Consider the following 139,464-nt stretch of genomic DNA (forward strand, 5'->3'; position numbering starts at 1 on the left):
CATTCTACCTAATATTTAGGAAACATTCTAGGCGTAGTTTGCAAAATCCATACTTCCATGAATGAGCATTTTATGTCAGCCCTTTGAAATGTGAATTTAGACTTCAGGGTGGTGTCCTGCGTTTTACAGCCCCCAAACCAGACAAAAGTAAGTGTCAGCTTTTCCTTGCCCGTGGGCGCGGTGGTGGAGTGGGCCGGTGCGGAGCGGAGCGGAGCGATGCACAGGCCACGGGGCCGCAGGCGACACGCCACGGGGTCCCCAGCCCGGCGGGGAGCGGAAGGTCCACGCTGCCCTCGTAGGCACGGAGGGTGTCCTCTGAGTGCAACCGCGGAGCGCGGCCCAGCAGGCGCCCCGCCAGCGGCAGCTGGCACCGCACCGCCCCTCCCGGCCGGCCCGGGGCCACGCGGCCCTGTCGCCGTTCCGCAGCCCCCGCTTCCCCCACCGTGCCTGACTCCTCAGCAGGCGGCGGCCTGGCCGCCGGTCCCGGCGGGGCGGAGGCGGAGCGGAAGCCTGCGGCCGCTTTTATTGCTGTCGTTTGGCGCCCTCGTCTGTTTTCTTACATGCTGTAACGCGGCGAGCATCTTTCCCTCTGCTCTTTCGGAAACCGCAGCCGAGATACCACATCTCGGAGGCAAATCGTGTGTGCACACCACCAGAGCCGGCACAGCTTTAGACTCAAAAAATGTTACTGCACCACTAAAAAGGAGCGAACGATTTTTATGTTATTTGGAACGGATGGAAAAGACTATGTGAAAAGCCCCAGTGTGAGTAAAACAAGTTGGACTCAAGTGCAGCTATGAATGATCTTTGCTAGGGTTATATTTTGCACCTTTTAAATAATACTGATACCCTAGGTTATGTACAGAGTATCTTAAAATACAGATAAATTCATATGCAAGGGATATAAAATGTTGTACAAGACGTTTATAGTCTTCCACTAGGTATAGGTGAGGTGAGGTTACAAAACAGTTCCCTGCAATCAGTTCACCCCAAACCGTCAACTCTCTAATAAACTAATTGCCTGTTGTTTATACTGCCAGCAAACCGGAGGCATTTTCTACACTGATATTTATCTGTTGAGTTGTTATTCCTGTATGTGTTGTTGGGGGGGGGTATGTTTTAGGTGTTTTTTGTTGTTTTGTTGTTGTTGTTTGGTTTGGTTTGGTTTTTATATTGCTGCTTTTGTTTAGCGGGTGGGGTTTTTGTTCTTGTTCTTGGTTTTGTGTTGTTGTTCCTGGTTTTGTGGGGTTCCCACCCACCCTCCCCCCCGCCAAAAAAAAAAAAAAAGAATATCACAGTCTAAAAAGATCTTTTGAAATGTATTTATAGCTGTCAAAAATCAACTGAGCCTGAAGAAACTCTGACATTAAAGTGACATTAGTGGTCAAAGGGGGAGGAAGTTGCAGAGACTGCCGAGAAACTGCAGAAGTATGCGAGCTTTTGTTAGACTCTGTTTACTCAGTTGTTCTTGTAAGTTTAAATAGCTGCTTAAGCCTTTGGCCAGATTTTTACCTTGAGAGTTATTGCTGGAAGCATCAAGGAATATTTCCGTACTCGTGTATTAAATCTTACCCAGGGAAAAGGGGTCACGTAGCTTAATTGAAATGAAGTTCGTATTAAATGAGACAAAGATCTCGGGCAGCTTTTCACCAAGAGTGTGCTTGGGAAGACGGTCGGGAATATCTGCTTCCTACCCGGCGATGGGGCAGTCTGCCAGCACGGCCCCAGGGCGGCGTGCAGCGCCAAGATAGCCGCGGCAGCGCAAGGTCTCCAGGACGTGTCCCGGAGGGTGGGAGCAGGCGGTGGTGCCCTGGCCGGGGGGCCGTGCGGGTCCCGGCGGGGGTCGGGGGAGCAGGGGCCGGACTGCAGCACCCGCGGGGCAGGGGTGCACCGTCCGTGGCACCGCCAGCGGCAGGCACGGCCGCGCCACCTGGCGGCGCCTCGGCGGCACTGCCCCTCCTGCCCGTCCAGTCCTGCCCTCAAGCCCTGCCCGCAGGCTCTACCTTCCCCGCCTGACTTGCCCGTCCTGCCTGCCAGCCTTGCCCCTTCTTTCCTGCCCGTTCTGCCCTGCCCGTTCTGTGTTGTCCGCTAGTCCTATCCTCAGGCTCTACCTGACCTTCCTGACAGGCCCACCGGTCCTGTCCACAGGTGCTGCCGCCCTGCAGTCCAGCCCTGCCCATTTGCTCTGCCCGCCCCACCTCTGCCAACCGGAGGCCCCCTGGCAGGGCGGCTGTCCCGCATGCCTCAGCACGCAGCGCGCTCCGGCTCAGGCCCGGCTCTCCCCTTCTCCTCAGACCGCCATATAAGCATAGGGCCAGTATTGGGGCGTGTTCAGTCCAGATTATCTGTGAGATGTCACCCACGAGTGAAGGACACGAGCAGAGAGTACCCCCGAGTCACGCGGGCCCTGCACACCGTCCCTTCGCGCTACTCAGGCGGAGGTGTCACGGGTGCTACGCGAGGTTCGTGGGTGCGTGATGACTTCTGGGACTGGTTTTGCACACAGACGGGTTTTAATTCAAGCGATAAAGCCCAAGTCGGTCGCAAAGGGACTTGGCCGATGGTCCAGCTTAGTTCGCACCTGCGGCAGTCTGCCGAGCTGATCCAAGGTCAGGGTCTCGATTTCCCGGCGCTGCTTCAGGGGGGAAGTGGGAATCAGGGAGCGGCCAGCACTAGCCCGAGACGCGAGAGCTCAAGTTCAACACCCACAGCGCTCAGCCGCCCGTGGGCGCTGCACCGAAGCCACGAGGGGAGCCTCGATACCACTTTCTCCAACTCGAAACGGGTTTTTAAGGCTGAAGACATGAAAAGCTGTGGCATTGATCTGGAGGGAAAACAATTTTAACAATTCTGCCCGCATTGCTGTTAAATCTTTTCATTACCGTAACTGGCTATTTTTCAAAGAGGTAGGGAAAAATGAAAGTTCGTCTGTTCTGTTTAGCTATCAAAATATCCAAGCAAGTTAAAAGGTAACAACGGAACACAGTGGACATGAGGTAAGGTTTGAGAGAAGTACAAACTGAGCAGTTTTGTTTCATTTTCCATTTGTTCTGGAAGAGATTATTTTTCCCACAACAAAAACTAACATGAAAAACAAATTCCCACAGACAATTTCCATCGGCAGATTTCTGATGAGAAATCAGATTGTTTTTCCTGTGAGAGGGGAATACTAGGTGGATACTAACAATCTGTGCTAAAAGTTTGAATGTATTAAATCATGGTAAATGCACTTGAGGAAATGAGATCATTTCGAATTTAAAAAAAAAAAAAAAAAAAAAACAAATAAACAAAAAAACCCCAAGCACAACCTTTTCTTCCGGGGAGACCACAAACATTGCCTGCTGCGATGCTATCTAATTCGTGTATTCTGGAGATTGCCGTGCAATGTGCCAGTGGAACATGCGGCGGGACTCCGCGGAGCGCTGGGCACTGGCGGAAGCGCTGCCGAGGGAAAACAAAGATTGCACTGCAAGCAGAGGCCCAGCCAGTGCGGCAGGTCCCCCTGCCCGACGTGGAGCGAAGTCTCGATGGGGACTGCCTTCCCCGAACAAAGGAAGGGCTTGGCTGCTCCGGGCCAGTGTCGCGGCCTCCGCACGTCTCCTCGCACAGGCCTGGGGCAGGGAATCTGGGACTGCTGTCATTTGTAACCTAGGCGGATGCCCTCAGAGAATCGACTTTTGCTGATGAGATCATTGTTTTTATTCGTGTGCATAGTATCATGCCATACAAGACATTGCTATTTTTTACACCCTGCACAAAACGGCTCATTATAGAATTGAACTTGGTCAAACTCGCTCAAGGAGTTTTCTGGTACACCGAGGGGCTCTCACTGAAGCAGATGTCTCGGCAGGACTGAAGACCTCTACGGGTGTAGCTGCGGCTGCACCGTAATTTGTTTTGATGTAACTGACCTCAAAAAGCTCAGAAACCCTGCTCTTTAGGTGCTCCTTTCTTTCGGCAGCCTTATTTGAAATGTCCTGGTGTGTGAGAAAATTTCACCGCATTTACTGCAAGAGGAAATACAAAGGGAAAGATGTCCAGACAAATAAAGTTTCATTTCTCGGGACTTCTTAGCAACGTTTTCACTGAAAGTTGCATGCAGGGGTATAAAAGGGTGAGAAACTTGTGCCTCGACAAAACGTTCTCCTAATTACGGAAGGTTTCATGTCCTGATTCCGCTTATAATCGAGATAAACATATAATCACGCCTGGTTAACTTCTTGCCTGATTATGAAGGATTAATAGCAATTAAGTGGTCAGAGTTAATGAACATGAACTCGCCTATGCCATCCGGTTGGTGCTGTAACTACTGGCACTCGTTTGTCATTTCAAACCTCGCTTCTAGATACTGCCGATGATTATTAGGCAGGCTATAAAGTAGATCTGCCGGATAGCGGCTGCTGCGGGACCTGAGCGATCCCGCGGTAGCTCAGCGGTCCGAGAGGCCCTGCCACCAGCTGACCGGGCTGCTCAGTAAGGACATCCCCAGAGTCCCAAAATCGTGTTGGCACAGAGTTTCACCTCCATGAGGTCTGCGTCTCTCCTCTCATGTGGCTGAGCCTCCGTAGGGACAGCACACACGGCCTCGGCTATATGGTTTTCAGCGGCGCGAAGTTTCCCTGCCCTTCCTCGAGAGGCTATCGCCTTTCCCATCAACTTCTTGCCCTACGCGCCCTAGAAAGGGCTAAGTGTGCAATACACTACCGTGGAGAGACAAGAGTCGGTCCAGAGGGGCAGGGGCTGGGGTTGTGATTGGGGTCGTGGTTAGAGCTGGGGCAAGAATTAAGAGTCATCTTCGGAGCTTTCTCCATTTTCAGCACTTCGCGGTCCTGCAATTTCCATCCCGACACAGTGAGAGAGTCCAGAAAGACGACAGAACGATTTGCCACAGTCTTTGGAAGTCACCCCGAGAACAGCCGTCAGCACAAGCAAGCGCTGCCTTTTACTGCCTTACCACGACATGAACTGACACGGCAAGGGAAAAAAAGCCACATCTAATGAGTGCCAGGTTTACCATCTTGTGCTGCGCACAGACCTGGTGCCTTTTTCTGGTCGGTAACAATATCGAGGGGGCAAAGCAGAGGGTTCTTCCATGGACTGAGACCTCAGTAAAGCCGGGGGACCCCTTCCCTTTATAACAAAATCTTTCTACTCCACACATCGCAGGGAAGGAAGGAGGTGAGGAGGATGGAATACAAAGGCCATGTTGGACTTTTATCCCTGTCTCAGACGCAACAATTAGTTGGGAAAAGTCTCACTGTGAATCTAGTCAGAGCCCTGTCCACGGCTCTAAAAAGAGCCCCTGCCCTACTCTTCAAAAGGTCCAGTGATACTCATCTGGCCCTTTTGAAGCCTTGGGCAGGAGGGGGAGGGAGATGAAAGCATCTGGGGCTGAGGTTGCTCCAGAGGGGCATCACCACGGCCCGCCCAACCCCCGCCTCTAGCGCCGGGACCGTGACGGGGCGGGAGCTCGGCGGCAGGGCGGGAGTGGGAATAGAGATGGGGGGGAGGGCGGGGGGGGGGGACCGTCGGTGCGGACCGGGGGGCTGCTAGGCGAAAGGGGAGTGTGGGCAGCGGGACGGTCACATGTTCCGACGGCAGCCTATGAGCAGCCCCCCGGCCTGAGGCAAACTAATCTGGGGCTGACCGCCCCCATCCCCGTCCCCCCTCCCAACCTGGACTTCGTTTTTATAAACGTACCGCCAGGATCCAACCTGTTGGAGGCAAATAACCATACGCATCATGCCCGGCCGGGGACCGAGCCGCCACAGCCGCCGCCTGCGATGTGCAAGGCCATGAGCAAAGCAGCAAGCTGGGAGATGGACGGACTGCGCGGCGACAGCAGCGGCGGCGGCGGCGGCGGCGGCGGCGGCGGAGCCCCCGGGCAGTGCCGTAATTTTCTCTCCTCGCCCGTTTTCGGGGCAGCGCACACGGGCCGAGCTGCCGCCGCCGCCGCTGCCGCCGCCGCCGCCTCGGGGTTTGCTTACGCCGGCGGAGGGGAGCGCTCAGGGGCGGCGGCAAGGCCCGACCCCCCGACCAAGGACTGCCCGAGCTCCGCCACGCCGGCCGCCGCCCCCGCGCTGGGCTATGGGTATCACTTTGGCAATGGATACTATAGCTGCAGAATGTCCCACGGGGTTGGGATCCAGCAAAACGCCCTGAAGTCTCCCCCCCATGCCTCCATTGGCGGCTTTCCCGTGGAAAAGTATATGGACGTCTCCAGCTTGACCAGCACGAGTGTCCCCGCCAATGAAGTCTCCTCCAGGGCGAAGGAAGTGTCCTTCTACCAGGGCTATACAACCCCCTATCAGCACGTTCCTGGGTACATAGACATGGTCTCAACGTTTGGCTCTGGGGAACCGAGACATGAAACATACATATCAATGGAGGGCTATCAGTCTTGGACTCTGGCTAATGGCTGGAATAGTCAGGTTTACTGTGCCAAAGATCAGACACAGAGCTCACACTTCTGGAAATCGTCCTTTCCAGGTACGAGAGGGGGAGAAATGGTCTGAGCAGAACTCCCCCGCGCCTCCTCTGCCTGCTCGTCCCTTCCCCCGCCCCCCGGGCTGCAGGGGCGGCCTGCGGAGCTGGACATTCTGAACAGACACGCATAAAATAGGGTGGGGGCGGCGGATTTTCTCTTTTTCTCCCCCCCCCTCCCCACCCCTTACCCCCAAGAAAATCTCACCCTCTGCTTTCCATATCCCCTGGTCTGATCCCAGAAACTCCCCTCCACCAACGCCAGGGCTCTGCACCCGCAACCCACGGGCGCCGGGGCAGCCTCGGGTTCCTTGTGCTGATTCCCTTGGTGGCCGTGTTTGTATTCGCGTTTGCAGTTTGCAAAACGATGGCTCAAAGGCTTGCGTTTCTATGCCTTTCTGGCTGGTGACTGATCCGACCCCCAGACCTCTTAAGAGACTCCCAGTAGTGAGGGCACAGAGGCACAAACCACATGCAAACAAACCCGGGAAAATCTCACCAAAGCAATTTCTGTGTGTGCGCTGGCGGCACCGACCTGCTCGCGGCTCTCCAGCCAATGCCCCCGCCGCCCTTCATGCTCGGTTAGCGGTGCATGCCTGAAAAGTGATGACAGTCCATCAAGGTTTTGGTGGTGCCTTTCTAACGTGCAAATAATGTGGCAGTGTAAATAATAATAAACTGTAAACAACCCGGCATTATTTATTTGCCCATGAAAACCAGCGTCCAACAAGTATCGGCTAAGCTTTAAACGCCTGTAATAAAATTTTAATTTTTCACTTTTTTTTTTTTTTTTACAATAGGAGACGTGTCACTAAACCAGCCCGATATGTGTGTCTACCGGCGTGGGAGAAAGAAGCGTGTGCCGTATACAAAACTGCAACTCAAGGAACTCGAGAATGAATATGCCATTAACAAGTTCATTAACAAGGACAAGAGGCGAAGGATATCCGCAGCCACAAATCTATCTGAGAGACAAGTTACTATTTGGTTTCAGAACAGGAGGGTGAAGGATAAGAAAATAGTCTCCAAACTGAAAGACAATGTATCTTGATACATTAGTTGCAGACAGTGATGGATATATACACTCAATTTACGACCAGCTAAAGACTTTTGGAAAGACTTGAAAATATATTTAATTTTTTTTGTCCTTCCAGCGGTGGCTAAATTTCGGAAATAATCTTCCGTGAAAGTCATCGTTTTTCTCTCAGAGCAAGGGAGTGTTGACAAGTCTGGAATTGAATGATAGTTCTGTTTCTTCTTTTTCAAAATAATATTAATATTAATTATAATATCTGGTTTTCCCTCTAGGCCAGTATAAATGAACTGCAATATGTTGAACGGCTACAGTTATAACTTTCTTTAATGCTTAACTCTTTGGGGGGTTTTCTGTTTTGGTTTGTTGTTTTTTTTTTCTCTGAGCATCAGCTAGTGCCAAAAAGTGTCAGTTTTGATTTGGTATCGTAAACTTCAAAACACGCCTAGTGAAAATAAAAATCAATCGGAAAACGCAAGAAAGCCGGAATATGGACCCGTGGCAGCACCCAGCTTCTGCCAAAACCCGCCTCGTCTCTGGGACCCTGAGAGAAGAGTTTGGAGGGTCACCGGCTGCAGCAGAATTTTTAATTGCTTTCTCGAGGGAGGGAGAATCTCTCCGACCTGTTGCAGGGGCATAGAGTCCCAAGCATGTCCCACCGCGCTTCCCGCTTTCGCAAGTTTGGGGTTGCGGTTGGGCTTGTTGGGGTTTTTTTCTGCCGCAGTTTCGTTTTTAGTGAAAGGATTCCATACTGGCCCGTTCAAAATGTTGCCGCCTGTTCCCGGGAAGAGGCATATTGGTCCCTGGCGGCCGCTGCCGGCCGGGGGGCTGCGCGGCTTGGCGTTCGGCGGAGACGCGGGTCGGGGCGCCTTGGGGCAGCGCGTTCGGCGTGATGGATTGGCTGGCTCGCCCTGCAGCCAGTGGAGAGTCTGCCCCTACAGAGGTGTGTATGGACCTGCGCAGGCCTGGGGTAAAATGTCCTCTCTACCCCGTTTGTCTGGACCAGTGCAAGACTCTTTCTCCTTCCTCCCGCCAAAAAAAAGAATCCTGGTTGGAGAAGTGAAGTTCACTGCTCATTTTTAATTTACAAATAAAACCCCATGAGAGTTAATGACAGAAGCAATAAATAAGGAAATTCAAAAGATGCCATAATTTATACTTGCCGAAAGGCTAGGATTTTGTCTATTTTTTAATACTTTTAAACCTAGTGTGCATGCTATGATATACACAGGGTGATCAGACACGCTAGTCAACTTTTAGGAGAGAGAAGCGCTACCCTCTCTGTTAATGTGCCTCGTCTAATTATTAAAACGTGTGTTCAAAACTAGCATTATTTATTATAATATACTATTGCTCTAAATACTTTTATTATCATTATATTATGTAAGACAGGCGATAAGTCTATTTTTCCACAAACCATAATTTTTTGTTGTTTGTTTTTTTTTTTTATTTTGTCTTAAAATCTACTTTTACTTTGTGTTGGAAATACAGTCTGAATTTCCAAACTGTTACCGATGTTGCAAACCTTTTCCTGAACCACCTTTAATAAACCGATTTCTTTTCGATATATATATAGAGAGAAATAAAATCGTCTTCTTTTGCAGACAGGGGTTTCGCGGGCTCCAGACTTGCCTGGGATCTTCTCAGGGGCATTTATGAGACGCAGTTCTTGGGAAATGAGAGGTAGACACGATGAGAGGCGCATTAAAGGATAGAAAGAAGTATCCTAGAATGCCTTGTTGATGGGAAGGGGTTTTAGGGAGAAAGAAATGTTGCCGGCGAGAAATACAGGCCGTGTCTATCCCCTATTCCTCCGAGCCCTACTCCGCCTGCTCGGCTCCAGGCGACCGAGAGCGGCCCGCAGCCCCTTTTTTCTGCTGTTCCAAAGAGTCCCGGCACTTGCTGGTCCCCGGGTCGTGGGGCGGCCGGCCCGGGGCGGCGCCCCTCCGTTCGCTCCTCAACCGGCTAGCTCCATCGGGGTCTATCTTCCGCCTTCTCCGCCTTCCTCCTTACCCTTTCTATTCCGCTTGCACGTTCACGGTGATTGAGGCGTTTGTTTTGCCCGGACGAAAAAAGCCCTTCAGATTTTATCACAAAGTGCATTTTTCTTTGATTCTGGGATAAAAGGACGCTTGGTGGTGCACATCATTTACGTACCTGGAACAGCCCTCTCTGCCGATGCAGCCTTGTTTTCTCCGAATGTTTTAAATTCTTGTCTTCTACCCCTCGGCACCCCCACTCACCCACACATAATCCTATTAATTCTACAGAGGTTTTTCCTCCCACCGAGTCCCCCTGCAAACGGAAGGCCGGGCACTGCCAGAGCTGTTTTGTTTCCCGGCCGCGGAGCCATCGCGGGCTGTTCTCTTCCTCCTTCAAGGCTTAACCTTTGGCTTTACTGGTCTCCACGCTCTCAGAAGGCGCAGCTTTGCCACGGCCAAAGCTGCCCTCCCAGGGCAGGAGGAAACCCGAACTGTCTCACAAATCGGTACCAGATGGAGAGGAGTAGCCTTTTAATTTCATAAGAACATGCAGAATCATTAAGAAGGCAGCAGCTACAGGCAGAAGGACGATGAGGCCGGGACACCACCAGCCCCTCTACCTACCAGTGCAGATTAAAAGGCTTTTCTAAGCCTGGAGTTGGAACATTGGTGAGCTTTATTCAAAACTTCCGTGGCCACAATTTGGACTCTTCCAGGACGCCAGTTGCACGCGGGCCCGGAGCTGGGCTGCCCTCGCGCAACCCCAGCTGTAGCCGGTCACAGATGATTCGCCTGAAATGTAGCGCATGTTATTACAGATAATTAATATGTACCTCGACAAACTGAATTACAAATGCACAGTGGCACAGTGATGGATGCGTTTCTTAGTTTCTGTAAGGCAGCCCGATTTTCCAGCCATGTCTGAGGCAATCCTGCCATCTCCTGGACAGCCTCCGGAATAGGCAGGAGAAACATTTCCCTCACTTCGGGAGCCGTGTTTCCGAGTGATAAACGAGAGAGGAGGGCTGTTCGGACACACGCAGAGTAACCTTCGTCTGTAAACTGGAAGGATATGGCAGTGAAATTATAGCGTGTGGTCGGCTCTGATGTTTAGGCCGATCCGGATGCCTAGTTAAAAATCAGGAAAAAAGGAGGAGGGGAGAAAAAAAAAGCGGAAAGGAGCGTGTGAAAGCAGCCCTCCGGGTCACTCTTTTCCTCAGTGGTGATATTTCCTGTACAGACACAAGCGGGGGACACCCGCGGCAGTAACACGCCGCCTCCCAAAACAGCAGCAGGCTGTGGCTGGAAAAAGCAGCACAGGTCCGTCAGAGGCTCTCCCTCCGCATTGTGGCCAGCCACCTCTGAAACCAGACGTTTCTGTAGTATATGCTTTTTCCTACAGATTTAAACATAAATACAACTTTCTGCAGCTGTCAGTATCTCTAGCTACTCTAGATTTTGATTTTTCAAACTTAATTAAGAATTACAGCTGAGTTAAATATTAATTGAAAGCTCTGTTTTCTCTAACCCCATAGAAGTTAGTTTGAAGTGTCACCTTTCTTTCCGGTAACTGGAACTCATATCTATTTCTTGTGTCTATTGCGGACAAAAATATAGTCTTTGAACTGAAAATGTTTTTTCTCTCTTCCAAGAACCAATTTCAGAGTTAGCTTTTTCGTAAAAGGAGATTATGAAAAAAACTCTATTGCCCGTTCTCTTAGGGAACAAAAAGACAGAATACAAACAAGCTAGTAAGTGGGAAATTCAATTGGTAGACATAACTCAAACAATAAAAATTAAAGGCAGTGGTCAACAATATCCTTCAGCGGTGCTTGTGTGGTCCTGTGTGGTCTAGGAGAGAGCAATTATTTAAAGATTTCTTCCAGGGCAATGAAATTACTGCAGAATTTACCGCAATTTCCCATTAAACAGAAAGATGAATTTAATTAGGAGAATGTCAAGAGGGGCTGCGTCTCTGATCTCGGCTTAGAAATAAAACCAAGATTAAAACTATGATTAGCAGGAGTATAACACGGAAAATTAACCCTACATGTTTTTAACCTAGCTAATGAAAGTGGCGAAGTCCGGGTAATAAGACTTCACTTGACGCCGGACTCGCTTAGACCAGGCGAAATCCTCTTGGAAAAGAGACTGAGGACAGAAACGCCCGGTCCGGGTGACGAGTGGGCCTCGGAAGTGTCCCGCGGGTCCGTGGGGCGATGGTGCCGGGAGTGTCAGGGAGCACGGACCCCCAGGGTACTCCTCCCTGAGCCCACCAGTCCCTCGCGAGTGACTTCACGTGCAGCATAGGGGGCTTTGCCTTTCCTTCGTGGAAAGTACACTGTCTTGTGAATCTCTTGGTTTGGGAAAGGACACAAGCAATCTCCAGTGAGAATGCTCTCAGATATTTTGCTTACTCAAGTGCTACGGGGTAAATGTGACAGATAAGGGAATATCCGAGCTCTTGTTTGATCTATCAAAAATGTAAAAATACATATAACTTCCCAAAATAACATGGTGATAATACTGTAAGGGACAATTTTCTCCTCAGGGGACAAAAATTACTCACATGCAACCTGGGAGATGGCAGCAGGGTACCCAGCTGAAGCTGACTTTGGCCACTGCTGCACTCACATCCCCTCTTGCTGCAGAGCACACCCTAGTATTTTCTTTCTTGAAGTCTTTCGATTTTATGTATTTGTTTGTTTGTTTGTTTGTTTAATCTCAGTGTGTTGCTCAAGTAATCCCGTGTTGTTGCTGTTGTTATTATCCGTTTGTTGATGTTTGTTTTATTGTATTTTAAAGACAAAACAGACTCCGAGTTTTAGATTGTTCTCCTAGAAGCGTTTCGGAGTGTAGATGAAAGGTAAAAGGTGTAAAAAGGGCAGACGGGCGGACCTAAGAGAATACTAGTCATTAGTGTGCTAGAATGACAATGCTTTTAATAGCCAATCGATTACAGTTGCAATTGTCACCATATGCAGATGCATTTCATGTAATTAAGGGCATAAATACATACGTGTGCTCTAAACATTCACATCTCATAGCCACCACAGGTTATTCCCAGTCCTCGGTGCACACTCTTAACGTGGGTATCCTTCTGACCCAGAGGATGCTGCCAGCCCGCGGGCATTGGCAGCCGGAGGCACCGCCGGCACGGGGGCTGCACCTGGGACTGCCCTGTCTTCTGGGCAAATGTTTGTTTTCCTCTCATCTCTTCGCTGGCGCCGCAATTCAGCCAGCCCGCCCCGGCCACTTTTATAGACGCGGAGACCATGTTTCCCCTCCCCCTTGTGTGCTCGATATTTTCATATTTCAAGTGTTATCATAAGACTTTAAAAAGGGGGGGGTGGGGAAGAGGGGGGAGGGAGGTGAAGAGAGGGGGAAAAAAGGTGGGGAAGGAAACTCTGTGGCTCGGTCGCTGGAGGCGGTGCTGAAATTACCGGCTTTGAAGAACCTGTCTGCAAAGTTTCGTCCAATCGTTTCAGGCTTTCTGCTTATTCCCTGTTGTAACTAAATACCGCTGTAAGAACAGCTGAAGTCCTTTGTTGGAAATGTGTGATCGCAGTCTCTACAGATCTGGCTACGTTGGTTCTCTCTTGAATTTGCAATCTCCAGATTCCTTTTATTTTCCTAATTTGCGGGCTAATGGCAGTCAATTGGCGGCTCTGCCTACCATTTCCTACCCCCGGAGCTCGATCCCCTGGACTTGCTCAAGTTCGTGCGCAGCCCAGCCGCAGAGCCACGCGTTCGGCGGCGCGGGGCAGCCTTACCTTCCCGGCTCCGTTCCAATCAACATCAGCTCCAACGGCAACAAGGAGTGCCTGGAAGACAACAATAAATATTACTCCCACGATGCGAGCTCCAAACAAGAGGAGAGATGCAGGCAGAGACAATCTTTTGCAAATGACCCAACTGTTACTCACACAGCCAACTTAAAGCCAGTAAAGTATGACCACTCGAGTCTGCAAAGAAGTTTACATGGCTCGGCTGCTCTTTTTGAAGTGAATTCCTGCAATTCAAGCTTAAAGGAGGACATCAAGAATACGGTCAACTTGAACCTGACAGTTCAGCCCGCAGCAGTCCAGTCATGCCTCAGACCTTCAGTGCAGGATGGTATGCCTTAAAAATCTCACTTTAGTTAGAAGCGACCTAGCTATACTTGCTTTCTAAAATTTTCTATAATTATTTTGTAACCCCCCTTGTAACCTTTCCGGAGAGATAATCGCTTATTCAGACTCGGAGGTTAGATAGAAATTGTGCTGTCAGATGTACTGTGCCCAATATTCCGTCCTAGTTTAGCCCTGTTATTGAGGGATTTTGTGCATATTCATATATTTGCATACCCAGACGTGATCCACTAAATTATTGACATGTTTGTTGTAGGTTTGCCTTGGTGCCCCACCCAGGGGAGATCAAGAAAGAAACGGAAACCTTACACTAAACAACAAATTGCTGAATTGGAAAACGAGTTTCTTCACAATGAGTTTATTAACCGACAGAAGAGGAAAGAACTCTCAAACAGACTGAATTTAAGCGATCAGCAAGTTAAAATTTGGTTTCAGAACAGGAGGATGAAAAAGAAAAGAGTAGTAATGCGAGAGCAGGCTCTTTCTATGTACTAGAGCTGAGTCCTCCCGTTCGTGCATGAACTTGTGCCCAGAGTGTTCACCCCTAGATTAGAGCGTACGCGCGAGTGAAACGCGGGGAGTGTGTTTAAACCAAGTTCTCGAAGCGCGTAGGATCCCTGCGAAAATTGGCAAACGCTGAGTTCTTAGTCAAGATGAAGACGAGCCGGACCAGCACGGAAACATATATTATCAGCTTTTTACCTTTCTTTCTCCACTTATGTAGATTTTCTCCTGCATCTTAGCCTTTCTTTCCCCGGAGAACAAGCGGTGCTAAACTAAGATCGATTTCTTTTATCTGTATGTAAATACAATTTTGCAGCAAAATAAAGGAATAACGCCTAGTAAAGATGTCAGCTCTGTGAGTCCCTGCTGCTCCCTTCATCTGCTGCGCTGCATGCCAGGGCGAGCCTGCGGCGCCGGCTTATTTTGTGGTTTGGAGCAACCTTCTCGAGCAGCGTTGGGGAAAGTGTTTAACAAATAAACATTTTTCTATAGCCTTTTCTTTTTTTCCTTTTCCCACTTCCCTCCCCCCAGCCCCTGCACTCCCGTAGCCGCAGATCCGGTCGCAGCCCGGCGGAGAGAGCACGTGACACCCGCGCAAGACCCGCGCGTAACCTGAGCGCCGGCTCCGCGCCCGCCGCTCCCGCGGCTCCGCTCCGCTGCCCGCGGCCCGCCCCGACGGCAGAGCAAGGGTGGGGGCCGTGTGCTCCGCCAGTGGGGCCACCGTCCCCAAGCTGCGGGCAGAGCTGCTCCGCGAGCACGGCGGAGAAGTTCCTCACCCGGGAAAAAGCTCCCCTCTGCCTCTTGCCGTGCGCCAGCCGTGCTCGGGGCAGCGCAGGCTTCCGCGGCCGGAGACGGGCTGAGGGGTCGGGCGTCGGTGTCTCCCCAGGTGGTCGGGTTGGGCCCTCCCCTTCCCTTCCAGCGCTCCTGACTTTGGCCTTGTCTAAGCACTGTCCGTAACGGGCGAAAGGCAGCGGACAGTGCCGGGGGAGGGCCTCAGGCCGTATCACGGCTGGAGGGAAGCGGGCGCCACGGTCTCACCCCGAGGTGCTGCAGACGCAGAAGACTGGAGAACATGGAGGTTTTGGTGGGACTGATTATTTTGCGGTTCCGTCTCCACGGCCGTTTTCGTATAGGTTTTTATGAGGGAAAAGGTTGAACGGTTTCCGATTTTTGCCCAGATATTAACTTCAGAGGATAACCCAACCAGGGGTGCTGGGAGCGGTGTCCAAGCAGTTTGATTACTGTTTTGGGTCGAGAATGAGATCGATTTTTCCCACATCTTGATGACAGTCTTCCTCTGCCGAGGGCCGCCCGCCTTTGCAGCACCAGAGCAAACTAGCCGGAGCTGTAGGGCCAGAGAAAATTAGACATTGGCTTGGTCTGATACCTCAGAATATAAATTCTGAAAAAAAAAAACAACAAACAAACCACCCCTTACGGAATTTTGATTCTTATTAAAAAGCTGCAATTTCCATCTTAGTCTGTTTCTCAACAAAGAGGCAGGGGATGTCTTGTTTTCCGGTATATAAAGTAGGCTCAGGTATGCTTGTTCGTGGCATATTCAACAAGGCTAGACAACTACAAGGAATGGCACAAAGCTGCTACCTACTTACACGGGACCATAGCCTTCCTGAAGGCAATAAACTCATTATTTCAGAAAGAGTCATATTTAAACTTCGTTCCTACTCGCTCCTGGGCTTGCAAGTACTGCTCTCAAGGGCGCGGCAGTCAGATGATTTTGTAGGTAAATCCCGGATTTCTAGCCGAGCATAGATGCAGCCATTTTCCCGAAAGCTTTCCAGAGAGCCCCAAAGAAAACGTTCGGGCAAGTGTTTCGCGGGCAGAGGATAAAAACCAGCCCAACGCATGTCTCGCCGCTCTTGCCGCATTGCCCAATGCAGACAAAACCCTACCTCACTCATGGCGAGGTGGCCGCCAGTGGGAAAGCGGGGACGAAGCCTCGCTGGGTGAGAGCTCCCCGGGGGCAAGGGATGCGCAGCAAGCCATCTACTGCCATAGGCACCATTCTTGGGTTCCTCCAAATCTTGGAGGCATTCAGTCTCTGTGCTGGGAGCTGTCGCATTGCGGACAATAAGAGTCTCTTCATCCAGTGTCATTCCCTAATTAAAAAAACTAGGAGCAACCCAATGATGCAAGCCAGAAGAAAAGCAAAAAGCAGATAAAGCCCCTTTTATTATTCTTTCCTGGAATACTACTCAGACGGCTACAGTCCAGTAGAAGTGGACCCCTTACGCCATTCTTTCTTGTTCTAGTTCTCCCCAGTAAAACCCGTCCCTTTATTAAATGGGTGATGTGAAATACGAAGAGGAACCTCGGGTGAAGACATGAGAAAGGCAATATATTATTTATTAAAGGCATCTGATCTACGATGATGGCTTATTGTGAAGCTCCTAGTCTAAATCGCCTACGGAAAGAGAAAAAACAGAGGAGGTAGGATCTAAATTGCGATTTGGTGCGAAAGTATGTGTATAATGTATCTCTCTATGTGTCTGTGTATATATAAATGCACTTATTTCAGCAGCACCCGTTGTGTGTAACCGTGTGTGCACACACAGACGTGCTTAGTTGCAGGCTCACACTGTGCATAGGCACATCGGCGGTATAAAGTGGCGCATGATTTCATGTGTGGCCATACTCCAGGTTTCATCCCTTCCTCTGAAGCAGCGGGCGAGGATGGTTGGTTGGGCGTGGGGAAGTATACACACGCGTGGCAAGGCTGCAGATGCGGGGCGCGCCCTGCCTGTGCGGCTCTGCTTGCACACATCCACACGAGTTGCCCTCTGGGCACATATGTGCACACGAGTGTGCGACACGCCGGATGGTCGTGCAGGAGATGCACCCAAATGAGATTGATCTACTCCACGCCCTTCGATTGGATTATTCTGGATGTCCTGTCAGGTGTATTTCGCCTCTTGCTCTAGCTTTGTGGGTGTCTGCGGGGCGGGATGGAGCAGTGAGCACCCGCTTGCTGCTCCCACGCCCGCGTTGCCCCGCAGCATGCAGGCGACCGTCCAATCCCTTTTTTTACTCAAACATAAACATCATTGCATTCCCACTGCAGCATAGACGTGATAAAACCCTTCCAAGGAGACTTCATTCCCTCTTGTTTGATAAGGCTGCAAACGCAACTCGGCTTGTTGGGAATGGCTCTGGATGCCTTTGTGCTTCCTAAAAGAGCATAAATAATTAAAGTTTGGCAGGGAGGAAAAGCTTTCTTGCAGAACTGTAGTGGCAATAAATGAAATGACTCAGAATCTCTTCTCCAGTCGGTTTTTACGAGTGCTGCCAGACAGTGTCTGTTCACGTTCTCCAGATACTAGGGGCGCCATAACAAAGTTAAGGTCAAGTTAGTGTCTTATCTTGGGTGGCACAAAAATACCGCATCTTCTCCAGACGGACTGGGTATATTTTTAAACCCAATCGTTACACAAGTCGTCTTACTTTTCACGGAGAGCTTTTGGAAATGTCACTTGGACTTGAATACTTGGTGGTTCCAGGCAACGGTTGCAGATGTTTCAAGACGCCTAACGGTAAAGTATTCGCCTGACTGTGTATATGATGTGCATTTATGGTTCGATGCTATTTAATCTGTGTAAGGGAGGGGGGGGGGAGAAAAAGAAGAAAAGGGGAGGTGGGGGTGAGGGGCTACTGTAATGTTCGGAGCTGGGCTAGGGTGAAAATGCTCTGGCAGCCGAGGACCCCCAGCTCTGCCATATTCTACCGGGGTCTCTGCTGTGCTATTGGTCTCACATTTCCCAAGTTAGATCGCTTTTTAAAGGACTGTTTCCTAGAAGTGCTGTTTTCGTACTAACAAATCATCACCATGTCTTTGAACTTGAATTAGTTGAAACCAGTTGGCTCCTGCGCCAAAATTTAATTGATGCTAGGTTTGTTGCATGAAAGAAAGGTGAAGGTTTCTTGCAAAAGCGGAATTAGTTGTGTGAACGGTAAAGAAAATGAAGCCACATAGGTTCACAGAGCCATCTCTCCTGATGAGATAGGCTATCAGAAACCTGCGGGGGCATAATCTAAACGGAGCCCTGCCCTGCTTTGCTGTAAGGTCCAGGGTGGTAAGTGACAGAGGAGCCATTTTAACTGCGCAGACATTATTTTTAGGAGGTTTGTCTGTTGCAGCAGAATCGAGCGGGCTCGAAAGCCGATTAAGGGAAGGAGTGGTGGTTCTGTGCTTTGGTTCCTAGTGATAACTTACGAGAGTCTCTCTGGTGGGAACAATGTGTGGCGTTTGAGGTGTTTTGCGAGTGAGGCACCAAGACAAAAATAATAGCTTACTGTACGAAGAAAAAGAAAAGAAATGGAGGAGGAAATGAATGGGTTTCATAATATCTGCCTGGCTTTGGTCTTTTTATTTTTAGAAAGGGCAAGCTGGGCTGCGGCATGGAAGCCCCGTGGGCAGTCCTCCACTGCTCTGGAGAGCCAGGGTATGCGGGAGGGGCCGTGTCGGTGGCGGCGGCAGGGCGGGGAGCAGGGTGCGGAGCAGCCCGGACTGCGGGGCTCCCGCCCCTGGAGACTCGCCGCTTGTCGCAGCAGGAAGTCGGGTCCTCAGGGGGCACCGCCACCTCGAGGAGTCGAGGAACTCAGGGGCCTCCTCTCTGCTTGCCCGCAGCGCTGTGGAGCCGATTCCTCACCTGCCGGGCTCTCTGAGGGACTTGGACCCTGCCTTTGTGAAGGTGATGTTGGGCCTGTTGCCTCGCCGGAGCCTCCGTCCAAGCATTGCTGGGGTGGCCGGGGGCAGCCCTGCTCGGCTTGTGGGGCTTGCCCAGATTTCGGTTTATTTGGAGAGTGGCATGTGGTGGGGCTACCCTGGCTGTGCTGTACAGTAGCGGAAAAAAAGCATTCCCATAGAGAGCTGGCAAACCTTTACGGAATGAGGAATCGCTCGAGCATAGGGTTATTGATGGAGTGTATTATTTATTCTCTTCTCTTTACAGTCTTTGCGATCCTGTTTGTTCTTGTCTATACAAAATCACATTCCAAGGAGAAAATCCAAATTGGCAAAAATGAGCCCTCGAAGGCAGGGAGGGAGCAGGGCTGGTGGCTGCTGTGTGTGTCGTCTGCTGCAAGTCCTGCTTTTCCCTTCCAATGAAAATGAACATTTTGGTAGCAGTTGGAAGGAGGGGAACAGAGGTCACTTTGTGCGCTGCTCTGCTTCCCAAGGAAACCATGCTTTGTGGACTTGTGTTCCTGCCCCAGCCCTTTGCCTTCCAGAAGAGCCTGAAAGTGTCTCCCTTTCATAAACTCGGCTAACTGAGAGATGTTCTGTTTGCGTATTTCTCTTTTCAGTTTGGCGCCCAGATACAAGCGCACAGTGTTTGGGCTTATGAGCGAGGGAAAAGGAGGTGATCGAAACTCAGGCTTTGAATTTCGTGACCGGTTTGATGCCAGCTCTGGATTGCAGGAGCCAGGCGGGCAGATCCTGTTGTACACTCGATCGTGTGAATGGGACTTGGTTTTCCTGAGTGAACCATCACCCACCCGCTTATCATCTCCGTGAGCGGCGGCGGGAGAGTATCGCTCCCGCTAAGTAGGAGTGATCACGCCTCCGAGCTGGGGGTGCCCGTCCGTGAGCCCGCACCCCTCTCCCCGAGGGCCACCTTCCCCAACGGTGGCAGTGCCTCCCCCTCGCTGCCCGCGGAGGCCGAGCGGCGATGCGGGCGGGGGACTGCACGCCGTGGCTCCGGGCCGGGCTCCGGCGGTGGGCAGGCGCCTGCCCGGGCGGCGCGGCCCCAGGTGATCCGCCGCACCACCTACGTGTATCTCACATCGCCTGGTGAGAGGATGAGAGTTAAAAACGGCTATATTTGTACAAACGGCGCACTCGCCTCCCCGTGCTGGGAGGGCTCTTTGGAGAGATCTTAGGAGCCTTTCCGAGAGGCTGATATAGATATAAGGACATTTCTACATCGCGTCACGTGACATAATTACCACTAGAATCAATCAAGATGAATTGCACGTCAGCACACGGTGGGGATTTTTTCTTAGTTGATCCTGTCCAAACCCTCTTGTGCAATAGATGGATCTTGTTCAATGCATTGAAGCCTCCTGGTTCCTTGCAATCGCAAAAAGGAAGACATGACTGAGTTTGACGATTGCAGTCACGGCACATCCAATATGTATCTGCCAGGGTGCGCTTATTACGTCTCACCTTCAGATTTCTCGACGAAACCTTCTTTTTTGTCTCAATCGTCGTCCTGTCAAATGACTTTTCCTTATTCTTCTAATTTACCTCATGTTCAACCTGTGCGCGAAGTAGCATTCAGGGAATACGGATTAGAGCGCAGTAAATGGCAGTACAGGAGCAGTTATGCTCCTTATTACTCAGCTGAAGAAGTGATGCACAGAGACTTTCTGCAGCCTTCGAACAGGAGGACGGAAATGTTATTCAAAACCGACCCTGTCTGCGGCCACCACGGACCGTCTCCTGCCGCTTCCAACTTCTACAGCTCGGTGGGGAGAAACGGCATCCTGCCGCAAGGCTTTGACCAGTTTTACGAGACAGCTCCCGGACCCCCGTACCAGCAGCACTCCGAGGGCGAGGGGGATGCAGAGAAGGGCGACTTGAAAGCCCAAAACAACACTTGTAGTAAAACACCTTCCAGCCAGGAGAAGAAAATGACACCAGCAAACAGCACCGATTCCCCTTCTGGTGAGGCTGTTGCGGAGAAGAGCAACAGTTCAGGTAGGTATCAGTAGTAAATTGGGGGCAAGAGTACAAGGCCAACACTTTGTCAAGCCGCATTTTATGTGCAATTTTATAAGCATCCAAAGGATTTTATACATCCTATAAGATTTCCTTTACCGTTGTAAAGCGTGTTTACGATAGGAAACCAATTTAGGTGGGCTTAAGGTATTCTTGGAAGAGGATATTAATTGTTACTAAATTGTTGATTTGTCAGGGGGAGATGGGGAGATTTCACAGGTAGTGCTCAGAGCTGCCTTCGGTTTTGAGCTTAAGGTCTTCGTTTGTTTGGGGCGGGAGGTGTGTGTGAGAGGAGTTTGAGAAACTTGGAATTTTTCCAGCCCATTTAAATATCTCTCTGTATTGCTCGAAGAGCTCTCTTTTAAGAAGAAGTTGAGAAATATTAGCTTTTTTTGCTAAGTCACCCGGAGATTATGAGCTTCAGGAATATTTTTTGAACTGCTAGAGTGCTGCTTTGGGATATCATCAAAGTCTCTGATCAATTCCTAGCTGAGCATGTTATCAGCAACAGCGTAAATTAGTTTCTTCTTTCTTGAATTTCAGCAATTCCCCAGCGATCAAGGAAAAAGAGATGTCCCTATACCAAATATCAGATAAGAGAACTGGAACGGGAATTTTTCTTCAACGTGTACATAAACAAAGAGAAAAGACTGCAGTTGTCCAGAATGCTCAACCTCACTGACCGGCAAGTTAAAATCTGGTTCCAGAATCGAAGGATGAAAGAAAAGAAACTGAACAGAGATCGGCTCCAATACTTCACTGGCAATCCCTTGTTTTGAAAAAAAAAAAAAAAAAAAAAAAAAAGAAGTAAAAAAGAAAAGAAAGAAAAAAAGAAAGGAAAATATATTAAAAAAAAAAGAAAAAGAGAAAGTAAAAGAAAAGGAAGAAAGAAGAAACACAAAGAACAGTTCGGTCTGTCTGACCTGCCATCTGAATGCAAAAGTTAATTGGTTTACATGACACATCCACCCTGCGGAACTCAAAGTTTCATTTCACTCCACACACTGAATGGCCATTGGAGATTTCGGGGCTTGGCGGAGCAGATTCCTGATAAGGGGAAACTAGAGTAAATCCAACTGTCCACTCACGAGTGTTTTTCGCCAAAGGTGCTTTTTTTTCCTCTCCCACAGTACCAGCAAAGGACCTGCAGTGTGTCTGGTAGTTTTTGCTTACAATTCATTGAGTTCGGGGGGCCTCTGTTGTTGCTTTTGAGCTAGGATAACAATTTCCTCTCTTTAAGTGAATGCGGTTTATTTAAGAGATGGTAAATGTACGCTCACTAAATATATAAAATATATATATATATATGTTTCTATTGTCATCCAAAAGCATGGGCCACTGTCTTTTTCATGTGAATAAATGGTTTCTAGTAAAGTTAAGGTCATAGCTTCCGTGCACTATATGGATTTCCATCTCCAAAAGATCCTAAGCGATTCCCGGGCTAGAGCTAAGTTCAGTTAAATAATAACGGGAGGAAGCCTAGTCGGGTTATTTTAAATGCGTTTTAATTAAGTAATGGTTTAGATGCGTAACTCTCTGTGTTTGTAGGTATGCGTACCTTCCGCTGGCTGTGAGACAGAACCAATATGGCTGTCTACAGACCATCACTTCTGATGGTGCTGTAATCACTATAAACAGCGAAAAAAGCTTTTTGTTTAACTGATCAGGCTCCAAATAAGCCCAGAATCCGCAACGTCAATGACTGTTTACTTGTTAGTGAAGCGTAAGGCAGAAAGACCGAGAGCTCCGAGTGAGTCAGACAAGAGGGAGCTATAAACAATTGGCACTGGTGGAGGGAAAAAAAAATAAAAGGAAAAAAAATGGGGGAAAAAACCCGATCCAACCTCCCCTCCCCAACCCCCCCTCCCTCCCAACACTCTGGAGGCAGAGGGGTGGATCTCCTAAATAAGATTGCCGGTGAGGGCGAGCGGAGCGCAGCGCTGGCGGGAGCTCAGCTCAGCCGGCTGCCCAGCCGCGCCGGGCCCCGCCGGGGGCCAGCACCCGGTGGAGATCCCGCTCAGCTCCTTGCCGCTTTATCTTGGGTGACCTGGCTGGGCTGTTTACAAAACCTTGAACTGTCTAGACAACACCATAAAACTCGAGGTTCTAAACAGCTTAATTGGGTTATATTATACACCTTCTGGTGGGTGAAAAAGAGATTTCCGCAATGTGCAATAAAGGCGACGAGTGAGAAAAGAATTTGCCTTTCTTGAATAGGACGGAGGGGCTCTCGCTATGCTCGCAGGCAGGGAAGGCAAAAGTGCTAAGCAAGTCAGGAAAAGCCCGAGAATTCAAAAAATTGAGAAAGGCAAGAGGAGGGAGGCTTGCCTAAAAAAATTTTTTTAAACACTTTAGTAAGAAAAACATAAGTGTATGCCTTTGAACTTCCAAAATGTCAAGGTCATCACCTTTAACCTTTCTGAATAATTAGGCGCCTTAAGGTTCCTCTGTTATTTTCAACCACCACCCACTCTCTCTCTGTCTGTCTTCCTCTCTCCCTCCCTCCCTCTCTCACACATACACGCACAGCCACACACACACTTTTTACCGCATAGCTGGCCATATTAGCAAATTCATCATAACGCAAAGAAAATCCCGGCTGGGTCGAGGTGAGCTCTCGGCGGCGTGCAGTGAGCGTGCCCCACTCCGGTCCCCGCCAGCTGGAGCACAGGGGGCTCCTCACTTCCCCCTCTTTCTCTTCTGCACCCTGGGAATTCGACCCAATCATCTTTTTTCTATATTTCCTTCTTTCTTTCTTTTTTTTTCCTTCTTTTTTTTTTGTTTTATTTTTTAAAAAAATATTTTAACTCTTAAGAAAAAGAAGATTTTTCTTTAGAAGAAAAAAAAGCTTGGGTTGTAGGAAATGCCTCTTATTTTAGGGAGAAAGACGATATTCCTATGCAGGTTTTCTGTGGATGTGCATTCCCCACAAAGCCCACTCATTAGAAATGCACGAAGTCGTGGGGAAATCCTTACAGGATTTTGCCTGACCATATAGAAAAATTCTCGCATGCCCCCCGATCCTTAATCCACAGGGCAAGAAAGAGTCGTTTGATTTTGTGCTCCCTGCACTGCTTTAAAAATTCTATCTAAGCATATTAATATACCTTCAAAATGCTAAGATATCCTAAAAGCGAGCCGCGGAAACTGAAGCACCCCAGTATTCATCTTGAAAAAATGCTCAACGATAGCAGTGTTAAGTTTCTATTTTAAAAGAAGAGAAGAAAACCAAGACTGAGAGGCAAATTTAGCTGAAGAGAAAGACCTGGGAGAGGAGAAAATTCCCTGTGCCTGGCGGGCAGCGGCCACAGGAGGGCGCGCCCAGGCGCTGCAATGCCGCAGCCTCTGGTGCTTCAGTCTCTTTTCCCCCTAATAATAATTCCACTGCTAATAAAATATCTAATATATAAGTAACGATAAGATTTCAGGGCCTTCCAAATGAGAAAATAAAGCATCAAAAAGATTTATTAAACAAATAACCCATAACCGTGACGTGCTGGAGAAATATGCCACTTTAAAAGATTTTTTTTTGTTGGTCATAATATTTTATAATGCATCTGAGCTTTTAAAAATATCCCATAATTTTAAGAAAGAAAAAAACCCCCAAACCCTAAGATATTTAGAATTCGTTATCTAGAATGAAAATCTATCTACTTCTTTAGGGACAGCCTTAATGAGGGTGGAACAAACATAATGTAAAAACCATACGTTTCCACAATTTATCTTCGATTCTTACTTGAGACCTTTCTTAAACAAACCTCTAGATACAGAAAACATGATGTTAAAACATATTTTATTTAAAGGTGAGGTTAATGTTAACTCCTGAGAATGATTATTTTTTTAAAGAAAGACAGAGAGACTAAACAGAAAATAAGATATTTTTAATATCCTAACATCACCTTGCCAAGAGGTGAATAAAATCTCTCTCTTTGAAAGTACTATGGAGATCTATTAAAAAGAAAGTAGAGATTAGAAAATTAAAGTGAAGTTTATGAATTTCCTGGACATTCTCCAGCGACAGAACATGTCCTGTCTTTCTGATTTTTGTTTTATTTTTTTTTCTTCCACCGTGCCGTTCTGGTCAGAATCTGAGGAAAGAAAGGGTTTCGCTGCTTTCTGTTTATTTTCAGAATTCATCGAAATATGTTTCACGTTGGCTCAGCCATATTCGGCATTTTTTAAAGCCCCGTCGCTCATGAAAGCATTTGTTGGCACTTTGTCTGATGGGTTGTTGGTGTGGGTTTTTTAGATTTGGGTTTTGTTTTTGGTTTGGTTTTTTTTTAGAAGTTCATTGTTAACACTTTTCTAGAAATAGCCTTTCCGTCGGTAATAAAACGGCATTGTACAATCTGAAATCCTTGGGATCTCTGTCGCCAGAGGTAGCCCTTGCAGGCACAGCCGTATACCGGAGGAAAATCCACTGGTCTCTCGGCGGAGACACCCATTTCGAGGGGGGAAATGTTTAGCGAAGTTTTTGTTTGTTTTGCTTTCCATAAGAATGCTCATTGCGTGAGACCACACCAACCTCAAGCCCATTAGGTTTCATACGAGGTGTTTTAATCTCTCACAATTACAGTGAGGCCGATCTCAGCGAATGTGAACAAGTGATGGGAGCTAGGTTGTGCTGATAGTTTAAAAAAATTATATATATACACCAGAATATGAAAATATCGCTTCTTTTTTGACCCATCGTGTAAATGTGATGATTCTGTGCGAGTCTATAACCTCTTCTATTTTACCCTTTTATCCCTTTCTCTGTTGAATTCCTTTAGATAGAGAAGGTTGTGAGCTATTTCCAAATGTCTTTGGGCTTGTCCTTTATGGAGAACGAAAAGGACACTTGCTTATTTTCCGATTAAACTATAAATGGGACAGGAATCTGCCGAAAGATAAATCTGCAGCCCAAATATGAAGTCTGAAGGCTGCATCGGCGACCAATGTACACTCTGAAATCTCATCATTCCAAATATGCATTTTCGTGTTCACAGAAATACAATAGAGGAAGGGCTGGGGCTTCGGGTGAAACTGGGAGTACAGTCAGTGCTACTGTGCGATCCTTACACTCAGAAATAATGCCTTGGAAGAAAAGGCCAGCTTGCTATTTTGTTTATTTTACAAGCTTTCATATTTAGGAAAATGCGTAATGTCAGCAGTATGTCGTGTCTGTCCCCCTCCCTCGGTCAAAAAAAAAAAATTCCAGGGAATCTGAGCCCTCAGCCCAGACGCCGACTCTTTCTATGAAAATATGGCACATAGAAATCTGGGCAACGTGACAACTGCATTATTAAAGGAAGAAAGGACACAATATCTAGCCAAATTTTTTTTCCTGAAATACAACTGTTCTTCAATCTCGCTGCAATTTAGCAGCGTGGCATAAAATATACAGTCTGTGCATTTAAAGACACCCGAAATAAAATGCTGAAATCGAGTAAATCAAAGGAAATTTACTAAAAGCTTCCTGGGTTCCAGCCTGATTTTAAAATAAGACATTTTTCACAATACTTTTGTTACTGAAGGCATCTGCAAAATATCTAGCTTCTTTCGTACCTCGCTCCCATCCCCCTCACATAATGAGACACAAACACAGCAAATTGCAACTATGAGAATGCTCGGCACAGCCGAGACAAAACATAATCATAACACCAGTAATAAGGTTTAGGAAGATAAGGCAGTGAAAATTAAGCCCTGCTGCCACGTCTGGTAACCTCCAGTTTTTAGCCCTGACATTTGCTGGAGGAGAAAACTGTAATGTCCACCTATGCTTTATTACAAACAGTAATTTACATCTGCATGGACCCATTGGTTGGAGCATTTTTCCACCCTCGTTTGGAAAAATATGGGGCTCTGAGAGCAAAACCTTTACATTAATGTAGATTGTATATCTCATTTATTGCACAATATTGATTTATTTATTAATGTTAATTACTTTATTCCATTTTAATATGATTTAAAACAATAGTGACATTAAATGCTCAGAGCCTAAGTCCTCAGTTCCCCAGTGGCTCTGGCATGTTTATTCAACTTCTATTTACATCAAACTTATACTTTCTACTGTTCATTTTCAGTAAAAAATTGCTGCCCCTTTTAAAAACCCTCATGATTTACCGTGAGCAAAGGGTCTTATGGAGCCGTTTGCCATACCTGAACACAATATTTAAATTATTATAATCACAGCCATCTGAGTTTCCGTCTAGTGACATACATGAAATTAATATTTTCAATTACAAAAAATCAAAGAGCCCTCAAATCTAATCAGGAGTACAGAATTCAGCTCCTCCAGCGGCAGCAGCAACGAGGCCGGCGTGGAAAGCAGCTCAGCATTTGCTTATTGTTTTAACTTTACTGTTGGGCGAAACCCACCACAAACCTCTGGGCTGATACTTCAGCTGGGATTTTTCTGGGACCCCTTTTTCTTACAATGTAAATAAAGATTATGAAAGAGCCATTTGATGGGCATAAAATTCCTGATTAGATGTAACAGTCAAGTCTTAAACTGCGTCAAGGAAAATAGTATTTTGTTTCTTTAAACTCTGTGGGTTGTCCAGGCTGTTGTTGAGGAGGAAATTGCTAGAAGGCGAGGGGGGGACGCGGCGCTCGGAGGGAGCGTCGTGGGCTCCACCACGGCTTCTTCCCCGACGCAGGCGAGTCTTAGCCATGGCTCTGATCATGATCTTACACGGCCATCGTGCCGCAGCGCCCGTCGCTCGGCTCAGCCCGCGGTGGCGGCGAACCGTGCCCGGGTAGGGCAGGGGCTGCGCCAGGCGCAGGGGATGCTGCGGAAAGAGCTTGCAAGCAGCGAGTATTACGAAGGTAATATTTAAACTCTCCAGCAACCCAGAAGCTGGAAACTGCAGCTATAAAAGACACTGGCTCTTAACCTGACAATGATGTTGTATTTGAACAGCTGCGATAAGGTTTTAAAAGGTCTGTCTCATTGCCACCGCTAAATTTTAAACAGGGTTATTGTTATCAGAAGAGTAAAGTGTACGGTAAAGTGCAAAACATCCAGGAAACAGAGGAAAATTCAAATCCACTCTGGTGAAAAACGTATGTTTGTAACTGTGCAAAAGACGCATTTAAATTGTTTTTAATCCGTTCACGTGCTGCCTACTCTCGGGGATCTGAAACGGTGTTTTGATGGTAGAAAGGCCCAAAACAAGCAGGCGAATGAATCCGAAACAAAAATTATCAACAAGTACACTTTGTGTAGCTGAGAGTCTTTGACTGTATTAGTCCCAGATAAGAAATACTCCAATCTGAGTAAACTTGAAAAAAAAAGAAAAGAAAATAAAAAAGAGAAAAGTAAAAGAAACAGAAAGAAGTACAAAGATAAAGAGTAATAAAACCAGTTTCTGCAGCCACTATTTAAAATGTATTAAGTGCGGGTGTAAATGCGAGTAAGAAGTGGGAGGAAAAACAGTAAAACACACTAAAAACGTTGGGACAGAAGACTCTGGTCTGCCATGTAGATAGTTGCTGTTGTCTTCAGTTGATTATTTTCTTTTTGTTTGTTTGTTTGTTTTATAATACACTTTGCATTTATCATTCTTCTTTCAAAAAAGAGAAAAAAGTTGCTTGAACGAATTGCAGTAAGAATATCAGTTTCTCTATGTCTTTTAATGAGCAGTACTACAGAAGGAGAAATTATCTTTTTGATGCTTTCTTTTTCCTGGGCAAGTGAAAAACCCACTTTTTTCCTTTTTTCTTCAGGCGGTCAAGAGAGAGAGCATTGTAAAATAATTTTAGGAATGTAGCTTCCCTATAAAATTCGAGTTATGACAAAAATCCACCTTTTAATATTTGACGATTTGTGTTAAAACAAAAATTGACCTTCTCGGTTAGCAGCGAGGGAAAAAATCAATAGTATAATTTTCAATAATTCATAACGCGAACGCCATTATGTTAAATCTTAACTATTAATCTTATCCTTTACAAAGTCTCGATTGATTTGTTAATAAAATATCTTCCCGTCCGCGGCAACAGAGGGTATAACTCCTGAAAAAGCTTCAGAAGCAAGAAAATTACCGAGTAGCCCGAGAATGTAGATGAGGGTTTTATTGATCGCCCCTGATTCTCCTTAATACGCATTAATAAATCCCGCAACCTTTTGTCCCCGCACTTGTCAGCGGCAGGGGCTCTTACAGGAGCCATGGCGGGGCAGGCGCGGTTTTCCGCCGCGGGGGCCGCTCGGGCACGGGTGCTGCGCGGCCGCGTTGGCTGCGCGGCGCGGCGCGGGGGGGCGGGCGCGTTGCGGGCGCGGCAGCGGCGGCGGCGGTGGCGCGGTGCGGTGCCGGCGCGGCGGCGCAGGGGGCGCTGTTGACCGCGGAGGGGCGCGGCGGGGCGGCGCGGCGGGGGCGCGTCAGCGGCGGGGCGGCGGCGCACGGGGCGGCGGGCGCTGCCATTGGCCCGCCTGTCATGTGGTCGCGCGGAGGCATCCGCAATTACACGGGAATGTTTTCCTAGAGATGTCAGCCTACAAAGGACACAATCTCTCTTCCTCAAATTCCGCCCCAAAATGTCCTTTCCAAACAGCTCTCCTGCCGCTAATACTTTTTTAGTAGATTCTCTCATCAGTGCGTGCAGGAGTGACAGTTTCTACTCCAACAGCGCCAGCATGTATATGCCACCTAGCACAGACATTGGGACGTATGGGATGCAAACCTGTGGACTCCTTCCGTCTCTGGCTAAGAGAGAAGTTAATCACCAAAATATGGGTATGAATGTACATCCTTATATACCTCAAGTAGACACTTGGACAGACCCGAACAGATCTTGTCGAATAGAGCAACCTGTTACACAGCAGGTCCCCACTTGTTCCTTCACTACAAATATTAAAGAAGAAAGCAATTGCTGCATGTATTCCGATAAGAGATCCAAACTCATTTCTGCAGACGTCCCTTCCTACCAGAGGCTGGTGTCTGAATCATGCCCCATTGAGAACCCCGAGGTTCCCGTCCCAGGATATTTTAGACTGAGCCAGACCTACGCCACTGGGAAAACCCAAGAGTACAATAATAGCCCTGAAACGAGTTCAACTGTAATGTTACAGTTAAACCCTCGCGGCAGCTCCAAACCGCAGATATCTACTCAACTTCAGCTGGAAAAGAAAATGAATGAAAACCCGAACAACCAAGACAACACCGCTAAAGTCTCTCAAGTGGAAAGTCCCGAGCCCAAGTCCACGTTGCAAGAGGAACGGAGCTGTCTGCCTGAAGGCTCCGTGTCCAGCCCAGAAGTCCAGGAGAAGGAGACTAAAGGTCTGTATTACCGAGTTTAAGCCGTGCCGTGGTGTAACTCCAACACGCCAGCACCATAAAGCACGCTCGAATATACTAACGAGCATCACAGCCATCACATTTAATGCTAAGGAGTATCGGGCTGCAGGTGCTGTCTGAAGATTTTGGCAGGCAAAAATGCTACACAAAATGGTCCAAAGATTTTCCGTAGAGGTCTGCTTCTCCCGTGCACGCAGACCGCCTCTGTGATGCAGGGAATACAGCCGTGTGCTCCCTAATGCGCTGCAACAGCCAAAAGCAGCCCCATACCTCTAAAAAAGCAGGTCTGGAGGTTGTAAAATACGACCAGCTCAACTTTTCTCTCGTAGTATTTCGCCTTTTTTTCTTCCCACTGAGCCTTACTGCAGTTTGATTGCATTTAAAGTTAATTACGATCCTCTTAAAATAGGTGCGGAATAGGTGCTACAAGGCTGGGTAAAGTTCGAAACAAATGCACAATGAAAGCAGCAGCCAGCTATCTGCCTGGTCCAAAGGCTGAATATTTCAATGTGATGCTTTAAATAACATTGGATTGGTCTCCAAAAGTGGACCAGTATTTCGAAATCCTTTGCAAGCTAAAGGCGGTGGTAATCTGATTTTATTTTCCCTCTAAAAGTGATCTAAAGCCTCTCCTTTGAATGGCGTGTATCGAAGAACCCCAAACCGGGAAATTTTCTCTTATCAAAATGTACTTTGCAACCTCTAGGTCGTTTTTTACCCTATGTGTGCATTGTGAATTGCTTTATTTGAATTATATTTAGTAGCCCAGGTATAGGTTGATGTGGGGCACATTTATTTCTGATGGGAAAAAAAAACTAAAAGGAAAATGAAAAAAAAAATCCGAGACAGAGGGTGGAAATTTCTTGTATATCATTTTGGCTGGGAAAATGTCTATATCTGTTCATAGGTGTGCTTGTGTGATTCAGTTGATATGCTTGGGGATGCTGCTTCAACAAAGAGTGCAAAACTATTTTGTAAATGGAATATTTTGGTGGCAAGTGTTGTGGGAGTCTGAGGCGGCCATGGCGAGGCTAGACCCTTTAAGATGTGTTCATGGGGTGTGTGGCAGGTTAAACATTGTTGAAATGTTAAACGCCGGCCGAAAACTTGAGAGACCCTTACTGGCAGGGACAGGAGAGCGGGGCGGCCACAGAGCAGGGTGCCGTGCGTGGGGACGGGTAGCACAGCCTGGCAGCAGGTCCCCTCCTTGTGCATACACCTCACCCGAATGATGTTTAATGCCCACATCCACCATATCTGCCAGACACTACAGAGGAGGGGTCATGGCCAAGGGTACACTCTAACAGCCTGAGGTATTTTTGATTTTTTTTCTTCTTCTTTGATTTTGATAGAGGAAATCAAGTCTGATACTCCAACAAGCAATTGGCTAACTGCAAAGAGTGGCAGAAAGAAGAGGTGTCCTTATACTAAACACCAAACACTGGAATTAGAGAAAGAGTTCTTATTCAATATGTATCTCACTCGAGAGCGCCGTCTAGAGATCAGTAAGAGCGTAAACCTCACTGACAGGCAGGTCAAGATTTGGTTTCAAAACCGCAGAATGAAGCTCAAGAAGATGAGCAGGGAGAACCGAATCCGGGAACTGACCGCTAATCTGACCTTCTCTTAAACCCTAACCCCGGGGGGGGCACCAGAGAGGAGTGGGCACAGCACCACCACTTGCTAAAAGCAGGAGAGACTCTGGCAAAACCCGGCATTTTCCAGTTTTATTTTGTTTTGTTTTGTTTTCTGATAGAATGTGACTCTTTGTCCTTCTTTTAGCGCTGCAAGTGAATATGTATTACTATGATGAGTATATATAAAACCTAGCACGTGTAATTTATTTTTGTTCTCATCGTAATGCAGGGTAACTATTATTGAATATTATCATTTGGTCTTAACTTATTGGAAGTGTCGAACATCCAAGCAATGTGACTTTTTCATGTTTTTACTAACAAAATGATATTTATGTGGGGCTGTTACACGGGCCATAACATTTTGAGTACATTCAATACTTTCAGAAAAAGAGTGAGGGGAAACTGTGGGGGCGGGGGGAAAGAGAAGCACATTATAATGTAATATTCTCACAAATGAACTTAGAGATTGTCCTTCGTAAAATGGAATATTTCCTTCTTCTCCATTGTAGACATTTCCTTGTGGTGCATATGTGGAATAGTAGTCGTTCAGCAGCAAATTGTCCTTGTGCATGTTCTGTTTGCATGTATAATGCAATAAACTCTGTAAACTACTGCAGCTCCTTTGGTTTTCTACAAATGTTTAAAGTACAGATGCAGATTGGTGTCCTGATCCTTCTCTATCAGAATCTTTTTGGACTGGTGTACCTTCTTTACCATATTCTGGCCTTCGTGTGTGTCTGCCTGGTTTTTGTTCTTTCTTTTCCTCCATGTGTTTATCCTTCCTTCTTCTGTTTTTTTTTTTTTTTAGGGGTGGGGTGGAGACTGGGCCGGGAAATGATGTAAACCTAATTAATTTATAAATTCCTGTAAACAATTGATTAATTGATAAAATGTTGTGTGATGTTCGCAGTCTGACAAATGAATGAAAAAAAAGAGAGAGAAAGGAAAAAATGTTGTAAAATATTATGAACTAAACTGGACATCCTCATCCAATCCACTTGTAAACGGTAAGTGATAAAAATGTCTTTCTACTACATGCTGTCAGGAATATGTATGTAATTTTATTTGACGTTCATATTTGATTTAAAAAATATCCGTCACTGTGTGCTTATAATGTGGAGACTATGATTTCATGTCTTTGCTCTCTAAGAAACAAACCAAAAAAAACCCAAAACCAAGACAAAACAAAAAACCTCCAAGAAACATAACAAATGCATAGCTGGGTATAAGTAAATGTTAAGGAGCTCAGGTTTTGGTCGACTCAAAAGCTTTCAGAAGATGGTGGATTGAAAAATACTCCCTCAAAATATTCCCAGCATCTGGGGAGGCTGGCTTTTTGGGGGCAGAAACGCTCCCAAGCCTGCTTAACAAAAGTACACCAGCCTCTTCAGACCTACTTTTGTCACCCTGCACCTTTTCTTTTTGCTCAGAACTCGTTTTATTTCTCCCAATTCCATTTTAGTAGCACACATCCAGCTAATGACGTTCACAACTCTTAACCCTTTCTGTACATAGCCGAAAAAATGTTATTAGCAGGGCTCTGTGCTGGAAGCTGAGGAAGGGCGTGTGTGTGTGAGAGCGGGTGAATGCCCGTGTGAGCAGATAAACTAAGCAGAACTGCAAATGGCTTGCAAATGAACATGACTCCAAATTGAAGTGCAAATACTTGGACATACTTTCACCTTCAGACTGTAGTGGAAAAACAGTGTGGCTACTGTTTGCACTGAGAAAGCAGCTCGCTCACAATCAACGCCCATTCCTCCCCTAAGATGGTTCTAAATCTAGAAATTAAACGCAAAGTAGTGCCAATGTCGTCCGACTTGATGACAGATACTGCTAATAATGCTGTTGGTGGCTTTCTGTTTGCTCTTTTGTCACTGATATTTAATTTAGGCCAGTACTTACTCATGCTTACATTTACTCATAGGGCAGAGGAATATATTCCTCAAACCAAGGCATAATCATTTTGAAGCTGCGAAAGCCACAAGCACCTAGATATTTTGTGCTTTTCCTCGTTTCGAAAAAAAGCAAAACGATGCTCAAACCCCCCTTTAAATATTGCATACATGTGAACGGCCTTTTCTTTTCCCTTAAAGATACTCGCTACAGCACCAAAGAAGTTTCGGCGGTGGGAAGTAAATAGCTGACTCCATATCAAGTGTTTAATGTATATTAAAAAGTGGCTCACTCTAATCTACCTGCTTTACCAACTTATATGTCTGAAGCGAGGGGCAATTCTTCGCCATACCACAAGCCCTGCTTCTAGAGAACAATGTCAGAGAAGTTATAAAATCGCAGAAGAAAATCCTAAATCAGATGGGGGGGAAAAAAAAGGAAAGGAAAGGAAATGGAAAAGAAAAAGAAAAAAATAAAAGAAGATAAAAAGGAAGAAAACAACCAAAGACAGTAATAAATCATTAAATAAACAGGAATTTCAGCCCCTTCCTCATAACGGCCCGCGAGTAGGAAGTGTTTTCCCAGCGCTGCTGTCCGTGCCCTCGGCGGGCTGTGCTGCGGGCTCTCCACTAACTCTGTGCGTTTCCTCCAGATCCCGACATAGCCATCGTCCCTCGCCCAGGAGAACAAGCGTGGGCAGAAGACAATGGGTAATCCAGTTTTCAATATTAACCGGGCAGGGTTTTGCTCGGGAAAGAAATATTGCGCCGGGAGGAGTGGGGAGGGAAGGGATGGAAAAGAAAGCAAAGCGGGCAAAAAAATCTCACGTAGGCATTGAACGTGGCTTCCTCTGAACTAGGGACGGAGGAGACAGCTCTGCCGGCGAGCGGGGATCAGCGATAGCCCTGCTCTCCTCCGCGGGCCGGAGCCTGCCCGCCTGAGCGGCTCCTGCCCGCGGCCGCCGTGCTGCCAGTGCGGGGCCAGGTGGCCTCCTCGGGGCTGCCTTTACCCGCATTCCCCCAGGACCGCACTGGGCACCATAAGGGGGACTATGTTGGAGCTGTGTAGCCCCAAAATTCCGCAGATACAGGAGCTTGTGTTCAACCACACGTCAGTTGTGCTGGGAGACACAGGCTTTGCTGTTTCCATCCGTCCATTTTATTAGGGACACATTAATCTATAATCAAATACACCTCATAAAATTTTTATTGAAAGGCATAAAATCATTACAGAGGTCTTCCACCTGTTTTAAAACAACACAATGGGCATCTCTTTTTAAAAGTGTATCCTTTCTATGGAAACTTTCTGTCCTGGAGTGGGGGGAGCGGATAATAATACCCGCACATGCTCTGAAATATGGAAGTACCGCAATGTGCTTTTACTGTAACATTTTCCTGTTTTATGAGAAGTCGTTATAGTCCCAGCTTGCGATGGTTTGTTTTTACAGGCAAGAATCCCCCTTTCCCAGCGGGTTCCCTCAGCAGCTTGGAGTGTGATTAGCAAGCCAAGGCTGTTGGATTTATTTAAACACCCTGCCTCTCATTGATTAAGAAATGAATGGCAGAAATCACTCAAAGGAGGTGAAGAAATAGTCCGCACTCCCAAGGCCGTGGGCTGCCAGCACGGCCACGCCCGACGCGACAGAAGCAGGCAGGGCAGACAGGCGGGCAGCGAAGGCGGGCAGGGCGGGAGGGCAACTAGGGCAAGCGGGCAAGGCAAGCGGGCAGTGGAGGGCAGGGCGGGCAGGGCTGGGGCGCAAGCGGGCAGGGCAGGCGGGCGGGCGGCCCTGGCGCGGTGTGGGCGCGCAGGCGGTACGGCGCGCTGTGCGGGGCCGTTGTTGATGATGATTTTTTTTTTTAATCACAGCAGCCCCAGTTTAGCGGATTGATTTACTCGCAGTATTGGTAAATATGATCACGTGGGCTCCGCAACCAATGGTTGAGGGTTGCAGTCTGCAAAATACTACGATTGTTCTCCGGGAGGGTATCATATACAGTTAACAGTGTAACCTTTTATATGACTAAGAGGGGAGCCTAAAATGTCGTCTAGTGGCACCATAAGTAACTATTACGTTGATTCTCTCATAGGCCATGAAAGCGAAGAAGTTTACGGGAGTAGATTCGTCCAGGGAGGTCACAGTGCGACCTCCAGGCCATCAGGTGTTGCAGAGAGTTCAGATTTTTCCTCTTGTAGCTTTGCACCAAAATCCACGGTGTTCTCCACCTCCTGGTCCGCGGTTCATCCTCAGCCGTCTGCGGCAATGACCGGGATCTACCACCCCTACATGCATCAGCCCCATTTAGGGGCAGCCGACGCCGGCCGCTACGTGCGCTCCTGGATTGAGCCCTTCCCGGGCTTCCCGGGCGGCGGCGGCGGTGGCGGAGGCGGAGGCAGCAGCAGCGGCGGCTCCACATCCAGCTCCGGCTCCTCCAACGGGCGCCACTACGGGATAAAGCCGGAGACGGGAGCAGCCGCCTCCTCATCTTCCTCCTCCTCTTCCTCCTCCTCCAAAAGGACTGAGTGCTCCTCGTCTCGGGAATCCCAGGGGATCGGTGTGCCCGAGTACACGTGCAGCAACTTCCTCCAGGAGCCCCGGGAGAAAGCGGCTGCCGGCAGCTCCAAGGACCCGGCCGCTTGCAGCCACAACCCCAGCCCGAGCAGCGATCTGAAGGAGGAGAAACAGCAACAACTTGACCCAAGTAAGTAAAAAAAAAAAAAAGACAGAAAAAGAAAACAAAACGGGGGGACAGAGAGGAATAGAGGCAGAGACAGACGGAGAAAAAGAAGGAAAGAGAGAAGGAAAGAAAGAAAGAAATTGCCCCTTTGATTTATTACCGAAACCTGTAAGGCTCGAATGTGCAAAACTGATAGTTTTACTAACCTATAAAAACGTCTAGACGCCTACCCCAGCGCAAGCAGCAACAAGCACCCATAAAAGACTCCACATAACCACCTACCATCAAGACATCATTTGTACAGTAAACAGACTGGGGCATTAAGGCTTTTATGATAATTCCTCCAAAGTTGTGAAAACAGTCCATCCTTCGTTAAATTAATTTAACGACCTTTCTCTTCCCCCGCCCCCATCCCATTCTCTGTATACTTCCCTTCTTCCAGATAACCCTGCAGCAAACTGGATCCACGCTCGTTCAACGAGGAAAAAGCGTTGTCCGTACACAAAGTATCAAACTCTGGAACTGGAAAAGGAGTTTCTCTTTAACATGTACCTCACCCGAGACCGTCGTTATGAAGTAGCTAGGATTTTAAACCTCACAGAGAGACAGGTCAAAATCTGGTTTCAGAACAGAAGAATGAAAATGAAAAAGATGAACAAGGAGAAAGGCAATAAAGGAGACTAATGCTGGGGTAGAAATGCAGTCGGGAATTACTGATTTAGTTTTGAGTTTGGGGCTTTTTGGGGGGAGGGTGGGTTTTTGGTTGTTGGAGGCTCTTTTGGGTTTAGATTTTTTTCTGTTGTTGTTTGGATTTATTCTTTCCCTCACCCTCAGTCCCTATATGGTTCTCCTCCTGTGCCACTCCACCCCAGGGAGTTAAAATCAATCAGCTTTTTTTTTTTTTTTTATATAGAAGTGCAACGTGGTCTGTGTCAGGTATTTTGGGAAATTTTGTCTTGCTCGCCAACGTGTTTTGCAGAGTTGCTTAATCCGCCCCCTTTTCTTTCCCAGACCATTTAGATGATAATATTGTGAGTGCACGTTAGCTTTGGGAACTCTATCTGATGTTAAATGTTTGACATGTTTCTTAAAAGTGATGTAGACTAGATAGTTATTTTGACAAAATAAAGGTAAGAAAATTAATTATAATTACGATAATAAAACATATATTAAATTGCTGTCGCTTAAGTCAATGGGGGTTGCTGTGCTGTCCACGATTTACTAAGAGGAAATCTTTTCCCAAACCTCTGCTTTCTAGGTTTGGATCCTTTGCAAGAGACGCCATAGCGAGGACACAGGCTATTCCCCCCCACCCCTTTAGTGCACTGTTAGGAGTCTCAGTCTTGGAGCCGCTTTCCACAGGCCCAACGTCTCCCGGTCCCCCGAGTAGCTGTCGCCCCTGCCACCGGTGACTGTTGTATTAATTAACTACTCCGTGTCTCGATCTACGGACCTGTTGTAATTGTTGTCAGTTATTACACAATAAAGTCTGCCGTGACCGAACGACAACGCCGCGGTGAGAGGAGAAATCTGTGCGCCCTTCGCGAAGCCCTCTGTGCCGCCGAGCACGCCACGCAGCCCCCGCGCAGCCCCCGCGCAACCCTCGGGGGCCGAGCGCGTCCGGCCCAGGGCCGCGGGAAAGCCTCTGGCAGCAGCACCTCTGGCAGCTACTTAGGCCGGAGGAAAGTCACTTTTCCCCCGCTTCGCCTAATAGACATTTGCTATTAGAGGTCAGTGCGGAGAGGCCGGGTAGGTGCGTCTGCCGCCGTACCTTTCCCGGACCTCAGGTACCAGCGGTCTTTCAAACATAAATAAGCGATTCCTCTGGGATAATATAAAAGATATTTCCACATCCGTCCTCAGGAGTCAAGGAGGCAAAATGATGCCTATTCGCGTAAACATTTTTTCTTTTTTTTTTTTTTTTATCACCTCCTGGTGGGTCGCTTCTGTCCTCAGCGTTCTTTAAAGGGGAGGTTGGGAAGCTCTGGGGGGGCACGGCTGCTGCCAAACATTCGGCTTTGTTGGCGAGAGCTCATTTAGCACCGCGCCTCATGCCTTCTGCATTTATGAACACACATGACTTTATCAAGATAATTGAGATGAAGTTCATTGTAAAAAATGCTTTTTTTAAAGAGCAACCATTAAAATGAAGGACCCGTAAATATTTACGAGCAGTTCGGTTAATTCAAGATTAAGGGGAGAGCTGAGAGACTTGATGTTTAATATTTTTTACCTCTGTAAAAAAAAAAAAAAAACAAACAAACAAAAAAAACCCAAAAAACCCCAACACAAAACTGGGAAAAAAAAGGCAAAAGCAAGCACTGCCAGGAAAAGGTGTTGCATTGCTTCCCATCCATTGTCGAGAAGACACCTATAATTCTTTTAAAACAGGAAGAACTGTGGTATAATAAAACCATTGAGATGGCTAGACGTCTGGACCTAATGAGTTTACGATACGCTGTGGCACTTTTCTTTGAAACCACCTTATTTTGATGTTTGTGTTTGTTAGGGGGGGGAAAGGCAAAAAATGCAGACAAACTAGGTCTTAAAACCTTGGACTGTAAATTTCAATATGTCAGCGTTGGGTCAAGGCATCAGACTCAAAAAAGACCCGAAGGTCATGGAACTGAGAGATTTTACAAAGTCCACTTATTTGTTGAAATGTATTTTATTGGATATTCTACTGCAATGAATCCTACGATGCCAGCCTCTATATTTTCGAAAATACCCATAGAGAAAAGTGATCTATAACAACACGTAAACCATATTCTTGTACACGACACTCCATTATGTTGATTCCAGCAGAGACTCTGTTAAGAAATTGTTACCAAAGTCACACCATCTTTTTAATATTTTACATCAGTGAGATTAATAGGTTTTACCTTGTATATTTCCCCCTTATGTTTACCTGTTTTAAATATGGCGAGCGTTTATTTCAAAATAGCAGAAAGAAAACCAAACCTCTCGAACAACGGGATGTAGTTTTTCTATGGAATTTACCTTTACTGTCAAACTGAATAATTTAATTCCTACACATTGGCTGTGTTAATATATGTTTGCATATATGCACAGTCTCGTGCACACGCATTATACAGAATAATTCACAGACATCTGTGGTGAAGGAGACGGTGAACAAAGATTCATTTTTACTTTCGTTTACATAAATCAATCCATAAATACATAAAAGCACGGGAAAACAAAATAACATCTTCAAGACAAAAACGGGTAACTGAAACTACCACACATGGAGAAATCGTGGTGTAATATGTGGGGAAACATGATCGAAAACGCGATAGCAGGCATCTTCAAAGCTCAGGCGTCTTTCCTGGCTGCCATGTGTAAACGAGGCGCGTTCTTCGTATGCAGTTAATTATAGCTCTGGCAAAAAAATAAAAGCGTCACCGAAATGCACAAAGAAAATAGCACTATAAACTCGTAACGAAAAAAAAATAGAGAAAATAAAAGGAAGAAACCCAAAACCAGAAAGGAGAGGAAGAGTCACGGGCCCCGCCGGTGTTCCGCAGTGGCCATTCGAGTTTGCAGCCGAGGGGCCGCGGGCAGCTCGGGGCGGGGGCGCTGCTGCCGCTACCGCCGCGCGCCGCCAGAGGGCGCCCGCGCTCCACTCGAGCGCCGCTGTCCCGCCGCGCGCTGCGCTCCGCTCCCCCGGCCCGGCAGCCGCGGTGTCGCCTCGGGGAATGAACACCCTGGCGGGGTGCGCATGGCGAGGGGCGGGGGTCTCTGGCGCGGTTGTGGGACGCAGCGATTACGCCTTTGTGCCCCTCCGCAGGGTGAGACCGTGTTGCTCTGCTGTCGCTCCCCGCCTACCCAGCCCGGCCTCCTGCCTTCCCGTTGGTGTCTGGCCAAAGGCTTTTGCTGCTGTCTGCCCGTGTAGCACCAGAATTCCGTACGTGTGTGTTCCCCCCGTCCGCTCCCGCCTCCCCCGCCTTACTCCAGGCTGCACTGGGGTCCTTAAACCTTCCCAAGTTCCCAAAGGCGTGCGCTCCAGGCCACGGGGCCCCTGTCCGAGCGAGGGTGTCTCTGCGGGCACAGGCCCATCCGGGTGCTCATATGCGGGGCAGCCGAGCTGGTCACTTAAACGAAGCGAGCGGGGAGGCGGGGGTGGTGGTGGGAGAGAGGGGTGTGAGAGGGGTGTGAGAGGGGTGTGATGGGAAAGACGCCTACGATGCCTTTTATATAACCACAACTATATTCTCGTCACTTCAAATCAGACGGTCACACGTGGTTCTGGCTGTGCCTGTATTGTATTTCACCTCCATTTTTCGTCTCTCTCCAAAATAGGGAGGACTCGAGCTCATGGGGATGTCTGTCCGAAAAGCTGGTTCCCACTGCAGGACGAAGCGGCCAAGAGACGACTGGAGACGACACCTCTTGGGGCACGGGGGCCAGCAGTGGTGGTCTGCTCGAGAAGCGGGGTCAGCACCGAGCCTGCTGGGCAGCGCTTTCCTTCCTTCCGTCCTCCCGGAGAACAGGGCTCGCTTGGGATTAATTCCCCGAGCGGTACTAACCGCTCACCCACACGTTTGGGTTTTTTTCTCCCTCTCTTTCCCTTGGTAATGACGTCTACCAAAGGTGAAATGATGGAAAGTATATTCATAGGCATGATTTCCATTAAGTATCAATTAACCTGAAGCCTCAGTCATGCGTGCACAGCGTCAAGGGTAAATGTGCATCTCATTGCCCAGCGATTCCTTCGCCTGTAAGGAAATGACCCGGAGGGCCTTCTGGCAATGGGTCTAGGCCGCTGCACGCTGCTGGCCTTCGGGCCTCCCAGCCGACACTCCCGAGACCCTTCGCCAGGCATCGGCTCCCTCGGAGGGGCTCTGTCCTTGCCGACCGGCGGTACAGGCTGCACTCCGGGCAGTACAGCCTGGGCGAGCCGGGCGGCATCGCCCTGGGCAGCGCGCCCGCGGTTATCGCGCGGGATTTGCGCGGCTGCTTCGCCCCTGCGCGGCGAGGGTTTCAGCAGCTCCTGGTGAGCGCGCACCGGCGGGGGGAGCGGGGTGCCGCGGCTGGTGTGGATCAGGGCAGGGCTGGGCTGGGTTTTTTTCTTGCCCGAGAAGCGGCACATGTAAACTGAAGCCAAAAGTCCCCCCTGAGCTCATGAGCTTGTGTGTGTGTGTGTGTGTGTGTGTGTGTGTGTGCGCGCGCGGGCTGCTGTGTGCCTAATAGGAAATAGTAAAAGCAGTGAGGCAGGTCATTTGGGGAGCGATTATAATCCAGTCCTGGTCACCACATACACGGAGAGCAGGAGCGGGGAGCGCACGGGCCAGCGACGGCGGCGGCATGAGCGCAGCGTAGAGGCACCGGCGGCGGCGACGGCGGCGTGAGCAGCGCCCCGTGCCTGGGCCCCCGCCTCCGCTGCCCCCTCCCCGATGAGCTCCTATTTTGTCAACCCGCTCTACTCCAAGTACAAGGTGGCGGCGGCGGCGGGGGAGCCCATCAATTCCCCGTACTACGACTGTCACTTCGCACCAGAGGTGAGCGGCCGACACGCCGCTGCTGCTGCCGCCGCCGCTGCCGCCGCTCTGCTCTACGGGAACGGCGCGGCCGCAGCGGGATTCCCGCACCCCTCGCCCGGCGGGGCGGGGGGCGGCGGTGGCGGAGCTGCGGACTTTTACCACCCGGCCGGGGGGAGCCCCACGGCCGCCTACCAGACGCCTCCTCCTCCCCCCGCCGCGCCTCCGCCTCCTGCCCCCTGCAGTGGGGTTACCTGTCACGGGGAGCCCGCTAAATTTTACGGATACGATAACTTACAGAGACAGCAGATTTTTACGACACAGCAAGAGGCCGAGCTGGTACAATATCCTGACTGTAAATCGTCCAGTGCTAATATTGGCGAGGAACCAGACCACTTAAATCAGAGCTCGTCTCCTGCTCAAATGTTTCCCTGGATGAGACCACAAGGTTGGACATAGTCAAAAATTTGCTTCCATCTCACGTCTGAATTTGAAACTTTCTTTTCCTCCTCCCGCTCCTTTCTCGCTGACTCTTGCTCTCTGCCTCTGTGTCCCTCACTCCCTACTTCTCTCCCCGCGATTTCTATCACCGCGGTGGCTTGCGACAATGAAGCGATACAGTAAGCAAACAGAAACCTCTGCATCAGGCAGCTACCAACTCAAGAGTAGCCTTTAAGAAGCCTTTCGGACCCTGAGGCATAGATGACATGCTCACTTGTCTCCCGTCGCTGCTGCCTGAACGGGAAAAGTGCAGGGTCGGGAAGCGGGGCGGGGTGGGGGGAACAATACAATATGTTTAAGTGAACCCGCAACCCCCTGTGCAGAGGGACAGCTGGGACGATTCGTGCATTTGCTATTGCTGTTGTTCTCTCACTCATGTAAAGCTCTAGACTCCTCCGTGCCTTCTGCTTTCTCTTGCTTCGGTTCTGTGGGGCTTCTCTCGAGGGATTCCAGAGGGACCGGAGCCCTCACTCCCTGCCTACGCCTTTTTTTGAACGGCCACACCAACCTCCAAACCTTTATGTTTTTGTTTTAAACAGCAGCGCCGGGTAGGAGGAGAGGAAGACAAACGTACAGCCGATTCCAGACTCTAGAGCTGGAAAAAGAGTTTCTATTTAACCCCTATCTGACCAGGAAGAGGAGGATCGAGGTGTCCCATGCATTAGGACTCACCGAGAGGCAGGTAAAGATCTGGTTTCAGAACAGGAGGATGAAATGGAAAAAAGAGAACAACAAGGACAAATTCCCCGCTTCCAGACAGGAGGGAAAGGAAGGGGAAGCCAAAAAGGAAGCACATGATCTGGAAGAAGACAGACCTGAAGGCCACACAAATTAATTTTTGCCCTAAAAGTCTTTGAGAAAGGCAATCAAAATAACCAGGACCGTAGCCTGACATCTCGGCTAATCTACCCCAGTACGTGATCTTGCCGTAGGACGAGTGACCTCGTGTCCCTCCACTTGACACTTGTCTTCTTCGGGTGCTTCACTTGTTTGTTGGTTTGTTTTGTTTATAAGCGTATCCGTAAGAATCTCTAGATTTAACATTTCATCTACTTATTTTTGCAAATTTGATACAGAGTTTGTAGCAATAAATTTCTAATGATATATAAATATATATATATATATTTGCAAACTTAAAAGATGATAATTGAGGGAAATGAGATAAACTTCCTAATAAATACCAATAACCAAGACATTTAAGAATGCTTTATTAATCAAGATAAGTGCACTTGTGTTATTTTAATTCTTGTTCTTATCTTATGTTGAATAAATTATATAAATTTAATAAAATTGAAGAAAGTATCCTAGAAATATATTTAATCTTCTGTTGTGATATTTGATTAAAATAAATAAAATTTTTTCAATTATAAAATGTATCAGCATCTCGATATCCTTTTTGTAATTCACTCCTCCAATAACCTTCAGAGTCTCCACGGGTCTGGACTAACTGTCCCCTGGGCCTTTTCCTCGTCCACCCTCGGACGCTGGGTGTTTCTGTGGGGTCTGGAATGGCATATTGCATACAAAACCTGCTTTTCGCTCTCTGCCGGGGCACTGGGGGGCCCTTGTGGAAGTAGCGGCCAGTGAGGACTGTGGACCCACCTGCGAGCTAAGTCCACGCTGCGGGCCGGCGCAGGGAGTCTCGGGATGTGTGCGCCTGGGCCCCGCTTTCGCCCTTTCCTGATCCTCAGCCCGGGTCGCGGGACGGCGGTGCAGGGGACGGCTGCCGGCAAACACGGCCCTCTACCCCGCGAAGGCTTTTTTTGCCAGCCCGGCTGGAGGGGGACAGGCCGGCGAGCGCGCTGGTCGCACACTGACCCCGAGGGCTGCTCCCGACCGGTGCGGGACTTCCAGTTCCGCCACGCAAACCACCGACAAACCGGGCCTAGCCTTCCCTGTGTATGGTGGACGAGCAGAGAAATGCGAAGATTTGCGGCCTTTCATGGGGGTTTCTAGGGGGCTGTAACAGCAAGACGTCCCAAACCACGTGTAGACTGAGAGAAGGACGTTTGCCCCCCCTAAATCATATGGCTCGGGCGCGTTTCCTAGCGGAGGAAGCCGCCGGCGAGAACAGAGCCGGCCGAAAAATTCCCGCAGCCATGGAGGAAGAGGTCCGCTCCCATTAGTAAAACGGATTAATTTCTATCCCCTCTCTCCTCCCTCCCCTTGTTCCCACTTCGCGGCGCGGTCCTGCAGAGCGCGGTATCAAACAGGACGGCCGAGAGCAGTCGTTTTCAGGAGCAGCAGGCAGACGGTCGAGGGATGAGGCATAAATCCCCACCAAGATTTCTGCGCAATTTTTCCCACCTCCCGACACCCCCTGATGGCTCCGTGAAAGAAACTCAATTGACGCGCCAGAGATTGCGACAAACACGATATATTTCTATTATCTGCCTAGAAACAAGCATGGTCCCGACAAGGCCGGGGCCGAGCCGAGGCCTCGCTAGGAAGATCACAGCCAGGATTCCGAGGAAGTGCCCGCCGCTGCCGTGTCCACCCGGCGCTGGGCCCTTCTCCCACACGCACCGCTTCGCTCCCGGGAGTGCACCCGGCGCAGTAGGAAACGCCGTCCACGGGGACGGGATTTTGTAGGGTGGGTTTGGTTCATTTCGTTTCCCTTCCTCTAGCCCCCTCCCAGCCACCGAGGCAGGCACGTTTCCACTCCTGTAAAACGACTGCTCTAGAGGGAGGCACAAGCAAGCAGAGCTATTGTTCTCGGGTTTATGTTAATCGCCTAGTTGGCTAAAGGTTATAAAGGAAGGGAAGCTGCAACAAAGCAGTGAAGTAAACATTTTGCTGCATGGATTTGCATAAATATACCGTTATGCCTAGTGTTCAGGGAGGATGAAGGGCTAGTGACTGCGCATTTAAAGAACCCCAGTCGACCTATGAGCAAAAAAACCCCCCATTTCTTTACAAAATGATACTCATGCCAGTGGCACCGGCGTATTTGGTCTCCGAGCAGGGCAAAGCCTCTTCCCTCTGCTGCATTTGCGGCAGAGGCTGGGAGCAGCATGGTACAGGCGGGCCCTGCCTTGGGGAAAGACGTGATGGTGCCGCCCGTTGCAAACTCTGGCAGTCTGCAGGGGAAAAGCAAGTAGGAGACCTTCACATCCGAGCGGAGCACTTCTTAGGGTAATATGCGTCCATGATAGAGCTGCTGCGGTAGTTGGTTTTTAATTACCAGACAACAAGAATAAAATTAAAATATTCCTTAAGAAATTTCCGTTAGCGTTGCTCTCCCAGGGCCGACTGGGAACGCAGCCACGCAGTCGAAAACTGACTTACTTCCCTGTGAGCACACTATTGGCCAAGGCCTACTGGTAACTGCAATCGTCCCTGTCTTACTCATTAGGAGAAACAAAATATCTTTTCAATTGTTAAGGTATTTCCTCCCGTAGCCTGATATATGAATCTCTCCCTTGGTCTTACTGGGAAACTTGCTACGAAAAAAGAAAACCGAATCAGAAATCGATCGAAGAGATCAGTGAGTACCCCTTAAAACTGGAGCCATCGAGCTCCGGAGCAGACATCGGGATTTCCGCAAAAAAAAAGGTAGCTGTGCAGGTCGCGGCGGGAGCGGCGGCGAGAAGTCGCCTGAGAAGGCCACTGCGCGGACATATCGCGGCTTTGGTTTCTGCGGAATTTCTCCATTCCCTTGTGGAGCAGCTCAGCGCAGCCGTAAGTGCTGCAGAGACATCACGAAAGCTACCAGCGCCTCTGCGGAGGGACACATAGCACGGATGTGATATTCACAGGTGTGCAACTGCCTGAAGCAGCGTGTTAAAAAGATCCAACATTATCCTACATCTTTAGGGGTGTTTACTTTTGTTAGCAGTTACAATCAACACGGCGGTCACGGATGGAGGACTCTGGCTATTGAAACAAATCTTGAGCAAGAAACATCCACACTATTCCATTTTCAAGCCCAGCATTCCCTGTGGACAGAGGCCCAGTTTTAGGTTTTTGGAATGCTTTCTAGGAATCGAATTTTCCCAGTTGGTGCCCTGGAAAGGTTTTATCCTTTTATCACCCGGGCGCGGTGACGGTGTGCGGCGCAATCTGCGGGAAAACCGCACACTGCAGGGCGGGGCGGAGGCTCGGACTATTTTTATGTCGGCGACTGCTTCCGCTTCAGTAGTGGGCGCTAAAACAGATGTAGTTGTTTTTTAATGCCCGGCGGAGTGGTGGCGGGGTGGGCGGGGGGTGAGGGGGGGTGAGGATACGGGTTAAGTCCCCTTTCGTTTGGGCAAGAAACTGATCCTTTGGCACAGCGCTGCCCCTCCTTATGTGGCTCCGCGACAGCTTGTCCCTCTCTCCACGTCCCGCGCGGATCTCCCGCGTCCCGGCCGTGGTTGCGGGGCTCCGTTACCGCTCTCGAAGTGCGCAGACCTAGGGCAGGCGGGACCGAAAACTCAGTAAAAGCGCAGCGCGAAAAAAACATGGCGCTGGGAAGCAGTATGTGCAAAATCCGCAAGGAATTGCAGTAAATTCCTTTTTGTTTGAAGAAAATTTACAACTTGGTAATAGACCTTTTTATGACCTATTTGGGCTCGTCATTGGCTGCGGCTGGTCATGTGCAGGCAGCGAGCGCTTTCATGGCCTTTTCCTGATTTCCCTGGCGAATTTCCCCCTGCATTCTGCTTTCAGAGAGCCTCAGCCCCTCTTTTTCTAACCTTTGTCTAGGCTGAGGTGTATGGCAGTCGCCCTTACGTTTGTGTCCCGCGCCCTCAAACCCACAGCCGTTTCCACTGCCTCCGCACTGACACTTCCCCGGTCCGCCTCCTCTCCCGCGTCCACGGAGGGATGCGCGGAGACCCTCGCCCGCCGCCGGGTCGCATCCAGCGCCTTGCTTCTCTTCCACCGCTTGATGCCCCACTGCCGCTACTTCCTCCGGCACAAGGATTGCTACGCGGGTGCAAAATGGATTACAGCGACCCTCCTGGGCTCCTCCGCAGGCAGGCAATGCCGCGAACTAACTGGTAAGCACTCAGCTCCTCTCGGGCTGATCGCCGATACTCAGCGCCCGCGCATCGCCCTGTTACGCGGCACGGCACCGACTTCACTGTCCTCCTGTTACCCTTGGTCAGTAGTCCCTCCGCAGTCCCTTGTTCTTTCTATTAGTATTGCTATGGCTATTACTGCTTTTCCTGCTAATACTGTTGTTGCTATTGCTATTGTAATTATCAGTGGTGTTAATTATTGTTAATCATAGTGGGCATGTCGCAGAGTGCGAGCGGCCGTTGTGCGTGGTCTGGCACGGAAAAGGCTCCGCGGGCCGCGCTGGCGCTGCGCTCCTCGGCATTCCCCGGCTAGAGGCAGAAGGCTGGGGCGCAGTGCGCACAGGCAATGCCTAGCCTGCCGGTGGGGATTCTTCCAATAAAAGGCATTCTTTTTTTTTTTGTATACTTTCCCACCTGCCGGCCTGAAGCGCGCTGTGATGATGCTCTGGTTTGTTTTCCCCATGGTGTAAGGGCGGTCGCTTAACTTTAAAGCTTAACAGGTGTTTTCGCAGAAGAATCGGGGTCAGTGCTCCCGCAGGAGTGGAGGGCGCGGGACGACCCTGCCAAGCCCGTCGAGCCAGGGGCTGTGCCAGGGGTCAGCCCCGGGAGCCCCTCCTGCCCCTCAGGGACGCTTTCTTACGTCCTTCTGCCGCTGTACCACGGAGTCAGGGCTGAGGCTCCGACCTGCTCCGTGGGCGGCGTACAGGCCGGGCTCGGCAGCCGGAAGCGCACGCCAGCACTACAGTTACTGACCCTCGTGGAAACATCGAGGGCTAAATGGGGAATGAGTTCTCGGGAAAAAAACCCAACAACAAAAACACAGGGTTATTTTGTAATATGCCGAAAGGATAGAATAGTCACATAAACTCTACCTTCGTTACCTAGATATGTGTATATATCCAATTCACATTATCTATATATATGTATATATGCGGGTACACCTCTACTTCTCTCTGTAGAACACGTATTCTTTGAAAGTGCATTTTTATATATATTATTTATCTCATCTTTTTTAAAATGTTAATGCACTGTAGAAAACACGCTGCCTGATATTTACCGAGGTGGCAATGCACCGTGCCATTGCGATGCAGGAATTCACCGAATCGCGATTTATCTCCAAATCAGCCAGTTAATTAACGGTAAAACAAAACGCTTGATTAAACAATACACAGTGAGGGTGCAAAGGTGAGAGAGTCGTGCCCCGGGTACGCATTTTGGAGACTTAAAAGAAATTCTGCTTTAATCCGTCCCCGAGCACCTCCTCAGCCTACTAAGCCCGACTCCCACTACAGTAAACGATAAGATCTCTGTACCCCATGCTTTAGCTGTTTGCACCAGCCGACCGCCCTGCTCTGCTGCAGGACCCGGGGGTTATTTAGGACGAATCATTTTCAACATAGCAACAGTCTTCAACAGTAACTTGGAAAGTATGCACTGCATTAGGTTTCACTCTCAGTATCCTTTCTAGGTGACATAGTAATTATATCTGTTTGGCTATAAATCTCTACAAAAACTTTGGAAAATCTCGCTCCTTGAGCTGTTTTGAAATTATTCGTAGCCTGGGGAAAAAGAAGAAAACAAAAGCAGGATGTTCTAAGGAATTCTAATGTGCATGTGTGTGTCTCCGGATTCATCTGCTGACACATACGGATACACATATGCATTTATTATTTCATTGGTTTATATGGGAGTTCGGCTTCTCCCCTTTCTAAACGGCTTCCTTCCTTGTTTCCTTTTGCTCTTATTATTTTTCTTACCGGGTGTATTTATTTATTTGTTTTTATTAACATTGAAGTACACATAGGTCTGTTTATGTTCTTAAACATACCTATGTAATTGTAAGTGTTCATAGCAAACTCTGTATATACGTATATATATATAAGGCACATATGAGGACTGTAATTTTATATCTACACCTAGATAAGTATAGATGTGTTGGTGTGCTGAAATCTTTGACATATAGAATTCACAGTCCCGTTTCTCACACTTGCTTCGTTTCCCGTCGTATTCGACAGAATTTATGACTCATCTAATTTTTTGTTGAAAGGAAACAGCCGATCCCTAGCCTACCCTTTACTGACGCACGGGCAGTATAAAAACACCATACAAAACAGCCGGCAGGAAGGGGCAGCCTGTGCTCCCTGGCAGTGCCCGGGTACCGTTGGCACAGGCTACCATTTGGGAAGTCAGGCTGGGCTCCCGCTTAGATGCTGCAGGTTGCCTGGAGGAGAAGTGTAGCCTCTGTTCCCCGAGTCTGGCAGGGCTTTTGTGCGAGGAGGGGAGGCGGTGTCCACTGCGGACCCGAGAAATCGGATGACCGGGCGAAGAAATACACGTTGGTTTGGCTCTCTTAAGAACAGAAAATGCCGCCTATTCGTTTTCTCGTTCCCCAAACAAACATAATTCTCACGGGGTGTTTTATGAGAGCTTGGGACAGGAAAAAAATTCCGAACAAAGACGGTATTTCACCCCTCGGTTGGCAGGCAGCTGTTAAAGGTATTTACTGCTCTACTGCAGTGCGGCAGTCAATGCTGCTGGAGCAGGAGAGAAGAGAACAGGAAGCGAAAGGAAAGGATGAGGCACAATAAACATTGCAGCAGGTCGCGGAGGCCGGGCGGGGTGCGGAGGAAGGGTCTCTGCCAGAGACAAGAGGCAATAAAATTCCATGCAGTGTCAGCAGGCTCTGCCCAAACCCACCACTCACATCCCATCACCAGTGGGGGAGGGGGCGGCGAGAGGGGGAGGCAGTCCGCACTGCCTACCCAGTGCCCCACACCGGGAGCCACCCGAGCTGGAGCCTGGGAGAGCGGGGGGGTCACCGCAGCCTCCCGCCCGGCGCTGCCGTCGATGCCCCGCTCCGCCGCCTCTGCCCGCGTGTAGGCACACGGCCCGACGGCCCGTGACGGTGTCACCTGCGCGCGTCTTCACCGCTCGGGGCTGCCGAGCCGGGCCGCGGAGCGGCCGCCGGGGGCGCGACAGGCCCCAGCCGCCGCCACCAACCATTATGTCTCCACGGACTCTTCCAGGAGAAGGCGCTGTAGGACAAGGCTGGCCGCTCTCCCCTCGGGGCGAGGGGCCCTCCGCCCGGCCACCAGCTTCGGGCCCTCTCGCCTGCCCATAGAAGAGGCCCACCGGCAGGCGGGAGGAACGGGTGGGGCTCCATCGTCCTTCTCGGGCGTCTCCAGCTGCGTCCCGGTTGTCCCACTCCTTCCAGTGCCACGACCTTCTGTCTGACGTGGCTCCACAGCCCCTTGGCGAGTCCCGATGCACGCCCTTCCGCACTCTCTGCCTAAACCGCAGCGCCACAGAGCTCCCCTCGTGTGCCCCGCCGCCCTCCCGGTCACCACCCCGCCCTTTGATGTCGGGCACCCACCTCTTCCCATCCTGTCCCTTTGATGTGCGTGCCAGAGCTCTGTGGTGACCCGCACCCTCCTTCCCGCCGGCTCCCTTCCCGCGGGCAGAGCCCCCGGCCCCCGCATATCCTCCCTGCCTCCTGCAAGCCGGGGCCCGGCAGAGTTCCCTGCCTCGGCCTCACCTGTTGCCTCCAGGCTTCACGATCCCGAGCCGTGCCCGGACATGACCCTGGCGGCACCCATCTCCCCGGGCTTTGCCTGCCCCGGCGAGACGCTCCCACGGCCCCCGGCCTCCCCTCCCTGCCCCGCACTCCTCTCCCTCTTCCCCCGCGGACCCGAGGTGTCGCCGCCGCTGCCCCCGTTTGATGTTGAGGCGCGGCTCGACACCGCCCTGCCCGCTCCGGGCCTATGCTGCCACCGAATCTGCCTGCGGACAGGAGAGGCTGCGGGCAGGGGCCTTTGCATGCCTACATCCTGCTTGGTGAGGGCATGGGCGACGAGGTGACTGTGGAAAGGTCAGAGTTACAATAAAAGCAGAGGGGCATAATGCACTGGATGTTATCGAGGCACTTGGTCTTCAAAGTCAGAGATGGAGCCTGTAATTTTCTAGCAGTGTGGTCCTCAGGATAGGATGCAGGTCGTCGTGTCTGTCAAATAACATCAAGAGCAATAGTGGCTTACACATGTGATTCAATTTCCCCAACCTTTTTATCACAACGATTACCAGAGGGAAGCCAATTGTTACTGTGTTACTTCATTACACATCCTATCTGTCTCTGGATTGTCAGCTACAAATATGAAAACTTGCATAAAAGCCTAGAGAATGAACTGGCCAGAGCTTCAAAGCCAACTTTCATATCTGCATTTTAGAATAGGAAATGTGACAATCGTTCTAATTCCCTCTTCAAAAATGTCATGGCTAGAATTACTGAAGCATTCACCTTCTCCCTAGATGACAGGGAGGTGTATCTCGATCATCAATTCCTCACTATCCCACAGCCTCACCTTTCCCAGTCCCAGTCTCCTGGACATGTGTGACTGAAGCACATGCCTGGCCTGTTTTGCCAGGGGCTGATGCTTTGACTGGCTACTGTGCTACCATGTGTCCTGCCTTGGCATGGCACCTCTCCTCCTGCACACACAGGACTGTGTCTTATTTCCAGATTGTCGGCTTCTCCTGCCCACAAGATGGGCCAAGAGAGCCAAAGCAATCACAGGCATGTAGGGAGGGATGTGGCAGTCCCTATGCCAGCACAGGGGCTGTAGATCACTCATGGTCTCCAACGGCCTGGGACAGGACCTTCACCATACCAGGTATCTAGTACCAGGCCCAGGGCAAACACACTTAACTCTGCATCATGGTTCTTGTCATCTCAGACTAGTTTTCCCACATTTTGTTGCACTTCCTTTTTGCCCCCTACCCTCACATCCCACTTTGTAGGCTTTCCTCACCTCCTCCCAAGGGACAGACACTTTAGCTCCCTGTAGCTGCCTGCTGCTGAAGCCCTTCTTCCAGAGGCCAGTGATGATGAAGTGTTTGGGGAGGGTAGCTAGGGTCTGCCAGAAGCCTAATTCAGGGCCAACTGTGCCCAGGCCTGGATGCCTGAGCAAGGCTTGAGGTGCCCCAGGGAGTTTTGTCCTTGCCTGTCCAGGCCTGGGAGCACAGACTGTGCTCCACCTGAAAGCAACCCTAAAGTCAGATCCATGCCAGGCCATCTGCTACCACTCCTAGGGACATCTGGTCGAATCCCCTGGGCCTGATAAAGTTTCTTGGACTGTGCACTGCAGCCAGAATATCATCTTATGCACTGCCTCTGCTAGCTGCCCTGGGCAGGGGAGGGGGAAGGAGCTGTTTCCCACATCAAGCCATTAAAAAAGTGTGAAGGTGATGCCATATGATTAAGGCTTTGACAAGAGCAAGAAAAATAGTGGAATGCAAAGTCACTCTGGGTCATAAAGGAGGAACAGCGAAGGACCTCTGTATGGAAGGACCTCTGGTTGGTCTCTTCTCCCAGGCAGTTAGCAATAGGACAAGGAGGCATGGGCTTAATCTCTGCCAGGAGAAATTTAAGTTGGATATCAGAAAAAAATTCTTTCCAGAGAGAGTAATTGGAATGGCCTGCCCAGAGAGGTGATGGATTCACCATCCCTGGAGGTTTTAAACTGAGATTGGATGTGGCACTGAGTGCCATGATCTAGTAAACAGACTGGAGTTGGACCAAGGATTGGACTTGATGATCTCAGACGTCTTTTTCAACCCAGTCAATTCTCTGATTCTATGCCTCTTGTTCTCTGGAGGAAAACAAATTGATTAGCTGTGATTTTGGCCATCTCATGAGTACGGCAAGAGCCGAGTTGCCCTTTCTGGGCTACTTCAGACTTGTGTAGTCAGAAATGGCCAAATCAGAGCAGACAGTGGTGTTAAACAGGAACCACCCAGCTGGTGCTAACACCCAGCAAGGAGTTGAAGTTGACTCGTTCTTCAGAGCTGAGCCCCCGAGCGGAGGCGCACTCGCACCCACGGGCCGGGGCAGTGGCCGATCCTCTCTGCCGGCGGCCGGACCCCGAAGGGGCTGATGCAGCTATCCGCTCTCTGGCAAAGGCACAAACCCTTACTTGGACGCACCAGTAGCTGCTGCCCGCTTCAACACCCTCATCTTAGCCATGACAGATTGAGATCTGATGCCTAAGTTTCCTCATGCTGTGAAACTGCCAGCGACATTTGACTTCCTGTGCTCGGGCTCCTTGAAATTCTCACTTGCTAACTCACACCCTGTTCCCTTCACACCAGGGCTGTTTTATTGTTTTATAACCGTCCTTAAACTTCCAGTCCTCAAAGATCTTATTGTGGCAGGCTTCACACTTTCTCCCTTTCCGAAGCCCTGTGCCCTCACAGTTTAGAGCAGTTTGGTCCCTTACAAAGATCCGTCGGGTGGCAGGGGAACCCGCAGTCTCCGGCACAGCTCTCCCGAGCCACAGCTCATGAGACGAACAACTCAAAACCATTTTTCGGGGAGCCTGACAAAAATACCATAAACATCCAGGAAAGAGAGAGGGGGTTCTATCTTTCGGCTACTTGCTGTTTTTTGTTTTGTTTTCTCCTGACGTTGGGATTCCCTGTCCCCTGAGAAGTATAAAGAAATGTTTGAATGGGTATCCAGAGTGAAACAACCTCGGCTCCTTTCTCAAGAGCACTTTGAGAGCCCTAACTCCCCTTTGCAGCTTTCCCTACAACTCGCTCCTCAAAAAGACCGGCATAACGCCATGCAGCTGAGCTTCCACCCTCCGCCACTACTCCGACCCAGTCCCATTTTATAGGACAGTTTCAGCGAACCTTTATTTAGCGAATAAAAGTTTAAAGCTGAAGGTTATTTATGGTTCCACAGAGATAGGTCCTGAGTGGCTATTTAGAAGCACGTGATTCCAATAAACTTTGTTTTATGGCTTGAGAGTTGACAAGCCAAAATATAATTCCCACCATAAATTAGTTTAAGAGCATACAAGTGCAGATGCATTCGTTCCTGGAAGCAGTAATCGGGAAAGTGTTAGCAGGGAACCGTCGGCAGGAATGCGACCATGCAGGACTCTCTGCTACCGAGTCCCCCAGGCCGCGGGGGGAGTGCACAGTAAGTCTGCTCTCAGCCTCCCCGTCGCCGCGCTCGGGCACTGTGTGCTCCGAGGAACTTCGTGGGAATGGGTTACCAGCCCGGCAACTCGGAACAGCTCTGCTGGGGAAATGGGCAGGTAGAGCTCAGGCGGCAAGGGGTGCGATAGGATGTCCCTATCTGACATTTTTTAATTTAGTCGGATTTCTTATTTGCAGCTAACCTTGTTTGTTTGTTTGTTTGTTTTTAATTAAAAAAATGCTTAGTGCCAAAATGCTGTTAGTCCACTCTCCTCCTAGGCTCTGAATGTTATCCAGAGTGGGTAGAACTAAAGAAAACAAACAAACAAACAAACCCCAACCCAACCAAAAACCGTCTTGGGAACCTCTGTTTAATGAGCTATTGATACCTAGGAAATTGCCCTGTGTTTTAAACAATAGCTCTAAAAGATATCGTAGGAGGGCAATAGATGAGCTGAAAAATCGCTTACAGAAGAGAGCCCCCCCCAAGTACTATTTACTTTTAAATATATGACGCTTTTCAGGAGCATTAAATTAAATGCTTTTTTTTGTTTCCCTTATTGGGATCTTTGAATATATTTATTAAATATTTGAAGGAAAGATCAAGTTAAATCTTTCCCTCTAAACTGCAAACAAAGACTCATGTCTCGTGGTTACTGATAGGTTATTAGGTGATCTTAAAAAGGATCTATCTTAATCGGATGTTTATTCTAATAAAATTGTAGTTCTTTCTGTGCTATGTATGGATATGATTTTGCAGGGTGTATTGTGACATTTTGTGGGTAATTGTTTAACCAAGGTCATCAGAATATTTAATTTCTAAGTGACTGGATTGCCACAGAAAAAAAAGGAAAAAAAAGAAAAAAGAAAAAAGGCAAAAAGCGCGACTTTATTATTCTTCTTTTCTATCAGGGAAAGAGGGAGGTCTGATTTTCATGTATTTAGACATTATCCAACATAAAATTTAGATTATGAATATTAAAACTGAAAGATCACACCCCAGGCACAGGGAAAGTGTGTGTTCATAAAAAAACTGCCTGAATGCAACGTTGTCCTGATTTGGAAGGGGCTTCCATCCCACCTCTCTGCTGCTCACAGGATTTACCGCCAGCTTCTCTCTGCCTTCATCTATCAGACGTGGTTTGTAACTGTTCGCCAGAAATATCACCCGTATGTGGAATACAATAGTAACAAACGTTTTTATTGCAACAGGTTCGGCAGCATGGAAGGACATCCACGGTAAGTAAGATCTTATTTCTTGTAGAGTTTGCGTTGTTTGAAAATCGTATTTCTTTCCTTCAGACTGGAAAAACTAAAAATTATGATCCCTGTTGAATATGCTATCCTAAATAAATAAATTTAAAAAAAGAAAGAAAGAAAGAAAAAGACCATGTCAGCATGTGAAGTGTCTTGTGGAGTTGGTTTGTGGTACCACGTCATAATCTTGGCTAGCATTAAAAGCAGAGGAGTAGTCTCCTGGGGGTTAATTACAGAGCTGTACAGGTGTCCTCCTGCTCTTAAGCACTCCAAAACAATTAGCGTTTCCATTTTAACTCGGTACAGCGCCTCCCTGTGCAGAACCCGGACGGATCACGTTGTGTCCCAGCGCTTCATAAGCTTGGCTACTCCCACTCTTTTCTCCAGATTGGTGTCCCAAGCGTTTGGCACAGACTGGTGACTGGGTGAAAGAGGTGGCGGTAGCGGCGGGCAGTCAGCGCTGGCCAGCCGGGGCAGCCCAGCTGTAGCCGAGTCCTGCGGTCGGTAGAGCTCATTTGCTGCTGCTAGGTCTCTCCGGGCAAGGGAGACTCTTACATGGATTTAAATGCCGTGAAGGCACAGAAGGGAATGGGTATCAGGGCTTAGGAGGCCAATCCTTTAAGGTAGAGGTTTTTGGAACCCAGATGGTCCCGCATGAGCTGCGTTGGGGGGACTAAGGGGAGAACAGCAGACAAATGTTCATCAGGAAATGCTATTGAACCTTTCTGGCTCTGATGAGGAGCTAGGTGCATCAGACTTGATGCCCCGGGTTGAGATCGGCTTGACTCTCAAAGAAGGAAAGAAAACTTGTGATATTTGGAGATTGATTCGGATTTACACTGCCCTTTCCGCTTCTGCCAGTTCCGCTCTGATCGGGAGCATGTAGAGGAGAGGAGCTGCGTTTGTTTGCATTTCCCCATTTCCTCTCCCTGCTTCCTAACCAATAATCTATTTCACTGCCTGTGCCAAGCTTCTCCTTGTCTTTTTGCCTTACTTTGCTGTATTGGTTTTCGAGCCCTATGAATACGAACTAAAGGATCATCTCCAGCGTTGCAGTTTTGTGTTCAATAGGTAACTTTTCTCGTCTCGTAGCTCAGCCCAGCACTACGTAGATGTCCTTGGCATTTTATTTCAGGGCCGGCCCTAAACGTATGGATTACTTGTTTTCTGCTAACGTACATTTAGCATACTGATTATGAACAAGAATACAAAAAGGCTGATAGATCAAAAGTACTTTGTATGGACAGAAGGTGAATATATAACGCTTTTGTTCATCAATAACTCTTTGGCTTTGACCTGTCTGAGCAAGTGGTGCAATAAGGTGAAACGCAGGTCACAGCGTCTAACAAATATGAAAATGTGTAGTATTAAGCAGAGCGGGGACCTGCTGCTTCCCTAGACCCGTTGCTTCTCTCTGAGCAGCCCTCGTCGAGTTTGTCCGTTCCTGGGGGCTGCCCCAAAGGCGAGCTCGCTTTGGGGGGCGGGGGGTGTTACCCTCCCTGTTCAGTCGGGTAGTTAATAACCCCTGGGGGCGTGGGGTATCCCTCCTCCCCTCAGGGAAAGGAGGCGAAAGCTGTGCGAGATGCTTAAAATAGTTGTGTGGAGATTTAAATCATCCAAGGAGGGGATTAAGGACACAAAGTCGTTTCGAGGTGCACTTGCTGTGAAGAAGGCACCACCGCAGTGGTAAGAAAGCAGATGTTTAAAAATAGCATCTCACTGATCAGGCAGCTGGGAGTTAGAGCCAGGCAAACAAACCAGTACACACTGCTCGGATAAGTGCAACACCCCCAAATCTGCCCTCCGCAGTGGTTGGATGTATCACACCCGCACCATTATTTGTCCTTATGGTGCCTGTTTTAAATAGTGGAAGAAGTTGACGGCAGGACAGCAGTGAGGAGCTGGGTCAGACACAATTCATGAACTTTTGTACTCTTGTGTGCCGCTGTCGACAAAGTAAAAATAATGAAACTTTGTGATATGTTTGTAAATGATTTCGGCTGACCTCTCGCCCTGCCCTTCACCATAAACGCTACGGCGGGGAAAACCTGGGAGGGTATGAGGCTGTGGCTCGCGGGCAGTTCGCGGGAATAATAGCTAGACCAGCATAATGGGATGAAGGTAAATTGGGAAACTCTCTTCTTCCCGAGAGCAACTAACTCCAGCCTTTAATCTCATCTTTTTCATCCACCGTTGTTTCTGTTGTCGGCTGTTCTACTTCTGGTTCGATTTTTTACAAATTCTTTTTTATTTGGGGGAGGGATTTCTGATTATAGAGAATCTCTACGGATTCGTGTTAGTCTAAATAGCCAAAGACTTCTTCTTACATTACTCTAACCATTATTATTCTGAATAGCACAATTTGACCGATAACGTCCATTTTTCCGTAGCGAGGATGTAAATGGCAGGGAATTTAAAGAGAGCGGCAGGTCTTTCTGACAATTTGGTAGGGGAAATTCGTGGCTATGAATTGGTGGAGAGTCGTATAGCTCTATTGCAGCAGTAATAACAAGCTTAAATCTTTGCCGAAATCCCACCTTCTTGAAAATCCGTATTTCAAAACTGAGTCCCAGCAGAATAGTTTGCATTCCTCAGAAGACAGTAAGAGACTAAGAGAATTGCAAAGACCTGCTATATTGTAGATGAAAACAGAATGTTATTACGTTGTCTATATATACCCTGTAGAACCGAATTTGTGTGGTATTCATATAGTCACAGATTCGATTCTAGGGGAATATATGGTCGATGCAAAAACTTCACCTTTCTGCAAATAGTTAGAAGTTTAAACACTGGCGGAATCAAGAGGCATGTGCGTGCTGAACAGTTAGAAATTATGAAAGTTTTGCTGCCTCACTCCTCTTTGCTATGTTTTAGTACTTTTAAAAAACTTCCGTTGTCGTTTAGTCCTAACTTTCACTGAAAATCTGTGAATTTAAACAGTTAATTTCACCAGAAGTTACAAATTTTCGGGGGGGAGGGGGGGGAGGGGAAAGAAAGAAAGACATTATCTACCAACCAGTGAGTGACTCTTAAAAGATACTCATAAATTAGCTAGATATGCCAGACGTTAGCAAAATTTCCCTGTCAAGGGTCCAGATCGCATCAAAATATTTACGACCGCGACAAAAGCAGCCTTCTCCTCAGTGGAATGTTTTTACTTGTGTTTCAGGAATGATATTGATGAATGAAGACCGAATTTATCTCATTAGACCCGTGATACCTTTAACCTAATTAAATGGCGTCTCCAGTTCAATTGATTGAACTTTAGTAGTTAAAAGTGAACTGGTTTTTGCCATCTTTATGATTATACAAACATGCATGTACAGATTTACACCTCTACGTTGGCATTTGTGTCTGTGTGCACATACGTATGTACATGTGTATATTGGGGTTTGAAAGTGAATGAGAAGTTACTGATTGCCTAATTTTATTCAGCAGAACTAAATTCTGGTAACTTTTGGATGACCTCTGCGAGACAAAGGCAGGACAGATCTATTGTACGTCATATTACCCTCTTCTTCGATGGGTTTTCTTTTCCTCTCCTGCTTACTAGTTTCCTCCCTTTTAACTCCGCTTTGCTCATCGCTCTGTATATTCCTTTCGATTTTTGTTTAAATTTTATTTAAAACGAGGTACCAAGTCCCCGTGCTGATCCTGGCTGGTAAATCAGGCAGCGGGACTGCATCCCTTGAGGCTGGGGGAAGCCGGCTCAGACAAAAGGCTGTGGGCAGGGCAGCGGCCGCCGCCCTAGGGTACCCCTACACCTCCGGTACCTGGTTTGGGGGTGCGGCCCGCCGAAGAGGGGGGTCACTCAGTGAGAGGGATGTTATTGAGTGGAATCGGGGGAAATGCGGGGAAATGCGGCGGTGGGCGCTCGGCTCCCCATTGGCCGGGCCGGTCACATGCCCGCCTAACTTTATTCAGTTGACAGCAAGTAGGAGGGCTCTATGGCAGGGGAAAAAAGACAACACGAGAAAAATTAGTATTTTCTACCTTCAGAAATTAATGGCCATGAGTTCGTATATGGTGAACTCTAAGTATGTGGATCCCAAATTTCCTCCTTGTGAGGAATATTTGCAGAATAGCTACCTAGGCGAGCAGGGTGCCGAGTACTACAGTGCCTCTCAGGGCTCTGATTTCCAGCACCAGGGACTTTACCCACGGTCAAACTACAGCGAGCAGCCCTTTAGCTGTAGCAATGCCCAGGGCTCTGCCGGGCAGCCGCGGGGTCACGGACAGGAGCAATCCGGCCCGGCGAGCCACTTCCCCGGCCCAGGAGAGCATTGTCCACCGCCTCCAATGTCCAACTCGCGAGCCTGCAGCCAGCAGCCGGCCCTCAAACCCCCAAACGGCTCCGCAGTTAAGCAGCCAGCAGTAGTTTATCCCTGGATGAAGAAAGTCCATGTTAACTCGGGTAAGGATCCTCTTCTTACTTTGCCCTTCTACCCTGCTTCCGATCTTTCTCAGCGGCGCTTGCCCGAGTTCCTGCCAGGCTCGTGGACGAGCTTCTCAAGCCGAGGCGGCCAATTACACTCGCCATAAATTTTTATTGCTGAGGAAATAGGCCGTTGGCCATGCGGGGCTTTGCCGTGCAGGATAAAACTCCATTTTAGGAGCCTGCTAGAGGCTCCCAGCCTACCTAGCTGCGTGTGCCCGTAGTGCCTGCCTCAAACGAGAGGGAGAGCAGCCTGTCCATTGTAAGCAGATGGGACGAATCCCCCTCGGCCACATGCTCGCAGCTCGTAAGGTTTTCTTTTGTAAAGTCGAACCGGCAAGTTAAGATTAGCTTTGTAAAGTTCTCCGTATTTTTTTCCCAGTGAATCCCAATTACAACGGAGGGGAACCCAAACGCTCCCGCACAGCTTACACCAGACAGCAAGTCCTAGAACTGGAAAAAGAATTTCATTTTAACAGGTACCTGACCAGGCGCCGCCGTATCGAGATAGCTCACACTTTGTGTCTCTCTGAGCGCCAGATCAAGATCTGGTTTCAGAACAGAAGAATGAAGTGGAAAAAAGATCACAAACTGCCCAACACGAAGGGCAGGTCTTCTTCCTCTGGTTCAAACCCCCATTTACAAACTGGTTCCAAGGACCATCAGACTGACTTGACAACTTTGTAGAAGAGGTGAAATTTTCCATTTCATCCTTCGCTTCTGACCAGTACTGTACATAACTGACACTGCCCAAGCAGAACCTGCATGTAGCAGCTAAGGACACGAGAAACTGTCATCTTTCTTTAAGGTACTGTTGTACAAAGGAGACAAAATGACGCTACTTTGGACTTTATTTTATTTGCCTCTTCTAGCACAACCTAGAAGAGGAAAACAAAAAAAGAGGAAGGAAAGAGAAAGGGAAAAAAACCCCAAACCATCACGCAGGCAGTGGGAATTTGGAAAATATTAAATGAGACCTTCTGTCCTTAAAAAGTAATAAATCATTGAAAATGAAACTGTCCTGTGTTTCAGTTTTGAATTCGAAAGTGAAGATTGGAGGCTTTACTCTGGGATTTATAATTTGATTGCCTTTTTATTCTATATAATTTCGGGAGGATGCATTTTGAGAAAGTTTAGAACAGGAAATTCATAGTATAGTCTTTTATTTGAACATAAAAACTGGTAATTGTGAACTTTTTTTTGTGCTGCTTTACCTTTCTTGGTGTAATGAAAATACTTGCTCATTTTCATAACGTCTCAGAAGGTGTGCATAGGAGTTAAGGGAAAACGGGTTATTTTATGTTCTGATAGTGTTGGTATATTTATTTATTTGTTACATAGAAGAGAGAAGACAAAAAGAAAAAAATAGTCAAACCAAAAACGGGGAAGAGGAGCTGAAATACAATGTTTCTCCTTCCCAGTCTCATAAACACATATGTAATGTTTATTTGTCTTGACCGTACAAAACTTTCTTGTCCCCCCCGTTTATTTTTTAAAAAATTTTCCTTCTTTGTGAATAGGAAAAATGTCCCTGCTCCTTGCTGTGTGTCATCCAGGGCTTACAGGCTTGAAATATGTTTTCAAAGACTGCTCTACTCAGCGTTGTGCTTTAAACCATCGATACCTCATTTAAAAATGGAAAAGGGGGGGTGGGGAGGGGGAAATAAGAAAAGGACAGAGGAGACCATAAAAAACAATACCTCCCCCCCTCAAAAAAAACCCCAAACACGAAACAAACAAAAACCCAAAGCAAAACAAAAAAAGAACACAAAGCAAAAAGTTAATGCGATTTCTGATATAACCTGAGCCATTCAAAGCTGAAAGCTGATTGAATTATTTCAATCAGATTCCAAATTTCTTTTCTTCTGGAGAGAGATAGGCTACGTGGGCTGCTGCTTTGGTTTGGTTTGGGTTTATTTTGGTCTGTTGAGTTTTTGTGGCTTGGGTTTGTTTAGGTTTTTGGTGTTTTGGTTTCTCTTTTCCTTTTCTTCTTTCTTTCTTTTTTACTGCGACGGTTGGAAATCTCAGCAAGTTGTTTCCAGGGTAAGAGGAAAGGCGTGGATGGGAGTAGAGCTGGTCTAATACTCGCTGATTTGTCCCTGACTACTGGTTGCCAAAGTTTTAGTAGGCTGTATCTACTAAAGCCAACAAAACCAGCTCCCTCAGCCACTTCCACCTCTGCTCAGGCGATTTTAAAGCTCAGTCCTTATCTCCTGTACCCTCAGGGCACCCTGGGAGAGGAACCGTATCGTCGAAATTGTGAGGAGAGGATCCCTTTATTAAAGAGAAAAGGGGCAAAGAAGGAAACTCATAGCAAATACGGAAGGGCGGTGGAAAGAGCAAGGGCTGAGTTAACGTGCCCTTCTTGGGGCTGAATGCTTCTCACCAAGGATTCAAGGCTTTTTGGTCTCGCTCAGGAAAACAGTGGCCAAAATGGGCTTTAATGAATTCGAAAATAAAAGGCGAGCTTTTCAACAAGAGTGTATTCGGCAGCGTTAACTGTGGCCAGCAGTTCATTTCTGCCTTTTTCTCATCCCTAGAAGTCCGCAAAGTGTCTTTAAGACTTGATCTTTTGTTTTAGAGCCTGGAGAAAACTCTTTGTTCTTCCTTAGGGTTAGCCCAGTTCTCAGACTTGCACATGGCAATACTTGAATATCTCCACGTCGTGATATTAAAGATGGATATTCCCGCATTATTCGCATCATTGTTTCTATGACAAAAAGCACCGAGTTCATACATAGTAAAGACGTCCTTTTTTCTGACGCCTTCACGTTGAGAAGCTGAAAAGGTATTTTACTGAAGTTCGGCTAAATTGCAGGAACAGGTTCACCCAGAGGACAAATTTTCTATTCGATTAGTTGTATTTCAGCCGGGAGGAGTGACCTCTAAACCCTTAACCTTTTGGACCCAAACTACCCTTCCCTTTCTCTAGTATGGAGAGCAGTTTGCAGCAGCGCTTGAGGAGGGAATTCCTGAGACTAGTTTTCAAGTTTTGTTACACCATGTTCCTGCGGTAGTGGCCTTTTCTATCCAGAACTGATCAAAGCCATCCTTTCTCTCTTCATACGAATCTATGAAAATAAAGGGGGAAGAGAGAAAAAGAAAACTGTGGCGTAGTAAAACCGCTCTAGCTGCTCTTCTTGAAAATCCCCCTCCCCGACCCCCGCTGTTTACTTAAAGTCTGTGATAAGTTGGCTGGGAGCAGGGCAAAAGTGTTGTTCATGAGAGATCTACTTTGGCATCTGTGGTACAGTTCTGGAAAATAATGGCCTTGGATAAGCAAATCCTTGCTTTGTGCTTCTAATCGACTGAGATGGCTACTGAAGTTAAAGGACCAACTTCTGCTCCCAGACTACCTTCCCCCGCCCACTGAAGTCAAACAGGGATGTAGCTGCGAGCAGAATTTGTCTCATTGTCTTTTGAAATGTTAATAACTCCGAGACGAGTGTTGGGTTCAGCAGGCACAGCTCTTACAACCCTGTTTGCAAGTCCCCTTTGAGCAAGGCTGGGGCACTATAGGTTTACATAGGTGCAATTGCTCTGTAAGATGGGAGAATACGTAAAGTGGATGCAGAAAGTACCAAAGATAAACTGTTTGCAGCTGCCAATGCTCTGAACGGTCAGAAATGTGTGTAATAATGACCAGGAGGACCCCACTGGCCGTTATGTCCCATGCAAAACGAACCTGAGGTTTATTTTTAGTGGTTTTAACCCTCCTCCAGAAATATTCTGTGTATGAAGGGAAGCTGGTTATTTTTCCTTATCATGGGTGAACGTTGTACATTGGAGCCTTTGTTAAACGGTTGCAGTGTCCAGCAATACTCTCATCTCTGTTAAAGTGTGATGCTTTTTATAGACTTTGCTGATGTTTTGCTGCCATTGATTAAAGCGTTATTTATCCTCACTGTCGCCTGTAGTTTTGATGCAAGCCCTCCACATACTTTTGAAATAATAAAAGGTGTATTGAAATAGATTCTGGTTTGTACCTTGAACAAACAGCCCTTACAAGGTGGGTCTGTCTCTCTTCTGTGAAAATGCTGGTCCCTCCCATCATTACAGTGTTAAAAGATGAGTGACTCTGCATAGCATCCTTCCAAATGTCCCTTTGAACAGGTTTGCTGTTTGCCCCAGCCATAATGGTGTGACTCTAGGCCAAGCTGGAGTCTATATTTACTTTTAGGCTGCAGTTAAAAGTGCTTGCCATCCATTTGCTGCTGCTTTGCATTTAACAAGCCCTCCTAGAATGACTCCCGGATTTCTGCATGTGTGGTAGGAGGCAAGGAGTCACACCTGAAGTCACCTCGAGCCCCACACAGATGTGTGCCTTTTAGGTGAGTCCTGGAAGGAATCAATTCAAGAAAGAAATGGAAATTTGAAATTGCAATGTAGAGAGTAGCTTTTCCTGAGCAGTAACCCTCACTGTGATAGAGCATACAAAAGAAAGACCGTAAGAAAACACGAACTTGGAGATTTTAAACTTTCCCATGCAACAAGGGAAACACAATTTTTTTCCTCCCTTGTGTAAGCACCTCAGACAATAACACATACATCTAGCCAGGAGAAGTCGATTGCACTATTTTTGTCATAAGTACTGGTCACTGAGGGCTTGTCCTCTCCTGGAGCGTGGTCAAGGCACGAGTCCAAAAATACAGTCTCTGGCTCAATCTAGGCAAGGAGCGGGGGGCACAGCAGAAAACATGTGCCTCTACTGCCTGAGTGCGCGGAGGGGAGGGTGAGTGTGCCTTTCTAAGCACACAGTCTCTGAGTTAAATATCGAGGCATATTTTGTGACTACACTTTCTCCCTCTCCTGTTTAATGGCTCCTCCTGTTACTCCCGATACATCAATACAGTTCTGTATATTATATCACCACTAGTCGTTAAGGTAAGAATGAAGAGGAAAGGCAGAGTCAATAGCAAATCCCACTCACTGTACAGTACAGTAAATAGGGACCTCTCGGTGCAGAGCCACACTGCTTCCAACGGCCATGTTTGTTAGCCCTTTCCTCTGATTCTTTATCCTTTTTTTTTCCTTTCCCCCCAAGCCTAGAGACCAAAATAATCTTGCTAGGAACAGTCATAACAGGCAGAATTTCAAAGTGCAAGGAAGATGATAAGAATAGATTTCTACAAGTCCTGACCACGTGATTTGCGAAATAATTAATTCAGCACGTCCCTTAAGAAACACGGAGTCGTCATTAATCTGCCAAGCAAAGGACTCTATCAGACTTGAAAACTGAAGAGATCCCAAGAATATAATATACAAAGGGTGCAGTCCCTCTCCCTGCACACCTAGCTCTTTGGTAGACGCTGAAAAAGAGACGCTCGGTACGTAAATATTTTTTACTTTTATTTTTCCTTATTTAAGCCTTAATGAACTCAGCTGTCAAACACTTGACAAATAGGGCACGCTGCTTCCTGATTTCCAGCTCGGCAGCGGCCGGGAACCGGACCAGGCGCAAGCGGTGACCTTTGCTTCCCAGGGAGCGGGGCAAGGAGTTCGAGCGCGGAGCGCCGCGGAGCAGCGCGGAGCAGGGAGGCTGAGAGCCCGACCGCCTCCTGGGGTGGTGGCGCTGGCCGCGGCTGCCTGCGCGGGGAAGCGCGGAGCAGCGCGGAGGAAACAATGTGCCAGTCAGGGCAGCCGCTGCCCGGTCCCACCGACTGGGAAAGGCCCTCAGCTTCTTCGCAAGCAGGGTCGTAAATTTTGCCGTGCGTCTTTGACAGCGGGGCCGGAGCCAGCGCCGAGAGCACCTTCCTCCCACCACCCGCACAAAGGCCAGCTCCGGCCCCGCTGCCCCGGTCGCCCTGCCCGCTCCTGCCCTGCCCGCTGCCCGTGCTCGCCCGAGACTCTCCGACCGGCGCGGGGCTGCGGGGGAGTCCGGGCGAAACCAGCCCTCGAAGCGGGCATGCCGGCTTTCAAGTCCCCAGTCAATAGCCCGGACTAGGGAAAAATAGTATTTGTGGTTTTATACGAGGCCACTTCCTATAAACTCCATAGAATATGGACAACGAGTCCGAGATTTCTCTGTGAAATCCCAATCAGCTGGAAATATCTTCTGCAAACAGGATATTCTTTATTATCCCTTGCTGGAGTAATCTCTAAAAAAACCTAGGTTGTAGCTTTTTATTGCTTCCGTTTTGGTGGCAGGACAAAGTTTCCTATGTTATGAATTATACATTCAAACAATAACACATTAATTCAATTATTCAAAGATGACAAATGTTTATGTGCTTTGCTAGTGACTAAGGAACAGATTTGCTACTTCACGAGAACTCCTACATTTTTGTCAATGAAGTTTTATATTATCCTACTGGGCCGGGAAAGAAACCAAACTCCACCAAGACAAGCAGTAAAATGGACCTGAACATAAATCGCAGCCCTTTCGTAAGAGCGTTTATTCTCGCATATAGCCTGGGCTATTTTATCAGTTTGACAATTGCCGGAGTTGTTGTTATAAATCATCATAAGTAATTCCTGAAAGGGTACGAGGCTGCTGGGGGGCGGGCGGAGACTGTAAATCTTTCTGTTTTATTGCTCTATGAACATATGCTCCGATTGAAGAAGTCTTAGATCCTTTACTGGAGTCAAATTCACGCAAAGCTGGAGTCCCACCAGCCAAAGGATTAACATTTCCTTAATACTTTTTCAGTCCCATTTACGATGTCTTAATTCTGATGATGGCGAAGGTGCTCCTTTCTTTCAGCCGTCGCCCCCATTTTCACGTTAAATCCCGTCTTTCTCTTTCCCCCCTCCCCCCCTTCTTTGTTTTGTTTTGATTTGTGAGCCCTATATTTTGGAAAGACTCTAGAGCTGCGAGGCTTTTTCCAGGGGGGTTCCGAACTGCCCTCCAAAAAGGCATTTTCTTCTGAATCCTCTTCATGTTTCTCCGTCGTACTTTTGTGTAGGAAGCGAAAGACCTCTCCGTCATCCAAAATGTCTAAATAGCAGCCAGAATTATGTTCGGCTTTGTGTGTATGTACACAAGTATGCAGAACACGCTGTGAGTGTACGGTTTGCTGTATGTACACATAGACACGCGAGCGTGGGGGGCTCAGCAAAACTACTCAGACACCGAAACATATGGCTGACGAAAAAGGATATAAAGAACCATTACCTCTTACTTGAGGCGAGATTTAAGTGCATCATTTCGAAGAAATATAGGATTATAAATCCGAAGTCGTACACAATAATTTACATTGAACTTATGTTCCCATCACTGGGCTCCAATCTTTTTATAACTGGTTTGCAAAGTCAGGAAAAGCAATGTAATTTAGATAAATGTTACAATGCACTTACGGTTAGTACTGTAAGGTAATACGTTACTGTCACATCCTCATGCTCTGGATGGTAATGAAATCATAGCAGATGTTAGATTAGGTGTGGTGTATTTATAGCTACAGTTATGTTAGAAAAATCAAACAGAGGAGCTAATACATATATATATAATATATATTTTGCCGAACTGGAGTTGTTAGGGAGCTTTGTTGGCATACATGAGGGACATACACTGCGTTTGCTCTATGTCTCTTCACACACAGGGAGAAGGAAGGCAGGCTCAGGGCAGACACACACACACACAAATGTCATAAGGGTTTTTTCCCCAACGCTTGTTTAGCCTCCAGACGGGTAGTCCCCGCTGCCCCGCATCTTCCCTGTACGGAGAAGGAGAAAGCAAAAAGTCGCGCACACCAGTGGGCCCCAGCGTCTGTCCGCCAGAGCAGCGCTGCTGCAGAGCTGCCCCAGCACAGGCCCTCGGCCACAGCCGGCCCCAAATACCTCCTCTGTCTCCGCAGGGAATTTCTGCGCTCTGGGATCATCCCGCGGAATTCACCTTTTCCCCGGTTCCGCCGGCCCCGCAGGGCGCGTAAGTGCGGGCGCCGTGGCCGCGGTGAGGAACGGAGCGGCGCGGGAGGACAGCGGGCTGGGCAGCGCGGTCGGGAGGGCCGGGACGCGGGGGGCCGCCCGCCCCGCGGGGCCCGGCGCGGCAGCCCCGCTGCGCGGGGGCGCGGGGAGCGCGCCAGCCTCGGCCCTGGCGCACTGCTCTGCGATCACGTGGGCCAATATGCCTGTATTTTAAGGCAGTGCCTATATTTCTGATTATAAAGGGATTTCTCCTGCTCGCCCCCAAAATTCATCAATGGCCGCACGATTTAAAACCAAAACAAACCAGGAGCCGGCCAATTGCTGTCGTTGGTTCCAGGAGGCTGATGGCTGAAGGGTTGTATGTTGATTTTTTTTTTTAAGTCCAACAAATTCCGATTTCCACTCGCTCTCTTTTATTGGTAGTTGAGCCTGAGCCTGTTTTCGTTCTATCGGGAATTCTGGTGTATGGAAATGTCTGTAAAACCGCAAGATCAGGTTTAGGACAGTATTGTCTGCAGACAAAGGGTGAAGGATATATTCTAAGAACTGCAAGCGCAGATCCTGAAAAGTGAGGAACCCAGGTTTATGATAAATTGATGCACAGGTAAGCAACTGCATGACAAAATGGGACGTTTAACCGCAGGGGCTATATTATCGCCTTTACTCAGAGACGGTCTGGAATTTGTTTGGAATCTCTGCCCATAGCGGCTGCAAATATATGGAGTGGTCTCCACCTCCTTGAACGTTTTAAGCTGTATCTTCTTTCTATTACATTCTTTAAATAAAAGGTGAACTCCTTTCCAAAGGCCAGGGGATTACGTTTAACCCTATCCTTTTCCCAGTTTTCGGCGGTTTCAGGAAGGGAATTACAAATAAGCAAAGAAATGAGGGACAGACAACTTTGTTAGATGCTCCCATTGCCAAAGTAAGATTGAGCATCACGTTAATGCGTTGCCGTGGATAGCTGGGCAGGGGGTAGCCGTGTTGATTTGTAAAGGGCGATTTAAAATAGGCTCATCTGTAATGTAGCCCTTATATAGGGTCTCTTAAATATGCATGCCAAGTGTCTTCCCGAACCTTTTCCCCTCGCCGTGCATTCGTGTTCCTTAGTGGCTGTTGTTTGCCTCCCCCAGTTGTTTTAGTGCTGCTGTTACCGGTATGTTTATGCCTTCGAGTTACACACGCTGTTTGAAGCACGGCTTGATATTTATCTGCTGAGAAGTTTCTTGTCCTGCGTTTGTGTGGTTTGATCAATAAGGTGGGAAGATGCCTGGGGGGGAACGGTGCCTCTCTGGGCGGACTGGGGGTCTGGAAGCGACCACACAGCCTCCCCGCATACACTTACATTTCAGCTCCCTCTTGGGCTTCTACAACTAACCCGACTCTCCCAGGAACGTGTTTCCACTGACTGGTGGCCCTCCTGAAGCCCGGGTGAACTCTCGGTTATGTCTGTTGTAGAGCCCCTGAGTAAAGCCTGGCATTGTGCTGTCGAGCAGGAGCGTGTGTTAAGGCTGTAGCAAACCCTGCCCGCCCCGAGTCACCCGGACGAGTCCTCCGCGGGGGTCGGAGTGCCTCGCGGGAAACAGGGCGGGAGGAGAAGGGAAAAGGAGAAAGTTAAGGTGTTTATTTATTTATTTTTATTTTTCTGTTGCGTGTTCTTCTGCTCCATCAGAAGTTAAAAGTAGTGAACATTTTTCTTATCTGTATGCCTCCAAGCTGCTGGCCTGCCAAGTTAGTCAGCTGAATCCAATTACTGCAAGCAGCTTTTCATTTGCCTCGATGGAAGCACTCACTGATAACTTCACCTAAAATTTCAATAATACCTATATTGTTCTCATGCCTAAATAATTCTGGAGATTTCCCTGGGTTTAGCTCTGGCAACGTCTTCGAGCTCTGGGAGCCGAGTACAACGCCAGCGTGACCGGACTCCTCTTTCCGCAGTGCAACTTTGGGGACTCTTTCAGTGGTCGTGGAAATCTTGGTATTTGGCCAAGCGCTGGCTAAATAACGCATGTCTAGAGCTAGAAAGCTATCGCTTGTGAGGCTGAGAAGCTGCTTCGGAAAGGGATGAGAGGTCGATAATTAATTAGGCTCAAAATGAAAACTTACCGTGTTAATCAACAGTGGCTAACAATGACTCGGTTTGCAATATTACGATCTCTCTGCTCAGGGGCTAAGGTGCAACCCAACTTAGGTTGCCTTCATACACTTTGTAAAGTGCTATTTCTAATGAATTATCTTAAAAAAAATAAAGCACCTAAAGTTGACGTACGCCCACGTGAATATATTATATAAGACGTTACTGGGACAGGCCTGGGCCAGGAACCTGAGAGAGCATCATGTGTAATCATGAAGCTCCACTTCCCTAACTCCAGTTTGCCAGCATAAATTAAGGTGATTTGGAAGGGGAATGTAGCATCCTACTGAGTTTGGTTAGGGAGAGAGAAGACTTGGTGGAAAGTTGTAAGGTCTGTTGTGTTGTGAGCTATCGGAGGCGCTTCCGTTGGTTGTTCATTAAGTGGTGAGTTATTGCTGTAAGAGCCAAAGGTCATTTCAAAGGCTTATGGTGCCTAGATATCGTCTTTATAATGGCCTGGGCTTTTTTGTGGGGGATTTTCTGGCACTCTTGAGTTTTTAAAGTCCTGAATCGACAGATTGCACAGCCAAACGAAAAATACTAATTTCGAGACGCAAATGTTTGTGGCGCGTTTTCAGTGCTGGGGCTTCTTCGCTTATCTTTCTGTCTTACTCGGGCTCTGGGGGGAGAAATGGAGAGAGACCCACGTGTAGCTTCGTTTTCGCCCAGCGCTCCGCGGGTCGTGGGTGCGGGCGGGGAGTGCAGTGGTTGTGCAGTGGAAGGTGCCCGCAGCTCTCCAGTGAAGGTGTTCCCGTACCCCCGTGCGCTGCCTCTCCGTGCCAGGGCCCGGGCTGCGCGCACGGAGAGGCAGGCGCGGCTCCGTGGCCGGTGCTCAGGGCCCGTCGGAGGGGCTGCTGCAGGCCGCCTTGCTCGAGTCCGACCCGCAACCGGAGTACTTTGCTCGTTTGTTTGCTCTCTGTCTCTCTCAAAGCGCTATTAATAAATGAAGAGAAACATCTGCCCTTTGTCTGGTAAAAGATCTGACGCGGACGGAGAGACACGCTGAGGGGCTGCGGACGAGATGTGCATTTATTAACAAAATCCTAAGGAAGAAAGTCCAAAACAAAACAGTTTCCGCTGAGAGTTATCACTTCTGTTGCAGGTCCGTGCCTACGGAATATCCAAAGGAACCTGAAGATCCTACTCACACAGTTAAAGTCAAAAATCAAGAAAAAACATAAGAGTGGTGAGTTCGCTAATTTCCTTTTCCATCCACTTCTCGGTTCTCCTATCGCGACAGGCCCGTCGCAGGGAGCAGAGCCCGGCCCCAGCCCTCCTAGCAGGCAGCCCTGCTCGGTCGAGCCTTCGCTGGCGGCATCCGGGGCGCGCCGCCGTCCCCCACGTCAGATAAAGAACAGCCCGTAGAAAGCCCCGCTGAAAGAGGCCCCTGCTCCTCGTGAGCCGAGCCCGGCTAGGGAGTAGCCAAGCCCTGGACCCAGCAGCGGGGAGCTGGTGGCTCTCTGGGGGGAATCCGTAGCTGGTTTAAGAGGCCCCACGGCGGCCACCGCTCCATGTCTCGCGGGGCCCCTCTGCGCTCCCCAGACCTCTCAGTGCCATCAAATACGAAACATCCCCCGGCAAGCGCAGCCCCAGCAGTGGGTACCCAGCCCGAGGCCGGGTCCAGCGGCGGCTCCAGGGCTTTCCTTATATACAGGGCTGCCCCGGGCCGGCGGCCGGGAAACGTGCCGAGCGGGGGATTCTTTTGCTGGGCTCCCTCCTACGCGCTGGCTGCTTTGCACTTCTGAATGTGCCGGGGCTTGGGAAGTGTTTTCCTTTTCATTCCTGGCCGGAGCGTTTACTGTCACGGCGCTAGCAGTCATAAATTTTGTTACAAACCGCAATGACAGGTGCATTGATATGCACCCTGAGAGCCCCGGCTGCTTTAATAACCGCTTCGCTGGCCGCTCTCACCGCCTCTTATTTATTCGGTATCATATTAGATATTGATCCGAAGTAGAATTAAGTGTAGTGGAAGTTTTAGTCGAGAACTGCTTAATATGAAAATGTCGAGAGGAAAGCGACTGGCAGTGCCGGGCCCATGTAAGTGTGGGCCAGCCGCGTTCCACACACACGCGCGGGTGGACGCATGGGCTCCCGACTGCTCCCCAGGCAGAGCCGTGAGACGGTCGGCGCCCTTCATAAGCGCTGGAACCAGTGACAGGACAGAAAGTCCCATTATCATGTGCAACTCCTAACAGTTCAGATGAGGTTAAACTTTCTGGAGAAGAGGAAGAGAAATCTGAAGCACAGACATGGATACTTTGTGGTTTCCTACCCTCGGTGCCTCCGAGTTCACCTCCCACGGCTCGGCCTCACCATTTGGATGTCACTATTTCTTCCTTTTTTTTTTTTTTTTCCCCCGCGGAGGCTGTTTCTGGCCAAATCACCAAGTGTTGAGCCCCCGCTTTGGTGTTACCTATAAAAACATCACCCCGGGCCTTGCACTCGTAGAAAATCAAACCCTGGAAAGGTCTCACTCTTTCTCTCGCTCTCTCTTTTTAAGATCTAAAGATGAGCCACCAAACAGTTGAGCATTGTCCATGTGATTTATGGCCCATAGCCTCCTTTTTAGGTTCAAGCAGAGTTCACAAGCAGTTGGTATTTCAGAAAAGAAATAAGGCTTTTAACTGCTTAACAGCAATATTCTTTCTTAAGATTCTGCGTATTCTTTTGGGAACTATATTTCACAAGGCACATAAAAGCCTACGCTTAAGGCAGTGTTGTGCTAACAAAAGTCCTCAGTCCAGACCGCTCCCAAAAATGTAGATGATAGAAGTGGGAAATGAGCGACAGAGTTATTTGGACAAAAATACTTTCAAGACTCGTCAAGATTATCGCAGCGTATTAAAACTCATTGATATTGCCACTGTCCATTTCCTTAGACTTTTTAACTGAAATTTTCCAGGAGAGAAAAACGGTTCTGTCTCTGTTTCCATCAGCTTCAAAAATCATCCCAAGCTTTTGTTCAGGGAAGAATAGGACCCCAGAGGTTTGTGACACGGCATAAACCTCCAAGAACGGCCGCGAATCGCAGCTCGCTGAGGTTACTTTGACTTACAGAGATATGTTTCCCGATGAATTTTAGAGAACATATTAGCGGTTCTTGGTGGGACCAATTGCTGAGGGAGAAAGAGAAGTACTGTTGTAGTATTGCTTAAGTATAGGCTGGAGAATTATAATTATAGGGCAGTGTTCACGAATTTCTAGCGACTCTTCTCCAGTAGGTTAACAAGCCTAAATCCTTCAGAAATACAGCAAAGTCTTAAGATACGTTGAGTTACAGACTTACATTGCCAGGTGAGGTATGTGCTAATCTACAAAATTAACAAGAATATCAGAGAAAAGCCCTATCCAATAAAAAAATAAGAACAGGAAATATTAAAAATCATCAACAAAATTGCAGAATGGTTTCCATCTTGTACCAAATGCACAGAAGTTTTGGGAGCAGCAAGGACAAAGGTAACAGCACTGTCCCAATACATCTGCCCTAAGGGGACCATGCGTTTTTGGTGTGAGCAGCCTGATGTGGGAGCCGGGGGGCGCGGAGCGGAGTGCCATAAGTTTGCAGGCTTGGAAAAAGAAAAGAACACTCTAAAAATTATCTCAAATGTCTCAGGGTCTTTCTACTGGGTACAAAGAAAAAGGGAAGAGAAACGTTGAGTGAGGGAATTTAATTCATCATAGAATTAAAATAGGAGAGCTGACCTGCGACTTCCTTTATAGTGCAAAGTGAAGGGAGTGAATGGCGCCTGTTATGCTTTAACTCTGGAGGAATCCAGGGGAAGAAGAAGGGCGGGTTTACAAAGGGGACGGGATTTTTCTGCCTCTGCCCGGCCGCAGCCCGAGCTCCATCCATCATGTCAGCCGTGCACGGCCGTGCGCACGCGTGACGGGCGGGGGGCGCGGGTGCTCTCGGCCGAACTGAACCGGTGAGTCTCTGGGGACACCACCCAGCACAGTTGCTCACTGAAAGCCCTTGTCTACGACCGCGGGGGGCGATCCAGCCAAACTTGAGCGGGAACGGTCCATATACAAAACAAAGCAATAAAACATCCCTCCCAAACCCCTCAAAAGATGGCCTGTAGCAAATCCCGCCAATGTGTCCCCGTTCCCTCCTGCACTATGGCTCTTGGGTGGCTCTTTCAGTGCTGTGTCCCGGTCCTTCCGTAGTGCTCCAGTTTGCACTGGCTCCTGCCTGGTGAACCTACTCCTTCCCTTGTGTCCCTTGGTCCTTCTCAGGTGTCCCCTGCTCCTTCCTTGATGTCCTCTACTCCTTACTTGAGGTCTCCTGCTCCTAATCTAGTGTCTCCTGCTCTTCTCTTGATGTCCTCTGCTTTTTTCTTGATGTCTCCCAGTCCTCCCATGGTGGGGAGGCCGAGGCTGAGGGTGTCAGGGTGCAGAGGGCGCAGGGGTCAGCCTGGGCCGGCCGCTCCCAGTCGGCTGCCCCCACTGAAAGTCTTTTTTTGTGTGCCCGCTGTTTCCCTCCCCAGGTGGCTGCGAGTGGCCTGGGTCGACGACGTGAGGCGCAGGGCGGCGGTCAATGTTATTTGAGCGGGGGCCGCGGGCCTCGGCGATCACAGAACAGAGGATGCAGAAAGCCGCCTACTACGACAACGCGGGGCTCTTCGGGGGCTACACTTACAGCAAGGCCGACGCCTACCCCTACGGCGCGGCCCACCAGCCCTACGGCCAGGCGGGTTTGGACGGCGAGTACCCCGGCTCCGCCTGCTCCGTCCAGGGCTCTGTGCCCAGCCGAGCCCCGGCCCACAAGGGCAGCGAGCTGAGCGGGAGCTGCATGCGGCCGGGCGGGGGCGGCCCCGGGGGCAGTCAGCCCCCAGGGATGGGAGAGCAGCAACCCCCGGTCTTGCCGCCCTCCTCCCCGCCCAACCCCCCTCCCAGCGTGCCCCCTCCGAAAAAAGCCAAGGGGGGGCCCAACTCATCGGGCTCGGCCACCGCCACTCTCAGCAAGCAGATATTTCCCTGGATGAAGGAGTCCCGCCAGAACTCCAAGCAGAAAAGCACCTGCGCCCCCCCAGGTAGCCAAACACTCCCAGCTTGGCCCACTGTTCGCCTGGGGAGCGAGGTTGACCCTCTCGTCCCGAGCCCGCTGGTCCCGAACCTTGTACCCTACTCTTCCAGATGCCATGGCCCCCATCCCCGCTCGGGGGCCCCAGCCCTGCCGAGCACCGCAGATGTGCCAGGCTGAGGGGTCCCACCTCGCTCCCGCACCAGCCCAGCGGCGGCAGACGCACTCCGACGGGTCTCGGCATTGCCTGGACCCTGGGGGTCTCTCGGGGGAGGCAACTGCGGGAGAGTGTTGTATGTCGGGCAGAGGCAGGTGGGAGGCCACCCCCTAGTCCCCTGCGCCCCCTCTCCGGGTGCCAGCAGTGCGAAAGGGGATGGAGGGGCTCTGAGGGATCCCGGGAGGAAGGGGAGGGGGGCTTTCGGAGGAGACCAACTCTCTCTGTGCCTCTTCCCCGCAGGAGAGAGCTGCGAGGACAAGAGCCCCCCTGGGCCGGCCTCCAAGAGGGTGCGCACAGCCTACACCAGCGCGCAGCTGGTGGAGCTGGAGAAGGAGTTTCACTTCAACCGCTACCTGTGCCGGCCGCGCCGCGTGGAGATGGCCAACCTGCTCAACCTGACCGAGCGGCAGATCAAGATCTGGTTCCAGAACCGCCGGATGAAGTACAAAAAGGATCAGAAAGCCAAAGGCATCATGCACTCCCCCGTCGGACAGTCCCCGGACCGCAGCCCCCCTCTGAGCGGCCCAAACCACGTCGGCTACTCCAGCCAGCTCTCCGGCGTCAACAGCCTCAGCTACGACGCGCCCTCGCCCACCTCCTTCGCCAAGTCCCAACAGAGCATGTACGGGCTGGCCGCCTACACGGCGCCGCTGAGCAGCTGCCTGCCGCAGCAGAAGCGCTACGCGGGCGCGGAGTACGACCCGCACCCCATGCAGAGCGGAGGCGGTGGCTTCTCCAACCCCAGCCTGCAGGGTAGCCCCGTCTATGTGGGGGGCAACTTCGTGGACTCGATGCCAGCCTCAGGCCCCATGTTCAACCTGGGGCACTTGCAGCACCCCTCCTCCGCCAGCGTGGACTACAGCTGCGCCGCCCAGATCCCCGGCGGCCACCACCACGGACCTTGCGATCCCCACCCTACCTACACGGACCTCTCCTCTCACCACACCTCTCAGGGACGGATGCAGGAGGCGCCCAAGCTTACGCATCTGTAGCGGGGCGGCGGCCGGTGGTGCTCGCTCCCCTCTCCATTACCTCATTTTTCTGACGGGACAGTGTTACTGTGCTCTCGAGTGCCAACAGTATTAGTGGATTTGTCTCCCCTAGCAGCTCCCTTCTTTCTTCCGCAGCCCCGAGTAGGTCCGTGAGCAGGAGCCTTTCTCTTAGAGCTGTTTTAAGCATGACAGTGCAATATACTGCCAACCGAGGGACTGATAAGCTGGTAATGATGTACTTGAAGGTAAGTCTTAGAGAAGCCGTAGTGTTTAGCAGCGCGTCATGCTGAGGTGTTTTAGACCAGTCGTGAGCCGTGGGAACTCGCCTGCGTGTAAGCTTATTTCAGAGAAGTTAATTTATGAATTCTTCCATAACGTAAGGATCACATTGGACTAAATGATACGTATTTATTATTTTAAGCGAGACATTTTTTGTATCACTGATTATTTATCCTCGTCTTAATGTATTTATGTGGGTATTTGTAGAGTTTCTTCACCAATGCTTCGGGAGAGCGATTCAGGTCCGTGGTGACTTACATTTCACCTATTTATTATAATCGGTCTGAGCTAGTTGAGAGAGTAGTCTTGAACAGTTGTAACAGTGACTGGTGTTTGTAGTTTATGTAAGGATTAATTAAGACAGCAAGTCGTAAATCATTAATAGAGTAAAACAAACTGTGGTATCACACAAAGAACCGTTACACTTAAAAAAATATTGAAAGTATTTTTAAAGTATTTATTTCTAACCGACTGGCCCTACTCGAGCGCCTCGGTGGCTTGGCTGGCAGCTGGCTAGGCCGGGTGAAGCCACCTTTAGATGGAAGAGCAGTCACTTTGAGGAGGCGATCTACAAAGCGGAGCTATTTGCCATCTTGTTTCAGATCAAATCCTGCATACAAAAACCTCGGTGAGGTTAACCTTTATTTATTGGCTGGGTATCTATCGCACATAATATTATTATTTCGGTGGGCTGTTTTTTTTTTTTAATTACACTCTGACTATCTGAAATAGGAAAGAAATTAGAAGCTTACAACGCAAAAAAAAATTAGAAATCCTCTGATAGTGCTAATTTCATTAGGGTCTCCATAGCAATCTGTGCAGCAGCTGCCGCCTCCTTTGTTATTTTTATACTGTTGTCTTTATATTAACCATAAATCAATTTTTAGACATCTTTGAAAGCCCGAGCTTTTCCTCTTGTGTTTTTAGTTTTTTATCATAAAAATAAACTTTGAAAGAAAATTGACAATCAGATACGCACAGCCGAAGGGAGACGCCGAGACGGGGTGCGGGCAGCGGTCGAGCGGTGCCCCCGCGCTTCCCTGGTGCCCGGCGAGGACGGTCCCGCCCCGCCTGACCGCGGCAGAGGGGCATCTCCGCCTCTCCCTGACACAAACAGGACAGTCAACCAGGGGAAGGGAAAAAAAAAGAAAAAGAAGATAAAAAACTAGGAAAAGGAAGGGAACGATGCTCTGAACCCTCATATTTCCTCCTCTCTAGTTACACGGCTGTATTGAACCTCTCGCTGGATTTACAGAGATTATTTGTTTTGCAAACGCTGTGATTAAAGTCTCTTCCTGACAGTACATGTCTCTCCGAGAAGACTATTCTTATCTCTTTCTGAAAGTGTCGAGTTAAAGATTAATCCAGACTCTGTATTCCCTACCAAAGTGTCTGACGTGTCACTTTCCAGTTCGACAAACACTGCAGCTCCTACTCCATCCTCTAATGACAGGATCTGGCATTCCTATTGTGAGAAATATTTTACCACCTCCAATCCTGGTCATCACAGACAAACTTTCTTTATTTGTTCTTTTATTTCCCATCCCTAATTTCTTCCTTGCCATCTGGTATTTATGTTCATTGAGCAGTAACAATTCAAAATATTACTTAGGGGGTTATTTTCCCTTCTAGGTGATTTTAACAATGCTGCGCTAAATTGAAAAGCGTATGTTTTGTTAAATTTCACTTTTAACCAAGCAAAGTAGTATACATATGTGTTATAAATCTGTAAACAAAACAGAACACAATAAACTACTTTGTTTTGAGATATATTTTAACCATTTTAAGCCATAAAATTGTTTTCTATGAAAGTTTTCACACAAATTGTTTCTTAGAAGCTCCATCAGGGAGTTAACAAAACAGAAACAACACAAAAAGTAATGCTAAACACCACTCGTGATTTATATGTCTGTAACACCCCATATATATATATATACATATATATATTTCTCTCTCCAAAACTTTCTGTAATCAATGTACCCACAACTGAAATAGTCCATGTAGATTTTTACTGTGTTCTTGAAAACACAATATATTCTGCGTCACCTGCTTCTATCTGGGAAACAGCAAGGCAGCACCATTTCTGCAGGGTAACCCAGTGTTCTTTTCCCTTTTGCTTCATGATTTGTAGGCTGTTCTTCAGTGTCTGCTCTGACTTACACTATTAGTCCTGCATTAAATCTGTTAGGAAAGAAAACGCTGTTTACAGATAGCTCTTCCCAAAATCTGAGGAAGAAGGGGTTTTCAGAGGAACCCTGACCACAAACACAGTGCTACTGATGCACGCTGCACTGAATTATTTTAATATTGCAGAAACACGGGGTCTGCAGGTTGGTTTTCAGTGGGGGAGGAGGAGGAGCATGCGCGAGGGGGAATCTTCTTGTAAATAAATTCACTTCCTTTTCCATGACTCTGGCAGAGGTGTCTTGTTTGTAATGTGATAGAAGTCTGTGATGATAACCTAATTATTAGAAGTAATGTTACTTTAGCGAGATCACTGGCATTTTTACAATGTTTGTACAAGCATCAGCAATCTAGAGGAGAGATACAGTTTGGCACAAGCCAGACTTTTTCTTGGCCTATAGTTTAAAACCCATAATTTATAAACAACCTCCTTTCACACTCAATAGGAACTCAGCTCCTTTGCAACAGCATCTGATGTGATGAACTCCAGTCACTTATTTAAAATACAACTGGTCAGCCAAGGCTAAGCCTGGGGCTGATCGTAGCCCTGCCTTTCTTTACAAAAAGGAGCCATAGCACCCCTTCCTCTCATTCCCTGTTTCCTCCATCTGCTCCAGAACCATAAAAGGGTCACTGAATCTGGGCCTCTAAATGCCAGCAGTGCTGCTACAGTGTTTGGGATAAGGAGCTGCTGACACCACTCTTTGAGAGATGTCAGGAGTGCACTGAGCTTCAGTGAGGCCATGCAGGTTCTTGTTCAGATTATCGTTTGTTGGTTTGGCCTTTACAGTAGCCCATAATTTAATAGGGTTGCAGCAGGTTCCCTGCTGCAAAGAGGAGATGAGGCTTTGTGTTAGCTTCCTGAAGCCAGCATAGGGCTGAGCTGTCCCTTTACACCCTGTTTCGAGGGAGGGCCATCCTTGTCCCACTGCCTATGGCCTGGTGAGCAGCACCTGGACAGGGGAACCTAGACAGGCACAGTCAGGGGCTCCCAGGGATGTCACAGTCTTGTAGGTATCACTTGTGTGGGGCTGTGAAAACAAAGCCAAGTGCCTCTGACTCCATTAGCAGGTGCTTCCTGTGCAGACAATGCAGAGTCCCAAGACCTAGCCCCTGGGAAGGTCAAGGAGGGACTCTGGAGCACACTACATGGCTGCCACCATGAAACTACAGCTGGGTTACCTGAGGCTGCAGGCAACCTTGTCCAAAGGTGAAGAGGAGGCAGCTGGCTGCATACTCAGGAGGCAAAGACAGGCAGAGGGGAGACAGGCTATGAAAGGGAGCCTACCAGAACCAACTTGAAGTCCCTTGAGTTTCTTGGGAACCAACTAGATCACTGGAGCTCCATGGCAAGAGGTCTGAAGGCAGGATCCATCACTGGCTTCTCTGAGCCCCTTCAGCCCCATGGGAAGCCTTATGAAATGGCCTGTTGGGATGTCCAGGTAGAAAACAGTCTACTTGACCAGGCAATAAAAGGTAGAGGGAATGGAGCTGCTGGTCTACCACTGGGAGGGCGCCTGGTTCACAGCTGCTGGCTGAGGAGGGAGGGAAGAATCTGCAGGTTGTGATGCCATCCTTCAATGGATGCCAGCCTACTGTTTGTGCCCAGTGACCATACAAATGGCAGCCTGGTGACAGCAATGTGCTGCATGGTGGGCAGGCCCAGACATTCAGCACTGCCACTGCGGACCTGCTTGGGAGCAAAAGCTGGAGCCAGACGGGCAGCATAAAAGGGCTGGTGCCGCCAGGGCAATTAGGGCTGCAGTGGTTGGCTGGGCTCCATGTGGTGTTACACATTGATGAACTGACTATCTCTGCTTTTAAAAAGTGCAAGATGTGCTGGACCAGAGCTCCGTTGGCTGCAAACACTTTTCAGGGATTGAGTGGCAAGTTAGTCCCTGAATGGGCAACATCTCTCTGTTCCCATGTGAAAAGTGGCAATGGATACGCTGCAGTCCTTGCTGGGAGTGGGGCTAACAGTGGAGTGAAGACCCTGGCTCTATTAAAGGTCATCAATCACACAAAGAGCACTTTTTACTTGACAGTAACTCCTCCTACTTCTGCTTGGGCCTCAGCCAGCTGGGACCTGAGCAGAAACCCCATCCAGCAGAAGCAGAATGCAGTCCCAACAGCCATGAAGTAGCATGGCAGGGCAGGACTGAGCCCCTTCATCAGGAGCCTTCGGTGGTTTGTCTGCAATAACAGGGCCACTGCTTATAAGTCCCCAGTGTTTACTTACCCCTCTTCAGGATGCTGATCCATACCCTAGCTGTCTCCACACCATGGATGCACATGCCCACACCCACTGAGAATCAGCTTTCCCCAGTTGGGAGTGTTGTGGCAGCAGAGAGGCAAGGCTATGCTTGAACCTGACCTTCCAGCTCTGGGGGCTTGGGAGGGATCTCCTGTTTGATAATTATTGTGACAAGCATAGAAGGTGGAGTCTTGCTCCAGAGAGGAAAGGCAACATGTCCCAATCTCAACGCAGTGTCTGTGGCTCAGGGCTGCCATTGCCTTCAACAAGCTGCTCACACAGTTTCCCTAAGGCATTGCTGGTAAGGGTCTGCAACCACCTAGGGCTTTTTGACCAGTCTTTTTCCTGCATCCTGTCTTGGTTCCACAGAGGCTGTCTCAGGCCTTGCAGTAACCCATGTTTCCAGAAACATGATGACACAAGGACTCATTTGGTCCATTGGTCTCACAGAGGTTTTTAGCTGCAGCAGCTCCCCTGTCTAGTGCCATCACACCACTGCTCACACAGACATCCCTAAACTTCCCAGCCATTCTCAAATTGCTTTTGACAGTATCATGTTCTTCACACTCTTCTTTTTAACCCACTTTTCTTCTTCCTCCTTTTGACTTCTGGGGAGTCCTTCCTCTCTTCTATTAGACTCTTTGTAAAACAACAGCTGCTGTTGCTCTACCTTCTATCACTGGAACTTAGCTATTTAAGTCTCAACACTTTGAAATTCAGAGGAGTAGAAAAAGCCCTCTCTCAAAACCCACGGCATCAATAAGAGAGGTTTTGCCTGTATTTAGCCACTGATTTCTGCTTTTGCCGCCCTTGAACAGTGCTGCAAAACCAAACAGGTAATGAACAAGAAACATGGTAACAGAATCCAGTTGGTTAAATGGAAAGATTGTATGTTGGTCTGAACAGAGACAGCTCTTCTATCATTTAAGAAAGTCTTAGGTGTAATAAAACCGGTTGTGTTCTGCAAAGAGAAGACTCAAGAAAAGCCGCAGCCCTATTCTGGAGCCAGTTCTCTTTCCTTCCCTGTGGGCAGGTTTTTTTACTGAAGAGCACAGATATTCTCCTGCATGGACAGCTTTTCACTGCTAAATAGAAAGCCTGATGTTTCCAGGCTTCTGCTTTTTCAGAAGATGACATTTTCCAAAGTGCTGTGATTGCCATGGGTGTGCTGAGAAGGTTTGCATCATCCCTCAACAGATACGTTTCCTGAGAAGGTGTATTTGATTTAAACTGTTCTTCTAATTTATAGCTTGGAAAATGGAAATTTAGGTGATATTCCTTTACTAGTGCAGCAGGGCAGCACAGCCCATAAGAGTGAACAAGTCTGTGCCAGGAGAACACCCAGCTTTGGGGTTCTGGGCTTTCAGTGATTGCTGTGTCTGTGGACGTTATGTCCAACCTTAAAGCCTTTGCTCTATAACAGTTGTTTTATAGCAGATGGGCAATATGACCTGGGGAGGATGTGAGGCTGATAGAAGGCTATGTTGCTGGTCAGAGCCCATATGCAGACTCATGTATGCCTGTCTCAGGGATGTGTCCTCTCAGGGCTTCTGCAGGAAAAAACTCCAAACAGACCTGCTCTCAATCATCAGATGGGTGTAATGGTGGGGCAGCTGGGGCTGAGCTGCAGAGCACAAGTCTCTATAGGAAAGAGTTGAGGCTGAGTCAGTGAAATGGTCTGATTTTTCTCCCCATGGTGACCCTGTCATCAGCCCAGCCCTCTGAAATCCACAGAAGACCCAATGGAATTTTTCCTTCTCTGGGCATTCTGACTGCTTTTGGGTGGCATCATGTTTGGTCCTCACAAAATTTGTGGCCTCTTCCTGACCACAGCAAATAGCACTTTGGCTGAGAACTTGTAGCTGTTGAGTGGAAGGCAATGGATGATGGATGAAGGCATTTAAATTTCTTGCTTTTATTTAGAAACAAAATATATTTATTTAATAAAGTACAACCCTTGCATTTCCCAGCTGAGACTACATTCACCTAAGAATTAGAACGCTGCACGTCTAATTCAAAGCAGCATGATATAGCCCTTTTTCCTGTTCCTTACCCATGCAGTCTCAAGTTACCAAAGCCCAAGTGTGCTCTGTCCAGCATGTCCTTTTGTTGTTTTGAACTACACTGACACATGATTGTCAGTTGAGGCGTTGGATGAAATCCATCATTATCCAAATCAAATATAAGTATGGCTCAGACTGCATGATCAAGTGTCACCTGGAGATATTTAGGAAAGATGATAACTTTCAGAGGCCAGGTTTCACCTCCTCCACTTTGTTCCTGTTTTCTGCCACTCTGTAGGGAGGAAAACGAAGAGAGAGTTAGAGGGTTTGGCTGGGCAGTGCAACTCGATGTGCTCTCTGCTAACTGCAAGCACTCAGTAAACAATGCCAAATTGCCAAGGGAAAAGTGAAGGTCCATTAATGGGGTGAGCCCGGGGATTCACTTTTGAGAGGCTGCAGAGCACTTATCTGATGGAGCAAGACCATTAAGTGCCACGAGGTGCAACAACAACCCCCCCAACAGTGCCAACCTCCGGGTGTGGACACCCGAGGCGTACTTGCTTCCCCGGGCCGCCTGGGCTCCCGTGGGAGCCTCCAAGAGCCTGGTCGGCAGCAGGGTAAGGGGCAGATCTACTCCTGGAGGGGAGCGCTGGTTGCAGGAAAGCACCAGTTCACCCATCTCCAAAATCCTGGCAAACGTTTTAAGTGTGCGGCGACTTCATCGAGTCCAGAGGGAGCGGCTTGTCCCGGGGGAATCCCGAGAAGGCTCGAGGGCACTGCCCACCTGCAGCCTCGAGTCTGCCCTGGGCAGTCGGGCGTGGGCAGGGAAACTGGTGGCGCCCGGGACCCCCGGTGCGGTCTCCCCACGCCGGGTTCCCATTGGCCGCGGGGCGGGACGTGTCGCCCCGCTCCTGGCCCTATATTAGGCCAATATTGCCCCGGCGGGGCAGGTGTGGGGAGTGGTGTTGCCCCGCGGGCCATGGACTTGGGGTACTTTGCCCTTGCCTTTCCGCCGGGGCTGTGCCGTGGGGCCCCTTACCCCCAGCGAGGGCATGACGCTTTCTTGGCGCTGGGCACCACGGCCAGCGCCGCGCCCACCCCGCAGGCGGAGGGCTACGCGGCTGGCTCCCCGGCGGCGCCGGGCCCCGGCTATCGGCCGTCCCGCGGACCTGGACCGCCGCGTTATGCCACGTCCATCCCGCCGCCGCCGGACCCCGCCCGCCTCTGCCCCTGCCTCCGCACGGGCGGCGAGGGGCTGCGGGGCATCTCGCCCTGCCCTGCGACCGCCCCGGCGCTCGGCTCCCCGGCTTCCGCGGCCGTCCCGACGGCGCCCCGCGCCTTCGAGTGGATGCGAGCGAAGCGGAGCTCGCCCAGGAGAAGTGAGTGGGGCGGAGGGGGGCGGGCGGGGGCGGCTCCCATCTCGGCTCCCCGTTACCCCTCTGCTGCCTCGGCCCCAACCCCAGCCCCACTCCCCTGCCTCTGCCTCCCCTGAAGCGCAGTGTTTTTCGGCGTTGCAGGCGGCGCGGTGCCGTGCGGGGGGGAACCTCCCCCCTGCCCCGTACGCACCAGCTTCAGCACCCGGCAGCTCACGGAGCTGGAGAAGGAGTTTCACTTCAGCCGGTACCTGTCGCGGGCTCGCCGCCTCGAGGTGGCCCGCTCGCTGCGCCTCCGCGACGCCCAAGTGAAGGTCTGGTTCCAGAACCGGCGCATGAAGCAGAAGAAGCGGGAGCGGGACGCGCTGGCTGTCCCCGCCGCCGCGCCCGCGGCTGCCCCGGGCGGCCCCGCGTGAGGCCCCGCCGGCCCCCACGCACGTCGGGGCTGGGCAGGAACCTGCGGCCGGCGGGACATCCGGGGGGTGCTTTCACGCGGGACTGTGGCGGTGCAGCTTCGCTGCTCTTTTTCTGTTGCAACTTTATGTATAGTTTTATTCACGAGGATTCAGGGAAACGTTTCGTCTCGGAGCGCCGCTATGCTCCGTGTCGGGCCGGGCCGAAGCAGCGGGCGGGCGCATCGGGGAGATAGAGTGGAAGGGCCGTCCCTCGGGCAGGGCAGCGACCGGGTCCGCCAACTCCACCGGGTGCGCGGCGGGGCTGCCCCATGCTCCCGACCTCTTCGTTTTGCATTTAAAAAGAGAGACCCGTAGGCTCAGATAGTGCAGAAGAAGGGAAGAAACCCCTAGAAGGCAGAGCAGAGGAGAGCAGGGAAACTTCTTCTCACGAGAAGGGGTAGGGATGGCCACGGCTACCAGGATGAGTCCAAGATCCCCTTTTGAAAAAAGTGTCCTTGTCTTCTGCCCTGCCCTTCACAAAATTGCTGCAAAAAATATCATGGTTGTATTTATTCCTCATTCATTTTCATTCTTTCTCCCGATGTGTCAGATTTAGTAAAAAATCTGTTTAGTAAGTGTCAGGGGAAATTTTAAAAGGAATGCAGCCTTAGGAGGAGCACCTCTTCCCATTCAAACTGCAGAGGCACTGGGATTTTCCTTGCAGAGGCTCTGGAAGGCCTGGACTGGCCAGCAGCTGCTCTGCTGACTCTCAGCTCCTCTCACATGTGCCCGGGCAAGGACAAGACAATATAAAGCCTCTTACAGCATCTAGAGCCACACTCTCAGTTTCTCCAGCTCTCTTGGGCTTCTCTATATCTTATGGTAAAAAAAATGTACCATATTAAGTCAGTTTGCCACAGATTTTACCACATGCAAAACCTCAAGACCTGTTAAAGTGCAGAAAGATGCTTGGGTTTGACCACAGACTTCTGCAAATAAAAGATCAAGAGGCTTCTTAAGTCTTTTACTTGGATACTTGTTCAAAAAAGATTGGCAATGACTGATTACCTCATACAAGTGCAAAATTCACCAGTGATCCTCACTTCTGATTTCATCTTTCCCAGAGAGAAAATGACAGTATCAAAATGGTCAAAGACTTTTTTCCCATCTGTGACCGGGAAAGCAAAACAACAATGTGGAGAGGAATGAAATCTGGATTTATGTGAAGGTGATTTTATTTATTTGCAGAGAAGTCTTTTATTTTGGACAAGTCTCTCTTTGCTCAGGACTTCTGCCGGCTGTTGGACTTTGGGGTGAAGAACAAACTATAGCACCAGGGGAGATGGACCTCAGGAGGACCTGTGAGATACACTGGGTCCCTGTCTGTAAGCCAGCACCAGACCCCAACAGCTGTTTGTCCTTTTGGGTGCTTGTTGGGTAAAAGAAACACAGAGAGAAGATGAAGATGGATGTCTCAAGTCAGAAGGTCTGCAACACAGAGGATACTTACTCTCTGTAATCCTTTCCATTTCCCCAGGCTCCCCTCTGCTTACAGGTTTCTTATGAAGACTTCTCTTCTGTCAAGGGACTGGGGAGCCACTGCTGATGGCAGCTTCAGCAGCTGTTGGTGAATGCCGTGGGAAACTGCTCTCAAAAGCTGGGCAGACAAGCTGCGATGATGTTGTGGCAGCAGGTGCACAGCTGAGCCAGGTCAGGAGGACTCTTTGGTAAGGAGATGGTGCCCCCCAGTAAACATTTGAGGGAAGGGACTTCCTAAGACAGAAGTTTTTGGTTACACATCATATCCTGACTGTACCAGGAAAGGACAATAATGCTAGATGCTCGCAGTTTTGCATGCACGCAGGGACAATTTTTTTCTGTATATAGTGTTATGGTTCATATCCCTTGGGCTGATTCACTTCATAAGATAGCCCTGAAAAATTCTCAGGACTGAAGTACTTGTGTGAAACTAGTTGCAACCAAAATATGTGATTTGCAGTTCTTCATTAAGGTAATGACACCAAACAAGCATTATAGTGCAGGCTGATCATTCATTAAAAGCCAAGAAATAGTATTTCTGTCCCTTTTTTTTAATCATGCTATTTAAAGCATAATAAAGTAAAATCTGGTAAAATTAATGAAAATTCAAGTAAATCGAATTTGTTTTGCAAGCTGAATATTAAAGGCAAGTAAACTACTAACCCTTCTCAGATGTTTTTAAGGTTCATTTTTACCAACTCTTCTATCACCGCTCTTTGGGGTTTTGTTATACTACAGATAAGCATAGAGATGTAGTCAGAATAACCCATCTTTCTCGGAGCATATGTTTCATATGTGAACTTTAGAAAACAATATTTTCAGTTGCCTTCAAACTTGTCAGGGTGGCAGTCAAATGCCACTCTGATGCCCAATCCTGTCGGATCTCAGAAGCTAAGCAGGGTTGGGCCCAGTTAGTATTTGGATGAGGGACCTCCTGGGAATACTGGGGGCTGTAGGTTCTAGTCCTGAGGACTTCACTGTCACTGTCCAAGCTCGCTCAGCCGTGGCAGATGGACCTGAGGAGGAAAAGGTGGGGCCAGTTCTGCGCACGCTGTGCCTCACCTAAAAAATCCACTGCACAGGCTCCAAGGACACATTCATGTGGGTAGAGCCCTTCCTGAATCTTTGTTCATGAAGCCTAGCCATGATGATGGTGAAATTTGTCAGATGTCTATTGGTTTGTCTTCCTTTGACCTTCCTAGTAATTTTGCCAATTGTGCTAAGCACTTTAAGCCACAGGAATGTTTTCTACACTGCTGGCATGTTCCTTCATACCAACATGGAAAGAAAGGTTCTCATTGATTTCAGTAGTGCTAGATCAGGCCATTAGAGCACACTAAATCTTTTATAATGAATGTTTTCATGATATATATTTTCCTGAATAAATAAATACATGTGCCGGCCTTGTAGCACTGCACAGTTCTGTATCCATCAAAATGACACAGACTGAATATGTAGAGATTTACCTGCAAATTAAGATGAAATCTTAAAACTGTTTTTGGTATGAACAGAACTATATTCTGTCTTAAGAACTGGTATTTAGTATTAAGTGCAATTTCTGCTCACATGACAGGGCCAGTTTAATAGGATTTTCTTCTTCACAAAGAGTTTTGACTGTACAAGGATTAGGCATTGCTCCTTCGCACCATTCTGTCAGCAAGATACCCAGAGGAAGAAGCTAATGCAAGTCACGTGCATAATTAAATAAAAATGCCTATGATATGTATGGATGCACAAATGAGACAAATAAATGATAGATAAGGTCTAAGATTTACTAATTTAACGTTAATCCCAAGAGTGGTGTCTCACATGCACTCAATTTGATGCCTAGCAGCTGGGAACAGTTTTTAGATTAAGCAGATAGAGGTAAGAGCACAAGCTGCAGTTTTTATTGCAGTGAGAACAAAATATTCCAGACTTAATATAGCCACTACCATATAATTTATTGCAAATTATGCAAATACTATTTCCTGGCCTTATTTCCCCTCACCCATTATCAAAAATCACAGAAAGAACATTCTCTTTCAGTCATATATTAATTTTTGCCTACTGACTATTGCTCAAAGGGTCCCAGGCTACAAAGGGATATGAGCAAAGTAATTTTTAATGTGTTCCCATTTTGGCTGGAACAGAACAAAAATAATGATTTAGAAGGCTTCCAAGAGGAAAAAGAATTGTAAAATTACTGTTCCTAAGTGGTACATGTGAATGCAGAGATTTCTTATCCTTTGGATAGGTATGTGTTAACAGAAAATCACACCTATTTCAAAACTAAGCTGAGGCAAGAACCTAGGTTTACTTGGGTATCTGTCTTCCCAATCAGGACTTAGTATGTTACCGCTCACAAATAGAGCATTGGGAACACTTCGCTGAGGGTCAAACCAATGACTCTGGTTTGTGGTATGAGCTGCATATACAGGTTTATTTTGACCATGAAAAAAACACAACAGTAAGCCAGAAAACAAAATTATGCAACCCAATCCCCACATTTCAATCTCCTTTTAAAAGTGTGCCATTTCCTTTATTTATTGGTAAAACCTGGAACTGTGGTTTACACAAAAAATGGTACAGATTACTAGCAGAGAAGAAACAACTATTTCTTTTAAGAAAAGGCTTTGCAGTCAAAATCACAAAATGCAAATACCTCCGTATGGTTCCAAGAATTTCTATCTAATAGCTAATAAATCATATTTATGATTTGTCCTGCACTGCTCTGTTAGCCTAAATTCCAAGGAAATCCTGAGAACACTTGCAAATCCCTGACAACCAAGGAAAAATAAGTATGGAGTGAAATCCCAAATGAGACATTACCAGTGTATCATTAACAAGTTTATGAGATACACATTCTATTCTATTTGCAAAATACAGCTATATGTTTGTGCGATTCATTCAATCTCAACCATTCTTTTTTATGACTTTTCCTAATGTCTATGAAGTAAGGAGTCTCTGGCCAGGGAAAAGCACCCTGTTAAAAGTAAAAAAGTAAACCAAATGACAAATCATTCTGTTCTCTATCAAAAGAACATCTGTTATTCACACCTCTACTCAACCACATCTCTAAAATGCCTTCCAAATAATTCTGGGCAATATATAGGAATAAGATGCTTCCCAGAGCCAGTGTCTTGCTGTATTTTAGCTTTATCTGGAATTTTTTTGCTTCTCTTGAGCACCATCCAAGTGAACAAAATAAACACCAGCTGCACAACATGTAAGAATCTTCCTTGGCTTAAACTTATGTCTGCATAGGCTTTAAAAATCTCAGCCAGAGATACAGTCCTGAGACCTGTTTGTAAACTGGACAAGGTTTAGTTTGTACTGAAAAAATTTAGATCAGTGGCCCACAAAAGACCTTTTCATAAACAATTTTGGTATTCTTGTGTTTTTGGATCCTCAAAAGGCAACAGTCACTGGTGATTAACAGATTGAAAAACAGCATTTTAAGTAAACAAATAATTACAGGAAGAAACACAGTCATTTTTCTTTCTACTTGCCTAGCAGACTTCCCAACACCTGGAAAACAGATATTTTTTACTATGCTTCATCAGAAAGCATAAGGTTGCAAATAATAACTCACAAGAAATTTTAGTTTATTCTGAAAAACATGGCATTTTAACCAGGATGGCATATCATGCCTTATGAAAATGTTTAACAGGTCTAACTCAAGCAGTCTGGCCCGTGGCCCTGGCCCTTACACTGACCAGCATAGGTCATACCTAAGCTTGTGCCCTTATCAGAGAAAAAAACCCTTGGCAATGCATCAATCCATGCTGCTGGGAGTGTGCATGGAATTACACCCATGTGTGAATTCAGTGGATCAGGAGACCTGCTTTTGTAGGGCAAAAAGAACTGTTCCTTCTACCCATACAGCCTATGAAAAATACTCATATCCCAGCAACATGGTTTTGATGACATTAGTACAGCAGTAGGATCTGAGAGCTAAGGCTTCCCAGCTATTAGTTTTCATCTTAACAGCTATGCTACACTAAATCTACATTCCTAATGCCTCTTTTTATGTTCCTTTAACAAGTAAGCTATATTAAACACAATAAAGTTTAGAATCGCATTTGAAAACAGATAAAAATATCACTACATTTTTTAATGACTTCTCAGATCAGATTTTGCCCAGTTACTGTTCCAATAATGGAAACAGTTTCTAATCCTGGCAATCTCTAGTATTAAATCCTTATCTTAAGCATAGATATTGCTATAATTATTTTAATAGGCACACATTGATGGGTTTATAAATTATACAATTCATTTGGCGCAACATTTTCTTCAACATCCAAGTGTATCAAATCCAATTATAATTACCAAACAGTGTTAAAAGCCTATCAATAAAATAATCTATCTTTCTCTTTAGAAGTAAAAGTAGCAGGTACCTGATATCAACAGGCTATTAACCCATTTTCTCATGCTGGAAGAGACTGGACCCCAAAACACAGTGCATGCACCATCCCTCTACTGGTGCCAGGAAAAGAATCAATCTGATGGGCCACAATTCCTCACAAATCTCAGGACATATCCAGCCTTACCAACTCATACCTACAACCAAAAGACGATATGTTTTTAACGTACATATATTCAAATTATCTCAGTCAGCATAATTTTTTTTGCTTACCACAGTTACACTCTGGGAAGAAACTATGTCAAGTATAAACTTCTATAGCCATAATGAAGATATGGCAAAGCTTTTCTTGTTCCTTTTATGGAACAAAACAATGATTTTAAATGGAATAGATTCAACTTCTGAAGTTTCTGCTATGTTCTATCCAGTGAATCAGTTCTCAGCCTCCCTTAAAAATATAGAATGGCACTTTTGTATGGTCAGGCTACATGTCTAAACTGAAAATGTTGGCAAAAAAGAGCTAGAGAAATGCTTTTTCTTTATGAGACACATGGGGGAAATGATTCGGAAAATAAAAAGTCACTTCCATGTAAGCTTTTTAAAAGAGGAGGTTTCCCATCTAAAGGTAAATTTTTTACATCCAGAGGTAAAAATTTTGTAAAAGGTCATTCAGCTCAGCAGCATTTAGCTGTAAAAATGAAACATTGGGTTGCTTCTCCAAGGACTAAGTAATCAGGTAGAAGCAGTCACAACTCTTTTGCTGAAGATGAACAGCAGGAAAAGCTAAGACCTAAGCCCCATTCTAGGTCAGCAGAGACAGCATTCACACAGGATCAACAAAGTTCATGGTCCTGTTTCTGCATGTTGGCCTCCTCCCTAAAGCACTTCCCAAGCATATGGAGGTTGAATGGGATGGTTTGGATCCTATGAATTCTCTACCAAACTTTCTTCTCAGGTGATCTAAGAGTTCTACATATATGACTGTAGGTGTTTTTTGTAGGTGGGTCTTTCCCTTTCTAAGATCTTGTAAAGGGGTTTTGGTTTTATTCAAGTGTGGAATAGCAACACATTCTTAATATCAAAAATCTTTTGGGACAAGGCAACCATTTCCTGCCCAGCTCTACAATTAATCACAGCACATCCCTCTTACAGTGTGTTACAGATAAATAATTCATTATAGCTGCCTCTTTCCTCTTTGCAGGGTAGACAGTTGTGATCATTTCTACAGAATGAAGAAGAAAGTTAATTCTTTCTATGCCAGCCTCCAGAAAAGGATTTAGACCCTCTTACAAGGAGCTTTGATGAATGAATAAACTTCCTCAGTATTTACCATGCTTATCCAGAAACTGAGTTCAACTGCAGCTCCTTAATTTTCCAGATAACATCTTCAGAGTTTGAGAAGGCTTGCCTAACCAGTGCCTAGAGTCAAACTGTGAACAATTATTCTTATTTTCACTAGCAAGATGGATCTGGATTTTACTGCAGTACTAGCCACACAAATGTCAGGATGAACATTTACAGCCATCACTACTGCAAGTTGGAGTCATGATTTCTGTTGTGACACTTGTGCCATTTTGACAACACAGTCCTGATCCATGCTTTAAAAAGATTTGTTGGTGTCTGGTCAACTAGGAATTAAAAAGATAAAGACAAGTATGGACACGGCCTGTTAACACTGTTTGGATCCAAGGGAACCAAAGGCACAGTTTGGCAGGAAGGGTAGTGGAAGGCAGTGCAGATCTGTGCAGTAGCACAGGCAGGGAAACCAGGGCAAAGGTCCATTCATGTTGTTTTCCTTCTGAAAGTTCCTACTTGCAGGCCTTTCTGATCTGAGATTTTGTTTAAAAGCCAAATCCTGAGTCCACAAAGCATAAGCTATGTGAAACCTATTGCTCTAAACCCACCACTTGCATGGAGAGACATGCTCTGTGTGCATCTGACACCCTGTCAGGATCCTGGAACCACTGATGGGCCTGAGCAGCTCCACCTACGACTCCCCACGCCACCTTGCCCACTGGCCCAGCGGATCTATTTAAAGCTCAGCCCAGGGTAATCGTTCTCTTTGCCTACCCATAGTTCCTCCTTATGTGGACTCTGACCTATGAGCTGATACCCCTGGGCTGAAAGCAGTGGCATGGGATGTAGAGGCGCTGATCTTCCCTGCTCTGCTAAACTGCAGGACTCCTCCATGAAAGCTCAAGTAAAGCCGGGAAGATGAAGGTCTGACTTCAAGGTCTTTGCTATTTCAAAGCACAGTCGAAACCTTCTCAGCAGCTGCTGTGAATGACAGGGATATGCAAGAGCCTGGAGGCTTTAACACCTTCAGTGAGTGAAATAGTAAAGTTTGGATTTCTGCACAGCTGCTTTGATGTGTGCTCCATGCAGCTGCAAGGATGACAGATGTGCTAAAATAGGCCTGGCACCCCTGAAAAACTGATTCTGCTGAATAAAAGAAGGCAGGAAAGGAGGCGAAAAAGAGGAGAAAATTATTCATCTAAAGGCTTTCATACAGTTTGTGATTGCCTGTTTGCTTTCAGAAATGCTATTCTAGTACCTCTTAAAACTCTAGGAAAACTCTTTCTAGCCTCATGTGGGTTGTTGAAAATATATCAGCATTGTTTTATTTGTCAATTAAATATGCAGCATCTTGTGTAAAGTGCGAAGTGGTTAACATTAATACTCTGTCTATTACACTTTTAGAGATATATGTTCCTAGAAATCATACCCTATCTTGTTTACACAACAATTAGATCCCTTTGAATCTACCTTGAAAAAAAGAGAATACTGTCAGCAGCATGCAATTAACTTTATCACTGGGAAAATCTGTTGTGAGACACACTTGAACTGTCACAAAAACAATTTGATTTCTTACTCCATCATGGACACTACAAAAAAACATACATGCCAACTTCCCAAGGAAGTGCACTGGAGCTGCTGAGGAGAGTTTCACCTCAATTTTGAGTACAAGTTCTCATATAAAATGGTATTTCCTTAATAAACTCACAGGACTATGCATGTAACTGAAACACTTGCAGCTTGGCTTGTATTTAAATAATTTTGGCACCATTCCTCACACCCAAGTACAGTGGATTGCATGGGTTGATGGGCAAACACTTGACTTAAAGGTATACTGAATGCCCTGTGAGATCCATTTGATCATACTGGTCCAGATTCATTTGTTTCTATTGCTTTGTGTACTTTGCCAGACTGTTTAGTGTACAGGGAACCTCTGGCATGAAGTCATGCTATAAATACCCTCCTGCTGCTGACTGGCACTGGATGTGTTGGCAGGGAAGGACTTACTCAAGTCTTTCTTCATTGTAGAGATTTCCAGCAGCCATAACTGCTCTTTAAAAAAACTGACAGGCAGCATAATGCAGAGCAGCCCATAGGATGCCCTAAGTCACAGTAGAGGCACAGCCTGGCTGCAGCCCAGGTGAGGAGAAGGTGTTTCAATATGGCTTTTTCCCCTGTCTCTCACTACTGCTTGACTTATGCTCAAACACCAGCCATACCACACAAGCAGTCTTCTGAGGTTTCACACATAAGCAAAATTTCTGCACAGTTCTTTTTGAGACAATCATTGCTAATCAAATCTATGACTGTCAATACTCCTCCTGTGTCTTGGAAAGGCCTGATTTGTTGGAGACCCGCTCCATGGAAAGAAATAGAGAGCAGTGGTTTGGGCAGAGGTCCCCATCGGTGTGCTAAGAAAGTGCTCTGATGAGGTCTCTCGAGCAGCCTGTGGTCCTAGGTCATTGTCTTGGGATGAAGAAAGGTTATATTGCAACACAGATCAACTCTGCAGTGTCCTCTACCTCCTCAACAGTGCTCTGAAGAGGAATGTTTGCTGTCAGTGTTTGGCACACAATACCATTTTATCAACCTTAAACTGGATTTAGCCCATAATATGCTCCATGAACTTCAGAACTGCATATGATATCAAGAAGTGCTCTCAAATTTGGAGACACTAATTTAAATGCCTCTATTTTCTGGTGATTTCTTTAATCTTATGTATTGTCATATATATGGCTTGCTAGACTGTAATTTGAATGGACAACAATAGTGTTAAAAAGAAAACAGCTTGAAAAAATGCATGAGACCAAAAGTCTTTCACTGTCATCCCACAATTCCCCTTGTAAAATATTCCTAAAAATTATATCTGCAAAGGAATCATACTGCAGGTACAGCTGTGTGTTATTGATAGCCATACATTTTAAAAAACATTAACATGGAACAAAAGGTATTGAAAGCAATCTAAATAATATTAAGGGAACTAATAACAACACTCTTTTTTCCCCTCTTTCTTAGGCAGAATATTAATCCTATTCAAATTCCATTCTATTTAAATGGAAAGTATGTATATGTTTCCTAGTCCGGTCTCACTAATGGACAGTTTAACCTTAGCACTTAATACCTTACATGGGAAAGGCAGGCCCATGTGGAGAGATGGGCTATTAGAAAACTCTACTCCATCTTTTGGCCATACCTGTGAAAGTACCCCTTATTAAGGGCTGACTTTCTGAAACGCAGAGTCTAAGGGACAGCATAATTCTGCCTTTTAGTTTCTCTTGAAATCCTATCTGAAAGTCCATCCTTCTCTCCACACTGAAATTAGAGGGACTAGTACCTTGGGATCTGCTGTTAAGCCTTTAAGATCTATGAAAGCTGGGCACCTTTCCATGGCACGGAGCAAGAATTATCAGAAAGAAGTTTGCTAATGATGAGGCCAGCTGAAGAAACAATTCACATGCAGGCCCTGCAGGAAGCCAGGCTCACAACAGTGATGTATTTCCTCAAAAAGCTGGGGGAGGAAAGAGGTATATGGAACAAAGGTGAAGGTGGTGATGGAGTTGCTTGCAGTGCTACTAGTTATCATCACTGGCGATCTTCCTGGAGGATTTTCTACAGGGTACTATGTTAAAAGTCCTTTCAGTGGGTGCAGGGAGGAGGACTGGGAGTGCAGATACAAAAAGCATTGCCCCAATCTCCAGTCCCACGGACAGATGCATCAGCATCTATGTCTTGCCTCTTGTTGAAGGCATGGCCTGAGCACCACCCAGTTTTTGTCCTGTTTTGGCTAATTGTTTAGATTTGTTAATAGATTTCTGTTGATAGGTATTTGTTGATACTTGCTAGATTACTTCCTGATTTTTGTTCCCTGATTTAGTTTGCATCATCCGCCTTCATTTCTGGAGACAAGTTCATTGTATCAAACTGAGCTGAGTTTTTCTGAGCAAACAGAGAAACCTTCTTTTATAACTGGGTGCTAATGTGTGGATTTGGGCTAGCTCATACTTAGCTCAAGCTCAGCCTTTTGCACCTTGTGTTTTTAGCCTTCTAAGTACTGCTGCTGAAGAAAGGACTCAAATAGCACACACCAGCTTAATTTAGACTCCTGTAATCTCTTAATACAAAGTCATTCAATTTCTCAAGATTGCTCAGAATTTCGATGCTACTCAACTTACAACTGTAATTAGAAATGGAGCTTTCATCAGCATTTTAAAATGATCAGTTCCCTTCTGCATCGCTGTTTTCAGTCTTCACTCCTTTGTTACAGCGTATTTACTGTCTTTGCTGCTATTGCTACTGCTCTAATAGTTTGCTTCCACAATCATGTGAGGAATAAAATCAGTAACAATGCCCAGTGATTCAACCGTAAATGTCACCAGAGGACTTTCACATACTTTGTAAATATTAATACATTAATATATATTCTATGTCTGCTGGTACTTCAAGTATTTTTTTACCTTACAAGACTGAAATGTTGTGCTATCTGTCCTTCACAGTAAGTCTTATTTGACAAAACGAGATATTCTCAATTCTTACTAAAGTGTGGCTACAGAAATGAGGATCAAGAGGCATTGTAGAGTAATTCTCTGCAATCAGCCTGTTGAGTATGTAATTTTATAGCATTATCCGAAACTTTAGGTAGTCTTCATATTACAGAATTAGGACTAAGAAATTAATGGGTGTTTAAAGGCAAAGTGCACATTGCAAAATGCAGAGCTTCTCGTCTGGAATTACGATTCCCAGCCTGGGCTGACGAAAAGGCAGCTGTACACTTTAGTTACACCCCATCACCCCCACGACACTTCGGGAGTTCCGTTCCCGCTCCCCTGGCGACTCCCTGTCAAAGCCAAGGGTGCCGTGCGCGGCTGAGCGGGCAGTGCCCCGGGGGCCGGGCCCTGGCTGTGAGTCCAAGGGGCTTGTCCGCAGCCTGGGATCCCCGAGGGGCACACCCGGGACTGCCGCGGGCCGGGCCCTGGCTGTTAGTCCAGGGGGTTTGCCCTCAGGCTGCAATCCTTGACGAGCGGCCCGGGAATGCGGCGGGCCGGGCCCAGACCCGAGCGCAGCCCGGCGGGACGCGGCCCCGCCCCGGCCCCGGATGCAGTCGCGGCCCCCCCGGCGGCGCGGGCCCAGTTCCTGTGCGCGCCCTTGGCCCGCAGTGCGCGACATGTCGCTGGTGGCCGAGGCCTTCGTGACTCAGCTGGCCGGTGAGCGGCGCGGGCGGGCGGGGCGCCGGGGCGGCGCTCCGGGGTCAGCGGCGCCGGACTGCGGCGGCCTCGGTGCCCGAGGGGCCCCCGCCGGGAGGGAGGGAGGCCGAGGCCGGGCCACGGTGCCGGGAGTGCCGCGGGACGGGCACAGGTCACCCCGCACGGCCCCGCGCCGGACATCTCCGCTGTGGGCTCCCTCGCTTCCCACCTGTGCCGGGGCGCATCGTTACTTCTATTTAACAACTTCTCTGTCTTTAAAGCTATTTAATTTTCTTTAGTGGCCCAAAAACCCCTGTCGTGCGTATAATTCTGTCAGTTTGAGCCGAGTCCCGCAGTGTGGGAGAGCCCAGAGCGGCGGGTGCCGCGTAGTCCGTGCCAGGGGAGGCCGGAGCTGTGCCTGGACCGCACAGCAAAGAAATGGTATTAATATGCTCCGAAAATAAAAACCAGAACATGAACCTTGGATAATTCGTGGTTAGGAAGTTCAAAATACAGTTAGTATGTTGCATGTTGGAAATAAGGGCACTGGTCAGTTTCTCCTTACTTGCTGTTCTCTGTTTTTGGTCTTTTGCTGCTACACAAGCTGACAAAGAATGAATACTGCAAGGCAAAAGCATTTGGATTGATACTGACCTGTTGAGGAAGGCGGGATTTTGTCCCAGGAGCTGAGTCTTCTGCCACTCATTGGAGGCCCCAACAAGAGAGGCTGAGTTGGATTCTCTACTATGAATGCACCCTGAGCTGTAGGTCATGTGAAAGTGGTGGATCTTTAATTTAGGTCTGCAGAGGTACTCACAGAAAATCTAAGTTATGCTGGCCTCTTGAGTGGGCAATTGCTAATTCATGGATGTTAGCACAAGCCATGCTTATATTCTGAGGGCCAGAGCCCGGGATCCTCAGGATATGGAGAATATGGTCATGATCAGCATTGCTTCATGCCATTTACTTGCCTTTAATGATCTCTGTAGTATATTTTAATTTATATTGTCGTTAGGGGTAATGACATACATGAATAGATCTTGATTCTCCTACCTTCGTCTACTGTGTGACCTTTATGAATATTGAGTGACAACTTGATAATACTTATTTTTTTTTAGAATTACAAATACAGACACAAGACTTCTCATTGCTTTCATATTGAAAGTACTATTATTTCACAACAACGTCCTGCTAAAGAAGCAAGTTGTTGTGAAATATGAGAGATCCAAATTAAGTATAGTGTAAGGAAAATGTGTCTTTGAAGAATGGGAAGCAAGAAAGCAAAGTTTTGCAGCAATTAGCTCTTCACTTCTGTGGAGAAGTGTTATTCCGTTCTTGGAGAGATTCTTACCTCCCCTTTGGGGTAGTGACATGTGCTTACACCAGTCTGAGACTCATGTGTTAACAATTTTAATATTAAGGTGGTACTTTGAGGGCATCAGAGCTGCTTAAGTACTTCTAGACCCTCCTACAATCTAGCAAGCTTAAAGAAGATGCAGTTCATCTTTACCTGTCAATCACAGGTTAAGTATTTCATTTTCTTTTAATAGGTAAAGTAATGTATTAGCACCTAACAATACTTCTCCATTTTTGCAGAATGGAAACGGCTGGTGCTTATTTTAATGATCTTGTACTCTGTAGGATATGCAGCTACTTACTGTGACTCAAGGTACACTCCAAATTGTTGTTGCAAACTTGTCCACTGAAATATTTTTAAAAACTAAATTATGGCATTGTCTTTGCTTTCCCTAAAGTGAGTCAGTTTTAAAAGCAGTTACTTGCCTTAAAAATAAAAAATATTTTTGCTGCTGGGTCATGACCTTTCTAGTTTGTCCATATTTTGAACCAAGTCCAGTCTGAACCTAAATAATGGCAAAATCACTCAATTTGTTTGCATGGAAGATTTTTCAATTTAAAAAAAAAAAGTTTTCCTGGATCTTGGCCCATACCCATGACACTTGTCGATTTCCTGAAACATCACATTGACATAGGGAATATTTCATTCTGGTACTAAGAAGATAAAAATATCCCTCAAATTTAGGAATATTTGTGGGGAGGAAAAATGGTGTATCTTCAAGGAAAAAATACCACTTAACAAAAACACTTATTTTAATAGTGCATACTGCCTTTCTGTTATGTATAGATGGAAAAGTAAGAATGAGAATCTTTTCCATGTTCATAAAAATGAAATTTCACTGTCTTGTCATCGAGGGTCCCGTTCATGAAGATGTCATTTGGTCACAGCAGTTGCAGTGAGCTGCTGCTGCTGCTCTTAACATGTAGCAGCTGCAGTGCATCAGTCCTTGCATGCAGGTGCTTGAGATAATTAGCCCAGCAGTTTGTTTTCTAGAAAGGTGTGAGGAGGATTTTAGTAGGGAAGATGATCATAACTTTCTTTTACATGCTGGCATTCTGTGGATGTGTTTTTTTTCTAAATAACTACCTATCTTCACTTTGCTTGTACCTTGTGTGTTCACTTCTGGTGCCTATTCACTGTCTCAGCACAAACTGAAACACAGAAGACACTGTCTGAACACAAGAAAAACCTTCTTTGGTGTGAAGGTGATTTAACATTGTAGCACGTTGCTCAGAGCAGTGGTGGAGTCTTCATCCTTGGAGATGCTCACTACTGAAGGAGAGATGGGCAACCTGCTGCAGCTTACCCTGGACCTCCCAGAAGTGCCTTCCAGCCTCAGCAGTTTTGTGACCATCACTTGCTCAGCCTACTTGCTCTGCTGCAGTAATTCAGCACCCTCTTTGTGCAACATGCTTTTACTGGAATGTGTTGAGCACAGTCTGCTTTTCTAATGCATTAATGATTAAATACAAAGTGATGACTGAATCACATGGAGTGTAAGACTTGCATTAGTGGGACATTCAGCCCTTTGCTTGTTCTGAAATAAAAAGAGGTTGATACTGTGTCTCAACTGTAGAAAATATTAATTGAACAATATGGTGGAGAATTTATTTAGAACAACTGAGTGTCAATCACATATTAACAGGATAGGAAGTGAGTGTTGAAGAATTAGAGTGCCAGCTTTCAAGTGGTGTACAACATTAATCTTATTAACTCGAGTAGTTTTGAGAAGCTGACTGCTCAAATCAACTCTAAAAGATTGTTGAAAGTATGTTTAATTGATCACTAAATTACTCCATATGCTTTACTATTTTTTTTCTTCCCTCGAAACATTGGTTTTAGATCAGTGATCAAAAGAGAGAAAAAAATATCCTTGTTTGTCCTTTGATCTCTGGAAAATTACTTCTGTTTATTGCTGTTACGGCCAATAGTCCGAAGCTAGTTTTAATACGAAGGGAAATGAATGCAGTTTGAAAAACAGATGCCGTTCTGCCTTTAGATATTTTACATTCATAGTGAGTCTACCTCCAATGTGAGATGCCAGAGCACAAATAAATCTTTGACATGCATGTTTTATGTATAAAGACAAGCTGCAGTTTGGCTGAGGACACATACATAGGGAATGAAACCTGACCACCTAAATTGTTGCCACACATAAAGACATAAAATTAACTGAATATGCATTTTGTGTATCAAAATGTGCATAGGTAAATGTTAGCATTTCCTGCATGTGTAAGGTGAAAAAATTAATTATTCTTGCTTAATAGTAGGTTGTTGGCAGCACAGATTGTTTGAGCCTGCTGCAAGGGTGCTTGTAGCGAAACCTTTGCGTTTACTTGAAAATAAAAAATTTGTCAGGCTGCATTATTTTTTACATGTGTGTTTTCTTTTGATAATCAAGCTAAAAGGAATCCCTTTAACTCTTGTTCATTTTCAATAAGAAAGTCTCTTATGCTACTCCTGCCAATTTGTGCTTAGACACGTTTCATGACTTGCTTTGGGCCAATGCTTTGACTGAATTGCCTATCCAATCTTTTTTTTTAGGTCAGGAAAAACATTGCTTTCACAATTACTATAGTACAGTACGTATTTCGTTTTGAGATATTGTTATTTCCTGTTTTTAAGCAGCAGTATAATTAAGTTTATAATAGAGTATGCTTCTCTGGATGTTTCTGGCTCTATTAAGACTAAGCAGTCTTTCTCTAATCAGCATTTTGTTGGTACATGTTTTCTCCTAAAGTGATGTCTTCTTTTCTCGCACCAGAAATGAGATTGCCCTTGAAACAATGGTAACAAAATTAGTAAACTAAAAGTAACAACTATATGATACTGTTGAGTTTGCATTGCAACTGAGCTTTCATCAGCTGATGAAACCAGGCCCTGGTTTGGATGAGAGTGCTGTCCAGGAGCTCAGCTCAAAGAGGTCATAAAGGAACGACTTTGGAGAGGAACCAGATTTTTCTTCTATGTCTCAGTCCCTTTTTCTCTCTGGTCCTTGGATGCTCTGTTCTCTAATTGTCCTCAGGCACTAACCTGGTCTGCTCCTGTAGGTTTGGACTATGTGAGTCACTTTTTTTGGAAACAAGAATGAATGAAAAGGCTTGGTTGCTGTCCTTTGCTCTAGTTGAACAGGCATCACATGTTGCTGCATTGCTGGACATTTTCAGCTGTCTCTTTTGAACGTGAGTGGGAAACTGCAGCTGCAGGCAGGCTATGGGGAGAGAAAGTACACACCAGTTTCTTAAATTTTTATTATTATTACCTTTAAATTCTGGTCTTTAGTTATTAGGAAGATGACTTAAATATCACACGAACATGGATGTTTTAATACAAATCAGAAGAAATTATATGTAGTAATAAAACCTGTGAAATGCTCAGGAAGTATCGCAAACATCGAAGGAAAAAATTCCAGTGATGCTGCAAAGAATGCAAGAAAAGTCTCATTGGGGAATGGGGAAGCCCAGCCAAAAATATTGAAATGTATATACTGGTTTAGAAAGTATTATGGTGAGAGATGGGATTTTTTAACTGCCTTCTAGCTGTGGTGTAATGACAATGAATTCCATGTGACAATTTGACAATCAATCTTGCATTCCTAGCAAGAACTTTCAAAGTGCAGCTGCATGTGTATTTCTTTTTTGCATTTGAATGCCATGTTGGAGAAACTTTGGATGTTCTCACTGAAAGCCTTGGAATGAGGAAAACTGTGAGAATATGATTAAGAGAACAGGATAAATGTTTGCAGGTTTTGAGGCAGGGAGTCTGCAGTGTTTCCCAGAGGTGAGGAGTACTATGGCAAATACCTTTGTCTGGTTTGAGCCGACTTAAACAGTGTGAGCCCTAAAGCAGCGTGTTCCCCCTTGCTCATGGCAATGCTTGGCTGGCTGACTGCACCAGTGCTAACTGTTTGCATTTCCACCCTGCCTAGAGATCTTGGGTCTTACACCTTTGCAAGACTGGGGCTGGTTTGCTTGGGGCTGAGGGCAAGGTAGTAAAGAGGGAGTGAAGGGGAGCCTTAATGAAAGGCCAGAGGGGCTAGGGCTGGATGAGCAGGAATTGTGTACGTGGGAAGCAGCGTTTGGAGCAGGTATGGGATACTGAGGTCCTGTCTGGTGGGACAGATCTGTGGGATCTTTATTGTGGATCATAGCAGGGGTGCAGTGGATGAGAAAGCAGGAAGCTCCTTATGGCACTTTGCAGAAGTGGTGGTCAGACTGCCTGTAAACATCCTTGGAGGAGGAGGAGTTTCAGACTATCACAGAGAAGAGGGGATCTCAATCTATGAGAGCTTTCAAAGAACGGATATAAAGTATAGAAGTGTGGATATCATGGCTAAGAAATGTTCCAGTCCAATAAGGCACTTAAGGCATTAATGAGTGTCATACCTCTACTGTCCTGTTCTTCACAGCTCCTGTGCTTGAAATTTGACTTCGTGTGTCAGGGCCAAAGAGGGGCAAGGGACTTGAGTAGCGCGGAGCAAAGTGATTGATTTGGAAATCTATAAAGAGCTAATATTAAGCATTATAGAGCTTCTTTGAGATGGAGCATTTATGCTGAATATCAGAAATAAGTAAAATAGCTTGTTAGGACTTTTATAAATAAATCTTTTGAGATCATTTAGCTGGCATGCTCTCTGATTTTCCTGAAGATGCTCCAGATGTTCATTTAGGAACAACTTTTATTTATGGATTTCATTTTGTTAAGATTTTTTGGCCTCGTTTCCTGACAGGTTCTCCCGCTTGTGGCCTGCCCTAGTGGTGAGAGTGCTGAGCACCGTAGAGGATTGAATCATGGACTGAAAACCCTTGAAAGTCTGTAACAGAATTGGACTAATGCTTAAAAACATGCAATTAATAGCTTTCTTGTAGGGTGAAGAAACAGATTGTGTCATGCTAAATGGCTGCTGCGGTATTGTCACATGCTGACTCTTGTAGTGGTGCAGTTACAGGGAACTCAAACTTGAAAATTGCTGCTGAGATTGAGTCTTTACATGGACTGTCTGTTCAGTCAATAATTACTGAACAGCCGTGGTTTATCTGAATTGTAGTATCTCTGTGAAGGCGGCCAGGGACAGATTTAAGCAAATGATGTAATTATTTGATACATGATTTAATGTATAGTGTGAAATTTGGTTTTCATTTGGCAAGGCGCTATGAAACACATTTTGGTCCTTTCTCAGCAGAACCAGGGAGTTGCTGATGCTTTCATTTTTTCTTGGCCCTTGTTAGTTTGCAGGACCAGGCCAATTACATGAAATTGATCTGTACTCAATGTGGGTGGGTTGAACTGGTGGGTCTTAAGGAAACTAATTCATGACTTTCTGGTACTTCCTTTATTGATCACTGTTAATGTACGAGATGTATACTTTTAACTGCTTTGGTTCCAAAGTGGCTGCAGCTTCACTGTATTAGTTAAAATGCACCCTCCATTTATTTCCTGAAATAAAGATACAGAAACACATCAGTTCCTGGCATTTTCTTTTTAAACAATGTTTTGCTACTTTAAATTATGAGCTATTTGTATTAGAAGAGAATGAAGTGATCAACTGCTTCTTTTTTGATGCATCTTAATATCAAGTGGCTAATAATCTTCCTTGTGCAGTCTGGAGAAAAGCTTTCCATGTGCTTTTCTTTTGGTTGCTACAGCTGAAGCATCTTGAGCAGCAGGTCCACCATGTATCACCACTCTTAGGAAAGCGAAAGGGGTAATTGTTTTCTTGCTGATTGTTAGGGGGTTTGCTTCATAATGTTTGAAGACTTGTAAGTAATGTTGTTGGATGTGGATGTTGCCCAGATGTAAGACTAAATTTCTTGGTTAGTGTTTACTCTTGTGAGAAAACAGTTTTGAGAATCCTCATTATATTTTAATCAAATTGGTACCTAGGGAGAGGCTGAAGGAAACTATGTAAAAATAATGTGTAAGTTAATCTCGCCAGATGTAATACTGCAATACAGAGATTCAAATTAATGCCAACTATTTTGTTTGCTTTTTTTTTTAATAGAGGATATCTTGCCTCTTGGCTGTTTTAGCAGGCCTTTAATGCTTTGTGAACCTAACTGATAAATACAGATATTTTAACTTTCCTCCTTTTTTATGTCAGTTTAATATCAAACTGTTTAAGAAGGGTGTAACTAAAAGGAAGTTGATCCATGCAAATGTGGTGATTTAAGAAGTAGTCTTTATTTTTATAGGATCTATAGCAGCTTCATAACATTTCATGAAATTGCTCTAAGAAGGTCAAATGTACCCAGGCCAGGTCCTAACCTCACCTACACAACACCACACAGTGAATTGCATGGAAGACATTGTTAGCTGACTGAATACTATAGTTACAGAAGCAGAAAGAAGATATCAAAGCATAAATTGGTAGCATACTGAGAATTCAGTAAATTTTAGTTTATAGGAGATTTGGGGCAGAAATTTTCTTGATTTACTTCTCACTGTGTAGTTTCAGTACTTGAGAAATCATCAACAGGATAGTAACAATTTGTTAATTGTTTACCCTTGGTTCCATTTAGGCATAGGCTACTTTTATAACAGAAAATTATATTTATCTGCATTGCCTTCCAAAAATGTTCTTGTCCAGCTGGAATTCTGTGGTATTGCTAAGAGCTGGAAACAGCCTAATTCCAAATTGAGTGTTTTCCTGCAAAAACCATTAACTTGTTGGTAATTTCATTTCCCATGCAGGAGACAACATCTTGATACCTTGATCCAGAGCTCTCTGGCTTTGGCTGTGTCTGATATTCAAGAATGCCCCAGTTTGACCACAAGCTGAAAGAATGGCAGACTAGCAGGGCAAATCACACCTCGTACCCGACTGTTGAAACTGGCTATTCATACTAGACCGCTGAAACGGCTGAACTGGTGTTTAGTGTATTCCACAATTTAACATGCAAAGTGTTTTGTGTCTTCTCATTTTCACAGTCAGAGTCTCATTTTTTTTTAAATAACAGGATTAAAGGCATAACTGTAAACCATTTATTTCATTACATCTCTTTCATCATTGTGAAGCTGCTTGGGGAAGGTGGATGAAAATGTCTATTTCCCCCATCCATCCAGGCAGTGCTGACACAGGATGAATAGTTTCCCAGTAATTCAGAGTGTAGGAGTTGAAACTAAGTTTTATACACTCATAAATAGACCTTGAACAGCTCAGGCAAGGAATTGGTGAGGCTGAGACACTAAAGAGTGTCTTGGGAATGTGGTGCTTCCTCTTTCACTGACTTCACTTGGAGGAATGTTATTTCAGCTTCTCATTCTTTAAATTAAAATTCACCACTGTGCAAGTATAATATATCCTGTTTTGAGAGCTTTAGTTGGAGCTGTGTGTAGGCCTTAGGTGACCTGCTGATCCCCTACTGGTAGTGGGGTTTAGTGCTCTAAAGTATCTCTTCTTACAGCATATGTGCATTCTTTTCTCTTACTGTCCCAGAAGTATTTGGGTGGAGTCTTATTGAAATGTCAGTCTGAAACATCTGCAATCATTGAAATCAAATTGCTCTTTGAATATCTGTCTCTGGCCTTAATGTCGCTCAAGTAAAACATTTCACCACAAAATCTGAAAAATGCAGCTAGTGCAATACACTTTTGGTGTCAGAGAATTTGATGTGACTGTCATGACTCATTCTTTGTTTTGAAAGTTCTTTTTGTAAGAGCAGAAGATACGTATTTTCTGTCATTCTCTGACATGACAGGTGAGGAGTTAGGAATCCATTTTAATAGTTACAAGCCTAAGTAATTAAAACTCCACTGGGAACATGCAACACACCAGTTCACAGAATTTTCTTCTAAAAGTCTAATTTGACACCTAAGAACCCTGTAATCTCTTTGAAATCTACATTTTCGAAGCTTAACTGTTAATAAGTAAGACACTTTGACTAATAAACACATTGAGCTTAGTGAAATTTTCATGCCTTTTTAGTCATCCACAAACCCAAAGATTTGGTGCAGGTGGTCTGCTTGCCTGTTTGACTTCACTCATTGTTGGGGTGCTGTATCTGCTGAATTCTCAGCACATTGGTAACAAGGATGGACGCTTTCTGTGTCCATCTCCCTTTAATTTTTACTTCCCTGTAACTTTTGATCTCAAACTTCTTCCAGACAAAGTTTTTTTGGGGGACTGATCCCACAGTTACTGTTTTAATCAACAAACAATGTGGTAGAGGAGAAGTAGGCAAAGACAATAGTATGAGATTTGCTTGTCCTGAACAGCAGACAATCCACATGAAAGACTAAATACTTGAATTTGTTAACCATGGGAAAAGTTTCAGTAGGGTGGGAAAACAATTTTTGCTGAAGACTGTAAGCTTGAGAGACAGACCCATTGAAAACCACACAATAGTAATTCCTCTGCTTAAGGAAGCAGAAGGAAGAACCAAATAGTTACTTATTCCTAAGAAATGTAGAGAAGCTATTCCTTTAAGGTTTGCTTCCAGGCAGTTATTTCATCCTGTAAGTAACTAATGATAAAAATGTCTGTTGCGTAGGATCTAACACATAAATGTGATTCTGTCTTGAAAGCTTCTGAAGTTGAATTGACATCACATTTGTTAATTTTCTCTTTATATACCAAGTGCCACAGTAGCTGTGGTTAGCAGGAAAATGAACATTTACAGACCAGGAGATTATAGTTGCCGAAGGATAAACTGGATTTGACTTCATTAGTGCACAAATGATAAGTTTGTGAGGAGTTATTATAGCATTAATCAACTTGATGGATTGGAAATATGACAGAACTGAAGCAGCGTGTAATATTAGTGCCTATTATTCTACAAATTATGTCTTCACCTACATTCATAAGGCAAGAGTCATTGCTGTACATTAAAGATGTTACACACTTTCTCCTCTTGTGGAGGGATGTGACAACCCTTCACTGATTCCTCCTCCTCTCTTCCCCGATGGGGCTCTGGTCTCCCTTAGCTGCATGTTTTCACCTTACAACTAATTGATGGAGGCATGGAAGCTGAAATTTGAATTTAGGTTGTACCCTATGAACCTGGACCTCTCAGGTAGCAGTGAGTATTTAAACTTCTTGCTCCATCAGAAAAAAATCATTTCATACTCTTGAACATCTTGGAAGAAGGAGAATGAGTAGAAATTGGAAGTATGGGAAGTGAATGGTTATCTAATTATTTGATTTTCAGAGGATTGCACAGGCTTTGTGTTTGTATCCCTGATATCACTGAATGCAGTGCAATATGATGAATGCATGCTACAGAACTTTTTTCCTATGATATGAATAATAATACATGAATCTTAATGTGAAACTGATCGTTTTAAAATCCAGTCTGTATAGTGATAGCAAAATCAGTTACCTTGATCTGCTCTGTGTACACAGAACTGAAGGCTTTGGTTTAAGGCTCATGAGTGCATGTCTACCTCATCCAGACCTGGTCAAAATTGTGACTTCCCTCTGAAGGCTCAGATGCCAAGTGCAGGGGGTGTTATTAATTTATTGTCCTGGAACTGCTGAAATTTGGAGTGTAAAGTGTGCTGATAATGAAGGCTCAGATTTTTGTGTGGCTGTTTGTCCTCATTTCAGTTACTTGTCAAAAACATATATGAGTACACAACAACTGTAAATGAGTTTAAACTAGCCTTGTCCTTTCCGTCCCTCAGGTTGGATGTGTGCTCCTGTGTACTGAGGCTGTGAGATAAAGACTTCATATCGTGACTCGTGAAATTAGGGTCAGCAGATACAGTTCGTGAAAATGTGTATGTGAACAGTAGATTGTGGAAGTAAGATTTAAGCTGATAAGGGCAAATAAGTTAGAAACAATGTTCAACTTGTGTCTTAGTTTGTAGCATGGATATGGCATGTCTTAGCAGCGGTTAGTTTTGGATCCTGTGTGCCAAAAAGCTGTTGTGTGTGTGTATCTGTTGTATGTCTGTATCTTCATGGCTGCGTATAGTTTAGTACCAAAGTCAGACTGGAATTCATGTCAGAATTTCTTGAAATATATCTAGCTCTTTTGTTGGAAAATGGAAAGTCTGCTTGATTTTCAGTAGAAATGAGCCCATGCAGCTGAAGCTGTTGGTACCTTTTGAGGCACGTAAAAAGGGTGTTTTCACTGTTTGGCTGGAGCATTTACAAGATTAATGTACCTTTGTGACTCAGTTACTTCTGTAAGTATCTCAGAGTCCAGCAGTGATAAGTTTGCTAAAAGGTAGTAATACCATTCTTAATTTCCTCATTCCATTTGCTCCTGCAAGAGTTCAGTGGAATTGAAGAAATGTATGTTAGATAAATTATTTTAAATGGTTAAGGTTGTAGTACCGCAGACACTTAGTCTCTTTTTATTTAAAGATGTAAATGTACTTCCACCTCAAGAATTTTTTTCTCCAGGGCAAAACTATAATGGAGGGGTGTAAAACCAATAGCTGCTACAATAAAACATAAAACATTTTTTCATGACACTTAAATGTGATTAATTGCTTTCTCATGCCCATACAAGTATAGGTCTGATAGGCTCTGTGCCTTAATGTTAGAGGCAGTGACCTTCACAAAACTGTGTACAGTGTTTTAAGCTTTATATTCTATGTGACTTTCATAAAAGTTAATACTTCATGAATATCCAAAAGGAATGATAGTTGGAAGATTGTGCATTTTTTTTACTTTGAGTTCTAAAGGCAGAAATGCGAAGAATGGCCTTACTGAAGCTGGTGACTTGCTTGAACCACACATAGCTATTTATAGACATTATTGCTTAAAAAAAATAATTTACATGATTAGAGCATTAATTTTGCTTACAAATAGCTATTTTGGGTAGAATGCAAGGTTTGAACTGATACTTAAAAATAGATTTTTAATCAGACATTAACAAGGAATTTAATGGAGACAAAACAAGGATGAACTGTTACCTTAATGCTACCATTAACAGTAAATTGGTTAATTATTATTTTTGCCTTCCCATAAACTCAAAAGGTGTATGATTGATTACATGCAACGGTTCGCAACTGGAAGATATGATTGTCTTTTATTTCCTTGCCTTATTTTTTTTAACAACTGCTCAACTGTTTTGAATAACTGATGATGCAGTTTTTTGAGTGCATATTGACATGCTCATTTTGGGGATGAGCAGTACATAACTTAAAACAATGGTCATCATGGTGGATAAATTTCTGCCAAGCCCAAGAATCTGGCTTTGTGGGTATTACATAGGACCAATGAGTACACAACTTTAAAAGAGAGCTTTTCTCCAAAGCATTCTTCACACTTGGTTTGGAGGTTTGTGCTTCTCTTGTCTGTGTCTTGTTCTTCGCTTCAGAATTCTTTGTTTAGTATCTCACTAAATAGTTGCTCTTGGGGGTGGCCAGAATTAGGATGGGAATGTATGCAAGGATGTCCTTAGGGTGGAGGGAAAGCATCAGCTTTAGCTGCTTCAGAATTACAAGGCTATTCTATAACGTAGGTTGAATTTTAGCTGGCTTGTAACATTACATTTTGGGACTTTCTTCTCTGTGATGTCCCCTCGTGAGTGGGAGGGAAGTACGGGAGAAGAGAGTGACAGTGGAATGTTTTCAGGGCAGGTTTAAATTTTGCATCAGCATCTTTGCAGTTTAAGTTCCTGCTCTAGGTAACATTCATGTTCAGTTAGCATTGCAAGCACATTGTTGTTTGGCTTGCTTAATTAATTTTTCCTCTTTCCACAGCCGCAGAGCCTTGGCCTGAAAATGCTGCGTTGTATCAGCAACTGAAGGGTGGGTACACTGAGTTTGGCAATTAATAATTGCTTTATTTTTAGAAAACACATGAAATATGCACTAAGATAATTAACTGCATGGAAGCACAGAAACTGTTAAAAGAGTCCTTTGTGTTGTTTGTCTGGTCAGAGGTTTTAGCTATGCTTGCATCTGCCAATATAAACCAGCTATTCGTGGCCTATAAGGTCCTTGGTTTATTATTGACTCATTATATTGGCTGCTGTAGGCAGTGTAAAATGATGTGGTTGCAGGCACAGTTGGCAGATTTAGTGCACCAATAGCTGAGGCAGCAGATTTTTGAAGTCTTGTGGTAAAGTGGGCTCTCAGTAAAAAGGAACTGTTAAAATGTATAGGCTAGGATGGTTCAGGCTCCCTTTAGCAGCTCTTCATATATCATCAGATCACATTATGGCCCCCATTTGGGGCTCAGCAGCCTGCTACAGTTGTCAGAAGACTGCAAAGTAATGAAGACTAATAGGTAGCAGCCCTAGTCTTCTAAGCATGGAATTTTTATTGCAGTGAACTTGTCATCTTTCTTTTGTGTGACAGACCTAGACACAGTATGCAATATTAACTGCAAGCTGCTTTTATAGGTTTCTGAATGCTTTTACTTTTTAGCCAGAGGATGTATGAAGATGCGGTTTTATTTAACTTTGATTAGAAGAGTAATTGGCATAAAAGTCAAGCATTTGGTTTTTTAGTTGTGAGCATTTTTTATTGTATGTTGGTGGTAATATATGATAAGTGGAATTGAATTTGCAGGTGAAAAAATCCTGGGTTTTTTCCCCCACTTTTTTATATTCATATCACAGACTTCGTAGTCCAGCAGCATAATAATATATGTGCTCCTTGTGTTATGCGTAAGAAATGCAACCAAGAATGGTTTACAGTTACAGGTCAGTAGCAAAATAAGCACTGGTTTTTTTTTTGTAATTTTGTGTTGTTTCTTTTTTTCTTTCAACAGATGAACAAATTTTGCTTTCTGATAATGCAGCTTCCCTTGCTGTTCAGGTAAAATGTCTTATTTTCTACACTAAAGATGTTAATTCCATTTTAATCTTTTGAATTATTATCTAGCTAAAGTAACTGCATTTAGCTAAATTATTAATTCAAGACTTATTTCTGCCAAAATCAATGTCTTACAACTTTCATTTGATTTGCTTTATGTTGTCATTGGAGTGCCAGAGCCTTAAAAGACTTGAGGATTTTGAAAGTCCTGTGTTGAGTGCTGCTGCTTGTACTCCCGTTATTTATACTAGTCTATATCTGTACAGTATCTGCTTGTCTACCTCCTCTGGGAACTGTGCATGATTCATACCTTTTGCTGCTTGGTATGCATGTTTGTCTTGTAACATCTTGCATGATGTTTGCTGGTTATTTAATTCTCAAAGCTAATACTTAAGGCGTATTTGCTTCATGCTGTGGTCATTACATCTCTTTGTCTCTAAAAGGTTTTTCAATTTCATCATCCATACAGACTTGAGATCCAACGTGGTTTTTAGAAATAGTCCATATAATTGACGAACTTGCACCTTTAATTGACTTAATAGCACCTCTGTGGCTGTGAAGGCCATGTAATCTCCATTAACCTGTTAGGTTCAGTAACCCCAAATCTCAGGGGAACGTTTTCCCCATTAGCAGGGAAGGCCTGGCTGTCAGAAGTGGTGAGGAGCAGGATGTCTGTAAGGTTCTTGTTCTTCAAAGCAACTTTGCTGCTGCTTTGCTTAACAGGGAGTTTCACTGTTCTAATGCTTCTTGCTTTTTTTGTGTGGTCAGAGAAACTTAAGCAGGCAGTCTTTGAGGGTTATCCGAAATGGTCACATGTCACTTAGCCAAAGTAGGACACTTGGAGGCTGTAACTGACATTACTGGTAAAAGGTTAGGGTCATTTGGTTATGGTAACTACTTCCAGGGTCTTTTAACTTTTTTTCCTTCCAGTCTGGCAATCTAGGAAATACATCTAAGAGTAAATTCTATCACAGCAAGAAGATAGGTTTATATTTTGCTGGAAAGAGAAGTCATCTTTGATACACTTAATAAATGGGGCAGTGTTTATTTGTTTGGCCAGTATGTTTTGTGCTGTGCCTTACAGTAATGCAAGTAAGTTTTTTTTGTTGCTCACTTGTTCTCAGTGTTTCTTTTTACTCCAACAACTGTATTTTTGTGGTTCTCATGAATTTTCTTACCTTCTAACAATATATGTATGTGTGGCTTGTATTTAAAACAGAAAATCCCCCCAACCCATCAACAAAATAACCCTAAAATTTCCTTTTCTAATGCATCATTTTGCTTTACTGTTTCCAGTTCATTGTTATCCTACGCATGTCACTTAGATGATAAATTAACTATAATATATTAAAAAAGCTTGTTTTTCTTCAATATTCTGTAGCTGGACAGCTGATAGTAGCCATGACTATAAATATTACTCTGGTAGATATCTGATCTTAAACTTTATAGAACAATTTTGTATTAGGGAATCGTATAAATTTTTAAGAATTTGTTTAACATGGTTGTGACTGTGAAAGAATAAATATCCTTAGTGTCTTTGATCTGTTTTGAAATGATGCTAGGATATGTGGTTATGTATTGGCAGCTTAATGATCAGAAAGGTTTAAATATATTGGTGTGTTTTGCATAAGGAAATCGATGAGTTCCTCTCTTTCAGAATTTACCTTTTATTTTGATGAGAGCCTGTTTATCTTTTTATGGATATCTTTTTGTTGATTTTTTTGGGGGGAGGAGGGGTTGTGGGAGTTGCTATATTTTTCTGAATGTGGAATGAGTGATAGGAGGCAAAATAGGAGCTGGTACCTGAATTTTTTCCCAATATTGCCATTGCAAATTTGGGGCACATGAATATCCCAGTGCAGATAAAAAGCTTGTTTGTGGCTTGATGAACTTTTATGTTATGAAGACATATCAGAAGTTTGAATCTCTCTGATCAAAGGAGAGTGTGGAGTCAGCCACCATCGAGTCTTTAAGAAACATGGTTCACCAGACGACTCTTAATGTGCTGCAACCTGCCTTTCAGGTATTTCTTAAAATCTCCTTGTAGCACCTTTTCATAGAGCTGCTCTGGGATAGATCTCAAAGGGACATATATGCAGATACCTATATCTAAAAAAATGAATACAATCCAATGCCATAGTAATTAGAGTAAAACTTGACTGTTTCAAAGTTGCCAACCCTGCCATACAGATGGCATTTCATATACCTCTTGTCAACAGAGCAGAGCAAGCAGACAGCAGAGCAAGCTCCTCTCAGTGTAGGTGTAATTAATGAGTAGTGAGGGTTGCAGGTTGAATGTACCAAGTTGGTTGAGTCTTGCTGTTTTAATAATGATTGGACTTATGGCTTCTCACTGTGCAGTAAGATCTGAACTCCTAATGTCAGATACGAGAGGAGAGAACAGAGTCTTCTGGGGATTGCTAAGTAGCTGTACTTGTGCCTTCATTAGTTAAAAAACAACCAAACACAAAAATCCCTCATGGAACTTCTCTGTTGATTCTGGTAGGGTTGTTTATTTTATTTTTTGTTTGTTGGCTTTTTATTCCTTTTCTGCCCACTGTTGATTTTGGAAACAGACTAATTTAGCAATTACTTTGTCTTTTACTGGGTTCAGATTCTTTGTAATTGTTGAAAATGCAACATAAGTTCAAGTGAGTTAGTGCATTATCTCTGGTACATCTTGATGTTTGCACTCCTTGTTTGTTCATTTGAAGTAGTGCTTTATACAGTCCTGTTGAAAGTGAAGTCCACTTGGTCTGAGGCTTCAAAATCTTGATATTGAATGAAATGTTATTTTCAGTGCAAATGAATTAAAATCAAGGGAGAATACTAATCAGTAATGATTATCCCGCTGTTGGAAAGAAAACTTTTGTACATAGATTGAAGGCTCTGTTCTTGTGAGACAGTCAGCAGTCTTCCCATCAAACTTAATGGAACACATAGACCTGCTGGGTAACATGACTGATGGTTAAAACCATTCTTTGTATATTTGTTGCACTGTTTCCATTATACAGTATTCCTACTTACCAGGCTTCTCATAGCAAAAAAAGCCACCAAACCCAGAGCATGAATCCACAACTGTTCTTCAGTAACTAAACAATTGCACAACTTCAAGGAGGGAAGAATGGAGTTTTAAATGGACTAAAACTGAATTAGCATATTTCAGTCTGAAGCAGAGGGCTCTGTCTCCTCATTGATGCCTGGCGCAGGTAAAGCGATTTTGTTTAGCGCCTGGGTGGAAGTAGTGGGGCTGAGTAGGAGGAAGGGGGTTAATACAGCTGCACTGTGCCAGGCCTCGCCTCAAATGGCAGCTCAGAGCATCTCTTTGCACTGTTCCAACTTGTCAGGAGGAATGTGGATGTTGAGACTGCCTCTTTTATTACAGTTCTTCTGAAATTTATGCAGAAAGTCTCATAGCCTTGCTCAAAAGGCTGTCTAAAATATTCAGGATTCTGGAAATTCTCATAGCTGGCCTGAGGTTATAGAGCCTGCAGCTCATTATGTTAAGATATGTATTAATTGCTTGTGCAATTGATGTCCTTGTAAGTGGTCTTAATATATTCCAGGGAAGTGCTTTTAGAATTGTCTCTTCTTGGTTCTGAATGACAGAAGGATGTTTGGGCAATTTAAAATTCTGTTATGCAGACCAATTGCTTATTTACTTCAAGAAGTAATCAAATAAATGTGTAAATCACACATGATTAATTGCCCTTGACAAATTTGTGATTTTTTTTCCTCTGTGTGTGTATGAATTGTGGTTTGGTTTTTCTCTAGACAAAACATTAGCAGAAATTTGAACTTGTTGCTGAGGCTTAAACAAAGGCTTGTGCTGAAATGAAAATCTGCCAATCCCTTTTTTTTAAAGAGAATAAAAGCTGGAATTCTTCATGATGAGGAATGCCGTATCAACATAATCAATCTAGCAGCATTGTGTTGTTGCTGAAAACATGCTTGAATCCCAAGCTATACAGGTACTGTTCGTGAGTGAAACATCTTTCATACAGTTCTAAGATGAAATTACCTCTGAATGAATAGAATCTTCATTTATCTTCAAAACCTCTGTGCTACCAGTGAATTCACTCTTTCCACATTCTACAACAAGAATTACATTATGCCATTAGAGCAGTGCCATGCTGCAGTGTAAAATAGATTGTTTTGGAGAATGAACGTGGCTTTGCTATAAATTACGTTCACAGGTACAGAGGAATTTGTTATTTTGTTTAAAATAGTCACAAATATAATTAAGCTCTTAATTTATGTTAAACTACACATGTGGCCATTACCATAACTGGATTAGGAGTTTAATCTGTCACTCAAGGAATGATACTGAACAGTTTTCATTTATAACCTTAGACACACTATTTCAGTTACAGGGTCTGCAGCTGTTTGATATGAAAACTGAATTATTCGGTAGATTTGTTCATGGTTTTTAATTTTAAAATGTGTTCCTGCAATAAAGTAGAGAATAACTCCTTAGTTGTCATCACATACTGTCCCTTGTATGCTCATGCAATAATGTCAAAATGAAAACATAAAACACCTTTCACTCTTCCTTCATAACAGTATTGTGTGAGTGCCTTTAGAAGTGCTGCTGAATAAGGGATTGCTTGGAATGGCTTGTTCTTTATTAAAAACTAATCATGAATATATCTTCTTCAAATGAAGCATGGACTGTGCCATCTGAAAATAGTGTTTCTCATGTGGGGACATAAGTTGTGAACTATTTGAGTCTTAGCATAAGTAATTTCATTCTTGCCTCTCATCTCAGAAACTGCAATCTGGATATGATTTACATGAAGTTGTAACTCATTTTTAATGAGTATATGCATTTGCTCATATGTGTTTTTGTGAGAGGGGAAGAGAAGAGCATTGTGATGGATCTCTGACAGGGTGATTCGCTGCCCAGTGTGTGTTGTGTGTCCAGCTGACAGTGCCCAAACAGCCCGCCCTTACCTGGGCAGAGCAAAGAGGAAGGGAGGGCAAGAGTTAAAATCATAGCTAAAACAATTAACTGAAGGAAAGAACACAAAACTCCTCCCTCCCGTCTCTTGTTCTTTGCCACTGTTTTTCACTCACAGTCACTTTCCGTCATTGTCATCATAGGAAGGCCCAATGGCATCCCTTTCTTGCATTGTTTCAAGGGCAGCAGCGGAGATGAGAATGTCAGTTGTGACAAGAGGAGGAAGGGGAGGGTAGGGTGAGCTGTCCCATGTCTGGCTGTGGTTGCTGGGCTCTGGGCTTTTGAACTGTGCCAAATCAGGACAAAGGTGATCGCTCTGACTATTATTTTTAAATAATTGAAATCCAACATACTACCTACATTTTGAATTTCAAATTGGGTGGACTGTAAGAAAAAACCAGCCTTACGTTGATTTTGTCCTTTAAGCAAAGTTGTTGTAAATGTACTCTGTAATTCTGGTAGGAGGTGTCACCTGCAAGGATTGAAATGAATGATAGGCATAAGAATGCTGATTAATTTTGTAACAAGTGTCACCTCAAGGCTTCCTATCAGCCTTTTCACATAGCTACTGCTACTTTGTTCTCTCACAGCAAAAATAGGAAATTGCTTGTTTTTCCTGCCTTTGAAAACAGAGTGGCTCATTCTGCTCCCTGTGAGTCGAAGACTCTGTGATACAAACCACCAAACTGTGTGGATAAATATGCAGTAGAGTGTGGATAAATATGCAGTAGAGTAGGAAAGGCACTTGAGAGACTTACATATACTTTTCTTCAGTTTGTTGTCCTACAGCCCTTTCTTTCCTAGACTATAACAGTATATATTGGGAGGGTAGGGAAAGACAGGCATAATTCATCTGGTGGCACCTTTTTTCCTTCCTCTCCTCCCTTTCTCTTCATGAATGGGCAGCAACCTTCCACCTCTCTGTTACAGCAAGATCTCCCTTTAAAAACAAGGTGCACAGGGGCAGTAGCAACATTGTAGACTTGATGCCCTCAGTCTAGAAGAAAAATGGTAGCATATCTTCTGTATATTTATGTTTGAAGGAAGTTTGATTTATTTGTGTAAAGTCTGTTGGACAGGAATCTGTTCATCTTCTGTAGCCTATTGTAGTCACCGTCTTCATTCTTAGGTAGTACACTTTTTTTTCAGAGGAGAAAAGAGCAGGAAATCTAATGGGGTTTTTTGGAATGTCAAGCATCTTTACAAGATATGACAGGCTGTGTTCAGTTAAATATCTTGTTGCTGTTTTGCAGTTACTGACTTGCTTACCATTTTTAGGTGAATTTTCATAAGGATGTGATTAGCTAGCTTGTATGTCACTTGGAATTCAGTTGGCCCTTTTCAGTCCTTTTTTAAGTTCATCAACCAAATTTATGATGTTAACAGTAATCTCTGATGTACTAGAATGAGCCTGGGCCCTTGATCTTTCAGATTGCTCGGCTTTTGATGCCATGTCTTTGAAGGGATATTGATATCTCCATAAATCTCAGCAGAACTGCACTGAGGTGGTTTTAGCCTTCAATCTCTTGTCCTTAACTCCAAAGACACTCAGAGGAGCTGAGCACACTCCCATTCACTAATGGTTTCTCTCACAAGAAAAGCAGAGGTTTACTTTCCTGCTCAGATTATGTATGCGAGGTACCCAAGGGGAAATGAGATGCTCTGAGCTGAAGCAATCAGTGTTCCACGCCACCTTTTATCGGAGTTGGAAGCCATGGCAGTCTGATACCATCTGCATACCAAATGTGCTAGTTCTTGACATTCTACATGAATGGTCAAACAGGGAACAAATCCTACCTTGATCACTGGGCTGAAGCATTAAATGAGATAAAGACTCACAAAAATTGCTGCTTTGTCCTATGTTGTCTTTGTAGGATTTCTTTGATCTGTGGCAATTTCAAATATTTTGGTAATAGTTTGTGCCACTTACTGTCTAACATCAGTTATTGTCTAAAATCTAGTTTATCTAGTTGGATACATCAGAAAAAAAGTTTGAGGTTTTCTGGCAGTGGATATTTATAAGAATGCATCGGTCATGATCCTTGTCCATGTTTTTTTTCTAAAACTATCATTTATATGGAATGCATTCACTGTGCCTGAAAAGTCAAAAACACCTGTGTTGCTAATGCTAATAATTTCCAAAGCCTGTGAGTTACATCAATGAAAGAATGTAAGTACTTGCATAGCAATGCAAATTGCAAGGCTTATTTCTTAGGCTGTCGTCACAGTTTGGGATAATATTGTCTCCTTCTATTCGTTCATGTGAGTGTTTTAGTCAACTTTAACATTATCCAGTGGACTGTTATTTTAAGCTGAATCAAGAAGTAGATACTGGCCTACTTCTTTAGGTAATGATTAGTTAAGCAGTGTGGGTTCAATAAGAATTGAAGTGGTTATGTATTGTGGATCTTTCCTTCATTTTCCTGCAGAACAGTATGTAAAGGAGCACTTAAATAGGTTGTGCTTTGGATACAAGTTGCAGCTCAACATATTGGTCTTTTAATTCCCTGGGCTTCTGTAATTTTAAAGATGTAATAGCAGGTTGCAGGTTTTTTAATTGTTTTTTGAGGTTTATTGTGTTATATATTTTGGTTATATAATGACAATTATATATTTAATATTTAGGTTTATTTCAACACTCATCATAAAGCTGATCCTACATACAGACAAAGACCGAAGTGGAATAGGTTTTGGCATGGGGCTACTGAAAGGGGTTGCTGGAACAGGCCTCCTAAAGCTGCTGAGGGGACAGCACCAGTAGCTGCTGGTCAGTGTTTCAGAACGTCACAGGAGGACTGCTGGGGTGAATGCAGAACCAGATGGATTTGCACAGTTTCAATCTTGACTCATTCTTCAGTTTCCCGGTCTCAGTCTTGGTCTCCCATTTACGAAGCATTCATCAGAACTGGAGATGACTATTCTGAGGAAGTTTTCTCAGGTTTTTGGTTTGGTGTTTACTTTAGGGTTGTCTTAAATCTTTTTTTCTTTTTGACTTTTTTTAACCTCACTGAGGGTAGACTGATTTCTAAGGTTACTAGAATCTGTGCAGTACTGTTGTTAGGTACTGGTAGAGCTTTGAGAAGAACAAAGTCTGTGTACTAGTTGGGTTAGTGCATGTTTTTGGTGTCCAGCAGTGGCATAGGAAATGCATGTAATCTAAACCAAAAGTCTGTGTTCTTGTCTCTCAACCGTTTCCAAAGTAGTTGCATATGAAGCTGTGGTTGGGCAGGAGACATGATGCCATTTACTACAGCTGGAGAAGCCTGGACATTGTCATGCAGAGCCAGCAAGCAAAGGAAGAGATCTAGGGCTCAGACAGACCAGTTCCTTACATTACTGAAGAATTAATCCATTGGGTATTCTTACTGTTTGCCTGGAGTTAGGGGTGCCAACATAGCAAGATCCCCAGTTTTCGGTGGACTCTGATGAGTGCACAGACTTGGTAAATGAAGTGCTGTCAAACATGGCTTTGAGTGATGGCTGTATCCTTAAGCAATAAAAGTTGTTCTATGTTGATCAGTAGTGCAGGACCTGAAGTATTTGGCTTATGTTGACCATGATTACTACTCTCTCTTTATATATCTATTTTTCTGCCTATATGTCTGCATATAGTAGTTGGCTCTCAAGCAGGGCTTTAAGTTAGGCTGAGGAAATCAAAATATGTAGAAATCCATATTTCTGGTAGATTTTGCAGAGCCTTCACAGGTCTGAGGCAGGTTCTTGTCAGCCCTAGTCAGTGTCTTATGTAGTAGTTTGTGACCAGTTTCCGTCTTTAAATTGAGATACAGATTGGAGTTAGGTCATCTAAACCTGTGAGAGCCAAATATAATGGACTGTGGAGTTCTTTGATTTGATTGGGAAAGGACTGAAGTTTTTGGCTGTTTTTCTCTGGGGTTTTGGTAATAAAGGACTTGAAGAGCACAGGAGAGAGGAGCAGTGCTGTTTGGGTTATTTTTCTTTACTTAATGGATACTACAGAAGCCACAGAGCTAGGGACAGGTCTGATGCCTGTGTTAGTTGATGCCTTTTGGTCTCATTTAGTGCAGAGGAGAGCAGTCTCAAGGTTCAGGTTTAGGTTACTTTCATGTTTTGTTTTCAGAGTCTGAGCAGCTAAAGCTATGAGAGTGCAGTTTACTGCCAGATCCAGCAATCTGAAGAGCAGGAAGGAGGCTCATGTAGAAAGTGCTGTGTTACAGCAGCATTTTTCTTCATGGTGGGAGCTTTCTTGCTGTAGGCCTTCTTAAGCCATGGTGGATAAATAGGTATAATTTTGGAATCAGGAATTGTGACCTTCCTGATTGCAGAGACAAAATGAATGATAGGAGTTACTGAGTTGTGAGAGTCTCTAGAGATTGATTCCTTATTTCCCATGTTCTGTCCAAATGGCAAATACTGTGCTGTCAGAAATTGTTATCCTGCTGAGAATGCTTTGAATCTAAGAATACAGGTAGAAAGATCACTTATGCTCTCCATGAATCCCATAAATTAAAATAAAAAAATTCTTTGTCCCAAAACAGACTTGTGCACTGACAGTATCAAAGAGCAAAACTTCTGGCAGCAATTGTGATTATCATATGGGAAGGTGCCATAAGTGTTTTCCATGTTACACAACATGAACTTGATTAGCCAACTTTAGCCAGAAGTAAGTATTATGATCTTAAGGAGGGGAAAAATGTCACTTCATTTTGTACAGCCACATCATTAATTGTGTCTGTCAGATACTGGCTGCTTCTTTGCTCTTCTTGAAAAAACAGTAAAAATAGATGAAACTGCATTAGAAGAATGACTGAATGATAAACAGGTATCTAAGGAAGTTTTAAAAATTTGATTTTCTTTATCTCCCTTCTTTCTTCCTTAAAACAGTATTTAAGGAGCTAAACTTTGTAAGTGTGTGCTAGGAACTAGATAAAATAGTTAAAGGTATTGAAAAGACCACATTTGTTTGTCACTGGTGAATTAATGCTTTTTAAATACGACTCTTTGTTTGCAGGCCTTTTTGCAAATGTGCAATCTGCCAATCCAGGTGGTTTGCAGGGCAAATGCTGAATACATGTCCCCATCTGGTAAGTGTGGCCTTCATTTAGATTACTGTGTTATACGTCCATTTTGATACCATGGCAACTAAGCCTTGTCTTGCTGATAACAGTCGGTCAGTGCTACCATGTGTGGATTGCCTTTCCCCCTCCTCTCCTGTGCAGTTTGTCCTCTGCAAACAATCAAACCGGTGAAATGCAAAGTAACGTTGGCACAGCGTGTAACTGTGCCTGTGCCTGCAGTATCTGTATGAAGCATTCAGACAGTTCAGTGCCTGGTTGAAACCTTCTCTCAAATGTCCTGAAGTAGAAAGATATATGTGTCCAAAAGTGGCTTTATTCTGGGAATGCTGTTGTATTTGCCTATTCCTGGAGGGAGACAACACTGGAGAAAGATTGTCTTTTGTTACCTTGTCTGGGAGATGATTGCCAGGATGTTGATACAGAAGAACAAAGAGTGCATTGTCACTGTTAAGGGTGACAGGTGATTTTAAATCTTCCTCAGATCCATGAGACCATCTGGAAAAATATCCAAACCCACGGTCAAAAAATTAAGCATTAGAAGGATACAGAGCCTACCTTTTGCTGGAGGTGACAAGTTGCCTAAAAATGTCCAGAGGCCAGCTTCAGAAGGTTGTCTGAAAAAGAGAGAGAATTAAAAAATGCAGAGTGCAGAAGTCTGGCAATCCTTGCACTCTGTCCCAGATTTTTGTTGTAAGGAGGTACATATTTACTGATTACCTAGCTCTGCCTCGTGACTGCCATATGGAAGTGCCTGTCAGTAGATATCTGCCACCTGTACCTGGACTGATATATTTGGGTAAAGCAGTGAAATGAGGCTATTTAAAACAAGCCAACAAACAAACAAAAAACAGTGGCTTGGCAGAAGTGAAAAAGCAGCAAAGTATGCAGGTATACAAATTATTTACTAGTAAATAAAAAGAGCTTTGAAATGATGAATCCATGCACAGAGGAGCATCTTGCATGTGCAGGACTAGGACTGGTGACAGTTACCTGCTCTCACTTCTCTGCTACTTGAACCTCATGTCTGCAGTTGGCCTCTGATGTTGTAAAACTTGGGTCTGAACACTTTCTTCTTCTACTGAAAACAAGGAGCATGAGAGGGAAAATGATATTCTTTCAATTTTAAATGTAGGTAGAATTACGTGTATTTTTTGCACAGACTCAGAAGTCCTTGGCCAGCCCCCAAATTCCACCAGTGACACCATTATTTCTGAGTCTCCTTTGTACTGCTTTGTACTGGACTCTCAGGGCTCAGCTTCATAGATTGAATGTTGAGCCTTGCTAGTAATAAGGTTTAAGCACATTTTGCTTCCATGATTTTGAAGAGGATCCTTCCCTCTCTCAGTCTCCCAAGAATGTGAAGCTGTGAGTCACATACCAAGAACCTCTTCCTGATCCCAGAACCATGGAGGTTGCAAATGCCAGCTCATAACTGGAGAGTGTAAGGCAGGGGCAGCCAACAGGAGCCAGCTGGCTCAGGTGTTGGAAATCTGAAGGACTAGAGGAGGGGAAGTGTCAAGACCTTGCCTTGCTGAGTGTGCTTTTACACTTCCCTCTGCTTGCTTTCCTGGGCACAGTGCCCCATCTCCCATCATCCTTTTGGCAGATCTTTCCCTACCAGTGGGTTAGAAGGGATGGTGGGAATACATGGTGTCCTAAAACTTTTAGCCAAAGGCTCTGTCTGCTTTCCTGGGATCTCCCAGCTGGACTTCAAAGAAAGATTGAATTGAGCCTTTACAGCAAAGCAAAATCCATTATGAGAATACAAGTCAATAGAACTCACTCAGTAACTTAGAAATATCACATGTAGAAGAGTTTCAGGAGGAGAAAGATCAGGAGGAAGGTGTTTGTTATTACAAGCATTCTATGTATGTTCTGTATGTTAGGTTTACCTGTGCTGATTTGAAAAAACAAACAGACACTGTTGTTCAGGTATACCTGCAGTATTTAATTGCTTTGAAAATTTTAAATTACATTTTACAGGTTAAAATGTTCTTGCTATAATGCATTTCTTCTTTTACAGGCAAAGTACCCTTTATTCACGTGGGAAATCAAGTAGTATCTGAACTTGGGCCTATAGTCCAGTTTGTAAAAGCAAAGGTAATAGTACATTTTTTTCACGAATTAGTGAATACCATGTTAATCCTGCTTAGCATTGTGCTGATTTAGTATGCTCTTCTGAAATGTTACTGAATTTGTTAAAATAGTAGAGAAATTTAGTGCTGTTTTAAAAGAAAGGTATCCTGGAATAGGAGCTTGTGAGGTGAAAATGTTTTTCTTTGTTATTTACTCAAATTCTGGAAGTAAATTCCATGCAGGATAGCTGCATATCAGTACCAGCTTCTGAGACTGTCTTTCTACATGCCTTGTCTCTGGGTCTCAGAGCTCTTAAACCCAGAAATGACTGGTTTAAACCCTGAAGTGTCAAATCTGTTCAAATTTGCCTTTGCTCCTCCACCTCCCCAATCCTCCCCTCTGTTGTAAATAATACTGTATTCTCACTGAGCAGTTGATGAAGCTGTATCACGGATGTAAATTTGTGTTCACTTCTTGCCATAGAGATGCGCTAACCAGGAATCTGTGTGCTAAGTGTGTTCATCTATGACTGATAATAGTCTGTATTTCTTGTAGATTATTTTAGATTTTTTATAGGTTAGATTACATTATGATGATTCATTTGTAATTTTAAAGGATACGATACTGTATGTAAAAATGTCATATGTATTTTGTTATTGAACTATGTAAGAGTTATCTATGTCTATGTAATCTATGTATCTATGTTTATGTAAAAGATCAAGATCTGAGCCAAAGCTCATTGACTTTAAAGGTCCTTGGGTCATATGTTGCTGAATATTCCAATATCCCAATATCCGTTCTAACATGTGTGTCTTTTCTCTTTTCCCCATTAGGGCCATTCTCTCAGTGATGGGTTGGATGAAGTCCAAAAAGCTGAGATGAAAGCCTACATGGAATTGGTCAATAATATGCTCTTGACAGCAGAGGTACAGCAAACCCTCATAACTACACACACTTACATAAGCAACCACAGGCAAGAAAGCTTTAGGATTTTTCTATGTAGTGGAATACTGCTGTCCTTAGATTAGGTAGTCAACTTCTGAGGTGAAAAGAGACAGGAATAAATTCTCTGTACACTTGGGTTTGCTTGCTGAAGTGTTCCTGTAGACACAAGCCACATGTATGATTCCCCTCACTTAACTGAAGTGTGTCACCACAGCTGTAGAAGTAACTGACTGGAAAATGCCAGTGGTTCCTGGGGTCCTACTCCAACCCACAGCTGGCCAGGCCCCTGCTGTCACCTCCCACAGCTTGCATGCTCACATGCATAGTGGGAGGCTCGGATTCTCCACAGCTTATGTCCGTGGCCGGTTACGGTGATGAAGTCCCAGCGTGCGAGCAGTGTTGGAAACGCCGGCAGGATTCGTGTGGCTGAGGAGCTGAGGGCTGGTGACCTGTGCGCTGAGTTGTGAGCGGTGTGGCCAACAGAGGCGGGCCTTTGGTCTCAGCTTAGTTCTGGGGAAGTAAGGACTAGCAACTGGGCTTTTGCCTTCCAGTTCTAATTTATTTTATACATTCAGAGGTCTAACCAGAAGAAATGAAATGGAAATTTAATCTAATATAGAAAAGAAAATTCTACTACTGAAAAATTATTGTCTCTGTATTCTCCTTTATTAGGAAGTTTAGTAAGTGTTCTTTTTCTTCCTAGCTCTATCTCCAGTGGTGTGATGATGTTACAGTAGAGGAGGTGAGTGGTTCCGCAGCATTTATCTTAATTAAAATTTAATGAGAAAACACTTTTGCTCACAACTGCAAGTCCCTACTCATAAATGAAACATGGAGGTTTATACCATTAATGATACAGTCTTTTCACTTTAATTTCGCTTGCATATACATTTTAGGGAAGCTGTGTCATTAGTGGAAGTACCTAAGTGCAGAATAGATACATTTTTTGTATATGTTTCTGAAATAATACGTTTAAATAGTTATGCTGCATACTACTGATTCTGTGCAAATAATTGCAGGATACCGCACAATTCCCTTTCTCTTTTACAGCTCTTTCTGATAGAACTGTGTACATTAGCTGTTTTGTTCAAGAGGTATCTGTATTTTCTTATAACACATTATCTTTCTGTTTTTAAACAAAGATTACTCACCCAAGGTACGGCTCCCCTTACCCATGGCCTCTTAACCGCATTCTGTCCTATCAGAAGCAGTGGGAGGTCAGGCGAAAGATGAAAGCAATTGGATGGGCTGGAAAGACACTTGAACAGGTCAGTGTGGAAATTGAAGCTTATTTCTTTACCCTGCTTTCTTTTTGCTTGCTTTTTTCTTTTTTTCTTTAAATAGGCTTTGGAGAGTAGTATGTTCCTGAAACAGATGCAGTAACATGTATATTCTGCACTTAAAATATTATCTGGAGTCAGGTATTTGCCTTCAGTAGTGATAAATCTTAAATTATGTGCAACTCAGTGGGGTGGGAGGAAGGATGTTTTACCATGAGTGTGTGTACATCTCTGTTGGTGTTTAGGCTGTAGTCCTGAAAATAGGTTTTAAGTTCCGTTCCCCACTTCCTGTGTGATATTAATAGGCACACTTTGCAGGATTGTAGCAAGTTTTGGGGTATAAGTTAGTACCTTTCATTAAGCTTCGTTATAAATGTTATGGGAAGCACTTAATTAGAATTTCCTGACATCAAATGTTAGATTAAGGAACACTTAGCTATTTGCCTACTGTGTATGTTTGACTGACTTTAACAGCTTTTGCTATTCCAGCATGGTACATTCATTGTTCCCACTGTCAGTGCAAATAGAGTAAGGAGGTTTTTTTTTGCAATGCCGAGATTTCCTGACAATATGGATCTTTCTTTCTTGTATGTTTTGATAGGTGCTTGAAGATGTAGATCAGTGCTGTCAGGCTCTCTCCCAGAGATTAGGAACACAACCATATTTCTTCAATAAGCAGTAAGTTACTCTTTATTGAAATGCTGCATCCAGAAATGTGAGATATAGCTATCTACCCACATACATACATACATATGTACAGGTATATATAAAACTCCTGTTTTATTTAATTGCTGTGTGATTAATTGCACAAATAAAAATGTGTGACTGGAATCTAAACATGGAATTTCAGAAATAAGTATTTAAAGGTTTTAAAAGCAAATTTTCTGTAAGTTTCCCCATTTATGATTTAGTTTTATTTCTGCTCGTCTTCTATACAGATTCTACCATGAGTTATGTAGGCTACAAATGTACACCCGTATACAGTTAGTTTCTTATTAAAAATGATACATTTAAAGCTTTACTTCTCTTTCTTGGGTAACATTCTGTGCTAGAAGAGTGAATGTACATTGTGCTGTCCTGATCAGGACAGCTTGTCTTGCTCTTAACACCAGGGGCAGTTCTGAATGGAGTTGGCATTAGTGTGCCTGTGAGCCCTAAGAACTGGTGGAGAAATTACTTAGTCCAAAAAGGACCAGATACAAAGTGAAAACCAAGATTCACATTGCCAGGAGGGAAAAAAGAAGTGACCTGATCTCCATGGGGTGTCCTGTGCTCTCCCATTTCTTTCAGTTGCAAAATGCTTTTTTATTTTTTTTCTTCAATACTTCAGTATTTTTGAAATGTTATGGACCTAAATAACATCACATTAGCTTCATTTTTTCTCCTGTGCATAGATCAGTCTAGAAATGCACAGCTCTGGATTTCAGTTTACTACATTTGGACAGGGAGATGTCTTCAAATGGCAGCATATGGTCTTGTTTTCTTTTCTGTGTTTATCTTTGCCCCTTGATCTTTTCCAAGCTGAGACTAGGTAGGTAGTGTTAATTCAGAGGATATAGAAATATGCATTATAGAAGACAAGTTTAAATTTCATCCTCTCATGATTTTTAAACATAGCATCTCCTAAATTTTCCTTCTGTATTTCTAAAGAATTGTAACTTGTGGATTTTGTGTTTGTTATTTGTTAACCAGGCTTCCTTGGTACAGTTTCAACCTTTAAGCTTTTTAGCTTTCTGAAATATTACAAAAAAAATATGTGGTTTCAGTCCAGTATTTTTCAGTCTGTGACTTCTGGGAGTCAGTGGGAGGTAAATAAGAAAAGCAACCTGTTGCTGAGAGATTTAAGTTCATTATATGAGGATCCAAATCTCCACTGGAGAGTGCTCAGTGTTGCACAGATAAAAAGGCAAAAAATTTATCAGGAACGTCTCGTTCTGCTTGCTTTGGATACTAGTAACGAGGGACTCTTAATAATATATTGGAAACCCCCTCCCATTTACACATGGACTACTTATATACAAAGGTCCAAGGTGACAATTCAGAAGTCTTGCACCTAAAATAAAGCAGTACTGAAAAATATTCCCAAAATACTTGTTTTCTTCTGTGTAGCCCCCTTTCACAAGAGATGTTTCCCATTGCTGCCACCATGGAACTCCTTTTCTTGTTGATTGAATAGTTCCCAGCTGTTGCAAAGCACAAAAAAAAAATAGAAATGGAGTCTTCTGCTTCCTCACCCCTCCCTCTTTGTTTTTCCTTGTGATATAATAGTTGGTTTTTAACATATATCTGCAGAAGAAAAAGAAAAAACCCTAAAAGATCTGATAAGCATTTGCCCTTGTTACAGAACTAAAAGGTGGAGCATAGTTTGATACTGGATCAGTAACTACCCAGTCTAAGAAGATTTTTTACATTTCCAAGTTCCCCAAAACAAATGCCATACTGAGAACAAGTAGTGTTCTTATATACTGTATACACAGTTTTTATGCATTTGGTAAGTTCAGTGTTGCCTGATTTCATCCCAGTTCTTAATTGCATAGCTATCTACAGATTCCTCAGAACAGCAGGGTATTTCTTGATCAGAACTTGCCTTCCAAAATACCAATTCTTTTTTTCTGTTTGTTTGAACAGACCAACTGAATTAGATGCTCTGGTATTTGGACATCTGTTCACAATCCTTACTACTCAACTAATCACGGATGAACTCTCTGAAAAAGTGAAGAACTACAGTAATCTCACAGCCTTTTGTCGGCGAATAGAGCAGCAGTACTTTGAGGGTCATGATAAAGACAGCTCCACAATTGCAGCCCGATCTGCTAAGAGGTCCTTGCTCAGATAAGTGTGGTGCTTGGGCTGGATCGTATTGCCATTTGGGGTTTTCTTGTTCAATAAATTGATCTTGAGAATGGAAATGTGTGTTAAGCTTTTTGAAGCTCCCAAATCATTCTGGAGCAAGAAAAAGTGTTAAATGCAGTTTTTGTGTTGTAGAATATACTGTGCACATTTCACCTGAAAAGTCTCTGTGAGCACTTCCATTTTACTAGCCTGTCTGCCACTTATTGTAAAGTGACCTTGGAAAAATACTGTACCTGTTCTAAAAACAATAAAACAAAGTTTCTGTCTGATCTTTCTAAATGCCTTTCTTACTAGATTAAATGTCTGTGCTGTTAATGAGCGGGATCCTGATGGCAGGACACCTGGAAGACAGCTGTATGGTAAACTACTTGAAATGAAAGGACTCATTAGAGATTTAAAAGTTTATCTGCCTCAGCCAAAATTTATTCAGAAATTGGATGAAGAAAATGTCTTGGAGCACTGCAGCATACAGATGATGTGATCTTAGTCAGTTCTTACTTTGTGTCAAAGTAGCTTCTAGCTGTCATTCCTTTCCTCTTGTTTTTATTTCTTGTTCACCTTTGGTTTTTTGATTATAGTTTTTTTCCTCCTGTGATCTCCTAGTTTTAATCCTCAGCTTGTCTGGCTGTTTATTTAAGAAATTAATTCCGTAGGTAAGTGTCTGTCTGACTGTTTGCACTTCCAGTATGTTAACATTGCTTCTGAACTTCGTTGTACTGGACATGGTTCTTGTAGGAAAGGGCCTTGCTATGAGCCTTTGGCTGGCATGCTGCAGTCCTTCTGCCTCCATGTTTTCCTATGGTACATGTAGGCACAATGATACAGAAGTAAACAAAGATCATTGTGCTCCAAAAACCCTGGCAACATGGAACTTTTCAAGAGAGACTTCTTGTGTACAGGTAAGGACTTGATCTGAGGAATATTCCTTCAAGTACATTAAATGTTACTGCTCTGTTCTGCTTTGTCAGTTGATGCTTTTCCAAAAGCCCCAACAACCCCAAGAATGTGCTGGTGGCAGAGAAAGTCCTTGTGCACTCAGGAAGTAATGTCCACAACTGGGAACCAGCTCAGACTGTTCAGCTAGTTGGAACCATTGTGTTTTCTTACTATGAAATATATTCTTTTGAAAATACACCTCAGTGTCAAAATACATAATGGCTTGATGTGGTTATGCAATGGTCATGAAATTTTGGCTGCCGTTTCCTTCTCTCTTAAAAACAAAGCAGAAGGCAGCTGTGTACCTTGAATTGGCTGGGTCTTCCTTGACTCTGAGGTTCCTGAACCACTACTGCTTATTCATTCTTATAGTGGGGGACCACTCTTTCCAGTTCAGCTGGAAAATGGAGCTGAATTATTACTGCCTGTTTTTTTATACAATGGTCCTAAGTCCTACTGGAGTCAAATCCACTAAGTATCAGTGTGTAAGGAGGTCTTGGCCTTTCATCAAACCGCTCTTGCCAGGAGAGAAAATTTACTGTTGTCCTGCATTTCAGTCTTAAAATTTCACACTTGTATGTTGAGTTTACCTTTTCAAGTTAACCCATCAACTCTTGCCTCCTTAGTGACCATTTCCACTGTCAAAGTGGTTGGTAGCTGAGAACCCAGATATTGCTTTCAAACCTGCTTTTCTACATTAGTTGAACTTCTGGTAAAACTGGAAAAGAATTGGGAGAGCATATTGTGATGCATGCTACTTTAGAGAAAAACACTAATGATTTCTAAAGCTGGCAGTGCCATGGTGATGGGGAAATCCTATGTGAAAACTGAAGTATCTTAATCCAGAGAATTAAACTCCTACCTCTTGCTATTTGCAGAGCACCATTCACAAGGAAAGAGTTTAACCTAGCTTCTGTGATTTTAGCAGTCTGGCTACCAGTAGACTGAACTACAGGAGTTATTTACTTAATGGATTTCTGAACCCACCTATTAACTTTTATGCAGTCTGAAAAAGTGAAGCGGGCATGTATTTCTCCTCTTTCAAGGTTGCAGTGGCCATTAGCCACCTTGCAAACAAACTTCAGCAATTGCTTTGAAACAGCATTGTATGAAACCTTGTTTTGATACTCTGGCAAGGCTGTGGTGGGGCAGAGCAAGCACTGGAAATACACCACCTTGAATGCTGAACAGCAAGTTATTGCAAATTTTGTGTGGTAACATTTACCAAGCTTTGTAACTACATAGTACTAAAAAATACTCCTCACAGAGGTAGCCATATGCATTAACCTGCTTTGAATGTCTCATCTAGAAAATAAATGCTGTGGTAGTGGTTGAGCAAAAGATACTGATCTCTTGCAAACAAAGTTCGAATAAATCCTCCTGAACTACTCAGACTACACTTAAGGATACAGACACAGGCAAATCACATGGAGTTTTCAATATTGAAGTTAGAGAACAAGCAGAGACTGAGTTCTCAGGTTACAACTGCAGTTTCTGAAAGTTTAACCAACCCTGATTCCTTGTGTGTGACTTGGGTAACGTAATTATTAAAATGTAAATGGAAAGCAGCATTCCTTACTTCCCTAACTGAAGAGGATTCTTTCTGTAAGCCATGTTTGCAGTGGGGCTGGTTTGTAGTTCAGGCTGCATCTCATTCTAGGCAGTGTCTACACTTGCAAAGAAAATCTAGCTTTTGCTGCCAGTGTTGAAAATTAAAATCCTAGCCAAATGACATACTTTGTATTTCATAAATAGAAAAAACATTATGCTTTTTAAAATTACATTTGTAGCATGATTAGTGCTATAGAACAGACTAGGCTGAGCTCCAAGGACCAAAGCTCATAAGCTATGCTTTAACTTTGGGAAGCTGTAATCCTACAAAGGACACTGATACTGATGGCTACTGAAATACTGTGCACATTTAAGGAAAAAGAATGAAAAACTGTAACAAGACAAGTGATAAAACCAGTTAAGGGTGGGAAAAAATCAAACCCAAACCCAGTAACCTCTATGGCAAGAGAGTTAAGCAAGACAACTGACCTGCCCTCTCCAAGACTAAGTACTGAGGGCTTTCTATTGGTCTGAGTGGCCATCTAGTAGAGAAGGCTATGCGTGTGCAGTCTATGAAAATTTTACTCCTGGATTGTGTGTCTTTCTAGAAGATCTCCCATGATTGAAGCTCCACTGCTGCACCAGAGACAGAAATCAGGCCAGGAAGGCCTATGGTTTGTTTCATGTAGCAGGACAGTATGGATGATGATTTTCTATCTTAGCATTTTAGGAGCAAAAATGCAAAGGTCCTAGAGCCTATTCTGAGTGAAGAAAGCAGACAGCTAGAACTTCTGAAGTTTCCCCATATCAAGACAAAAGTTAGGTTTCTAACAGAAAGAATGTCAAGAGCAGCTGCACCATGGATTAACAGGTATCTTCTGACTACACCCCACCAGGAACAGCAGGAGTTAATCAAAACAGCACGCAAAGTCACAAAAGCACTCAGAACTACAAGTGAATAGAGATTACTGAGTCTGATCAATGTTACAAGTCACTTACCCATTGTGGTTTGCTTCTTGCAGTCTTTTCGTTCCATGAATTAGTAACTTCATACGGACATGCTGAAGTTGAGCTAAATGCTCATGTTGGAAAGTAGCAGATACTTTCTTTGCCTGATGGAACTAAAACAATTGGAAAGTCCTAGTGAAAACAGGACTGCTCCTCCATTCCTGAAACACTTCTTTGGGATTGTAGGATGGACTAATCTTGCTCAGCACAGACTCCCCTCAGCTCAGCTAACTGGATTTGGTGTCTGCTCCTATCAGAAATGTGTGGTGCCAATTCCAGGTGTTGTGGAAGTGTCGTTTGCCTGACTAGCACAGCGTTGTACATGTTGTTAAACTGTGGATCCCTGTGTCACTGCAAGTATAGCACAGAAAAAAGAGCAACCACCCTGCTCCATGACAGACTGTGGTAAACCAGCTTGTAATTTGAAAGTGGCCAGGATCTCAGCCACAGGCTAATTTATCGTATTGGATCATTGTTTCTGGCTTACAGTCCTTCCAGATCTTCTGGTTTTTTTTTCTGTTCCTTTCTGAAGAGAGTTCTTGACTTGGGACTGTCTGATGCTACATTTTGTTATATGATTTCAAGAAAAATATGTGAAGGGGCTTTAGTGGGAGCACCTAGAATCACTTTTCACATATTAGTTATAAAAATTTTGGGTGGTGTTAATGAGACACTTAATCTACTGTTTTCACTGCCTTTTATTTCATTTCCCTTCCTCCTCCCCAAGGAACGAAAAATAACCTGGCAATCTCCTGCCTCTCAAATGTACTTAAAGCTCAGCGTTGTGGAAAAAACAGGCTAGCATAGCCATACACATGGAGAATGCTACTGAGCTGCACTTAATGATGCCTCTTAGGATCAGCTGTGCTGCTAGAAAACACTTCATTTCCTGTGGCTTTCTTTCTTTATAAGCAGAGTGCAGCTTCAATGGCTCTCACAACAATTAGCACCCACTTGTTCTGCAGGTTTGAAGTTTTTGCATTAGTCAGGTTGAGAAATTCATGGTATTAATCATGACTGAAGTTGTTATTTATCACCTGCTGGGTGAGAAATAATAATTTTGGCACTACTGGGGCAGCAGGCCAGAAGTACCAAATTAAGTAAAACATCTAAACACCAGCAAGGATCATTTCTCTGATTAATGAATTGTTACAAAGAAAATGCTACTCGTTATCTGATCTTTGGATAAAAGTAGGAGTAGGAAGTAGAAAGCATTAGCAAAGGCAGGCTATAGCCTGATGAAGTTTGAAACTTTCCTGGCTGATCACTCTTCTGTCATTTGCTGACTGCTAACACGCGCTCATCTGCCTCACAGGTTTGTGATACTTGGCTCATATCCCCACTGCCAACTTTGCAAAAAAGCAGCATTTGACAGAGAGCTCAAGGCCCATTATGTAGCTGCCCCCAAAAAAATGAAATGACTTTAAGCTTCCAGAGCTTGTCTAGGCTGGAAGGTCTTGCCATAGGAACAGTGACCAGCCTGGCGAAATACCCTTGTGTGAAGGCAATAATAGGGGTTCAGGAAACAAAATCAGTGACATAAACAGAATGAAGTTTATGCCCAGGAAACTGTTTCCATACTGGGGCCATTAGTCAGATATGGGATTAAAAGGGCCAACAAATGATGGCCACCTGATCAGAAATATTTCACATATAAATACAAAAAGGGTTGGCCTGCATGGAAGTGGTTGAATTGAAATGAGGTCTATGTGTGCTGCTGCAGCCCTAAGCCATCAAGTCTGTGACAAACCATGTACTCCCCCGAAAGACCATTGTGGGAAGCTGAGGAGCTGACTGTGTAGCAGTGCCCACAGAAGTGCTATTTTCTATATTCATAAATGAGATGTAAAAACAGAATGTTAGCCTTGGCTATGGTCACAGAACTCAGCCTGGGAGACACACCACCAGTGAAGACAAACAGAAACATTGATGGTTGATTCTTTGCCTGTTGAGATTTAAAATAAAAAAGAAAAACAGAACCTTAGACACGTCTTTTGGCTCCAACTAATTCATTATCTGGAAAGAAAGTACAGGCTTTTTCCATAGATAGCATCAACCGTTCCCATCTATTGCTGCAGACCTCAAATTTGCTACTAGTTGAAAAAAAGAACTTCACACTGTTGACACAGATGGACTGCCATTCATGCCATACGTGACACCTGTGGCAGCCAAAGTAACTCCTATCTAAAAGTCAATGTGCCCAGAAGCTGGCTTGAAACAATGAGCTGACATGAGGGGTCAATGGGAACTCACCCCTCGCCTATTTGGATTTATGTTGACAGTAACCCAGTTGGTCAATAAAGATGTTTTTGTAAGCAAGTTTTGTGTCACATAAATACTTTCTCATCTAGCTTTTTTTTATCCCTAAAAGTTTATTCAGCATTTCAGAAGAAAATGAGAGATCTTGAGAATGTAGGGCATGATGTTCACCTTCCCTACAAGCACTGTTCAAATCGTCAGTCTTCTAGATTTTGTGTCCTCAGTTCAGAGACAGAGATTCGAAACAAGAATGAAAAGAATGATCGTTCATAGAAAATACAAGCAGCAGCGAAGGGCTTGTTGCAAACAAAAGACCATCTTCCAAGGCTAAGCAGAAACCTACCAGTGGGTATCTGAATGAACCTTGTTGCAGGGGCCATGGGGAGGAACCAGTGCAGCTTGGCCGTGACAAACTAGAGCTGCAAAGACTGGACTTGTAAAACTATGGCATGACCCAGCCCCCAGAGCATCTATCTCTTCCAAGTTTGTAATCTCTTAGCATGAATTTACATTTTCTATAACTTCCAGCTAAAAATTTGTCAACAGCAAGTCCAACTCCCTAGTCACACATCTCAGGTTGTCCCTGTCATACTCTCATGGCTGGTGACAGCTCTCTCCTTTTAGCTACAGAGAACCTTTTTGACCAGGTTTTCTTGACTCTGAAGGTATCTATTTCTGGTCACACCATTCTCTCACTGATAAGATGAACATTTTTGTCATCAGTGCACAGGATTATTGCCTGAGATTATCTTGTGAAAATTATCCTTCATCTCTCAGATGTTATCACTTGGACTGTTAAATTAAGGGGTGGCCACTTTCTTTTCTTGTAAAAGACAACAAAAACTTCTCTTTAGGTTCACTGCTGTTTCCACCTTAATTCCTGTAAATTCCTGTCTAAAATTCCCCTGCAGTTTTTAGCAGCTCCTTCCCTGGTAAGTGGCACCTCGATCTAAAATGCCTCCTAGGTAAGTCTATAGCTGAGATTACTGACTATCACCACGATCTCTTTCATTTGCAGCTTTAAGTCTGTGTTGTGGCATGTTTAAGGAACCAGTTGATGAAGATCAGTTAGTGTGGGGGCATTATGGGAAGAGTATGTTTTATCTACTTTAAATAAATGTTTTTCCAGCTCATTTCCAGGTTATAACATTTTGTAAAAGACAGGTAGGTTTCTGTATGTGTGTGTAAAGACCACAGACCTGACCATGACGTGCATATTACATGCAAGTGTGAGTGCAAAGTCTTGCTGTTATGCCAAAGCACACTTGAGGCAAAGCCTAAAACCACTGCTGTGGAAAAGGCTGCCTGTCATCTGATGGAAATGCTTTTGACACACATAGGACAGCTCCTGCAGACCTGTTTCTATGGAGGCGCTTTCATTTGGTTCAGTGAATCTTCCTGGGGCCCGTCCTGCTGCCCCTTCTCCCCGATACCGTTTCATGATTTCCCTGTCTTTTCTGACGTGTCAGGATCTACCTGCACTGAGAAAATGAAGGGGCCCACTCTGGGAAAGGTTTTCACACCTATGGACTTTATTCCTCCCTCTGCTTTGAAAGAGATTCCTTGTGCCAGTAAAATCAGTTTACCGTGACTAGAGAAACAGGAATGCTTTCTAGGATTTGTTTAGGCAAAGAGAGTCATCCTTCCAAGCTTATGTTCTTGTGCTCAGTGTATCTATAGTGTGTGTGTCTCGGCTTTGCGAATGAAGATTTGGGAAGGGCTGTCCCCACGTGGGTGTGCCCTTCCAGCCTGCGCAGTGGATTTTAGGTGAGGCTCAGCGTGCGCAGAACTGGCCTCAACCTTTAAGTCCTGAGGTTCATCTGCCGCGGCCGAGCGAGCTTGGACAGTGTCAGTGAAGTCCTCAGGACTAGAACCTACAGCACCCGGCATTTCCCAGGAGGTCTCCTCCCATCCAAGTACTAATCCGGGGCTGACCCTGCTTAGCTTCCGAGATCTGTCAGGGAGGCATTTAACTGCCCAGTATCTATAGTAAGTCCTAAAGGTATTGCCACAGGAAACACATTGTGTTTTCATAAAGTAAGATGCCTAGAATTTGCTTTTCTAACTCAGTAATCACAATTCCAATAACATGGTAATTGGTGTTAACTGGGTGTTTTTTTAAGCTTGACAAAATTCAACATTGGAAAAATGTAAGATTAAAACTCATATGGATAATACAGGTCTCTCAAATTTCTTTGGCATGTTTGTGTTATGATACTAAAAAAAAAAGTCAATGTAATCATAAACTGTGAATTACTGAGAAACAGGATGAGAAAAGCTTGGAACAGCAAGGAGCAGATTCTTTACTTCTTAGGGGTTTAAAAGTGCAAAATGCTTAAATGAGGCTTCCAAAAAAGAAAAAAAAATATTAGAAGTATGAGAATGAAGTTCCCTTTCAGTCCGTAACTAAGCTCAGTGAGTTTCTCAGTGTATTGTCCTCCTCACTGCAGTGATTTGGAGCCATCTCTTGCTCTGAAGCCAATAGAAGTTGTTTGATGCATCTCATTTGATCTGCAATCAAACAAGTGATTTCTAGCTGAAGATTACGAAATATTTGGCAAACTTAACCAAGTGGATGAGTCAGACAGAAAAACCTGCCTGACAAAAGAGTAAGTCAAGCCACAGCAGTTGCAACTAATTTGTCCCAAATGTGAGCAGAGCAAAATCTAGAGCAGGAGGCTGGAGGCTGGTTTCCCAGCTCCATGCTCCAACCACCACACTGAATTCTTTGCTGCTTTTTAACCACAACGGCCTCTGAAAATCACCCTTCAAAGGCATTTCTTGGTAGTAATAAATGAACCATCAAAACCTAAACAAAGAACTCGGCAGTTGAGATGATGCAACTTAACAAATAGAAGTGATTAGGATAGCCTTGTCCTCTGCTTATTTCCACAAGAATAAAGCCCAGGTCATTTATAAAGCCCTCCCCTTTCCCTTGCCTTTGCAGCCCCTTGGGAGACAACCAGGAGACAGCACCACTTTCCACTGTTTCCCCATCTTTAAAATATATTCATTCCAGTTTTCAAATTGCTATTTTGTAGTGCTAAATCTCTACCCACACTAATTTCTCCAGGTCAGAATCTGACCCTGATTTGAACAAAATCTGAAGTCAAATATTCACACCAGAATGCTTTTGCCTTGCTGCATGTCAGATGCCATCTCCCTGCAAATGTTTCACACACCTTGGAGTGCAGCTTGTGGAACTGATGAGGTGAAGAGCACTGCAGAGCAGCTCTGTGCTGGTAATCACAGGACTGAAGAAACACATACATCATCTGCCACATAGGTTGGCATTTCAAGTAAAAAACCTTCACAATGTGTAAGATGTTGGACAAATGATGGCCATATGCATGTTTGTCTCTGCGCAGATGTCTTTGCATTCTCAGCCAGGAAAGAGCTGAGGTAGGCTTTTTTTTGCCGACAGTTTAATATTAGTGACACAGTTTATGTCCTTTGCAAAAACAATAATGGAGGATAAGGTGACATAAATTATTTGCAAATCGTTTGACATATGCAGGGCATTGTCCTTGCAATAATCACTATCAGTCTGTCAGTTTAAGATATGAACCATGCCACTGCCATTTTATATCATTGTGTTAAGCTTTCACATGTTGTAATTTTACAGATTTGTTCTTTGGAGAATACTGCAACACAAATCAAGTTGTATTATGTTTAGTTATATGCTGTGTGGAGCGCTTCTCTGCAATTAGGAGCAGGGGGAGATGAGGAGAAAAAAATGGTCCTAGATAAGAGGCAGCTCCTCAAAAGTTAGGATATTTTCTAGACACCATTACTCAACTTTCGTGGTCATTATTCAAGGCAAGAGGAATGATTTAAATTCATGCTAACATCAATTGCTGGCTGCATGAACAAAGTGAGCACTGGAAAGCACCATACTGACAGATTAATTTAAAACACCCTTGTTTGTCTTGTTTCTCTATAACAGTCAGGCACAACATTTGATTCCTATGAATAATGTGGGCTTTTCTAAAGTAAATAAAATGATTTCAACCTACAAAAAGATCCCCTCAAGACCCAGTAGGTACCTGTAGTATTAACTCTGCTTTCCACAGATGCATAGAATGGTTCTGGAATAGCAATGAACTTGGCATTGTCTCTTTTATTCCAGACAAATTAATTCCTGCAGTATAGTTTAAACAAAGACCTAAAGTTGACCACTTACTTTTCATCTTTTGTTTTTTAAAATTGAACCACAGATTACTGTGGGAATTCACAAATGTATTCTAAATGTATTCAGTGCCAGATACCTACTATTAACCGTTTGAGAAACATATTACTCTGTAAGTGTGCTTAATTGGTAAAGGAGTCAGTAGAAATACTCTAATATACATTCTGGAGTATCACATTTCAGTGACTTTTTACTATATTTTGAATAGAGAAATGTGATTTGTTTTCCCCTGGGAAAATTCCCCACATTCGGTTGTCAGCAGAACGGAATCTTTCTGCTTCCAGTGAGCCCTTAAACCAGAAAGATTTATTGCACTTACACCCTTGAAAGAACATATCTTTTTCTTTGAAGGCAGCCATTATCACCATCCCATTTTATATCTTTTCTGATAAGTGCAGGCAGTAAAACAGATAAACTCCTTGCATACCAATTAAAGGCACATGCACACTAAGACACTGTATACTATCAGAGATGCTCAGAGTAATATTCTTCCTAGCACAGTAGATATATCTAAGGAGTTTGACTTTTATTATTCTCAGCTTTACACCTCTGACATTTCTAAAACCATGGAGGAAATTAATGAGTTCTCACTCAAGACTCCATTGTCTAATCTTGTCCCAGTGCTCATGAATTATGGAAAATGACAGATCAGCTGATGACGTACAACAAGCTATTTTAAAACTATCCTTTTTAACATAACCTGGCCCATGAAAAGCTTACCACTGAATTTCATGCAGTCACTTGACAAACTATTGATCTCATATTAATTGATATCTTAAATAACTGCCTCACTTCCTAGCATCCAAGATAGTGTGATCATTTTAATGCATGAAATGTATGAAAACCAACCTGTGGGCCTCAGGAAGCCTAATCCATCTATCATCTATCTATCTATCTATCTATCTATCTATCTATCTATCTATCTATCTATCTATCTATCTAATCTGCCTCTTGGGTAGGATGCTGAACCTGCAAGCCCTAACTCTTGGTAACCTGCCTTGGATTTTTCTGTTTTGAGATCTCCATGCAGAAACAAGGGCTCAATAACTTTTTTAATGTTCTTAAGCACAACCTCCTCCACTTACCTATGTAACTGCTTCTTCTTCTAGTGCCTTTTCCCAGGCAAATAAAAAGACCTTTTCTTATTCTGGGCAGTGAGACCCTGGGGATGTGTATGAGAAAGCTCTTCTT

General features: G+C 45.4%; 10 protein-coding genes across 23 annotated transcripts; all 10 read left to right on the forward strand.

Annotated features, from left to right (window-relative positions):
- Positions 1-5,728: 5,728 nt before the first annotated feature.
- On the forward strand, positions 5,729-9,076 carry HOXD13 (homeobox D13). Its single transcript, XM_071562291.1, has 2 exons — positions 5,729-6,489; positions 7,284-9,076. Exons 1-2 carry the CDS (start codon positions 5,784-5,786, stop codon positions 7,532-7,534), a joined length of 957 nt encoding a protein of 318 aa, XP_071418392.1. The 5' UTR covers positions 5,729-5,783; the 3' UTR covers positions 7,535-9,076.
- Positions 9,077-13,052: 3,976 nt separating this feature from the next.
- HOXD12 (homeobox D12) lies at positions 13,053-14,123 on the forward strand. Its single transcript, XM_071562740.1, has 2 exons — positions 13,053-13,614; positions 13,885-14,123. Exons 1-2 carry the CDS (start codon positions 13,053-13,055, stop codon positions 14,121-14,123), a joined length of 801 nt encoding a protein of 266 aa, XP_071418841.1.
- Positions 14,124-20,236: 6,113 nt separating this feature from the next.
- HOXD11 (homeobox D11) lies at positions 20,237-22,219 on the forward strand. Its single transcript, XM_071562310.1, has 2 exons — positions 20,237-20,850; positions 21,415-22,219. The coding sequence occupies exons 1-2, from the start codon at positions 20,244-20,246 to the stop codon at positions 21,648-21,650; spliced, it is 843 nt and encodes a 280-aa protein (XP_071418411.1). The 5' UTR covers positions 20,237-20,243; the 3' UTR covers positions 21,651-22,219.
- A 7,097-nt stretch (positions 22,220-29,316) lies between these two features.
- On the forward strand, positions 29,317-32,370 carry HOXD10 (homeobox D10). The gene is made up of 2 exons (XM_071562558.1): positions 29,317-30,128; positions 31,499-32,370. The coding sequence occupies exons 1-2, from the start codon at positions 29,387-29,389 to the stop codon at positions 31,774-31,776; spliced, it is 1,020 nt and encodes a 339-aa protein (XP_071418659.1). The 5' UTR covers positions 29,317-29,386; the 3' UTR covers positions 31,777-32,370.
- Positions 32,371-34,096: 1,726 nt separating this feature from the next.
- On the forward strand, positions 34,097-37,532 carry HOXD9 (homeobox D9). Of its 2 annotated transcripts, XM_071562560.1 has the most exons (3): positions 34,097-34,389; positions 35,767-36,378; positions 36,797-37,532. In XM_071562560.1, the coding sequence occupies exons 1-3, from the start codon at positions 34,386-34,388 to the stop codon at positions 37,036-37,038; spliced, it is 858 nt and encodes a 285-aa protein (XP_071418661.1). In that variant the 5' UTR covers positions 34,097-34,385; the 3' UTR covers positions 37,039-37,532. The 2 variants fall into 2 exon arrangements, with proteins under 2 accessions (XP_071418661.1, XP_071418660.1); XM_071562559.1 differs by lacking the exon at positions 34,097-34,389 and having other exon boundaries at positions 35,598-36,378.
- A 3,619-nt stretch (positions 37,533-41,151) lies between these two features.
- On the forward strand, positions 41,152-43,704 carry HOXD8 (homeobox D8). 3 transcript variants are annotated; one of them, XM_071562040.1, is made up of 3 exons: positions 41,152-41,347; positions 42,132-42,279; positions 42,872-43,704. In XM_071562040.1, exons 2-3 carry the CDS (start codon positions 42,255-42,257, stop codon positions 43,165-43,167), a joined length of 321 nt encoding a protein of 106 aa, XP_071418141.1. In that variant the 5' UTR covers positions 41,152-41,347; positions 42,132-42,254; the 3' UTR covers positions 43,168-43,704. The 3 variants fall into 3 exon arrangements, with proteins under 3 accessions (XP_071418141.1, XP_071418139.1, XP_071418140.1); XM_071562039.1 differs by lacking the exon at positions 41,152-41,347 and adding an exon at positions 41,424-41,852; XM_071562038.1 differs by lacking the exon at positions 41,152-41,347 and having other exon boundaries at positions 41,412-42,279.
- A 3,550-nt stretch (positions 43,705-47,254) lies between these two features.
- On the forward strand, positions 47,255-78,864 carry HOXD3 (homeobox D3). 8 transcript variants are annotated; one of them, XM_071562234.1, is made up of 5 exons: positions 54,260-54,314; positions 55,526-55,552; positions 71,108-71,191; positions 74,496-75,041; positions 75,489-78,864. In XM_071562234.1, exons 4-5 carry the CDS (start codon positions 74,546-74,548, stop codon positions 76,238-76,240), a joined length of 1,248 nt encoding a protein of 415 aa, XP_071418335.1. In that variant the 5' UTR covers positions 54,260-54,314; positions 55,526-55,552; positions 71,108-71,191; positions 74,496-74,545; the 3' UTR covers positions 76,241-78,864. The 8 variants fall into 8 exon arrangements, with proteins under 8 accessions (XP_071418341.1, XP_071418335.1, XP_071418339.1 ...); XM_071562238.1 differs by lacking the exons at positions 54,260-54,314; positions 55,526-55,552 and adding exons at positions 57,656-57,691; positions 59,009-59,067; XM_071562240.1 differs by lacking the exons at positions 54,260-54,314; positions 55,526-55,552 and adding an exon at positions 47,255-47,314.
- HOXD4 (homeobox D4) lies at positions 47,296-61,640 on the forward strand. Of its 4 annotated transcripts, none has more exons than XM_071562246.1 (4): positions 47,296-47,314; positions 55,526-55,552; positions 59,009-59,984; positions 60,388-61,640. In XM_071562246.1, exons 3-4 carry the CDS (start codon positions 59,429-59,431, stop codon positions 60,690-60,692), a joined length of 861 nt encoding a protein of 286 aa, XP_071418347.1. In that variant the 5' UTR covers positions 47,296-47,314; positions 55,526-55,552; positions 59,009-59,428; the 3' UTR covers positions 60,693-61,640. The 4 variants fall into 4 exon arrangements, with proteins under 4 accessions (XP_071418347.1, XP_071418345.1, XP_071418346.1 ...); XM_071562244.1 differs by lacking the exon at positions 47,296-47,314 and adding an exon at positions 54,285-54,314; XM_071562245.1 differs by lacking the exons at positions 47,296-47,314; positions 55,526-55,552 and adding an exon at positions 57,223-57,256.
- A 5,075-nt stretch (positions 78,865-83,939) lies between the features above and the next one.
- On the forward strand, positions 83,940-84,889 carry LOC139675207 (homeobox protein Hox-D1-like). The gene is made up of 2 exons (XM_071562537.1): positions 83,940-84,339; positions 84,478-84,889. Exons 1-2 carry the CDS (start codon positions 83,940-83,942, stop codon positions 84,747-84,749), a joined length of 672 nt encoding a protein of 223 aa, XP_071418638.1. The 3' UTR covers positions 84,750-84,889.
- An 11,935-nt stretch (positions 84,890-96,824) lies between these two features.
- On the forward strand, positions 96,825-128,609 carry MTX2 (metaxin 2). Its single transcript, XM_071562376.1, has 10 exons — positions 96,825-97,109; positions 110,101-110,148; positions 111,116-111,162; positions 121,110-121,182; positions 123,200-123,276; positions 124,086-124,178; positions 124,901-124,939; positions 125,340-125,465; positions 126,079-126,155; positions 128,106-128,609. The coding sequence occupies exons 1-10, from the start codon at positions 97,001-97,003 to the stop codon at positions 128,311-128,313; spliced, it is 897 nt and encodes a 298-aa protein (XP_071418477.1). The 5' UTR covers positions 96,825-97,000; the 3' UTR covers positions 128,314-128,609.
- Positions 128,610-139,464: the final 10,855 nt, after the last annotated feature.

The sequence above is a fragment of the Pithys albifrons genome, chromosome 8 (assembly GCF_047495875.1).
Source record: "Pithys albifrons albifrons isolate INPA30051 chromosome 8, PitAlb_v1, whole genome shotgun sequence".
In the NCBI taxonomy this organism is placed as follows: Eukaryota; Metazoa; Chordata; class Aves; order Passeriformes; family Thamnophilidae; genus Pithys; species Pithys albifrons.

Coding starts and splice junctions, on each gene's coding strand:
- HOXD13 (XM_071562291.1), top strand. CDS start 5,784: ATGTGCAAGGCCATGAGCAAAGCAGCAAGCTGGGAGATGGACGGACTG. Junction 6,490..7,283: donor CTGGAAATCGTCCTTTCCAG/GTACGAGAGGGG, acceptor TTTTTACAATAG/GAGACGTGTCACTAAACCAG.
- HOXD3 (XM_071562240.1), top strand. CDS start 74,546: ATGTTATTTGAGCGGGGGCCGCGGGCCTCGGCGATCACAGAACAGAGG. Junction 75,042..75,488: donor AAGCACCTGCGCCCCCCCAG/GTAGCCAAACAC, acceptor TCTTCCCCGCAG/GAGAGAGCTGCGAGGACAAG.
- HOXD8 (XM_071562038.1), top strand. CDS start 41,748: ATGAGCTCCTATTTTGTCAACCCGCTCTACTCCAAGTACAAGGTGGCG. Junction 42,280..42,871: donor TCCCTGGATGAGACCACAAG/GTTGGACATAGT, acceptor TGTTTTAAACAG/CAGCGCCGGGTAGGAGGAGA.
- HOXD9 (XM_071562559.1), top strand. CDS start 35,718: ATGTCGTCTAGTGGCACCATAAGTAACTATTACGTTGATTCTCTCATA. Junction 36,379..36,796: donor ACAGCAACAACTTGACCCAA/GTAAGTAAAAAA, acceptor CCCTTCTTCCAG/ATAACCCTGCAGCAAACTGG.
- MTX2 (XM_071562376.1), top strand. CDS start 97,001: ATGCAGTCGCGGCCCCCCCGGCGGCGCGGGCCCAGTTCCTGTGCGCGC. Junction 110,149..111,115: donor GTTGTATCAGCAACTGAAGG/GTGGGTACACTG, acceptor TTCTTTCAACAG/ATGAACAAATTTTGCTTTCT. Junction 123,277..124,085: donor TCCAGTTTGTAAAAGCAAAG/GTAATAGTACAT, acceptor TTTCCCCATTAG/GGCCATTCTCTCAGTGATGG.
- HOXD4 (XM_071562246.1), top strand. CDS start 59,429: ATGCGGCGGTGGGCGCTCGGCTCCCCATTGGCCGGGCCGGTCACATGC. Junction 59,985..60,387: donor GAAAGTCCATGTTAACTCGG/GTAAGGATCCTC, acceptor TTTTTTTCCCAG/TGAATCCCAATTACAACGGA.
- HOXD10 (XM_071562558.1), top strand. CDS start 29,387: ATGTCCTTTCCAAACAGCTCTCCTGCCGCTAATACTTTTTTAGTAGAT. Junction 30,129..31,498: donor CCAGGAGAAGGAGACTAAAG/GTCTGTATTACC, acceptor TGATTTTGATAG/AGGAAATCAAGTCTGATACT.
- HOXD12 (XM_071562740.1), top strand. CDS start 13,053: ATGTGTGATCGCAGTCTCTACAGATCTGGCTACGTTGGTTCTCTCTTG. Junction 13,615..13,884: donor CAGACCTTCAGTGCAGGATG/GTATGCCTTAAA, acceptor TGTTTGTTGTAG/GTTTGCCTTGGTGCCCCACC.
- HOXD11 (XM_071562310.1), top strand. CDS start 20,244: ATGACTGAGTTTGACGATTGCAGTCACGGCACATCCAATATGTATCTG. Junction 20,851..21,414: donor GGAGAAGAGCAACAGTTCAG/GTAGGTATCAGT, acceptor CTTGAATTTCAG/CAATTCCCCAGCGATCAAGG.
- LOC139675207 (XM_071562537.1), top strand. CDS start 83,940: ATGGACTTGGGGTACTTTGCCCTTGCCTTTCCGCCGGGGCTGTGCCGT. Junction 84,340..84,477: donor GCGGAGCTCGCCCAGGAGAA/GTGAGTGGGGCG, acceptor TCGGCGTTGCAG/GCGGCGCGGTGCCGTGCGGG.